We start from the raw sequence: 144,179 nt of genomic DNA, 5'->3' as shown, positions 1-144,179 counted from the left end.
GTTTTCCATAAACCTGTAGTATTACTGTCTCAAATACCACCTGTTTCTTCTTTTGTGGACACATCAGGAACTAAGCTATAAAAATGACTAGTTATTCAAAGTGTGAACCTTTGAAGTTATTAACTATGTATTATGGATTAGCTGCCGAAAGCTGTGAGTCCTGCTGTGGTTAAATAAGGGAGTAGACTGTTGGCTTTAGTTTACTGAATTATAGTGGATTGAGGTACATAAAAAGTGATTCTCAGCTTCCTGCCTTGAACCTTGCAGCTCAATAAATGATTTTTTTCATAGTTTCTGAAGTGCACCCCTGTAATGATAAAAGAAAGGGCTTCTACTAGGAAACGCTATACTATTGTAAATATAACAAAACCACGATGGGTAGGAGAGAGGTATTTGTTTTACCTCACAGATGGCTATGCAGCTTTTTTGGACATATAGATAAAGAGTCCTAGATAAACACACAGATTATTTTTCAGACAATATAAACAATGGGAGAGACTCCCCCAGCCCCGAGACTTAATTCCTGTGAAATTACATAAATGAGGGAAACAGGATTATAGTATCTTGGGAATTATATTTCCATTACAAGTATTGTAAACCGTTGCCTGTTACATAGATATTACAGAATGTAGAGTCTCTCCTGTGCCAGCAATTTTATTCTCCTTCCACTCTTTCCACCTGCCAAGTTTTTATTCAGAATCTGCAAAATTTCTTGTATATTTTCTAATAGTATCTGTTCTCTAAGTAGAGAAGGATCAAAACGAGTCAGCGGAGCTTGACTTGTATTAAAGGAGGGAGACTGCAACGAGAGGTTCTCTAAAATGTGGATTAAACCATTGATGCCCACCAGGGGGCCCTGCAGCCCTCATAAGCCTAGGATCAGAGAGATCTTCATTCTTAGCCATTTATTCTTCTAGATGCCATGGTCGTTCACGACTGCAGCATCTTCAGAAGTTAAACTGGGGGATGAATGTAGGATATCATGGGTTTTATTGGGCCTAGTAAATTTCCCTATGGGAACGTAAAAAAATATATTTTATTTTTTTTTAAATATATAATCATAAAAAATTATTAACAAAATAAAGCTAACTGGCATGTCCTCAGTAAGGTAATGTTCAAACTAATAAAACATTATTTTATTTATATATGTGTAAAAAATAAATAAAAGCAAATGCTCAATGAGAATTTTTGTTTTTTGATCACCACACCTAAAAAAAAGGAAGAAAAGGCGTCAACCCTTTTAGTATATGTATTCAATTTTTTATTACTTTTTTTCAATCCATCATTTGTGAGGTAAGGTAACCAACAAACAGCAATTCCAATATAAAAGGAGAAGTGCAGTGAAAATTTTTATTAAAGTATTGTATTGCCCCCCAAAGTTATAAAAATCACCAATATACACTTATTACGGGAAATACTTATAAAGTGCTTTTTTCCCTGCACTTACTACTGCATCAAGGCTTCACTTCCTGGATAAAATGGTGATGTCACGACCCGACACCCAGAGCTGTGCGGCTGCTAGACAGGATGATGGCAGAGGGATGCTCAGTTTCCCTCCAGTGCCCTGTGTCCCTCAGTGTCCCCCCTGCCATCAGCCTCTCCAGCAGCCACAGCCTGCACAGCTCTGGGAGTCGGGTCGTAACATCACCATTTTATCCAGAAAGTGAAGTCTTGATGCAGTAGTAAGTGCAGGGAAAAAAGCACTTTACGTTAATTTCCCGTAATAAGTGTATATTGGGGATTTGTATAACTTTTGGGGGGCAATACAATACTTTAATGAAAATTTTTGCCGGACTTCTCCTTTAAGGTATTTTTTCAGATGGAATTTACCATGGGGCATAAATAACGCTACATATTGATCAGACATTATTAGATGTGATGATAATTTTTTAAGATATAAGGGAAAATGGAGGCATTTAGGATTTGTGTTACCTGTGTGTTTTTATTATGTTTTTAATATTTTACTACTCACTCTATTCATACTTCTACATGTGATTGCTTTCTTGTCTGTATAATACACTGCAATGCTAATGTATTACAATATTTTGCAATTAAATGGTTATCATAAAGCTTCCTGGCCACAACCAGCTGAGAGGTAACCTTACTACTGTGAGACTAAACCTCCTGGCTCTGAGCCACGCTACCCCACATAAAATGATGGTATTGGCTTCAAAATGTGTTGTTCTTTTACCTGTTTTAATGGAATAAATTACATGTCTTTTCACCAGATCTTTTTGGTGTGGAGGTGTTTTTTTGCATTTTACTCCATGTGGAGAACAGAGGAGTGGCTGTAGTCCATTTCTTTCCATATGTATATGGTGGTGGAAAGGGCCGATAAATTACTTGGGGGGGCTGGGGGTGACCCAGCTGTCGTGGTCCATGTGGGAACCAATGACAGGATACAAGGTAGGTGGAGGTCTATTAAAAATAATTTTAGAGAAATTTAGGTGCTAAGTTGAAGGGAAGAACCTCCAAGGTGGTATTCTCTGGAATACTGCCTGTGCCATGCGCATCGCAGGAAAGACAGCGGGAGCTTAGGGAGTTAAATGCATGGCTCAAGTCATGGTGTAGAGGAGAAGGGTTTGTGTTTTTAGAGCACTGGGCTGAATTTTCATTGGGGTACAAACTGTTTTCCGCAGATAATTTGCACCTTAATGGAAGGGGGTCCACTGTGCTGGGGGAGAGAATCCTAGAAGGGGTGGAGAGGTTTTTAAACTAGGGATGTGGAGGGAGGACAATGTAGTATGTAATATAGTAGCGGATAGGTTAGAGAGGGGACAGAACATTGAGGTGGGAGGAGAAGGTTCCTGTGGAGGGAGGATAAGACCAGTGGATAGGGAGATCCATCTGTTGAGGATGAACAGTGAGGATGATTGTAGCCACAGCACAGTAATAAATCCCATTTCTTATAATGAAGCGGTTAAACTCGATGGTAATATAAAGTGTATGGTTACTAATGCCAGAAGTCTAGCCAGCAAGATGGGGGAGCTAGAGGCCTTGGTTCTGGTGGAGTCCATTGATGTGGTTGGTGTGACTGAGACATGGCTGGACTCCTCACATGACTGGGCTGTCAATATTCAGGGATTTGCGTTGTTCAGAAGGGACCAGGTGGGCAGAAGGGGAGGAGGAGTATGTCTGTATGTCAGAAATGATATTAAAGTGAGTGTAAAAGATGCAATAGTGGGCGATGACTGTGATGATGTGGAAGCATTATGGGTAGAACTACAGAAGGAGGTAAAGAGTGAAAAAATTATTCTTGGTGTAATCTATAGACCCCCCAACATTACTGAGGGGATAGATGGTCAGTTGAATAGACAAACAGAGCGGGCTGCCCGGGAGGGGACAATAGTGGTAATGGGGGACCTCAACTACCCAGATATAGATTGGGGTCACGGTTCAGCTAAAACCACAAAGGGGAGTGAATTTCTTAACCTCCTGCAGGATAATTTTCTGGGCCAGTTTGTGGAGGAGCCAACTAGAAGTGATACCTTGTTGGATCTGGTTATTTCTAACAAGGCTGAGTTGGTTGGGGATGTCACTGTCCATGAACACCTGGGTAATAGTGACCACAATATAGTGACTTTTAGCTTTAAGTGTAGAAAAGAAAAACATGTTGGGAGGGCAAAAACTCTTAATTTTAAAAGGGCCAATTTTCTTGGGTTAAGGGCTGAACTTCAGGGCATAGACTGGGAGCGGCTGCTGGCACATACTGATACAGCTAATAAATGGGAAATCTTCAAATCCACATTAAATAACTGTACTGCCAAATATATTCCTATGGGTAACAAATATAAACGGCTAAAATCCAATCCCACATGGCTTACAACTTACAGGTTAGAAGGGCTATAAATGAAAAAAAGGGGCATTCAAAAAATACAAATCAGAGGGGTCAGCTGTAGCCTTTAAACATTACAAAGAAGTCAACAAAACCTGTAAAAATGTAATAAAAGCAGCAAAAATTCACAATGAAAGGCAGGTAGCCATAGATAGCAAAAGAAACCCCCAAAAATTCTTCAAATATATTAATGCAAAAAAAAACAAGGTCAGAACATGTAGGACCCCTAAATAATGGTGACGGGGAATTAATAACTGGGGATCAGGAGAAAGTTGAGTTACTTAATGGCTTCTTCAGTTCTGTATATACAAAAGAAGAGGATGGAGCTGTTGTGGGTGGGGCCAGTACTGAGGTGGGTGGGGCCAGTGCTGCTAACACATGTAATGTACTGAACTGGTTTACTATAGATATGGTCCAAGATAAATTAAATAAACTCAATGTAACCAAAGCTCCATGGCCTGATGGATTACACCCCAGAGTTCTTAGGAAACTCAGTTCTGTAATTTCTCTACCCTTGTATGAAATATTCAGTGATTCTTTGCTTACTGGTATTGTGCCGAGGGACTGGCGTAAGGCAAATGAAGTGCCGATCTTCAAAAAGGGCTCTCGAACTTCCCCAGGTAACTATAGACCTGTAAGCTTAACGTCCATTGTGGGGAAACTATTTGAGGGGCTTATAAGGGACTACATCCAGGAATATGTAGTGGCTAATAGTATTATAAGTGATAACCAGCGTGGTTTTACTAAGGACAGAAGCTGTTAAACCAACCTAATATGTTTCTATGAAGAGGTAAGTAGAAGCCTGGATGGCGGCGCGGCTGTGGATATTGTGTACCTGGATTTTGCAAAAGCGTTTGACACAGTTCCTCATGGGCGTCTTATGGGTAAGTTAAAGTCTATCGGTTTGGAAAATTTAATGTGTAACTGGATTGAAAACTGGCTTAAAAATCGTACCCAGAGAGTGGTGGTCAATGATTTCTACTCCGAATGGTCCCCGGTAATAAGTGGTGTACCCCAAGGGTCAGTACTGGGCCCTCTTCTGTTTGACTTGTTTATTAATGATATTGAGAATGGAATTAACAGCAATGTTTCTATCTTTGCAGATGACACCAAGCTTTGTAGTACAGTACAGTCTATGGAGGATGTGCAGATGTTACAGGATGACTTAGACACACTGAGTGTTTGGGCGTCCACTTGGCAAATGAGATTCAATGTGGATAAATGTAAAGTTATGCACCTGGGTACTAATAACCCGCATGCATCATATGTCCTAGTGGGAGTTACACTGGGAGAGTCACTGATGGAGAAGGATCTGAGTGTACTTGTAGATAATAGACTACAGAACAGCACACAATGTCAGTCAGCTGCTTCTAAGGCCAGCAGGATATTGTCATGCATTAAAACAGGTATGGACTCTCGGCACAGGGATATAATATTACCGCTTTATAAAGCTTTGGTGCGGCCCCATCTGGAGTATGCTGTCCAGTTTTGGAACCCGATTCATAAAAAGGATGTTCTGGAGCTGGAGAGGGTACAAAGACAGGCAACTAAACTAATAAGGGGAATGGAGCATCTTAGTTATGAGGAGAGATTAAAAGAATTACATTTGTTTAGTCTGGAGAAGAGACGTTTAAGAGGAGATATGATTAACTTATTTAAATATATAAATGGCCCCTACAAGAAATATGGGGAAAAGATGTTCCAGGTAAAACCCCTTCAAAGGACAAAAGGGCACTGCCTCCGCCTGGAGAAAAAAAGGTTCAATCTCCGGAGGCGACAAGCCTTCTTTACCATGAGAACTGTGAATCTGTGGAACAGTCTACCACAGGATCTGGTCACAGCAAAAACAGTAGAGAGCTTCAAAACCGGCCTAGACAAGTTCTTAGAGCAAAATAATATAAATGCATATGTATAGAACCTATCACCCCTCCCCTGTATCCATCCCCTCCTTGGTTGAACTTGATGGACATGTGTCTTTTTTCTACCGTATTAACTATGTAACTATGCAACATACTGCAGAGTGTTGTTCCTCTATAGTGCACTACCAACTAAGGTGAGGATCTTGCATACAGTTTGTGTGTGAACTGAAACTTCATTATGAGTAGCTAGACAATGGAGCACTGTCAGCCAGTAGCAGCCTCAGAATTGCTGGAGTTATTGAGATGCAGGGATTTAGTTATAACCAGCATACACATATGTCAGTCTTGATAAATCCCTCCCCCATGTAAACCCATCGGAAAAGTTCACAGTAAGGCTATGTTTATACATACAAGTATGTGTTCAGAATACTTTCTGAACATGGTGGAAACCATGCCCCATATTTCTGCCAATAGCCACGCAATTCTGTGGAGAATATTGGCAACATTTTTGGCTATTGGAGGAGCATGGTTTCTACTGGTTTCAAAACACAGTGGGAATGCATCCAGAATGTGGAAACAAAGTCTTATAAAGTCTCCTGTTAGATGAAAACACTGTGACCAAATACGCCTACGAGGTTAGGAACCCACATGAATCAGGTGGTCATGAAGTGGCAAGTGGGTGTATACTAACTGCATCCTGTAAGTTTTTTAATGTAACTGAGAAGTAGTAGATCAATATATAACACCTGTATATGTAGCCATATCTTTTTTTAAACTTAAAATGTACCATTTGTCCCTTTGTGACTTCCAGGTATGGCATAGAACAAGTTGTTCTAGCTGAATATGTAGTATAAATACTGCTCTTTGATCAGTCCCTTAGTTTGCGCTAGCCTTCACATCACTTTCAGAGCTCTTACATGTATTAGTCATCCACTTACTCCTTAACAAATCATGATATTCACTAAAATACATATTCAAATCTAGAAACACCGGGGCCAAAGCTGTCTACGTAACAATGCTGGATGAAGTGCTCTACATTTTGTATTTGTATAGTGCATGTTATTCATCATAAGTATTTTCAGGGATGCGCAAAAGTCTTTTGGGATCTACTGAAGGCAACGATGTACTGTTGCTCATTGTTCCTCTTGATCAATTGTGACAGTATAAATATAATTGTTATAGGCAACATGATCATCAAACGTAAGTGCTGTTCATAGCGACATTTACAATAGCTACTGCTACCTTGCGCATAAGAGCAGTTGCTAGGCAACAATGACGTCCAAACAAGAGGATCATTGTGATGGAAATGTCAGTATATCAATATCAGAAGCATAAAGCAAAGGTCACCAGGGTTCGCTCCTCGGGTGTGCTGTTACTCTTTTAAAGAAGACCTCTTTAAAAAATAAAAAATAAAAAAAAAAATTTTGGTCCACTATTCACAACATCTTTTTCTGTTGTGATTAGAAATACAGTGCAGGTCAGGACAAGGTGCAACAAGGTAACAGCCATATTGTGACACCTCTTCCATCCTACTAGGCCCCTCTGACAGCTTTAGTGTTAACTACAAATAATCCAGGACACCAGATATAACACTGCACTAAAACATCTCTATAAAAACATGCTGATGAAACCTATCATTGCTATCATGCTGCCTGAACCACGAGTCATCAGGACAGCCCCCAGTGGCTTCTCCCTACCTCACCAGCCTTGATATATCTTCCCCTGTTAAGTAACCTTCTGCCCTCCGGCAGTTACAAAACTACAATGCTAATCACAGCTTTGGCTGTTCATGCATAAGGAGAATTGTAGTTTTGCAACAGCGGGAAGGCGAGGGATCTATAAATCAGGCCAGTGAGGTGAAAAAAGCTGCCAGGGACCACCACAATGACTTTTGGTTTAGTCAGCATGAAAGGGATACGTTTCCTTTAAAGAGAACCAATCACTGACTTTTTTTTTATTCCTCCATTTAATTAACCCCTTTAAGGACATAGACAATTTAGATTTTTGCATTTTCGTTTTTTCCTCCTTGTGCTTAAAAGGCCATAGCACTTGCATTTTTCCACCTAGAAACCCACATGAGCCCTTATTTTTTTTCACCACTAATTGTACTTCACAATGGCAGGCTGAATTTTTTCATAAAGTACACTGGAAAACCAGAAAAAAAATAAACGTATGGTGAAATTGAAAAAAAAAACGCACATTGTTTATTTGGGGGGTATTTGTTTATACGTCATTCGCCCTGGGGTAAAAATGACTTGTTATATATGTTTCTCAAGTTGTTACGATTAAAACAATGTGTAACATGTATAACTTTTATATTATGTGATGGCTTGTAAAAAATTCAAACCATTGTTAACAAATATATGTTTCTTAAAACCGCTCCATTCCCAGGCTTATAGCGCTTTTATCCTTGGGTCTATGGGGCTGTGTGAAGTGTAATTTTTTGCGCCATGATGTGTTCTTTCTATCGGTACCTTGATTGCGCATATGCGACTTTTTGATTGCTTTTTATTACAATTTTTCTGGTTTTGATGCGTCCAAAAATGCACAATTTTGCACTTTGGGATATTTTTGAGCTTACACCGTTTACCGAGCGAGATCAGGAATGTGATTAATTAATAGTTCAGGCAATCACACATGCGGCGATAGCAAACATGTTTATTTATTTATTTACATTTATTTATAACATGGGAAAAGGGGGGTGATTCAGACTTTTATTAGGGGAGGGGTCTTTTGATTGAAAACATCACTTTTTTTTTTACTGGGGGACTTCTAATATAAGTGCACTGATCTCTCATTGAGATCTATGCTGCATAGATATGCAGCATAAATCAATGAGATCGGCACTCGCTTGCTTTCGGCTGCTGCAGCCGAAAACAAACGAGTGCCAAGCCGGGATCAGCGCCATTTTGGCGGAGACCCCGGACGGCACCACACACGGAGATCGCTACTCCGGGACAACGTCCTGGGGGGGCGATCTTCGCCACTAGACACCAGGGAACGGCTGCATACGCACCGTGCCCGCTAATAGCCGTGGTCCCGGGCTACATGCGGCACCCGGGATTGCGGCAGTTCAGAGCGGGGTCACCGTGTGGCCCGGTTCTGAACGCCCTTACCGACAACCGACTTTGTCGTACTGTCTACTACTGACAGTACGACTGAATTTTTGCATTAAGTACGCTGCAAAACCAGAAAAAAATTTAATGTGTGGTGAAGTTAAAAAAAAAAAAACTTTTTTTAATTTGGGGAGGTTTTGTGTTTACGCTGTTTGCCCTGGACCTACAACGATATGTAACTTGTGTAACTTTTATTTTATTTGATGGCTTTTAAAAAATTAAAACCTTTTTTAAAAAATAAATGTTCCTTAAAATTGCTTCATTACCATACTTAAGGCTTTTATCCTTTGATCTATGGGGCTGTGTGAGGTGCCTTTTTTTGCGCCATGATGTTTACTTTCTATTGGTACCTTGATTGTGTTTATGCGACTTTTTGATCGCTTTTTATTACAATTTTGATTTGACCAAAAATGCACAATTTTGCACTTTGGAATTTTTGGGCGCTTACACCATTTACCGTGCAAGATCAGGAATAAAGTAAATTATTAGTTTGGGCGATTACGCACGTGGCAATACCAAACATTTATTTATTTTTATTTATAAAATGGGAAAAAGGGGGTGATTTAAACTGTTATTAGGGGAGGGGATTTTTTATTAAAAAAAAAAAAACTTTTTTTTTTTTTACACACATACTAGAAGTCCCCCTGGGATAGGCATTCTATTGCTCTCAGCTGCTGCAGCCGAAAGCAATAAAATGCAGAGCCCTGGGTCAGCAACATAACAGCGCAGACCCCAGCCGGGTTAAGGTGGCAGGATCGCTCCTCTGCGATCACGTCACGGGGGGGGGGGGTGATCCACCTAACTAGACACCAGGGAACATCAACTTTGACAGCTGCATTTAAAAGGCTAATTAGCAGCGATCGGACGATGCCCGCTTATTGCCACGGTCCCGGGCTGCAGATAGCACCTGGATCACGGAGGTTCAGAGCGGAGTTGCCACGCGGCCCCACTCTGAACGCCTTTAACGACGCAAGGGCGTACATTTACGCCCTTGGTCGTTAACGGGTTAATGACCTCTGACTGGCAGTTAGAGATTGCCAGTAATATCAGCACACATTTGTAGTTGTTTAGTAGTGAAGGAGTTAACAGGCAGATGTGTGCTGTGCATGCTGGGAAAGAGGGGAGGGGCACAGAAGGATCTTGTGTGGAGATCTAATCAGTGTGTGTGCTCTGAGGTAGCAAGAAGCAAGATTCTGTTGTGTGGAAAAGATAGAAACTAGATCCTGTTGTGTTGTAAGGTATAAACACTGATAAAGTCAGAATTATAGAAAAAGCCAGAAATAACTTTACAGACCAGGATTTACCACAGGGAGAGGGACTCTAGCCCAGTGGGAATCAGAGGGTGTTACAGGATAGGACTGGTGAAACCCAGGTACCTGAAACCTACCCTCCCTATGTGAAGAAGCCAAACTCTGTCAGGAAGCATTTCAACATTGTTCTCAGTGATGTTTTATTGCTAATGGAGTTTTACTCTATGGAGAATGTACCAGAATAAAACCTGTTAAACATCACTACAATGGAGTCTGCTTAACAAGTGTGCTAGAGAGAAGATACACTTAGGAGACCTGACACAGCACCCCATTCAATTTTCCTCAGAATCTCAAAGAACTCACAATACCACATGCTGCCATAACATAAGAGTGGCATGTGGATAACACTATACAATGCAAGATCACTGTTTATGGCCCCGTTCCCACTGAGCAAAGGTAGCGGAATTCCGCGACAGAATTGTCCGCCGCGGAATGCCGTTAGCCTCCCGCTCATAATGGGAGTCTATGGGAGGCGCGCTCTCCTGCTCTGTACGCGCTGAAGAATGAACATCTTCTATATGTTGCCCCCTGAGATATGTCAACGTGCTCAATACCTGCAAAGCTCACAATATCTGGACCTGTCACATTACGTTCATTACGCACATTCTGTATTAACCCGTGTGACCCTTCACCTATTCTGATTGATCCATAGTGTTCCCTGAACCATTTATGTAAGTTAATTGCCTTCACGTTATAGAAGAAGCCACATTGGAAAAGAACTACATATACTACGTAATTTGATTTACAGCTTATAAATTGTTTAACTACATGTGTTATACCTCTCAGTGTTAAGGTCTTGCTAGAAAAGAAACAATTTGCAGCAAGGGCAATAAGGGCATTTAGTTATCTTAAAAAATAACTTTTATTTTATTTCCTTTAAAAATATCCGTATTCACACTTTACTTTTACTAACATAAAGGTCACAAATGCAATTTATCATCAATGATGTGGCCTGAGTGTTATTTTAAGGTGCAGGGGAAAGTTCATGCAGCACTTTAAACAGTTTAAAGGGGAACTCCGGATAAGAAAAACGTATTTTCTATTAAAAGTACATTAAAAGTTAAATATATGTGTCTATACAATTTATTACTGTATCTGTACGGTTCTGCCACACTGGTAGCGAATAGAAATCCAGGAAGTGAAAAAAAATGGCCCCTGTGCAAATCCACATTGTCTTCTGCTTCTTTTGCTATCCCCCTTAGGAGACAAATCTTCCATGCCTCTGTCTCACATTGTGTGTGTTTGCTGAGATCAGGCTGATGATGCAGACAGGGGGCAGGGCGTGATGTCACAGGAGGCTTGGCTGCATCCCCCAATCCCCTGAGTGATGTACCATCTCTGACTATCCAGAAACAGGTGTTGCACTGATTTCTCTAATTGTGCAGAAGTGTGCAGTGAAATAAGGGCTGTGTTTACACACGTTGGAGTGTCATTGCAGTACTGCAGCGTATTCAAAAAATGATGCAGTAACACAAGTAAATGATGCTAAACGGCAGAGAGGATCAGAGCCTTATTGTGTGGCTCAACTTCAAAGGTAACAGATGCTTGATCATAATATGTGCGTGGAAATGAAAAGGAAAAAAAATCAAAAAGTTCTTTACTTTATTCCAATATCAGCGTCAGAGGTAGAGAATATAGTGTGCTGTGTGGTGTTACAGGTAGAGAATACAGTGTGCTGTGTGGTGTTACAGGTAGAGAATACAGCATGCTGTGCGGTGTTACAGATAGAGAATACAGCATGCTATATGGTGTTACAGGTAGAGAATGCAGTGTGCTGTGTGGTGTTACAGGTAGAGAATGCAGCGTGCTGTGTGGTGTTACAGGTAGAGAATACAGTGTGCTGTGTGGTGTTACAGGTAGAAAATGCAGCGTGCTGTGTGGTGTTACAGGTAGAGAATTCAGTGTGCTGTGTGGTGTTACAGGTAGAGAATACAGCGTGCTGTGTGGTGTTACAGGTAGAGAATACAGCGTGCTGTGTGGTGTTACAAGTAGAGAATACGGTGTGGTGTTACAGGTAGGGAATACAGCGTGCTGTGTGGTGTTACAGGTAGAGAATACAGCATGCTGTGTGGTGTTACAGGTAGAGAATACAGTGTGCTGTGTGGTGTTACAGGTAGAGAATACAGTGTGCTGTGTGGTGTTACAGGTAGAGAATACAGCGTGCTGTGTGGTGTTACAGGTAGAGAATACAGAGTGCTGTGTGGTGTTACAGGTAGAGAATATAGTGTGCTGTGTGGTGTTACAGGTAGAGAATACAGCGTGCTGTGTGGTGTTACAGGTAGAGAATGCAGCGTGCTGTGTGGTGTTACAGGTAGAGAATACAGTGTGCTGTGTGGTGTTACAGGTAGAGAATACAGCGTGCTGTGTGGTGTTACAGGTAGAGAATACAGCGTGCTGTGTGGTGTTACAGGTAGAGAATACAGCGTGCTGTGTGGTGTTACAGGTAGACAATACAGCGTGCTGTGTGGGTGTTACAAGTAGAGAATACAGCGTGCTGTGTGGTGTTACAGGTAGAGAATACAGCGTGCTGTGTGGTGTTACAGGTAGAGAATACAGCGTGCTGTGTGGTGTTACAGGTAGAGAATATAGTGTGCTGTGTGGTGTTACAGGTAGAGAATACAGTGTGCTGTGTGGTGTTACAGGTAGAGAATACAGCGTGTTATGTGGTGTTACAGGTAGAGAATACAGTGTGCTGTGTGGTGTTACAGGTAGAGAATACAGCGTGCTGTGTGGTGTTACTGGTAGAGAATACAGTGTGCTGTGTGGTGTTACAGGTAGAGAATACAGTGTGGTGTGTGGAGTTACAGGTAGAGAATACAGCGTGCTGTGTGGTGTTACAGGTAGAGAATACAGCGTGCTGTGTGGTGTTACAGGTAGAGAATACAGCGTGCTTTATGGTGTTACAGGTAGAGAATACACTGTGCTGTGTGGTGTTACAGGTAGAGAATACAGTGTGCTGTGTGGTGTTACAGGTAGAGAATACAGTGTGCTGTGTGGTGTTACAGGTAGAGAATATGGCGTGCTGTGTGGTGTTACAGGTAGAGAATACAGTGTGCTGTGTGGTGTTACAGGTAGAGAATGCAGTGTGCTGTGTGAGTGGGACCACACTGAAATCATAAATTACTGCAAATAATTCAGTAACACAATGAAACTGCAATGTGTGAACACAGCCTAGATGTTCTGCAACAGCTTTGGGCGGGGAATAGGCAGGGTGGAGAACTGTGATGAACAGCTGAGGGAAAGCATTGCATTCTGGAACCTGTAGTACAACTGATAAACCAGGAAGTGCAGAAACACAAAACAGAACAAAACCCCCCAAAACAAATGGATTTTTGGTAGTTTCAAAAATGGAATAGATAGGTAAGTAATGCTTTATGCTTCTGCAGAAGTTTCATTTTTTTTAACCTCTACTTGGAGTTCCCCTTTAAGCCCTTTTTATGTAACCAGCCATATATTATTGTGCTTTATTATAGTTTAACCTTTAGTGCTTTTCTGTTTATTGCACCATATCCCATTTTGCCTATATAATGTATCAAACCTGGTACTTCATCACTACTCAGAATTTTTTTTATTTGGCTTGGAGTGGGTTACCTCTCTCAGCAGCTGTATATAATATGACGTGTTGTCCCTACAAGAGCTGCAACTCAGCCAATAGAGCGACCAGGAGAGGGAAAGGTTTATGCACACAGCCTCTCCCCCACAGTGGAGTAAGATTTAGTAGCTAATACTTCAAGCGAATCTGTACTCACCCACCCCAAACTGCTGGTACCATTGTTTAGACTTCATCACGTAATGTCTGGTCCGGGGATTGGCCTTTTTTTCTGGCTAAAAACAAGTTTTATTCTGGCTGTGTGGTGGGGTGTCAATGAGGCAGAGCCTAGAGCAGTGCTTCTCAAACTTTTTCTGCTGCAGCCTCACCAGACTGTCCAAGTAGATGCCTGGGCCTCACTATCTGTGGTGAAAGTCCATTTAAAAGCAGAAAATAATACTATATAGTTAGTATATAATTTGGCCAAACCATATTGCCTCATGTACCACGTGCAGGTCTTCTGATACACATGAGTCCCTAACCAAAAAACATCACTGTGGTCACTGACCACAATCCCCACAAAGCTTGCGCAAGCAGGTGCCACCGGTGGAAAAAGTGGACGCCAAGCAACACAAGTGTGAAAAAGTTCTTACCTATCTCCATTCCTCTGCAGGTAGAATGGGAGAATACTAGGAGATCCTCCCCTTATGTACACAGGTGCTTCCTGCTAATTTGGATCACATGGGTCTTACAAAGCACGAGTGCTAGCCACAATGAAAAAAGGGACAGAATACATAAAATATGCACAAGCCAAAAAGACAGAAATGGCTGCACATCGCACCCATGGCTGACACAAAAGCTTATTCAGCTACATTTAAAACCAACATCAGAAGTTAGTATATAATTTGATAGTAATAATAGTTAGTAATAATATTTAATATATAATAATACTAGGGCTACCTTTTTACCCGTCTCCCAAGCTCTGTATACTAATAAAGCAAGTACAAAATAAATTAATAATGTTGCTAAAATGGAGATTTTTGCAAACAGCAAAAGGACTGTGCAGATCATAGTTGCTTTGTGAAAACTGTCTCCCCAGCTGGGCCTCACCAACAACTAAGGGGGCGCCTCACTGGTGAGACCCGCCTCACAGTTTGAGAAGCACTGGCCTAGAGCATTCGTGCCACAGGCCTGCATTGCCCCTCTTCCCCGTCTTCATGCCAAAAAAGAATCTACGAGGGGAAAGAGGTGCCACTGGCCTAGGGCACGGATGCTCTAGGCTCCGCCTCTTCAATGCCCCGCCAGAATTAAACTTGTTTTTGGTTAGAATACTGGCCCCAGGAAAAAGTCAGACATGGCATAATGTAAAGTCTAAACAAGAGTAGCTACAGTTTGGGGTGAATTGCGGCTAGTTCAGATTCACTTTAAAGATTAACCCCTTAAGGACAGAGCCTGAAATGGCCTTAAGGACAGAGACAAATTTTATGAATATGACCAGTGTCACTTTATTCATTAATAACTTCGGGATGCTTTTACCTATCCAGCCGATTCTGAGATTGTTTTCTCGTGTCATATTGTACTTTACATTTCTGGTAAATTGGAGTCGATACTTATAACAAATAACGTGAAAAATTGTGAAAAAATACATTTTTCCAACTTTTAAACCTTTCTGCTTATACAGAAAATGGTTATGCCACATAAATTATATATTAAATAGCATTAGCAACATGTCTACTTTATGTTGGTAGCTTTTATTAAAATATCTTTCATTTTTTTTTAGACAATAGAAAGCTTAAAACATTAGCAGCAATTTTCCAAATTTTCAGTAAAATTTCAAAATCAGATATTTTTAGGGACCTGTTCAGGTTAAAGTGTATTTGAGGGGACTGTATGTTAGAAAGCCCCACAAAGCACCCCCCAAACTCTGCAAAAGCACATCCAGAAAGTTTTTTAACCCTTTAGGGGAGTCACAGAAATAAAAGCTAAGTGTGTAAAAAATTTGAAAATTTTTATTTTCTGTGCAGAGATTTTATTGTAATCCAATATCTTTCAGAATGATAAACCTATTAGCAGAGAAATGCACCCCAATATTGATTGCCACGTTTCTGCAGTTTATAGAAATACCCCATATGTGGCCCTATTGCGCTATTTGACGCAACCACAAGCCTCAGATATAAGGGAGCGCCTAGTAAATTTCAACGCCTCCGTTATATTTGGTCATTTTTGACTGTACCACTTCAGGTTGGCAGAGGCTCTGGGGTGCCAAAACCTAAAAAACACCCCTAAAGGGACACCATTTAGAAAACTACACCCCTCAAGGAATGTAACAAGGGGTGCGGTGAGGATCTAGACCCCACAGGTGCTTCATAGATTTTCAGAACAATGTGGTGTTAAAAAGGAAAAATTCTATTTTTTACACTAAAATGTTGTTCTAGCCTTCATTTTTCATTTTTACAAGGGGATAAAAGAAAAAAAAAAACACCAAACATGTAGCGCAGTTTCTTCCGAGTACAGAAATACCCCACATGTGGACATAAAGTGCCAAGCGGGCGCAGGACGAGCCTCCAAAGGGAAGGAGCGCCAATTGGCTTTTGGAAGCTGTATTTTACTGGAATGGATTTCAAGGGTCATGTCGCATTTACAGAGCCCTCGTGCTGCCAAAACACTGGAAACCCCCCACAAGTGACCCCATTCTGGAAACTACACCCCTCAAGGAATCTAACAAGGGGTGCAATGAGGATATGGACCCCACTGGTGATGGGCACAAATGTGGAACGATGTGACGTGAAAGTGAAAATTTTCATTTTTTCACTTTCACGGCACAAATGTGCCCGTCATCAAGGGGTCCATATCCTCACTGCACCCCTTTTTAGATTCCTTGAGGGGTGTAGTTCCAGAATGGGGTCACTTGTGGGGGGTTTCCAGTGTTTTGGCAGCACGAGGGCTCTGTAAATGCAACATGGCGTTCATCATCCATTCTGGCCAAATCTAACCACCAAAATCCAAATGGCGCTCCTTACCTTCGGAGGCTTGCCCTGCACCCACATGGCGCTTTATGTCCACATGTGGGGTATTTACGGACTCGGGGGGAAATTGCTCTACACATTATGTGTGTTTTTTTCTCTTTTAACCTCTTGTGCAAATGAAAAATTTAAGGCTAAACCAACATTATAGTGTAAAAAATTTTATATTTTATTTTCACGCCATATTGTTCCACATTTGTGCCCGTCACCAGTGGGGTCCATATGCTCACTACACCACTTTTTACATTCCCTGAGGGGTGTAGTTTCCATAATGGGGTCACCTGTGGGGGGGTTCAACTGTCTTGGCAACACAGGGGCCTTTTGAATGCAACATGGCCCCTCGAAATCCATTCCAGCCAAATCCAGCCTCAAAAAGCCAAATAGCACTCCATCCTTTTACAGGGTTACCCTGCACCCGCATGGTGCTTTATGTCCACATGTGGGGTATTTCTGTACTCAGGTGAAATTGCTCTACACATTTAGTGTTTTTTCTATCTTTTAACCCCTTGTGAAAATGAAAAAATCAAGACAAGATCAATAATTTAGTGTAAAAATTAAACATTTTTTACACTATTTGTTAGTCTAGCCTTGATTTTTTTCCTTTTCCACAAGGGGGTTAAAAAAGAAAGTGAACACAAAACGTGTAGGGTAATTTCCCCTGAGTACGAAAATACCCCACATGTGGACATAATGGGCACAGGGCAAGCCACCAAAGGGACAAAGCGCCATTTAGAGGCTGGAATGAAGGATAGAGGCCATGTCGCAATTAAAAAGCTCCTGTGCTGCCAGGACAGTAGTAACCCCCCACAAGTGACCCCATTATGGAAACTACACCCCATAAGGAATCCAACAAGGGGGTACAGTGAGCATATGGACCCCACTGGTGACGGGCACATATGTGGAACATGTACCGTGAAAATAAAAAATACAATTTTTTTATTTTCACGCCACAAATGTGCCCGTCACCAGGGGGCCATATCCCCGCTGCCCCCCTCGTTAGATTCCTTAAGGGGTGTAGTTTTCAGAATGGGGTCACTTGTGGGGGGTTTCTACTTTCCTAGCCGCACAGAGGCTTTGTAATTGCATCATGGCATCCTCTAATGGGAATGGCGGCCATAACTATTTAGCTGGGGAAAAGGGACAATTCTAATTTATTTGGGGGTATTAGGCCAATTATTAGTTTATAAGGTTGAAAATGACAGGTGTCCATCAAATTCAACCTGTGTTGATCCAGAGGAAGGCAAAAAAAAACCCTCGTAAGGCAGACGACAGTAGCGTCATCACAGGGGAAAAATTCCTTCCCGATTCCATAATGGCGATCAGAATAATCCCTGGATCAACGTGACCCGTGAAATAGGAATAAGGGACAGAATTTAGAAACGTAGATCTCCAATGACGTGTGGTACGCCTTGGAGCGATCCAGTATGCAGAGGCCAGGGTGATCAGGACAGGTGTCACACTAGAAAATGGTGTCCTTCCTGATCCCTCTGTTACCCCACACTCTGCACTTCTTCTGGGGTCTCCTGTTTTCCAGTGTGGGGGACATCACCTGGAAAATTTTGTCCTGGTGCGATACGGGGTCCCTCATATCCAGAAGCGCTGGGTCCGCTCCATGGCTGCTAAATATTAGGGCTCTATTACTGCTTCTGATATTTTCGGATCGTGCCGCAAGCTACAGTAGCTCGGGCAGCGAGGGACCAGAAGAGGGGGTGCTGGTATAAGAGTTATCCCTGTAAAGGTGGTAACCTTTATCCAGCAGTGGGAAGATCAGTTCCCAAACGATCTCCCCACTAACTCCGAGGATGGGGGGGGCATCTGGGGGCTGGATTCGGGTGTCCCTTCCTTCATACACTGTAATGGTACGTGCACACTGCGGAATGGAGAAGGATAACCCTTTGTGCATTCCGCAGCTGGCACCCACCGGCGGACTGATGGAGGCGCGTGTCTCCTCTCGTGTCACACTCCATTCTATGCACGGGCGGATTCCGCCCTCTGTCCAAAGAATGAACGTGTTCATTCTTTGGACGGACAACGGAATCCGCCCGTGCATAGAATGGAATCTATGACACAGGCGGAGACGCGCGCCTCCATCAGTCCGCCGGCGGGTGCCAGCTGCGGAATGCACAAAGGGTTATCCTTTGCCATTCCGCAGTGTGCACGTACCCTAAGGCTATGTTCACACTATGTATGTGTGCACCTGTGTTTTTTTTGCGGCTGTAAATGTGCGGCTGAAACTACGGCCGTGGGAACAAATAGACATGAGGCTCAAAACATACGGTCATTTACTTGGAAATCTGGTTCAACTAAAAATAACAAATAAAATCTTTAGAAAGTGATGCAAACACCTCTGGATGCATCTGGGAAAGCAGGGAAACAGTTTACAGGAATCGCTATTACCGGGGTTTGCGATCCTCTGCAGTATGCCGATGCCGATGCCTCTCATGGTTAATATATTGAATTAATACATTACCACATAATACATTAACACATTTTCGTTGTAATAAAGTCCCTTTCATTGTTCAATAATTAAATTTAAACGATTCCATCATTTTGCAATTAAATATACTGTTAAAATAAATATATATATAAATAAATGTATATTTATATATATTTATTTTTTGACAGTATATTTAATTGCACAATAATGGATTCGTTTAAATTAAATTATTGAACGAAACTGATTTTATTACAACGAAAATGTGTTTTATTAATTAAATATTAATTACTACAGGAAGCTCCAGTAAGCCGTTAATTCATATTGCCGGCAATAGAGCATTCTGTACTAATCATCACTTTACTTTAATTAAAACATCAAATCTTTCTTCTAATTATGTTATCACAATAGCATTATTAGAAGAAACATTTAGAATTATATGTGCGCTCAGCTGATTGGCTGATCGGCTGAGCGCACGTATAATTAGCGGGTCCGCAGTACAGTGACTTCATTGTGCTGCGGACCAGCGAAGAGGACACATCGGGGTGAGTATAAAGCTCTCCCCACCCCCTCCCCAGCACTGCACCCCTCCCAGCAAGGAAGGGGGGTCACTTAACTTCTTCCTTGCTGGGATGGGTGCAGTCTGACATCAGTCTGGCCCCCAAGGGGTTAAGGGGGATACAATACATCCTCCCTTAACCCCTTGGGGGTCAGACTGTAAGCAGCGATCTGTAAAGATGCTGCATACTGTAATGTGCACAACACCGCTCACAATGATGGGTGTTGTGCTCCTGTTTGTGTGTTTTTTGTGTGTTTCTCCCTTTTTGTTTTTCAGATATTGGTATCCAGTGGATTAAGTCGGATTTGGTGGACTACATTGATGACCAGCGGTTGTTTGTTGTTTTTTTTAATAAAATGGTCAATGAGGGGTGTGGGGGTGTTTTTATTTGAATAAAAAAAAATTTTCACTTGTGTCTTGTCTTTATTTCTTTACTTTATAGACTTAGTAGTGGAAGCCGTCTAATAGACGGAATCCATTACTAAGTCAGGGCCTAGTGTTAGTCGGTATAAAATGGCTAACACTAACCCCCCATTATTACCCCAGTACCCAATGCCACCCTATGCGTTTTTTTATTATTATTTATTTATTTAAAAAAAAAAACCCGCATAGGGTCCCCCCTATTTTTATAACCAGCCGGGTTAAAAAACAAAACAACAGCAGCTTGGTAACACCAGGGTGGGAAGAGCAATTGTTTTAGGCCCTCCCCAGCCTAAATCCTACCAGCCTGCTGCCGCCCGGTCCAGGAGCGCCAATTTTGACGCTCCAGGACGACTGGCACCCGGCTCTTCCCAGTACCACTGGTGGCATTGGGTACTGGGGTAATAATGGGGGTTTAGTGTTTGCCATTTTATACCGGCTAACACTAGGCCCCGACTTAGTAATGGATTCCGTCTATTAGACGGCTTCCACTACTAAGTCTATAAAGTAAAGAAATAAAGACAAGACACACGTTAAAAAAAAAATTTATTCAAATAAAAACACCCCCACACCCCTCTTTGACCATTTTATTAAAAAAAACAACAACAAACAACCGCTGGTCATCGATGTAGTCCACGGAATCCGACATAATCCACAGGATACCGATATCTGAAAAACAAAAAGGGAGAAACACACAAAAAACACACAAACAGGAGCACAACACCCATCATTGTGAGCGGTGTTGTGCTCCTTACAGTATGCAGCATCTTTACAGATCACTGCTTACAGTCTGGCCCCCAAGGGGTTAAGGGAGGATGTATTGTATCCCCCTTAACCCCTTGGGGGCCAGACTGATGTCAGACTGCACCCATTCCAGCAAGGAAGAAGTTAAGTGACCCCCCTTCCTTGCTGGGAGGGGTGCAGTGCTGGGGAGGGGGTGGGGAGAGCTCTATACTCACCCCGATGTGTCCTCTTCGCTGGTCCGCAGCACAATGAAGTCACTGTGCTGCGGACCCGCTAATTATATGTGCGCTCAGCCGATCAGCCAATCAGCTGAGCGCACATATAATTCTAAATGTTTCTTCTAATAATGCTATTGTGATAACATAATTAGAAGAAAGATTTGATGTTTTAATTAAAGTAAAGTGATGATTAGTACAGAATACTCTATTGCCGGCAATATGAATTAACGGCTTACTGGAGCTTCCTGTACTAGTTAATATTTAATTAATAAAACACATTTTCGTAGAAATAAAATCAGTTTCGTTGTTCAATAATTTAATTTAAACGAATCCATCATTGTGCAATTAAATATACTGTCAAAAAATATATATATATATAAATATACATTTATTTATATATATATATATATTTATTTTAACAGTATATTTAATTGCACAATGATGGATTCGTTAGAATTAAATTATTGAACAATGAAAGGGACTTTATTACAAAGAAAATGTGTTTTATTAATTTAATATATTAACTATTAGAGGCATCGGCATTCGGCATCATTGCCGGCTATTTTTGAAGTACTCCGTACGGACCGCCTGTCAATTCACGGCCGCATTTCCAGCCGCAAACAATGGTCTTGTTAATTTTTTACGGGTCCGTTTACGATCGGGCTGTAGATTCATACATAGTGTGCACTGTGCAGCCGTATATCGTATTCGATGATTCGATGATTTACCGCCCGCAATACAGCCGCACAGATACAGAGTGTGAACCTAGCCTAAATCTGTAAGTGCACCCTGAGGTACTCTCACAGAGTTTGTAGAATTTCACGCCATACCGTGATCTCTTATTGGGATGGTTCTGGCGGAAAAGACGTGTCTGGGGGGCAGCGTACGCTACGCTACCCCCAGACACGTCACTGGATGATGAGGACGATGAGGATGAATGGAGGAACGAAGGATCCCCCCATTCATCCTCACTGGCTGTTTCTGTGTCGGAGGCAATAATAGCGTATGCCTCTGACGCCGAAAACACCCTGGGGGCCATCTTTATACGGGGATTGGTATATGGGGTATGTAAATGTGTAGTGGTGTAGTGTAAAACTTTATTCCATGTAGTGTGGTGTAGTGTTTTTTACGCACTCAGCGGCGTTAGGGCGCAAATAAAGAAAAAAAAATTTGGAAAAAAATAAAATAAATCTTTTTAACCCAAAGCAACTGATCAGTGAATGATATTCACTGATCAGCCGCTAGGGGGCAGTAGAGCGACGCTGCCGGAGATTGCCGAGACCCGCCGAACCCGAGGACCCGAGCGTTTCCGAAGATTTCCGACGCTGGACGACCGAACCTGGAAGTGAAGCGAAGAAGACGCGAGGACGGCGCGGACCGCAGATCTTCGCTCCGGACGCCCAGTTCAGGTGAGTATGGTACACCTGCACCACACACACCTGTTCTGCACCCCTCAGCTACCTAGCTGAGGGGTGCAGAACCCGGCAAAACTGTGTTTTTACAGTATGATCGCCGTGATGGGCCGGCCGGTACTGGCCGGCCTATCACGGCGATCGTGGGGGTGGCATCGGCGCCATCTTTGGTGGGGACACTTATGGCGATTGGTGCTATCTCGGACAGCACCAATCGCCATTGCTTTCCGGGTCACCGATGACCCGGAAAGCTGAATTTAGCTGCTATATGCTGATCTGTATTGATCAGCATATAGCAGCGATCGTCGGCACGGGAGGGGTTAATCACCCCCCGTGCCGACTAGCAGAGATGGCCTGCTATACATTATAGCAGGCCATCTTCCCCGACCGCTGTGTGTGAACACACAGCGATCGGGGAAACATCGGGCGTAAGTATACGCCCGTTTGCGTTAAAGCCCCCCCTGCGGGAGTAAACCACTTCTTTCTTTTCATCCCTAACTGACTTTTTTACTCAGACTCTCAGACAATTCATCATACTTGCATTTTCTAGCGCTGCATCTAAAAGACCAATTAGATAACCCCTCCTCAACAAATGTAACTTTAATTTAAAAGCCTGTTGAATTAACTTCTTGTTATCACTATTGATTTTTTTTAATCACAAGAACTTCCCAAAGGAGATTGCTTAACATTATGTGGATGGTAACATGAAAAATGAAGCAGTGAATTCATCTCAATGAGTTTTTTAAAGCCTGTAGTTGACAGAATCCCATTTCATACTTACAATAAAACAAAACATACAAAAATGTGATTTTATGTTGGCTTTTTTATTAATTACATCAATAATGCAAGATGGATGAACCATTCATCACAATAATTTTTTTATACTTTATTTGGAGTCCAGAATCATCTATCAGTATTTTTGGATTACTTGTGGACATTGTCAACTGTCTGGAAGCACCTGCTTATTTATGAGATACACAGTTCCACATTGCCTTAGATGTCTATTGATTACATTGGTGTTATTCAAAAATGCAACAAAATCTTAAATTGATAACCAAATAAGCAACACCCGGAGAGCATACCCGTAATGGCAATAAACCTAATAAATGAGGCTGCTGAAAAGTCTTTGGCTTTTGTGCATTTTTGGTCGCATCAAATCCAGAAAAATTGTAATAAAAAGCGATCAAAAGGTCGCATATGCGCAATCAAGGTATCGATAGAAAGTAAACATCATGGCGCAAAAAATGACACCTCACACAGACCCATAGACCAAAGGATAAAAGCGCTATAAGCATGGGAATAGAGCTATTTTAAGGAACGCATATTTGTTAACAATGGTTTTAATTTTTTACAGGCCATCAGATAAAAGAAAAGTTATACATGTTATATATCGTTGTAATCGAAACGACTTGAGGAACATATATAACAAGTCAGTTATACCCCAGGGCGAATGGCGTAAAAACAAATACCCCCAAATAAACAAAATGCATTGTTTTGGGGGTTTTTTCAATTTCACCACACATTTACTTTTTTTTCTGGTTTTCCAGTGTACTTTATAAAAAAAATTCAGCCTGTCATTGCAAAGTACAATTAGTGGTGCAAAAAAATAAGGGATCATGTGGGTTTCTAGGTGAAAAAATGTAAGTGCTATGGCCTTTTAAGCACAAGGAGGAAGAAACGAAAACGCAAAAATCGAAATTGGCTCTGTCCTTAAGGGGTTAAATTTGGCAACCCAGTTCTTAACTGTAGAATATGAAGGGCATTGATCCCCTAATGTCTGCAACATATCACTATGAATGTCCTTCGCAGACTTTCCTTGCAGAAACAAGTACTTTATCACTCTTCTGCTCTTATTTTCTGTCAATATCTCCTTAGACTCCACCATTTTGTTTTCCTGCGTGCCTAGATCACTGTTGCTATAAGCTACAAACACAAAGTTTTGAAAACCTATATAAGACACCTAAGGCTTTCATGTGATGTAACATTCGTTAACATATAAACAAAAAAAGAACACAAAGCCAAAGACTTAGCAGCCCCGCGTGTATACACATGTATGTAAACCATAATAATTAGTGATGAGCGAACATGCTCGTCTGAGCTTGGTACACGATCGAGTATTAGGGTACTTGATGGTACTCGTTACTTGGACGAAAATCTCATCATATGTTTCCTGTAAGTTTGGGCGCTATTTCTCAGCCAATAAACATGCAGGAGACTTTTTGGTACATCCTGCGATCACGTGGGACCCATACATGTGGATAGCAGCGATTGGTTGGCCAGATCAGATGACCCTGCCATATTAAAAGCGCAGCCGGCAGTGCTCGCTTCAGACGCATGCTGTGAGAGATTAGGGACAGAGCTGCTGCTTCTCAGGGAGAGCTTTAGTGTAGGATTTAGCGTTCCAGTAGGCAGGGAATACTAGCAATACAAACAAACAGCCCTTTTAAGGGCTTCAAATCGTTTTTTAATAGTATTACTAGAGACTGCTGGCTGGGACTTGCAGTGCTGCTACCACAATTTCAGCAGCACACTGTGGTGATCGGCTTCTGGCAGAAAGGGCACATTAGGTGTTGCATACAGACCCCTAAGAAGTGCTCAGTACTCTTTTGATTTTGTGGCTGGTGGTGCTGCTGTACTACATTGTATTGCTGGGATTTGTAGTACACCTGCATAGAACTTCACTGCTCATTGGACGGGGGTGTCAGAGAGTGTGTCTAGGTCCAGCCACTACCAGATTGTACCGTACAGCCCCCCCTAAACTAGTGGGTACTACACTGTATTGCTGGGATTTGTTGTACACCTGCATAGAACTTCACTGCTCATTCGAAGAGGGTGTCAGAGAATGTGTATAGGTCCAGACACTACCAGATTGTATAGCACAGCCCCCCCCAAAAAAACTAGTGGGTACTACATTATATTGCTGGGATTTGTAGTACATCGTAGTGCATAGAACTTCACTGCTCATTGTAAGGGGGTATCACAGAGTAATGTATAGGTCCAGCCACTATCAGATTGTATAGCACAGCCCCCCCAAAACTAGTGGGTACTACATTGTATTGCTGAGATTTGTAGTACACCTGCATAGAACTTCACTGCTCATTGTAAGGGGGTGTCACAGAGTGTGTATAGGCCAGCCACTACCAGATTGTATCGCACAGCCCCCCAAAACTAGTGGGTACTACATTGTATTGCTAAGATTTGTAGCACACCTGCATAGAACTTCACTGCTCATTGTAAGGGGGTATCACAGAATGTGTATAGGTGCAGCCACTACTGGATTGTATCCCACAGACCCTCAAAACTAGTGGGACCACAAGTATTTTTCCTGATTTCTGTATTTCATACGCAAGGTCTATCTGAGTTCACAACTGCTTGCACAGAGTAAAGGTGGTTTCACAGAGTGTGTATTGGTGCAGCCACTACTGGATTGTATCCCACAGACCCCCAAAACTAGTGGGACCTCAAGTATTTTTTCTGATTTCTGTATTTCATACGCAAGGTCTATCTAAGTTCCATATTGTGCAGTGTCCATAAAATGGTGAACCCCAGGGGTAAGGGTCGAGGAAGAGGGCATGGTGTTCCAAGCGATGCAGTTGGCAAAGGGCATGGTTCAGGGCAGGGTGACACAGCAGCCCCCGTTGAGGAGGTAGCAGTGGCACACCGCAGACGTGCACTCCCTAGCGTCTTTCCCAACTCACAGGGTGTCATGGTAGACTGATATTGAAACCGCAGCAGTGTGAACAGGTGATCACATGGATAGCAGATACTGTGTCCAGTAACTTATCCACCACCCAGTCTTCCTCGCAGTCCACCCACGCTACCCAAGGGAGTGGAACCCTTGCTCCATTAGCTCAGCCTCCTTCCCCACAGCCTGGCCCCTCCAGGGAAAGAAGGAATTCAGATCCACCACCATGCTCCCAGGAACTCTTTTCTGGACCCTTCCCTGAGTCAGAGCAACCGGAGCAGCCGATCTGTCCCGATGTCCAAACTATAAATCTCATGCAGTCAGTGGGTGATGAGAGTGGGGACTTGCAAGCGGGGTTGGAAGAGGTGTCTGATGATGACGATAAGACCCGGTTGTCAGACAGTGAGGTTGTTGTCATGGATGTAAATCAAAGTGAGGAGGAGAGTGAAGAATTGGAGGAAGAGCTGGTGGATGAGGACGAGGTGCCTGACCCGAGCTGAGTGAATAAGCCAAGTGAAGACCGTGCTTCTGAGGGGGAGGCAAGTTCACCCGTAGGACCGGTTGGAAGAGGAAGAGGGGTGGGCAGAGGGAGAAGCAGGGGCAGAGCGAGTAGATCAGCAACTGTTTCACGGAGTCAAACTCCCGTGGCCAGGGCTAGATGTTCCCAAGTCTGAAGGTTTTTTTAAAGAAAGTGCGGATGACCGACGGACTGTAGTGTGCAACGTGTGCCACGCCAGGATCAGCAGGGGAGCCACCACTACCAGCCTAACCACTACCAGCATGCGCAGGCATATGAGTGATAAACACCCCACTCAGTGGAACCAAGGCCGTTCAGTGACTGCAAGTCGCACACCTGCTCCTTCCCCTGTGTCACGTGCTGGCTCTGTCAGTCCCCCTGCCCAGGCACGAGCACCTCCCGCTCTACACGCACCCCTTCACCTCCACTATGCTCCACACCCCCCAGCAAGGTGTCCAAGTGTAGCGTTCAACTGTCCCTGCAGCAGACCATTCAACAGAAGCGCAAATACACTGCCACTCACCCGCATGCAAAAGCCCTAAATGTGCACATAGGCAAACTGCTGAGCTTGGAGATACTGCCCTATCGGCTGGTAGAGATAGAGGCTTTTAGGATTCTCATGACGGTGGCTGTCCCTCGGTACTCTGTCTCCAGTCGCCACTACTTTTCACGGTGTGCCGAACCAGCCCTACACTGGCACGTGTCGGATAACATCAGCGGTTGCGGTCTCTCATGAGTTGTATACCTCTTTCTCCTTTTCTTCCTCCTCCTCCTCCTCTCTATTTCCCTCCATGAGCACCTCGCCTCCATTTCGTAGCATCAGCAGTGCGGTGGGTAAGTGCCAACAGGCGGTGTTGAAACTGTTGAGCTTAGGCGACAAGAGGCACACGGTCCAGGAGCTGTTGCAGGGCATCACGGCGCAGTCAGATTTTTGGTTCGCGCCACGGAGCCTCAAACCAGGCATGGTTGTGTGTGACAACGGGCGGAACCTGGTGGCGGCTCTGCAACTCGGCAGCCTCACACATGTACCATGCCTGGCCCATGTGTTACCTAGTGGTGCAGTGGTTCCTTAAGACCTACCCCAATTTTGCTGACTTGCTCACCAAGGTGCAGCGCATCTGTGCGCATTTCCACAGGTCAACCACGGATGCTGCCACCCTTATGGCAGTGCAAAGGCAACTGCAGGCTTACAGACTGCTGTGCGACGTGCCCACGAGGTGGAATTCCACCTTCCAGATGGTAGCTAGGGTTTGCCAGCAACGCAGAGCCATTTTGGAATGCCAGATGTCAACCTCTGTGCGAAGCGGTAGTCAGGTCAGTCAGCTACCTCAAATCTATAATGAGGAGTGGACTTGGATGTCTGCTATCTGTCAGGTACTGGGCCCCTTTCAGGAGTCAACACAGATGGTCAGCGGCGATGCCGCCACCATCAGCCTCACCATCCCGCTGCTGTGTCTACTTATATCCTCCCTGCTCAGCCTGAAGTCTGACACTTTGCCTTCGTCTCAGGAGACGGGTGAAGAACAGCCGCTGCTAGATAGACAGACCACCCTGTCCCTGATGTCAGTTTCTCAACACGGAGTAGAGGATGAGGAGGATGAAGAAGAGGAGGAAGAGGAGCAGACTGCTGCCGCCACTGAAGAGGGTGCCCATGCTCAATCCTTAGTTGTTGAGAGTGTATGGCCTGAAAAGGAGGATTTGGTGTAGGAGGAGGCAGAGGAAATTGAGGCTAGTGAGGAGAGGGAGTTCTTGTGTGTTGGGACCCTGGCGCACATGGCTTACTTTATGTTAAGCTGTCTTTCCCATGACCCTCAGGTTAAAAAATTTTTTTGACAACACAGATTACTGGGTGTTCACGCTCCTGGACCCTCGGTACAAACAGAACTTTTCCACTCTCATTCCTGCCGAGGAACGCAGTATGGGAGTGAATCAATATCAACAGGCCCTGGTGCACAAGCTGAAAATGTACTTCCCATTTGACACCACTAGTGCCAGAGGACGTAGTTCTGTGGGCCAAAGAGCGGGGGAGAGGAGCGGTGGAGCAGGCAGCTTGTCAAGGGGCAGGGGAACACTCTCCAAGGCCTTTGACAGTTTCATGGCACTTTAGCAAGACTATGTCAACCGTCCCCAGTCTAGACAGAGTAGGGGGGAAGCCTTCAGGAAGATGGTGAGGGAGTACCTTGCTGACCATACCAACGTCCTTCCCGATCAGTCTGCTACCTACAACTACTGGGTTTCAAAGCTGGATACGTGGCCCGAACTGGCGCTTTACGCCTTGGAGGTGCTGGCCTGCCCTGCCGCTAGCGTGTTGTCAGAGCGGGTCTTCAGTGCAGTTGGTGCCATCATCACTGATAAGCACATCCGCCTGTCAACTGACAGCGCTGACAGGCTGACGCTTATAAAAATGAACAAAGCCTGGATTTCACCTGAATTCAACTGTCCACTCGGGGAAAGCAACTCAACATGAAGTTTCTTGGTATCTCCTCCTCTTCCTTCAATTCTCAGCCAACAGCCAAGTCTTCTTCCGTCATGCAGGGTCTGGCCTAATTATTGGGAGGCTCAATTGCTTCCTCAGTCACTTCTAATGGTTACTCACTGCCATGCTCTGACGTCACACTACATCTACAGAGGAGCGGGACTGGTTGCCGGGGGCCCGCCGATCGCGCCCCCGCCAACCAGCCAGCTGTTTTATTTTTAATTTTTTGTCTAGCCGTGGCCGTGGCCTCACCACCCCGGGTCGAGAGGCATCAGGTGTACCCTTGATGGTGACTGACAGCTGGCCTAGCCAGTTAGCTGTCAGCACCCGGGTTCGTGTCCACTAAATATCCCAGGCTCACTTGCTTCCTCACACACTTTTAATGGTTCTCTGTGTGCTCACTGTCATGCTGTGTCTGGCCTTATTTATGGGAGGCTCACTTGCTTCCTCACTTACTTTTAATGGTTCTCTGTGTGCTTACTGCCATGCTAGGTCTGGTTTAATTTTTGGAAGGCTGACTGGCTACTGCTTCTACCTTGTTCACTCTGTCCTCACCGCCATGCTGTGTCAGGCTGAATTTTTGGCTGGTTCATGATATGCTACCTCTGTTTTAATGGTTCCCTGTGTTCTCACTGCCATGCTGTGTCAGGCTGAGTTTTTGGGTGGTCCATATGCCTACTTCTGTTTTAACCAGGCTGTTGCACAGAACTAGGCATAATGGTGCCATTAGGCAGCCTCAGAGGCATGCATACATGCTGCCCCTGCAGTTTCCTGTCCATTTCCGTTGTGTTTCCATCAATTTCTGAGGTTGACAGGTTTTCACACGACCTTCCGTCTACCGAGTCTCCTGCAAAAATGCTTGAGTCTCCCATTGACTTCAATGGGGTTCGTTACTCGAAACGCGCACTCGAGTATCGGGAGATATTCGTCTCGAGTAACGAGCACCCGAGCATTTTAGTACTCGCTCATTACTAATAATAATCATTATAAGAAATGGCTAATATCACACAGGATAGCAATATACACACTTTACCCTACATCTTCTTATAATAATAATGTGCTTAGTGCGATAAATATAGCAAGGGATAGCAGAAAAAGTGCTGTGATGTGCATGTATTACAGAAGAAATAAATCCACAATGAATCCTGGACCACCACATGCCCCGACACGTGTTTCAGAGTTCACCTTTGTCAAAATCTTAAATTTATCTGGACCAACAATTAAAAATATCATCTATATACGTATTATTAATACAACCTGAATGAACAAAGAAAGGAGTTCTTAATGTTATAAATATATTTCTCCTCATAAAAAGTCATACGGGAAACAGATCACTGATCTCAGGGAGACCAGCCAAAGAAAACAATGTTAGCTGCCGGTTAAAGCGCTCAATACAGTGAAATCCTATATGCATTGCTCCCTGGGAAATAGAAATTTGCTAAAAAGAGCCCGTGGGGCCTCATTTAAGAGTCTCAAAACACAGGACTAGCCAAATCTCTCTCCAGGAAGGACCCAGCCAAGGGGTGGCTCCTGTAGGAAAACCACCTAATAGGAGAACTGGCTAGTCCTGTGTTTTCAGACTCTTAATCTGTTTCCCATGTGTCTCTACTAGGCATTGCTCCCACCTAGCCAGAATCTTACTCCACACTGATGAGGGGCAACACCCTGAAACAGCTGTATGTGGATGAATACCTGGCCTTGGTGTTTCCCTTGTCATTACATTGACTTATATAAGGTGGTTGTGGTGGTTTCCCTACAGGAGCCACCCCTTGGCCACCCTTTCCACGAGGTTTATCTGGCTAGTTAAATGAAGCTCCACATGCTGTTTTTTTGCATATTCCTCATTAAAAGAACATACTGGTAATAGTAGGTAGATGGGATACACATTGTGTGCATGTGTTTGTGCAATCAAAATTACAGAAAAAAAGATGACCAATTCCATTGCTCACCAAAAAGTATTGTGTTTCCAACGTACAGCATGTGATGAGGCATCATACAATAGCACAGAAATCCTACTAGGGATATCTCTTCCATCCCAGCTTCCCCATGCAGAGGAACATTTGACACGGTCGAATGTCCATGTGTTCATTATCGAATGCATTGACTTTAATAGACCAAATACAAAGTATTTGTTGTGGTACAAGAAGTTTTTCCTACAAAGTACACTTTTACCTTGCTATATGAAATGTTTAAGCATATAATTGAATATTACTGATGGGTCAAAGTTATTTAATTCTCCTAATACAAAAAAAAAAAAAAAAACATTCTTCAAATAATGTATACATCTTAGGGCTTGTTACAAAAACCTCATATCTTACTCTTCCTATTATATCTTAGGCTTCGAACTATATTAATTACCATTAAAACAATTCAAAGAAATAGAGGAGAAGCTAGCTACTTCCTTTTCAGGGATGCCAATATTGGACTATAGCCATTTCTCATATTGTTGTAAAATCTTAAATGTTATAATCTCTTTGGTTATACTTTTGGTTTTTATTTATCTGATGCATCTGTCATAGCTAAGTAGTGTGGTCACTAGTAAGGTACTAGTGACTAGATACTGTTATATAACTGCCAGAAAAACTACAGAAAAGGAAGGTTGACATCATGATTAAAAAGCAATCATATGATAACTAATGTGAAAGGCAACATAGACTGTATAAGGCAGAAGAAGCCTGGAGCGTTCATAGAGTATGGACTCTGCACAGTTATTAAAATTTTATTTTGGTTAGAGAAATTGATTACTTTGTGCCTGGAACAGACACAAACGCTTAACTGTATCTTTGGTCCATTACTGTATGCAATTACAGATATCTACTGACTATTCATTCATGTTTCTAGCACATTTCAGCTGTAATGATGCATGAAATAAACAGCCGCCTTGATTAGTCTTGCACAACTTCTTTGTAATTACATCTTGTACTGAAACACACAAGTGGCTCCCAAATGATAATTTTGTTGCCCAGGGTACAATGCATTAGCATTAAAACAAAGCCTACAACGTCACATGAGAAGAGACCCTAATTGTGGAAGCATTAAACAAAAGTTTGAACAAGGAAAATACACATAATGGATTCTGCAATTACAGTAACATGGATACTTCACATTTAAAAAAAGAAAAACACAATCATACACAGCACGAATAAATAAATATATATATATATATATATATATATATATATATATATATATATATATATATATAAATACACACAGCAGCAAAACCTCTGTGGATGGACCCGCCAGAAGAATGCACTAGGTGCTATGAGGATTAAGGTGCAATCACTAATCACTGAAACATGACACCTATTTTTTTTAGTTATCATGCTTTAAAACAAAGCAATGCTTACTTATATCCAGGTACAGTCTCCTGAAGGCAGATTTTTAGTTTTGTGCCGGTTGAAAAAAAAGAGAATAAATGCTGGAAATCCCAGCCATCTGAGCGCTCACAGAGAAGGCAGTCATGTGATTGATGGACACATTGAGCTGGGACACTCTGTACTAGACGCAATTCCTGTGTTTAGTCTCTTTTTTTAAACAGCACAAGACTAAAAACCCTGCCTTCAGAAGACTGGACCTGGATGCAAGTTTAAAAATGGCTCTTAGGGAAACTTCAGAGAAAAGGCAGTACCACTGGCTCCAAGACTAAATCAATGTAAAGCCAAGCTGTTACTACTGTACATTATGCCACCCACACCATAATCCAAGGGGTAGGACCAAGGTAATGTTGTCTCCTGCAGGCATCTTTATGGCATTGACTACAGGATCTCCTCCAACCTCCAGCTATCACTGTTTCTGAGACAAAGGACTCTTCACTGAAGAGGATAACTTCCATTCCATCCTCCTCTCCACCATAATAGCACGATAGTCAATGGTCTTTGGTCCTAACAAAATAGTGCATTGTGATCTTTTGGAGTGATAAAGCAAGCTTTCTTCCCTCTGACTTTAGACGAAGTGGCAATAACTGGCATGTTAATGAATAGGAGACATCGTAAATCATACTATACTGATATGATCTGATGTCAGAGGTTTTGTGCATTCGAAAAAGTTTGTTTTTGATTTGGCTTTTGTACCTACCATGTACTTTCCATATTCCACATATGCAGCTAGATGCTTGGTTACTATGGTCTACATGCAAACCTACTGGCAGCGTACCAGGATCCCTGTTGCTGCTTTGCATAGGGCCAGTATGGCTGACATTTTTATGGCCATACCATTGCTAGCACACTTGGGCTCTGTGGCTGTTGTTGCAATGACAACACTGTGGCGGGCGCCTGAGAATTATGGTATGGTTCTCTTTCCCAGGATTTAAACTTTGGAGGGTAAAAAAACAAACAAAAACAAACATAATTTCCCACAATTTACATATATCACTTTATAACACATAATATGTCAATTCAATAAACTGCACAGATATCCATCTGCATAAAATATTACATGAAAATAGGCCCCTGACAACACACATTTCCAAGTGGAGAAGTACTTCACAGTACAACAGTGAAATATAGAAAGATCCCCAGGCGATATCTACTAACCATCTCCTTGTATTATATCCTTACGCTCTAACTCACATACCTTGCTGTGCAGATCTTTGAGAAGGTCATCCATTTATTCCTCCCTGATGTAAAAGCTATTGAACTGACTGTTCTAACCTTAGCCACTGAAATGAGGTTCATGTCATGGGGCCTTTTCCTTGAGGCAAAGGTCTTAATTATAGACAGATATCAGGTCTCCTCCTGGACAGTATTTTATCTCTTTAAAACATGAGAAAGCAATATCATAGAGAACATTACCCCATTTGTCATCTTGATGCCCCTTGGCAATATCAGCATACAGTGGTGACTTTAGAACTATCTACATTATATAGATACTGTATTTTGATCTTGTAGACATATATACTTCCACGTTGACTTGCACAGCTCTTTCTTTATTGCCAATAGATATATTCATGGTAATATTGTACATTTTGGACTTTATTAGTACATTAGGCATTAGTACATATTTATGAGTTACTTTATGAAAGGAAATATAAAGATGTCCAGTTTCAAGGACAACTATAGCTATGTCAGTTGGCTCACCATTTGGTAAAGATCCAGTCATTTGCAGCAGGGAATGAGCCCATAGCTTCCAATATTGCTTCAACATGTCAACTGCTTCTCTTATCAGAATTCCCTAAAAATGTCAATTTGTTCATATTTTGTAATTATTTCCCTTGCCATTCTCCTTACTCTTTGGGGAGGTAGATATTGTTTTCAATTATTGGCCTGGCAACTAGATGTGGAGTGTGGAATAATAAAAGGAAGACCTTTTAGAAAAGTGTCAATTGACCATTATTGCTTATAGCTCCTGCATTTTCATGTGGTCTCTATAAATATCCTATTTGCAATCATTTTCTTTACACAAATAGGTGGAATAATAATATAATTTTTTTTTTTTTTTTTTTAAATAAAAGACAGAAATATATTTAAGAATGGGCACTTAAAGTGGTATATAAAACCAGAGGAGCTCATGGCACTATTGAGCAGGTCAGGTGACCATACAGGATATATAATATATATATATATATACACTCACCGGCCACTTTATTAGGTACACCTGTCCAACTGCACGTTACCACTTAATTTCTAATCAGCCAATCACATGGCGGCAACTCAGTGCATTTAGGCATGTAGACATGGTCAAGACAATCTCCTGCAGTTCAAACCGAGCATCAGTATGGGGAAGAAAGGTGATTTGAGTGCCTTTGAACGTGGCATGGTTGTTGGTGCCAGAAGGGCTGGTCTGAGTATTTCAGAAACTGCTGATCTACTTGGATTTTCAAGCACAACCATCTCTAGGATTTACAGAAAATGGTCCGAAAAATGGTCCGAGGAGAATGGGCAGACTGGTTCGAGCTGATAGAAAGGCAACAGTGACTCAAATAGCCAACCGTTACAACCAAGGTAGGCAGAAGAGCATCTCTGAACGCACAGTACGTCCAACTTTGAGGCAGATGGGCTACAGCAGCAGAAGACCACACCGGGTGCCACTCCTTTCAGCTAAGAACAGGAAACTGAGGCTACAATTTGCACAAGCTCATCGAAATTGGACAGTAGAAGATTGGAAAAACGTTGCCTGGTCTGATGAGTCTCGATTTCTGCTGCGACATTCGGATGGTAGGGTCAGAATTTGACGTCAACAACATGAAAGCATGGATCCATCCTGCCTTGTATCAATGGTTCAGGCTGGTGGTGGTGGTGTCATGGTGTGGGGAATATTTTCTTGGCACTCTTTGGGCCCCTTGGTACCAATTGAGCATCGTTGCAATGCCACAGCCTACCTGAGTATTGTTGCTGACCATGTCCATCCCTTTATGACCACAATGTACCCAACATCTGATGGCTACTTTCAGCAGGATAATGCGTCATGTCATAAAGCTAGAATCACCTCAGACTGGTTTCTTGAACTGAGTTCACTGTACTCAAATGGCCTCCACAGTCACCAGATCTCAATCCAATAGAGCATCTTTGGGATGTGGTGGAACGGGAGATTCGCATCATGGATGTGCAGCCAACAAATCTGCGGCAACTGTGTGATGCCATCATGTCAATATGGACCAAAATCTCTGAGGAATGCTTCCAGCACCTTGTTGAATCTATGCCACGAAGAATTGAGGCAGTTCTGAAGGCAAAAGGGGGTCCAACCCGTTACTAGCATGGTGTACCTAATAAAGTGGCCGGTGAGTGTATATATCTGCAACAATTGCTCTAAAGCTCCAATGTATCGCAAGGGAAAAAATAAGCCTCTTTGAAAACAGTATTGATTACAAAAATCTATTTTGTGTATACATGTCCTATACATACAAACAAACCCTGTGTAGTCTGATATTGTAGTCATACTCCTACTCATCTGACCCTGTGTCTTTTTAACTTACAAAACCCATTATATTCAGTTCTTCAATATACAGTACCCCTCATATTAACTTGTTTTTTTCTGCTATATACCCATGGGAAGTAGTTCTGACAAGAGTTCTAACTTTAATATTCAAATTAATACAGATACTTTTTATCTACTTTAATCAGTATATTGGAAATATCCATTATGAGTTGAATTACTTTTTGTATGAAAACACATAATACTACAATAAAAGAAATTGGAAAAGAAACTTTTTTCAGTACAATTCAATTTATAGATTTTTGCATCTTTAGATTTCAAATAGAACTTATTCTGACGTACATCAGATTACCACATTTCATCAAAATTGGTTAAAGAGCTGCTAGCTTGAATGATCATATTTTCTTACTTTGCTAGTTGAACTTATTCAAAGTTTTGAAAGATTGGATAAAATATTTCATGCCATTGGTCATCAGAGAAAAAAAAAAAGAAAAAAACTTGTCTGGCAATGAAAAATTGTCATGTGAAACCTATATAAGAGGGGACAGTGGGGTTGCTAGATGTGTCTTGATTGACAAAAGACAAGCAGGAGTAAAGAGACAAAACCGCCCTCAGCATGCACTGTGATAAAGAATAATAAAAGGAATGGGGCTTCTTTCTAGAAGAGCAAGGTCATCCAAATGATAGGAATAAAATAAACAGCATTTGTGAAGTGCGCTTTTCAAAGGCATTCTGGGCCTCCTGCTTCCATGGTGTGTGCAGTGCAAGGAATGTTTGATATCACACTCTTTGAAACGATGATATATTCATCAGTTTCTCCTGTAAACTCGTGCAGAAAGTTTCTAAACAGCATCAAAGAACAAATCAAAGGGCCAGATCGGAGGCTTTTAAAGGTAATAAGGGATGTTCAAACACAGGGGCCGAGTTTAGATATTTTCAGGCGTCCATAGAATCGAGCTCTGCAGGAAATAGCGTGAGAAAGGATTTCAGCATTGGATTGCTTGCTGCTTATTATGAATGATGCTGCCTTACTCATTATGTACTTTTTTTCTACTGGTTTGCAAGGATACCGAGACGTACATGAAAGGACTGTAAGCTGAAAAACATGTCTTTCTTCTCATCAGTGAAGAAAAGCACAAAATGAGCTAATTTTCTTTCTTATCCTTTTGTGGTTGAGGTAGCTCTAAATACCTCTGAATAGCTAAAAAGACTGGTTGTTTTCTAAAACAGGGTCAAGATGTCTCTGAACCCTAGGTACCAGTCTGGATTTAGCCAATGCATCTGCATGTGGCATACATCAAGGCTCGAGGGACCTTATGCTTGGTGTTTTGTTGTTTTGTCAATGAAAACAGCAAATCTGGGGAAAAAATCAGCTTGGCAGGAGAATATAGAAGGCATCGTAAAATGCTTTATTTATGTTGGATATAAATTTCTGCCCGTATCGCCACTCATTAACTAACACAGGAACAGTGCACATGACACCACCATAAAAAATACCAATTAGGGGTTTTATCTTTACGGACTGAACTATGAGGAGAGGCAAGTAAACAATTCAGTATTTATTTCACCAGGCCACTGCTGAATTGTAGGTAGTACTTCAGCAAAGCCCCAGTGGTGTGAATAACGTTCTGTCCCTTCCCTCTGTACTGCATATTTGGTGGAAACATCATGTAACATTGGATAGAGGAAACTGCAGTACATAAACTTGAGTTATGACTGCATTAATTTAAGATACAAAAGATTCAATTATCATATCAAATTACCCAAGAAGAAAAAGGAAATGCCTCCTAAGTTTCTTAACCAAGCAACTAAACACAGTAAGTCCTGTTGGCTTCTTTACCTTATTATACAGTGATTAGTCATACCATGAAAACTACTTGCCTAATATTGTGTGGTTTAGATACCCCTTGTGGCCCATTGCGGAACAGACCCCTCTAAAGGTCCCTATACACATACTTTTGTTGCAGTGGATTTGGCCATCGGTATAAGGTGTATAGGACTCTCCCGACCAACCACTTACAGATGATAGATGGTGGAGATTCGGATCAGACGTAATAGAAAATCACTGCCTGACCCCTTTGTTAGGGGAGAAATAACCTGCAAAGCTCTCTGTGTATTAACCCTTCTCTCCCCATTGAGTACACAGGATCTCTCAGCCATGCCGAACTTTCCTGTATTTGAGGAGGATGGGCACAGGATGAGAGGGATAAATGACGCCCAAACGATTGTTTGACCATCTGTTATTATAGGTGTATGGTGTTGGTTATAACTTTAAAATCTAAATCAATAGGGGATGGGGAATAAAGCAAGTTTGCAATTTACATAATTTTTTTGTTTTTTTAGCTATTATACTTAGATTATACAAAGCTATACTTATACACATATGCAGCTGTGCAAATGATTGAACAGCTGCATATGAAATACAAAATATCTATATTAGATACAGTATATGGAGAGTAACAGGACCGGACTGGGGCTGAAAATTAGCCCTGGCATTCAAACTCCAGCAGCCCACACACCATATTGTCCCCCACATATCGTAGATAGCAGTGTACAATACATGCTGTAGTGATATGTGCTTAAATTTGTCAAGCCTTTCAACACTCCCTAAAAGATGTGAACCCCACCATGAACACATAAAAGGGAAATAAGAACACAATAAGTTTAGGCCCCCTTCTTGTAGCAGTCCCTTTATAGTATTGACTCCCCTGTGTAGCAGCCCCCATAGAGAATAGGTCCCCCTGTGCAGAAGTTCCCATATAACATAGCCCCCCCCCCTTTGTAGCAACAGCCCCCATATAGTATAAGCCCATACCTCCCAACTTTTGCAAAGAGCAAAAAGGGACATGTGCGCCGTGGTCCCCATAGCCAAGCCCCCATAGCGACCCTCCATAGCCACGACCCATAGCAACCCTCCATAGCCACGCCCCCATAGCAACCCTCCATAGCCACGCCTCCATAGCAACCCTCCATAGCCACTCCCCTACAGTCACCACATGCTGCTGACTGAATAGTGCCCTATACAGTATCCAATCCCACCAAAAATGCCCTATATAGTATCCAATCCCCCATTATAGTGCCCCACATAGTATCCAATGCCCCCATATAGTGACCAACATAGTATCCAATCCCCCACATAGTGCCCCACATAGAATCCAATCCCCCCATATAGTAGCCAATGCCCCATATAACGCCCCACAGCGGCCCCAGCAGTGGCCCCAGTGGAAAAAACAATAAACCAGTAAATCACCTGTCCGCCGGTCCCAGCACCTCCTCTCCTGGCAGAGCGCGCACTCCCGTCATTCTCCGGGGCGGGCAGCGGGGTACAGAGTCACTGACTGTACCGGAAATGATTCATGATGGAGACTGCAGGTCACTTCCGGCACAGTCATTGACTCTGTACTCCGCTACCCACCCCGGAGGATGAGGGGAGTGCGCGCTCTGCTGGGAGAGGAGCTGCTGGGACCGGAGGACAGGTGAGTTACTGGTTTATTGTTTTTTTCGCTGGGCCACATATAATGCGGGACACGGGGGGCCGTTCCGGGACCGCGGGACAGCACCCCGAAAACGTGACTGTCCCGCGAAATCCGGGACGGTTGGGAGGTATGTAAGCCCCCACCCCGTGCAGCAGTCTCCAAATAGTATATCCCCCCCCTTGCAGCATCCCCAGCATAATATAGCCCCGTGTAGGCCTCACATAGTATAGGCCCCCTCTAATGTCCCTGAGTTTTCATCTCTGTTGTTCCCACCAGCTTTGCCTTCTTATTTATTATTTTGCTTCATACACCTCTTTTATGCACTTAAATAGGCCTGTATATGTAAGACAGAGATCCATTCTCCCTCTCTAACATAGGTATATATTTCTATAAATTTCTGTGCAGTACATTTTTTTTCTCTTTGTTTACACAGTAATAATAATAATATTATTATTATTATATAGCACCAAGAAATTCAACAGCTCTTTACAATTCTGAGGGTGCAAAAAAAGACAATCAGCCATTACAGAATTACACACTAATTATTTTAAAAGAGGAAAGAGGACTTACGATCTAGGAGCAATGGGGGTGGAGACGAAAAGAAGAAAGTGCTTTTATTCTTCAGAGCCAATCTTGCTTCAGGGGTTCTATGCAATACTGTTAATAGAGACGTCCAGTAATTATTGAGGTAATTCAGTTTCCCTTCGACAAGTCAACCAACTTGTCACTTAGTTCACCTTCTCTCCACGGTATGAGCATCAACAAATTCACTATGTGCTTTAGAGAAGTCGCCTATCCTTGTTTGTTTTATGTGAGTCCAGGCGATAAATACATTGCAATTGGTGGCAATTTTATCAATGTTACAGGATAACAAAACATCTTCAAAAGGGAAACTATCAACAGGTTAGACAAATATAACCTTCTCATAGCTCCCTAATGTGCACGGGGCACTGGGGATAATTGTAAGTCACTTACCCTTGTTTCTGTGCACTTTGCATTTTAATCCTGTGTCTAGTATGCCCGTTTGGAGCACTGGTGGTGGCACTACCCCCCCTCCCCCAGAGCCCCGGTTTAACGAATCAATGCTCTAGGGGTTGTAGCAGGAGGGTACATACAAGCTGTCGGACAGGCAGTGAAATGAGGGGCCAAGAAATGTGCTGGATCTGACTACTCAAAAACATTGCCTTTGAGGAAAGTAAGAAGGCCGGCACCGGAATCAGCAGCTCTGCTGCTACAGCTACATATCATTAGGTTTGTATGTACAAACCTGCCAATAGTTTCCTTTTAACTGTAATTTCATCCTCTATATAGCAGGGGTAAATTCTGCTGATTTTTTAACACCATTGTGATTTATATGCTTTGTAATAGTTTCTAGTAGAGTACAGGCATGATGTCAATAAAAGCACCAATATAAGCATAGAGAACAGGGGGTCCATCATTCCCAATAGTACAGTGTCTAACAAAGTCACATGATGTGGCGATACGCGTAGGGTGTGCAGTCCAGGGTCCCATATCAGAGCCCTGGGTGATATATACATGTGTTATGCTATCTTGAATTGACTATTGTTCAGATATAGTGAACTTTTTGTATTTAGGTGTTTTGTGGCACATGGTTATTTTAGGGTTATTTATGCTGGGTATTTATGTTTGTTCATGAATTTAGTATTTAATCATGTCTTTATTAATATAGGCACTGGCACTTTTCTGGTTAGATTTATCATGGATATCAGTTTGGATGGTCTATACTACATTATGTGGTGATTTACAGGGCTGTTTATTGATACATATTTGGGACTACGGTGGGGGGGGACATATATATATAATTTCTTTATGTCCTCCAATGATGGTTTACCCGAATTGGCTTTTTTTTTAACTGTTTTTATGTTGTATGTCTATTTGCTGTTTGTTTTTGATATACAGTACAGACCAAAAGTTTGGACACACCTTCTCATTCAATGAATTTTCTGTATTTTCATGACTATGAAAATTGTAGATTCACACTGAAGGCATCAAACAAAGGAAATAACACATGTGGAATTAGATGCTTAACAAAAAAAGTGTGAAACAACTGAAAATATATCTTATATTCTAGGTTCTTCAAAGTAGCCGCCTTTTGCTTTGATTACTGCTTTGCACTCTTGGCATTCTCTTGATGAGCTTCAAGCGTTAGTCACCTGAAATGGTCTTCCAACAGTCTTGAAGGAGTTCCCAAAGATGCCTAGCACTTGTTGGCCCTTTTGCCTTCACTCTGTGGTCCAGCTCACCCCAAACCATCTCATAGCACCCCATCACTCTCCTTCTTGGTCATATAGCCCTTACACAGCCTGGAGGTGTGTTTGGGGTCATTGTCCTGTTGAAAAATAAATGATGGTCCAACTAAACGCAAACCGCATGGAATAGCATTCAGCTGCAAGATGCTGTGGTAGCCATGCTGGTTCAGTATGCCTTCAATTTTGAATAAATCCCCAACAGTGTCACCAGCAAAGCACCCCCACACCATCACACCTCCTCCTCCATGCTTCACAGTGGCAACCAGGCATGTAGAGTCCATCCTTCACCTTTTCTGCACGATGGTTGGAACCGAAGATCTCAAATTTGGACTCAGACCAGACTCAGATCAAAGCACAGATTTCTACTGGTCTAATGTCCATTCCTTGCGTTCTTTAGCCCAAACAAGTCTCTTATGCTTGTTGCCTGTCCTTAGCAGTGGTTTCCTAGCAGCTATTTTACCATGAAGGCTGCTGCACAAAGTCTCCTCTTACCAGTTGTTGTAGAGATGCGTCTGCTGCTAGAACTCGCATTGACCTGCTCTCTAATCTGAGCTGCTAGTAACCTGCGATTTATAAGGTGGTGACTCGGATGAACTTCTCCTCCGCAGCAGAGGTGACTCCTGGTCTTCCTTTCCTGGGACAGTCCTCATGTAAGCCAGTTTCTTTGTAGCGCTTGATGGTTTTTGCAACTGCACATGGGGACTTTCAAAGTTTTCCCAATTTTTCGGACTGACTGACCTTTATTTCTTAAAGTAATGATGGCCACTTGTTTTTCTTTACTTAGAATTTGTATTATGATAAGAAAAAAGCAGCTAACAGTCTATTCAGCAGAACTATCAGCTGTGTATCCACCTGACTTCTGCACAACACAACTGATGGTCCCAACACCATTTATAGGGCAAGAAATCCCACTTATTAAACCATACAGGGCACACCAGTGAAGTGACAACCATTTCCAGTGACTATTGCTTGAAGCTCATCAAGAGAATGCCAAGAGTGTGCAAAGCTGGAATCAAAGCAAAATGTGGCTACTTTGAAGAACCAAGAATATAAGACATATTGTCAGTTGTTTCACACTTTTTTGTTAAGTATATAATTCCACATGTGTTAATTCATAGTTTTGATGCCTTCAGTGTGAATCTACAATTTTCATAGTCATGAAAATACAGAAAACTCTTTGAATGAGAAGGTGTGTCAAAACTTTTGGTCTGTACTAAATGTACAATAATAAAATTGACATTGATTTTTGTTACCTTATATACATGTGTGGGTGTGACAGTTATTGTTTCTGTTTCTTTAGGTTACAAACCCACTTGGCGGGTCTGCAGCGAGTCTCCATGCTGCGTTTTTGCAGCGAGACTCGCTGCAGATCCCGGCCCTATACTTTTAATGGCAGACAAACACGCAGCAGGGATGTACATCCCTGCTGCGAGTTTGTCTGCAGCCCTCCCCATTAACCCCCCGGCCGCCGGAGCTGATACTTCACCTGATCCCGGCTCCGGCGGTTCCCGATGTCTTCAGCAAGCCGGAGCGGGGACCAGGTGAAGTATATGCTCCAGCCAGCCGCCCGCAGCCCGCAGCCCCGGCCGCCCGATCGCCCCCCCCGCAGCCCCGGCCGCCCGATCGCCCCCCCGCAGCACCGATCGCACGTCCCCCCGCAGCACCGATCGCTTACACGCCCCCCTGCAGCCCCGGCCGCTCGATCGGGGGGGCGTGCCATCGGTGCTGCGGGGGGGGCGTGCGATCGGTGCTGCGGGGGGGGGGGGGGGCGATCGGGCGGCCGGGGCTGCGGGGGGGCGATCGGGCGGCCGGGGCTGCGGGGGGGGGCGTGCGATCGGGCGGCCGGGGCTGTGGGCGGCTGGCTGGAGCATATACTTCACCTGGTCCCCGCTCCGGCTTGCTGAAGACATCGGGAACCGCCGGAGCCGGGATCAGGTGAAGTATCAGCTCCCGCGGTCGGGGGGTTAATGGGGTGGGCTGCAGACAAACTCGCAGCAGGGATGTACATCCCTGCTGCGTGTTTGTCTGCCATTAAAAGTATAGGGCCGGGATCTGCAGCGAGTCTTGCTGCAAAAACGCAGCATGGAGACTCGCTGCAGACCCGCCAAGTGGGTTTGTAACCTTAGTGATAGTAAGCAATAGTACAGTGTCTGACTATATCCTAATATGGACACTGTACAATAGGTGATTGTCACTACTCACCTTCTACTACTTACAATGAGCCTTTCACAGGTCACAAAACATACCAAAAAAACCTCTTCCCAGAAGTCAATGAGTCAGCTGTAGACTATTATTTCCTATGGTCCATGTGGCTGCTATAAAGCATACAGTAACTCTAAATGCTGTTAAAGAAAGTAATCAGTATGAGGAAAAAACACAGCAAACACAGCTAGTTTCTTGCAAAAACAGCAACACACCTGTTCCCAGGTTGTGTGGTATTACCATTCAGCTTTATTTACTTCAAAGAAGACGAACTGAGAAACCACACCTAAGTTGAGGACAAGAATGGTGCGGTTACTCAAAGTGGCCATATTTTAGTAAGCCTGGACTACTCCTTTAAAAGCAGCTCAGGCTCTTCCAATAATCATGTACAGAAAATGGAATAAAATAAAAGAAGAAAAATATATATATTAGTATTTGGTTTTGTTTATTAAAGCGACTCTGTACTTATAATCTGACCCCCCCCAAACCACTTGTACCTTCGGATAGCTGCTTTTAATCCAAGATCTGTCCTGGGGTCCGTTCGGCAGGTGATGCAGTTATTGTTCTAAAAAATTACTTTTAAACTTGAAGCCCTGTGCCCTATGGGAGTATCTGTGCCCTAACTTTTCACCACCCCTCCGTCCCTCCTCCCCACCCTCTTCATCATTAGGAATGCCACTGAAACATTTTCTCCATGCTGAACACTGCACAAGTCCTTAACTATCCGGCCCATGTGCCGGGCTGACACAGGTGGGGAATAGGAGGCAATCTGCCTAGAGCATTCCTAATGATGAAGAGGGTGGGGAGGAGGGACAAAGAGGTTGTGCAAAGTTAGGGTACAGATACTCCAGTTTGGCACGGGCTGCAAGTTTAAAAGTATTTTTTTAGGACAATAACTGCATCACCTGCCGAACGGACCCCAGGACAGATCTTGGATTAAAAGCAGCTGTCCGAAGGTATAAGTGGTTTGGGGGGGGTCAGATTATGGGTACAGAGTCGCTTTACAATAATAGAGGTGATATCTTTAAAATGCACAAAAGCAAACTACAAACAAGATCTGTTTGGAAACTGCTGTAGAATTAAATCCTCAGTGTATGGCCTCAACCACACAACGTCTTTTTTGGCTGTTTGACAGATGATGTTGTTTTTTTGTTTTGTTTTTTTGAGCGACCATCATTTTGCAGCCAAATAATTTCCGATATTTTGAAATAACAGATGTAATTTGGCTACGTAACTAAGCAAATTTGATTCTATTTGTAAAACAGGTTTATGCTCTGTTACTGTATGTGAAATTGTGGATCCATAGCCTTTATGTTATGCATCAAATCTTAAACCATAGTGTACATACATTTGTTGTTTTACACATTATCTTTTGAGATTTGGACAGGGACGGCACCAGCACCCAGCTTACTCGGGCAACTGCTGGGGCCCACAGCACTTCTAGGGGCCCACCAATAGCGGATTATAATGTGGGCAGTTCAGGTGGCCAATCGGGGCCCAAGACTCCTAGGGAGCCATGGGCCATCAAAACTGCCCACATCTGATCTCACTGCAGTTGCACATCACTCAGAGGCCCACTAGATGATTCATGCACCCCCCAAGTGATGTGCAGCTGCAGTGTCAGTGAGCGCACTAAAAACAAAAATTAAACTCACCTTCTACACATTTCCCCATCACTGCAGGCCATGTGGTGCTTCTCCTGACCTGTCATGATCGTCTCATACTTCTGGCACAGCCAGCATATGTAACACACGCTGCCTGTACAAGAAAAGAGAACAGGGGGAAGAAGTCCCGGGGACCTGCAGCGACAAGGGAGCGTGTGAGAAGTAAGGTTTTTTTTCTTTTCTATGTACAGTGGGGACCATATACAGATGAGGGGGGGGGGGCGGCTTCACTGGGGTCCAAATATTGACAGGGGACTACAATGGGGGCCATATACTGACAGGGAGACTACACTGGGGGTATCTGCAAAGAGGGGACTACACTGGGGGCCACCTACTGATGGGGGCCATCTACTAAAGGGGATCTACACAGGGAGCCATTTACTAAAGAGTAGTAGATGGTAGAGATGAGCGAACCGGCCGAGGTTGGGGTTCGTATGAACCTGAACTATCGGCTTCTGATTCCTGCTGTCTGCCCGCTCCGTGGAGAGGGTGGATACAGCCTGAGGACCGCTTGTAAAACTGGGATACTGCAATAGCCATAGGCTGTATCCCAGCTTTCCATGCGGTCCTCAGGCTGTATCCACCCTCTCCACGGAGTGGGCAGACAGCAGGAATCAGAAGCCGAGAGTTCAGGTTCATACAAACCAGAACCTCGGCTGGTTTGCTCATCTCTAGTAGATGGCCCCTAAGGGGAGGATGCTATCTACCTCTAAAAGGGTCATTGTATGGGGGGATACTGATATTTGTACAGTGGATATTGGTTGTACTGTCGCCACATGATTTACTCCAGGAAGGCCCTGTTACCCAAGGGCCCACAAAAACCTGGATTGAAGCTGTGCGGTTGATTTATTCTGTGTATTCTGTTACATATCTTTCCTTGGAAAAGCACATGATTATCCCTCAATGACCGTAAAAAAAATAATTAGTAAAACTCGTCACCGGGAAACCGCCATAATATACTTCACCTGGTCCCCGTTCCGGCTTGCTGAAGACACCGGGAACCGCCGAAGCAAGCCGGAGCCGGGATCAGGTAAAGTAGTAGCTCCGGCGGCCGGGGGTTAACGGGGCGGGCTCCGGACAAACTCGCAGCAGGTATGTACATCCCTGCTGCGTGTTTGTCTGCCATTGAAAGTATAGGGCCGGGATCCGCAGCGAGTATCAATGCAAATACGCAGCGAGGGAACTTGCTGCAGATCCGGCAAGTGGGTTTGTAGCCTAAAAGTAAGTTCTGCCAAACATCAAGAGTACCTTTCAGAAGCAGTCCCACCCATTTTTCTACATTCTTACATTTTGACCATAAACAAATAAAGTTGTCTTTCCCCACTATGTGCTTTTCTAATTGTATATATAATGGAGATTGTTTATTCAAGGCTAAAGACAACCATCTTGATAAATGAATTGCTTGGTAGTAGATTTTCAGATCTGGGAGGCCACAGCCCACTAGTTGTTTCTGTTGCCTCATGTACACATGAGCTATTCTGGGTTTCGAATTTTGCCAAATGAATCTAGAACAAATGGATCTCCATTTTGAAAAGAAGGTAGCAGGGATTTTAATCAGGACTGTTTGTAGGAGGTATAGGGTTTGTGGTAAGATGTAAGTTTTTATAATATTTTTCCTGTCTAACCAGGATATGTCAGCAATTTTTAAAAAGTCTAGTTGTTTAGAAACTTTGCACAATAGAGGTTTAAAGTTTAGTTCATAAAGTTTACTTAAATCATTGGGAACAAGTGTACCCAAATATTTAATTTCCGTACTTGGCCATGAAAAGAGGGCTAGTTGTTGAATGTCTGGGAGTTTAGTCATAGATATGGTAATATTTAATGCTTCCGATTTTCCATAATTGATTTTAAAATTAAAAAGGGTACCGTTATCTTTAAATATTTTAAGTATTGCTTGGAAAGCCTGTCTAGGGTTGGTAATAAACAATAATAGATCTTCCGCAAAAGCAGCTGTTGTATGAACAGTGTGGCCTTTGAGGCCTTTAATAGTAGGTGTCTGTTTGATTTTCTGTAAAAGGATTTCCATAGTTAGCACAAAAATGGAAAGTGGGCATCCCTGTCTTGTCCCGTTCTTAATATAGAACAAGTCAAAAAGGTATAAAAAAGCCTTCTTGGCATCTGTGCCGAGAACGATTAGAGGAATTTTAGATCTTTTTGCGTAATGGATCCCATGAAACACTCTAGATGTATTGAATTTACCTTCCCTGCCCTCTGCAAAACCTGCTTGTTCCTCTATAGTGCGGAAAGGGATGAGTTTTTTCATTCTGAGGGCTAAGAGTTTCGCCCACCATTTTAGCTCCACGTTAAGGAGTGAAATGGGTCTCTAACTTCCACATTGTGACAGGTCGTTCCCTTCTTTAGGTAATATTGTTATGTATGCTTCTAACATTTGATTTGGCAGTTTATCACCAGTTAATAGACCATTGCATAATGTAGTAAAATGTGGGACCAGGATATATAAATTTTTTTTTAATAAGCAATAGGTATGCCATCTGGGCCTGGACTCTAACCCACCGTTATGGAAGAAAGTACTTTATTTACTTCATCTGAAGTGATCAGTGCCAATAATGAAAGTTTGTCAGTCTCTGATGTCGTGGGGAGGTTTATCTGGCCACTTCTACGGCACTTGTCCCTCTAAGAAGTTGGACGCGGACCGCCGGGGGTCGCGTAACTAGTAAGCACGGGGGAGTCTCGTTCGTTATCGGAATTAACCAGACAAATTGCTCCACCAACTAAAAACGGCCATGCACCATTTTTTTTTTTTTACACATTTTAAGTCATGCAATATTATATTTTACATGCAATTATAATATTGCATATACTGATCATTGTTATGTCATAGGCATAGCATAGCTCACTGTTATAGGCGCTCTGCTGACCGGGCCTGCCTGTGCCAGACTTAATTAGCAGAGAGCCGAACGGACTGCACAGAGAAAGGTAAAAGACCTCCGGAGGTCCGTGAAAGCACTGCGCGGGTCTTGATCGGTAAGTGACAGGAGCTGCTTCTGTCACTTACACTTAAACGCCGCTATCGCTGTGTTTAAGGGGTTAATGACAGGCTGCAGCATGATCACTCACTGCAGCCAGCCCCCATCTGCTATGAAGTGCGCTCCACTGCCGAGCACTCTTCATAGCTCCCTAGAGACCCAGGATGTAAAGTTACGTCAAGGGTCGTCTGGTGACAGACTTTCAGGACATAACTATGTCCAGGGTTGTCTAGGGGCTAAAAGTGCAGTATTTTAGGGTAAATATAAGTCATAAAATGAAAGAGACACACCAAAAATTGTTAAAGGGGTTGTTAAGGGGTTATCTGGGCACCCAAATTCTTTATATTTTGATGAGGTTGATATAAAAAAAAAAAGCATACTCAAATACCTTGGTCCCCCACAGCTCCCTGATATGATGTCCTCCGGTCCCTTGCCAGACTAGTGTCAGCAGATAACGCTAAATCAGGCATTGGCCACAGCAGTGTCCCGCCTCTGTCAGTGGTTGGCTGAGCAGACAGTCAATGTTAAGATCTGCCTTAGTAGTAGAAAGTAGTGGTATGAGCAAGGTAGAGTAGTAGGAGTAACAGTATGAGCAGAGGACCAGATAATGTTACATCAGGAGCTTTCAAGGGACTGAGGTAGCTGAGCATGACATTTTTTTATTTTTATATTACATTTTAGGTACCTGTTTAACCCCTTGAAAAAATATCCAACAGTGTCAAAATGAAATGAGAACATCATTGGCCAGACATTTTTAGGTTTTCAAAGTTCAATTGAACTGACCAAGGTTAATCACTGTTTGAAGCCCGAAGTACTCTGGGCAGGATTTTCATCAAAAAGATCTCTATTTTGCTGCATTCATCACCCCTTTATCCTGACTAGCTTCTTATTTTCTTTATGAAGAACAACCCCACGGCATGGTATCAGCAGCAACATCACAACAATGGTATAAGCCAAGCGATGACTGGTGTCTGGTTTGCGCCAGACATGTAACCTGTCACTCAAGAATACAATCATGATTTTATCAGACCAGGCAATCTTGTTTCTCATGGTCTTAGAATCCAGTAGGAGCATTTTGGCAAATTCTAGAAAGATTGTTATATACAGTTTTTGATTAATAATGGATTATACTAAGATAACATCAAACTAAACAATAACATGTCATGCATATTTTAGAGTATTCTACATCTAGGCTACATGAAGGGGGGTTAAGCCTAGCTAAGCTTTGCAGGTTTTGTGAATTTAGATTGCTATCAATGTGTGCTTTAAACCAGCTTCTAACATTAAATTACACCATGTTACCCTTATGTCATTTATTTGAGCTTCTGAACAAGGATTTATTGTGAGACAAACCCCTGTAAAAGGCAGTTCTGGGAAGATCACCAATTACTTGCATAGCAGGAGTGTCTTCAAACGTCCTGCCACAGCCTGCTCACAGCAGTGGATTAATTTCATTAATGATTTCCTGTAGAATGAAGATAAACTAAATGAATGCAAACAAAGCCGGGACTCATTTACCAGGATGTCACAGTCTGGAATACAAAGTTTTACACCAAATTGCTAAATATCTTTCATTGCTAATTAGGTTTTATCGTTATTTATGTCATTCTCTAGTCAGGCTCAAAGGTACCCAGGCTTTTTAGAAGTGGAAATTGATTAAAACTAATATTCTTTGAGAGATCATTTATGTTTTTAAAGATAATCTGCTCTCAACATGGTTATAAATATTTAAAGCAAAATCATTGGGTAATAGGATAAAAGAAATTGTTTTTTTTTATTAAACAGCTCATTGAGTAAATGTCTTATTACTGGAGCTTATTAATATCTGCAATAAAGGAGAAACTTCCACTTGAAATATTTTATAGAAAGTCGTTTAGCAGACCTATTTAGTTCAATGTAAGTCAGAATAATTAGAAAATAAAATGCTTGATCTTCACAGACCTATGTGTCTATCTTCTGATAAGTAACACAAGCACAAGGCTTTATGCACACACCATGATATTCTGCAAGCTGTACGTTCAGATTTCTCACAATATGTATGAGGACATTCTACACAGACCCAGACTTAGGCTACATTCACACATACGTAGAGCAATACGCAATTGCATGGACCCATTTATAGGCGGTCTGTGCTGCATAAAGTACTGGCAAACCATAACACGGGTCGTATTTGCGGCACAGACCATGGCCCTTTTACAGATCCATAGCAACTATGGATGTGTTAAATGGTCCATTGAAATGGGTACTATACTGTCCACAACAACTGATCTGTAAATTCCAATATTTCTAAAGCCTAGTGGTATTTTCAAAAGTTACTCACTAACACCACATGTGCATCCTTAATTATTTAAATTTAAATTAAAGTAAATTTGAAGCACGACTCATCAAGTTAAAGGGAACCAATTATGCTAAAAATCAAACCTACAACAGCCTGTACTAGTGTTTCCAGGCATATAGCTCCTAGCAGCGTTAACTGTTAAAAAAAGGAAATTACCTATATCTAGGCATCAGGGTGGTTCTCAGGACCAAAGTAGTCACCGATGGCACAAAAAATCTGTAATCATGCTCCCTTGGGGCAAGTGTAGTAGCGTGCTGTATCAGGCTATGCTCACACACTCTAAAATAGGGGCTGGTATTTTCAGGCTTTAATAATTTGCATTGATGTCTATGGAAACAAGAGCCCTTTTGCTGAGTTTACACAGAGCGATAATTCGCCCAATCGAACAATTAACAATTTCGAAGTAACAATGTGTTTTTTTATAACGATCAGCGTTTAGATGGAACAATATATTGTTTGGAAAAATTGTTATTGCAATCATTTTAGGATGGCTTAAGCCCATCTCACTCATGAATCGGTGAAAGACTGTTTAAACAAAGCGATCTGCAAATTTTTAGTGAACGACCAACAACGATTTGAGAACATGTTGAAAGATCAAGATAAACGATTTCTCGCTCGAAGCTTGACCGTTTGCTGTGTTTACACAAGCTGATTATCGCTCAATGCGCTTATGCGATCGTTATAGCAAAATTCGAACGATAATCTTTCTGTGTAAACACACCATTACTTTACATAATGCATGGAATAACGGCAGTTGTTTGCATTGGCTGTCAAATGAATGTTTAGGACATTTATTAGCTTCCGTTATTTAGGGAACAACGGACGTTATTTTAGGCTGTTCACACATTTTTTTGTTGGCTTTCCAAAAAGGGTGTTGAACATGGCCATCATTCAACCACATTTAAGTAATGTACCAGCAGCAGTCATCGCTGTGGCGGACGCAAAAGTATGTTAAATAAGTCCAATACTTGGCACTCAAAATAATAGCTGTTATTTAGATTATCAAATAACCGCCGCTGAAAATGGTTGTGTGAACATAGCCTGAGAAGGGTCATCCTGTAATCTATATGTGTGTGTGTGTGTGTGTGTGTACACATGCACCATGTTGTCCTCTTTTTTTCTATCAGTCTGACCACTTCTGGTAGAGTAGAGTAAAGTAGTGATCTGTAACCTAGACTATGAGCTGTCAACAATGGAAGAGAGGGAACATTATAACAGGAGAGGGAGACAAGTTTGCTAGTTTGGATGAGTATACCCCTTTTAAACTGAGGTAAAGGCAAAGACTGTTCTTTACATACTCTGCAAAATATTTTGTGTGTGCTTGGAAATGTGTAATACCAGTTGTCAGCTACTAACACAAAACTAACTATTCAATAGTGAAAGTTGTAGCGGATTACAAACAGTTAACACAGTTTAATACACATTAGACATCTATATACGGAGCCAAATGTACTGTACTGTATATGCTGATGGAAGAGCCAAGGAATATAGCCGCCAGCCAAATGAGAATTTATTCAGCGACAACAACAACAAACATTCATAATGTGCTTTTCACAGGGGCTCAAAGTGCACTCAGGGAGTAAACCGATTACAATACTGTTATCCTGCCAAGATGAACAGGTGCAATTTGAGTCTTATTTTAATGGTGTCCGAGATGACACAACTCTGATTGCTCCAGGTACAAAAGCAGGGGGGGGGGGGGGGGGGGGGGGGGGGGGGGGGGTGCCTGTGATGTGAGTGGATGGCAGGGAGTGTGGGGCTTTAGTAGTTCTTTCTACTTTCTTTATATATATAGCGGCAACATATTCTACAGCACTTCCTTCCTCTCAATAATTTCTAATCTATATCTAATCTATAAATCAAATTTATATAATCATCCAATTACCTTTTATCGGGGTGCAAGCACATGAAATGTGGTGGAACTCTGCTGAGTTAAAGTTTTGTGTGTGTGTGTGTGTGTGTGTGTGTTGTTGGGGAGGCGGCTGGGGTGATAGAAACTGTTAAAGAGGTCATTCCATAAAACTTAAAATAACAGGCAGTGGGGTGCGGGAACATAATAAAGAAAATATACTTACCCGTTACCATGCCCCTGCTTTCGGGCTTCTCTGACAGCCACCCAATGTTATTTTCAGCAGGCATCCGGATATGTCATGCACCCGACTCCTGCTGCTAAAACGTCACACCCTGGCTGATGGAATGCCCGTTCAGCCCAGTCACTGATTGGCTGAGCAGCAATGCATCAACAGGGTAAGTGACGTTGCTGTCAGATATCAGAAAGGCAATGCTACAAGGGAAAGGGGATGGGTAAGTATACTTTGTTGGTTATGACTTCAGATCGGTATGGGTAAGAAGGAAGCGGAGATTCTAAAATATCACACCTAACATGATAAGCACACTGCCTCTCTGCTCTTGACAGCATCTCCAGAACCGTGATGACTTACACAAAGAAATAAGAAAAATTGAAGTCTGGAATATAGATGGACATTATTCACATTGCTTTGTTGATTGATGTTATGGCTAACATATTTATATAAAGCATTTTGAAAAAATCACTTCTAGTGCCCAGTGAATGTTGTACAGAACTTGACCGCTGTGGGAAAAGGCGACCCCAAATGCAGAGTATGGTGCGCTGTTTTAACAAAATTATTGGATACTGTTAGATTGCCGGAAACAAATTCTATTTTTTATTATAGACTGCAGTTAGGTCAAAAAGATACATGGAACCTTATAAATATATATGCTTCCAGGACATAGAAAAATTATTTTATTGTGTAAAGCCCTTGTCTTGCTGCAAGCTGGAATTCTCCCTAGCTCCCCCTTCAATCTGTATCTCTACTTCACTGACAGTCAGCTGGACGCTAAGCCCAAGAAGGGTTGGGAGGAGGAGTAAGGAGGCATTCCAGCTTGCAGCAGTTCAGAGGGTTGGAAAAGCCTCTTTGCATCAATGAATAAAAGCATTTTCTTGTGTTATGGAAGCACAGAATGATATATAAATTGTACCATGTGTCTCCTTTTGTGAGCAGCTATCCAACAGTGATTTTGGAATGTGAATTACAGCTGACAGACAATGCACAACTGTGAAAAAAAAAAAAAACTGTGTGAAACCTCCCTTAAAGTTAATCTTTCAACTGCAAATTGTGGGATTTTAATCTGCCTTTTTTTGTTCACATTAACTGGAAGTCAGTAAAAGTACAGTACCACTCTACTACTGTACTCTCTCTAGAAGCATAGAACATAGAAGACTGTCAGCAGAAAAAGACCACTAGGTCCATGTACATGCTGTATTAAAGCTATATGCACAAAAAAGTAAAATGAACAATAAACTAAATGCACAGAAATAATCTTTCAACAAAATGGTTTTTTTTATTGAATTGTTACCTTTAATACACATACACTAAAATAGAAAAATAAAAAGGCAGATGAATTTCAAGAAAAGTGTGCAAATCAAATGGTAAGCAAATTTTCAGCCATCCAAGAGTCTGGTGCTTTTTTCTGATGTGTTAATTTTTTTTAATAGAAAAAAAACATTTCATTTTGAAAATTTTGCATTAGTTCCGAGTGGTTTAAAAATTCCCAATTTAATCTAATTTCTGTGCAATAAAATAATCAAAATATATATTTGGCTTCGTTATAGCGACAAAATCAATATCTAACTGCAAGAAAATGTGAATGTAACATATTAATATGTGATGTCTGATTCTCATTATCTGCTAACCATGAACGCACAATGTTTGATATTATGATGCACTTCCAACCACACAGCTATGACTTAGATATGACTTACCATTTCTACAAAAGCCTTAATATATACATTGATACAGTAGGGATCGGCATTTTTACTGTGGAAAATCTAGCATGGTGGTAGTAGTAGCAGTTTCGTAGCTATCTGCATTACATTTTTGCCAGAAAGTTTTCACATGTCAGAAATGTCAAAGGTTTTGATTGGTTGGGGTCTTGGAGTTCTGGCCCCCTACTGATCGCTAGGACGTGCTGGGAGAAGCACTTTTGTAGACTTATACTCTGCAATCAGTGGGGGTTTCAACATCCAGACCAAAACTGTGTGTCAAATTGTCCCCCCCCCCCCCCCCCCCCCCAAAAAAAAAAAAAAAAACACACTGGAGAAATATGTAGTTCCCATCTATGTCAATATGTTTTTTTTATGGATTACAGGAAGTAAACTTTAGCTCCAGTGTAGTTATTACTCTTGAAGCCAATTATGGCCATTTTAGCTTAAAAACTGAGAATGGAAGACAGGCACTGCACTGGTCTAAACAGATATTAGAGAGCAGAATAATAACACCAAGGATTCCTCAGGGGATAATGACCCATGCAAAAGCTTTGTGCATTATATTTAGTGCATTTTGTGGAATGGTTTTTAAACCAGTTATGTAAAGATGTTTCGAACTGCCACTATATGCTGCGTTCCTTTATAGTACAGATTGAAAGCTGAAGAATAATAGTAAAATGTTTCTCCTAAAATTGTCATTTCCTTCTAAAGTTAAATGTTCACACAGCAAAAAAACTATCTAAATGACAGCTGGTGGCAATGCTTTCAATGTAATAGTTAATATAGAAGAGGATGAATTTCTCTCTCCTTTTAATGTTAATGTGAACCTTGGTATTTCTATTTGCTGGGCCTTCTTTATCAAAATAAAACAACAATAATCAGGACCACAGTACTGAGTTCCAAAGCAACCAATCCTAATTCAGCTATGATCTTTCCAGAACCAAGTATGTTGATATTTGATTGGTTACTATAGACAACAAGGCAAGTTTTGATAAATGTGTCCCATTATGCTAACTAGAAATAAGTGAATTTACAGTAATAATGAAGCAAATACCTTTAACTCTGTGCTGCTCCTCACTAGGTGCCTGGAAAAGCTAGATCCAGTCCTGGGAATCTTCTCCCAGTTTCCCAGCATCCGGAGTTAAAAGGCAGCCGGCTGATGAGGAGATTGCTGAGATAACAAAGCAATTCTCTTCATTATTACTGTAAATTTGCTAATGTCTAATGATAACCAAACCAGAGATAATTCCAGATATAATTCCAGTTTTTATTATGTGGCAATTTTATGTCAGTTTAGGTTGTAACATCTAGGTTAATAAAACAAAGAATTCATACTTCCTAATATGAACTATGAGATGAAATAGTAGGACACCCACTAAAAGCCTATTTACATTCTAATACTACATTGGAGAACGGGAGGTGGTCTGGTGATACTCTGTATTACCCCTTATTATTAGTGCAAATTATACTTGTCCTACATTTGAATTATTCTTATTATATGCAATGCTAAATATGGGAAAATTCACCACTTTTTTTTTTTTTTTTTTTTTAAATCAGAAACTCAAGGTTCACAGCCCATGCATGGACTGTATGCTATAGAAAGAACATCAGAACTCCTGGCATCATCATTTATAATAATGCCTTCAGCTCCAAAACAGATACTGTCAGCAAAGTTAATGTGGCATCCGTGGGCTCCGCTTGAAATTCCACCACTTTTGCTCATATGAACGTCCCTAAGAGCAGAAAGATGACACAGACAAGTATATAATGAATGTGCAGCAACTAAGCTGGTGAATAGTGCGGAGAGCCGAACATAGAGTATAAGGGTGACAGTATCACTTTAAATCTCTGCGCTTCTGTATTGACACAGCTGTGTCAGTATAGCAGCAAGGAGATTTAACAGTTTAGGAGCTCACAGCATCACAATGAATAATGATGCCAAGAGTTCCAAGGTTCAGTGCATAGCATACAGTCTGTGTACGGAACATGTAAATCTGGCTTACGGCTATAGGTACAGACAGCATTTTAAAACACATTTTGAGCTTCAAAAAAATTATGCCCTCCTGATCGCAACGTGAAATGTGCATTGAGGGGGACCTGGTGGTGGCATCACTTTGCAGCATTTTATAGGTGTCCGACGCAACATATATGTGGTATGCACCTATGTTGGGAATAGCTTATACTGTAATGTCCAACTATGGGCTTTAGCATTATACATAAAAAAGAACAAGCCAGATTCTTTCAGCTCACGTTAAAAATTATTTCTTTTTATTTCCAAATTCATTAAAACAGTAGCCGACGCGTTTCGGACCTAACCTGGTCCTTAATCATGGCATCTTTTGTCTGTATAATCACAGGGAGAGGAAGATAATCACTCCCATAGTAGGAAATTCTCCAAGAGACAAGAGGTCTCCGTAGGGTCCGGACAACAGGGGAAGCACAGATAGCGCTGCAAGACGCTGCAGCATTATACATAGACTGAATATAGGTAAAATTGGAAAAGAGGGTCTGAGACCTTAATGTTCATATAGCAGTTATACCATGTGATATGATGAGTGATTCTCCACCTTAGTCTAGTCTGTGGTGTTCTGATTTCTTGCCCGGTGTAATTTTATAAATAAAAGAAATATTTTATTGGTAACAAGCCTCATTTTCTTCTTGTTAAATTATATATATATATATATATATATATATATATATATATATATATATATATATATATATATATATATATATTATATATATTTTACACACACACACACACACACACACACACACAGTGGTATCTCGGTTCTTGAACTTAATTGGTTCCGGAAGACAGTTTGAAAACAGTGTTTTCTCATAGGAAATATTGTAAATGTGTTTAATTGGTTCCAGCACCCAAAAATATTTACCCACAGTACTCATATATTACATTGTATAGTGCACAGTACAATCCCTACAGCACAGGACAGAGCAAGCACTATACAGTACAGTACATTATACAGAAGAAACATTCAACAAAACCAGCAATTATAGTACAGTAGTCACCAACTCCTCACTCATCCTTTACTGTATAGCGTCCCCCCCATCCAAGCACTGTAATGTATGGGAGATGGTGGTGCACTGACTGTACACCTATTGCACTGTATATGCACTCAAGCAGTCTTTTACAATACTGTACTGTATGTGAAGCTTCACCAGTGCTAAACTCACCAGGTACAACCCACGATCCACACTTGCAAAAACGTTCAGATACCGAGTACTTCAAGACTGGGGGCCTGAAAAGTGTTTGAGAACCGTGCAAAAGTTTTAGAACAAAAGCAAACTTTCCTTGAAAATACAGTTTTAGAACTAAACAGTTTGAGAACCGAGGTATCACTGTATATACATTTTTTTTTCCCAACCAAGAAGAAAATGGAAACTCAAAAAACGGTTTCCATTTTTCCAACCAAGAAATGTTTCCTTCAGCTGTTTTTTTTTGGTATTTGGAATGTTTTTGAATCACCTTTATAAATCCTTTTGTCAAATGGACTGTTTCCTAGACTACAAATGCTAATATTTAATATGTAAATCAGCTGTGTATGTGAGTGGCCAAAAAAAAATTAAATGCTGTGACATCACAATACAGCAGGAACTGCCTTCTCAGTGGCTGGAGTGCCACTTGTGTATTGTTTTTACAGAACCCCCTGCTGCGCAGCATTTTCTTTTTATTTGGACAACCCTTTTTAATTTTATACCTGTAAAGATTAAAGGTGGCCATGCATCTTAGACTTATGTAGGCCAAACCCCTGCTCACGACGGATTCCGTTGCTAATCTATGGTGTATGGGGCTGTCCCAATCAACCACCGACAGATGAGGACAGTGGTGATAGGGGATGGCCATGAAGAAAGGTCACAGCTGAAAGAGATACGCCACAGTTAGGGCGCTCTCACTGCAGCTTACCCCTCTCTTCCCCATAGAAAACACAGGTACATTTGGCTATGCTGAATGTTCCTGTGTATGGGAAGGACAGGTGTCGGGCGACATATTGGACGGCTGGATAATTCTTCAGCCCTCAATTATTGAAAGTGTATGGGGGGCCTTAAGGATGTAAAATTAAACTACATGTGAACTGACAGATTTAATACATTTCAATAGGAAAAAGAGAGCCACATTTTAGATGTTTTTAAACATGTACAACAGATGGTTTTATTTATTTTTTTTACTTTTTTTTTTTTTAACATTACACAACTCAAAATTAGTCCCCAAATGCAGTGTGTGAAGACAGTTTTATAATTATTGGCCAGTCTGTATAGATCATAATACTGTAAAATATATGTCACGCTCCACACCTACTACAAAGAAATTTCTTCGCTGCTGACAACATATGTTTTAAATTGGAAAAATCCACCGGATCCTGAGGATCAACTGTTTAAACCATGATTATTCATCAATGGTTTAAAACTTGGCCTTAAAGCTGAAAGAAGTCTAAATGTGGCCTACCTTAGACAAGCATTATGGGAATTACATGTGGAGATATATTTCAAGTTTAGCAGGTTGAAGAAGCCATTTTTAGAAATAAAGAGAACAAGCAAGAAGCGTGCCACTACACACTACATTTAATGCCGTTAGAGGCTACTGAGATGTGTGCCATTTGCTTACAATCCTGTTTTTCAATGTTTTCTCCTCTTGAAAAGAAACTTTTTTGTTAACACATAATGCAAAAGGCACTATGAGAACTAGTGGTTCTGCTTAGGACTTTGTCCACATTGGCATTTGGTGATACATGAGGTTGGTTTGGCTTTTAGTCATTTCCCATATAATAAGGATAGAGAGACAGAAGAAATCAGATTCTACGCACACATATGCATCATTAAACGTGCTTTACAGTGCTAATAAGGAACAGTCTCTCCATGTTTCCTACAAAGTGTCATTAGCCACAGGTTAGGGTCTGGTCAATGTCTCCGGCGATAGATCCTATTAAATTTGAAGTGACAGAATGTCTATGAACTACTGGTTCATTATTTCTATGTACACTGGCTATCTGTATGGTTGCCCACCCTAGTTACAATAAATACCATTGTAGAATAAAATTAATAATCCTAATCCTATTGAAACACAACCGATCTATAACAAACTAAAGGCTGGATGAGCAGAAGAAAGCAAGACGTATGTATATCCATATTGTATAATAAATTAAATGCACAAAGTCCTATTCCAGTTGAAGTTCCATTTTTAGCTCTATTGCTCCTTATTCTATGCTTGGCGCATAATCAGGAAGGAAACTATTTCCTGTGACTCTTTTATCTAGGAGGGGTTTTCCCATCTGGGACAGTTATAACATATCTACAGGCCATGCAGTAAATGTCTAGTGGATGTAGTGTTCCTTCCACTGAGGTCCACACATCAAAGAGATGAATGTGCCGATTTCTCCATCATCTTCAATGGAACTTTTTAGAAGTCTCACTATTCATTCTCCTTATAGATGCAGGAACCAGCTACCACCTTACCAGAAGGGTCAGGGGATTTCTATGCAGTGTTGGTCTTGAGTTTTATCCTATTCCTAGGTTATTTAAGTATTTTTGTGGGATCAGCTGTACTTTGGAATGGCCTATTTTGTATACCATAACGTACTGTTGATTCAATGCCTTTTGGTATAAATGGGTAATGGCCCACAGCAAGAAGATGCAGGCTCACAGGGGTAAGGAGAGTGCATCTGGCATCACTAAGTTGAAAAGGGGCCCAGGGAGGCAGTACATGATGCTGCCACTATGCTGATACTGGAGGCAAGTGGCAAGATGGCTTGACATCTTATCCTACCACTTGCGCAGTCAGTCAGCCACAGAGACACAGCGAGACACATACCAGGGGATTTACCTGCTGCCCTTATGGGCCAGCATGAAACATCTGTGGCTTGTCCTGTGGCTATGCTGTAAACTGTCCAAAGCTGGGTTTATCCCTTTAAGACTGCTGTTCGAAATAGATGAAGCAGCCACTTCCAATCATGTGCAAAATTAGCTCTCCGAGTTGACAGGACTAAGAGATGAGATTATGTTTTCCAGCAATAAAATGTTCCACAGTTTAATTAGCATTACTAAAAAATGCCATCATTCCAGATATAAAGGCTGCACAGGAAATAAAAAACACAGCTACATGATAAATAAATAATGAAGACACGTTTGTCCTTACAGAGGACACAATACACACTGCTCCTTGCTACTGCATATTAGATTACAGAGTATTGCTATGTGCTGCTGCTGCTGCTGCTATTATCCCCACCAGGCTACTAAACAGACACTTTACTATTTGATCTGCCTGCCCATAAGGATTTCACTTTGATAAGTAGACTTTTACAAAATGGTTAAAAATTGGGAGCATGCTAGTTGAACGCAGAGGCTCTCATTTTTAACTCCTTCCTTACCAGTCTAGCTTGTGCGCCATTCTGGTTTTCCTAGAGCACCGAACAAAGCTGTTTTCATTGGCACTTGGAAACAGAACAAGTCAGATAAATTAGAAAGGCTACTACTACAAACTGGTTAACCATCTCTGATGGTAAAGAAGATTGTTACCTTGTGTCTATAATATAGTAGCGAGGTATTCGAAAGACACTTGTACAAAGTGATCACTGGGCTGATCTCACCCATCATGTTGAAACTAAAGACCTTCTGATGCTTTCTTCAGGCCATTAGTTTCATCCCGTTTGTTCAACCCTTGCTCACATTAGACAGTGACAGATCACAAGACAATGATACAATCTGATGAGACCACAAGGGATTGTATGGCACATTTTAAACAGTGTGAATCAAGAACCTTTGTTCTATTCATTCATACAAAAAAAAGCTAAATGTTAGTAAAAAATAGACATATATTATTCAGATTTAAATTAAATTCATTAACATAGCGCTTAGATATAATGAACTTGCCAAATAGTTATGTGAAGAGGCATATTTACAATGAGTCCATTTTTTTCCCTCCGCAAAATAACTGTGCCTTTCTTTTATGAAAACCTACTCATGCTGAAGCTGTATGCAGAAAATAAACAAATGTTGCTGCTAAATTCAGCTAAGTAAGACTAGAATATGCCATCACGTTAAGACTGGTGAGGGTCCGACCTCTGCGACCCAAACTGAACTTAAAAATAAAGGGGCCATAGTATTGATTCAAGTCTGTGGCTCCCTTACAGTCCCTTCTTACACATTAATGTCCTGTCCTGTTAGATGGCAAGGAGAAACCGTAAAAGGGACTGTAGAGCTGAACCAGGCCTTAGGTCTCAGAAATGGGGTAGAGAACCCCAATTATAGTGGGATGGCATATCCTAGTAATAGGTCATCACTTAATAACATGGGGATACCCTTTTACTACTTCAAATATTTGCTAAATATTGTAATAAAGAAAACATGGGCGATGCAACACCCAGTTAATGTGTTGGAACAAGTCAGGCTTAACATGCAACATGGCGATTTTTGCATCAAAAAAATGTTGTCATGTACCGGATTTGGAAAATTTTCCATTTGGCAAATGTGCAATCTTAAAGGAGATATTTACAAAGATATTTGAGAATTGTATCAAACAAACAGAGCTGCTGGAAACCAGGTGATTTATTTTCTTGCTTAGTAGTCTTCTGTCTATGACTCTGGCATGTTCTACCCCTTCTTGATTCACATTGGATAAAGAAAGGAATGTCTGCTTGCTTATGCCTAAAATGAAAAGAAAAGAAAAAAAAAATGTTTAAAACGAAAGTAAATGTGATATCAATATTTTTTTATAAAATGTGCTATTACTCCTGCTCTAACATATGTGAATTTTTTCCCCAGTATCTCTCAGGGAGTGATGTACTCATAGGGATGCATTTAAAGAGACTGTCAGTAGGTTTATCTAAGGGTAGCATAAAATAAAGACAGAGAAGCTGAACTTCCATTGTTGTGTGCAGCGGACTGGGAGATATCCTCCAGAATAACATGGACAAGTAGTAGTCCTCTCCATTATGTTTATGAGCCCCGTAGTCCTGAATATTCATGAGCAGCAGAAAACTCCGCCCACCAGCTGCTGATTGGCAGTTATCTATCCATGCTGTATATAGGCAGTCAACTATCAATCAGCAGCTGAGGGCGGAGGGAGCGGTGTGGCAAGAATCCTATTCTCCTACAAATCAGGAGAACAACTGAACAGAATGCTATAAGTAATACATTGTTCTGTTCAGCATTTCTATCACTAGTTTATGCTGCCCTCATTTAAGGCAGCATAAACTTAGTGACAGTTTCCTTTAAAAAAGCAAAGATGGAATTTAGTAGCTGAAACCTTTTCAGAATAGCACAGAACCAATTTAACTTGAATATAAAAATCATATTGAAGCCGCTGTATGACCTCATACCGTAAGGGACAGTACTTCACATCTCTAGTTACAAAAATGTTTGGAATATACTAGCACAATTTCAAAGGGATTTTATACTTATATGCAGGTTGTGCTCAAAGATCGACTGCCTTCACTGAATGTTAAAATGTTACAGGGGAAAAAGAGGCAAAAATGTTCTGCTCTTGAAAGATTAAGGAACCCTTATAAAACCACAAAAATATTTTGAGACATTCTTGACAAAACATTAATGGTCGACTGTTTTACTCAACAAGTATAACATTAGATTATCTTAACTGTTATCCAACTCAGAGAAAAGTTTAGACTTATTAGTGAATAGTAGTAACCATGAAGGACCACCAGATACACCTTAAAATAGTGGAACAGTTTGTATTAAAGGGTTTGTCTAAAGAGAAAAAGCGTCTTGCCAGCAGGAAAAAAAATGCAATAATATGGACATACTTCAAAATATTTAAGCCAAAGCATGCATGCAAGCCCAATTCAACCATCTTACCAGACGTTATTGTGCCACTGCACTTGTATACTTCTTATTTGGCTGTGAGGATGTCACACATTTGGATGATTGGTCTACTTGTGTATAAGTATACTACTGGGTAGAACTCGAATCACTCCTAATAAAGGGTTAACTGAAATGCGTACAGGAGTGTTTGTCTACACCAGTGCTGTTTCTTCTGTTGTTCTGCTCAACAATGGAGCAGGGAAAAAAAACAAAAAACAATGGTGCCCAACACCCACTGACTTTCAAGAGGTTGGCCACTTTATAGTAAAAAAAATTGTGTGTAGTATAAGTGTATTTACATTACCTCACAGAGCTAAAATTAGACTCCCCTCCTCCAGGCTTTGCTGCCTGCACTGTGGCGAGTCTGTCCATAAGATGGCCGACATGGAGGAACATGTAACCATGCCCCGCCTCCAGTGTCCTCCACAGGTATATACAAGCTCATTGGTGGAGACTGGGGGTGGGGCATAGTCACATGCTCCTCCATGTCGGCCATCTTATGGACAAACTCACCACAGAGCAGGACAGTACAGCCTGGAGCAGGGGAGCCTGATTTTGGCTTTATGAGGTACACATGAAGTTGTTGTCAGTAAGTGCAGTGAGTACATTTAATACTGTACAGTGAACTATTTTACTATAAAGTGACAAAGCTCTTTAACGGGGTTGTCTGGTTTCCATAATGGTGTCTAACATTTCACATTTCACTTAGCAAAGCATGCTGCACTATTTTGTCTGGTATTTTTAGTAGAGCCTGGAATGGAGGAACCTAACAGAGACTCCACCGCATGTGTGTATCCAGCCCAAGTGTCACAGGATCAGCATTTACAGGAAAATCTTTAAAACTGGATCTTTCATTACAATGAACCAATGAGTGCAATAACTTAGCAGGTTCTTATACATAACCCTCAGAATGCTGACATTATAATACAAAGGTACCTTGGTTCTCAAACTGCTCAGTTCTCAAACTGCTTGGAACTCAAACTGTACTTTAAAGGAAAGCTTGCTTTGGTTCTCGAACTCTTGCTCGGTTCTTAAACACTTTTCAGGCCCCCAGTCTTGAAGTACTCTGTATCCAAACATTTTTGCAGGCGTGGATGGTGGGTTGTACCTGGTGAGTTTAGCACTGGTGAGGCTTCACGTACAGTACAGTACTATATAAGACTGCTGGAGTGAATATACAGTACAGCAGTAGTACAGTCAGTGCACCACCATCTCCCATACTATACAGTGCTGGGATGGGGGGGGGGGGGACTCTATACAGTAAAGGATGAGTGAGGAGTTGTTAACTACTGTACTATAATTGCTGGTTTTGTTGAACATTTCTTGTTTATAATGTCCTGTACTGTATAGTGCTGATCTGTCCTGTGCTGTAGGGATTATACTGGGCACTATACAATGTTATATATGGGTACTGTAGGTAATTATTGGTGGGTGCTGGAACCAATTAAACACATTTACATAATTTCCTATGGGAAGACACTGCTCGGTTCTCAAACAGCCTTCCTGAACCAATTAAGTTCGATAACCAAGGTACCACTGTATACAGCAAAGAAAATCACTTTTAGGGTGCCTTCACACCTACCGTATCGCAGCAGAAAATCCGCTGCGTATCCGCAGCAGATTTAACTAAATGAATGAACACAGCATCAAATCCGCACTTACAAATCTGCTGCGGATCCGCAGCGGATTTGACAGTGCGTATTTAATGCTGTGTTCATTCATTTAGTTAAAACTGCTGCGGATCAGCTGCGGATCCGCAGCGGATTTTCTGCTGCGATATGGTAGGTGTGAAGGCACCCTTAAGTAATTTGCTACATCTTTGTATGAAATATATACAGGATACCTCTGAAGGTTACATGGTGTCCTTTATATTGGATCAACAAGTCCTTATGATTCTGAGAGTGTAAAATACATCATTACTGACCATAAATATTTAGCACTATAAATAAAATAAAATAAAAAAGAAAGAAAAGAAAAAGATGCAAAATGCATTAGCTCTCTATGGTATAACATGACGTGTACTACAATGGAAACGGCAAATGATTAGGTGGTAGATTAGCATACAAAGCAGCAAACAGCTGTCACTGCAGGGCAAGAAAGTCCCAAGCTACGAGATGCCATGTTCCTGATGTATAGATCTAATAGTAATTCTAGAGGGCTAGAACATTAAACATTTTATGGCATTTAACACATCTACCAATTTAACCTTCAAGATCTTTTGAAGGAAAATCCATGGAAACCGAACTGGAAAAAAACATATTTCATATAAAATATTATATATATATATATATATATATATATATATATATATATATATATATATATATATATATATATATATATATATATGATATAAATGGAACTTCAAATACATTTAAGCAGCTGGCTTTTTCAGACTTCATTACCAAGAGGTAGAGTCTTCTAATTTAGCTGAATTTATCCTTATGTTCTTATTGAACTTACAGCACAGTCTGACTTTTTTTTTTGCAAGTGATTAGGGAACTTACCTTTAGTACAAGAAAAAAAATCTTGTTCTGTGAGTTGCTGCCATACTTTCAGACATGTTTCGCACTTTGAGGTAATTGACGAAACCTCTAAAGAACAGCAGAAGACCTAAACACACACAAAAATATATATATTAGATTTTCAAGTACCGTATTATTATGCAAAAGAGGAGAAACAGTGAGGTGACTGGTGTACTAAACAGAAAAAAAATGTATCCAAAAGACATTACATATGAATAATAGGGTCAGGAGTGATTCTGGATAAAATTACTCTATTCTAATCTCAGACAACACCTTTAAAAGTCATACGATATTAGAGAGAAAGAAGTTATTATTTTCCTTCTTCTAGAAACAGCAGTATATTGTTGTCCACATGCGATTTCTAGTAAATAACAACGGAGAAAAAAAAAATAAAATACTTATCTAATAGTTATAGTCTAATATCTTCCAAAGAGCGCAAGTTTAGAGGTATCCCTGTAAATTACTTTCTTTGTAACCTCTATTTATTGAGGAAAGAAATCTAGTCAAACTCACATCTTTCCACCTACGCTTCCATGAAGAGGAAAATAAAGCAGCTGTTATCAGGAATTACCTTCTTTTTTCTTAAAGCCTAACACTATAGTAACTGTAAAATCTTTCAAAACTTCAGAAAGGATCTTGAGTACCCTAGAATTTCCTGGAATATACTTAAAGCGATACCATAGTCAGCTAATCAGACCCCCAATCCGCAGGTACCATTCGTCTGCTAATCAGAAGTCCTTCTCGTTCATCTGTTTCACAACGCGCCTAATGCCTTATTTTGGCTAAAAACTGATCTTTCCCCAACAGCGGAGTCAATGAGACTTGGCCTAGGGAGTTTGTGCCCTAGGCCCGGTACGGCTCTCCTTCGTTCCTTCTCTGCTCTCCTCCTCTTTGTCACGCCGCCATCAAGTAGGTTGCATCATCATAGCACATCATCAGTAAGTTGCTCTATAGGGATGAATGGGACTGGATCCGCAGCGGATCCAGTAGGTGTGAAGGCACCGTAATACAGGATGTGCAGCTGACAGCTGATTAAATTAGGGGGATGCACAAACAATCTACCTACAGTTAGGGTGGTATTACACGGAACGATTATCGTTCGAAAAATTGTTAAATCGTTCGGATTTGAACGATAACCATTTAGTGTAATAGCAGACAACGATTAAACAACCAACAAGAAATCGTTGGTCGTTTAATAGAATTTGTTTTTAATAGAATATGTTTATCGTTGATCGTTTACAAATTGATTGTATGTAATAAGACGTTGTTTGGTCGTTTGCAGTAGCAGCGAAGGCAGTGGCGACAACAGGACAAATGCAATAACGATTATAAGTAACGATCATCATTCCGTGCAATTGGGTGAATGATTTCAGATCATTCGCCATAGTGGTCATTTGAGTTTGTTTATCGTCGTATTTGTGTAATAGTACCCTTAGGCCTGATAACGTAGCCCCATGAAAAAGATCAGTGCTTGTTTACTAAGCAGCTCACACCATCTAATACGGCCACACACCATCTATGTTGAATGCTAAGGCCATTGTCATTTCTTGAAGAAAGGACACCTCTTTTTGTTTTCTGAGTACGGCAGATATAATATTAGAGTCCCTTCTATATGTGCATGGAATGTGAATACCTCTCTCACATACGGCTGGGCAGATTTAATATTCAGTAGTTGATTCCGTCATTTCTCCGAGTTCTGCAAGGTCATTTTGCACTCTAGTCGCGTTAGAGCATTTGCCGGCAGTTTCTAGGACAGACATTTGAGCTAGGAGGGAATCGACTTTTGCCAAGCATTGCCCTTTGCATCTAGTGCCTAAAGCTATTAGTTCACCTCCGATAAAGGCTTTGTGTCTGGTGTACAATGTTTCATTCCTATTACACCCTATCAAGTGAGACCTGTAAGACCTCAAAGTGACAAGGGTTATCAATTAAACTTTAATTTAGGGACTGGATCCAAGTTCTGGGAAAAAAAGAGAAATTGATATGGACACTGGGGCATGGTCAGAAAGGGTAATTGAGCATGGATATAGTTAGGGATCAGAGTCTTTCAAGTAATTGTGAATTATTTCCAGAATCAACACAATTTACAGCATGTGTCACTGGAATACGGCTTTATTGCTGCAGTGTCTCCAGCCCCTTTAAGTGGTACTCTGGAGAAATAAAATTGTTTTCAAGTCAACTGGTGTCAGAAGGTTATACAGATTTGTAAATTACATCTAAAAAAAAATGCTGTTTGCTGCCACCTCTGCTCACGACAGGAACTGCCTGGAGTAATCATAAATCCCCACAGAAAACTTGTGGACACTTCCTGTCATGGACAGAGGTGGCAGCAGTCGTAATTTAATAGTAGTAATTTACAAATGTGTACAACTTCCTGACACCAGCAGATTGGAAAAAACTATCTTTTTCCTTCCAGAGTATCCCTTTAACAATCGTCCCCCTGACATGCAACACTCCAGTTCCTCTCTGATGCTTATTCCTTGTAAACGGGTGCCCTATTTTAATGCACCAAATCTTTATAATCACCCTGCCACTGCTCTACTCTATATACATCATTAATTATGGATATCATTTGCAATTCCTACTTTCTCAAGATAGCTTCCTACCAGTCTGCCCTATGATCATCCATTCCACACTGTGCTATGCTTTGATTTTACAGGATGCACAGCCAGATTACAAAATAGGATGGAAAGAAAGACCTACTTAATTCCCATAGCTTTCTTGTGGCGGTACATCAGAAGAGCAGAACACTATACCTAGCGTATGGAACATCTGTCATATGCATTATTTAACAAACCACATTTTGAGGTCAGGATGATTTTGAGGTGAACTGATCTTGTCTTAACAGGAAAGGCATGTTCAATAAAACAGGTCTCTTTAATGACATGCGGTAGGAAACGCCACTTAGGATTTCTTTCTATTGAATGAAAAGGACTTTTGTTTTCTTCATAAGCTTTATTTTGTTAGACCAAGGGAAATGTGTGACTACTATAATGATAATGTAACCACTAGAGGACACTGGAGTGGGCTGGTAACACATCATAAGCCAACAGATTTCTCCTTCTATGCAATACATTGGTGGAAAAAATAACAAAAAATTATTTTTTTTGTATTAACTACTGAACATACACTGGATGCTCTTTCAGAATATTACATAGCATTTCTTCTGGAATAAAGAATATAAACTTCCTTTAACCCCTTAAGAACACAGATATTTTAGTCTTTGCATCGGAGCACTCCAAAAGCTGTCATTTTTGTTTATCTGTTGTCTTTGTTAAAGAAGAGGGCTTGTTTTTTGTGGGACAGACATTTATAATAAAACAATATTGAAGTAGATATAATGTAGTGGGGGAAAAAAGTATTCCCAATGAGTGCTATAAATGAAAATTATTACTCGGGCTGATACAAATACTATGGAACTGTGTATTTTTTTTTGTAGCTTTTACTTCTACTACTTTGAAGGATTATTAAATATTCTTAATTCATTTTTTTGGAGGACTGGATAGCCTAAAAGCAATTGTATTTTATTTGTAATAGCATTCAATTACTGTAATACCTCTCCCGCAACAAATTTTAACTCTAGTATTTATTATGCATTCTGTGAGCCTACCTTAAAGGTTACCCCACTAAAAGATCAATTTCTTTGTGGAATTTTGGGGGGACACCTCAAAGTGTTTTTTTTTCTCATTCTTATTTATTACTTAAAAAAAAATAAAAAAAGAAGTGTTCGTGAAATATTTTAAAAAAAGTTTCCAAAGTTTGAACTGATCAGTGTCTGGGTGCAGCGATCCTAACTGATCACTAGAACAAGGGTGAAGTCGTGCTCAGAGAAGGTCTATGGAGCTTGTCTTCTGCAGTGTGGAGAGAGACTAGGAGAGAAGCTGAATGCTTTGTCCACTTGTTCTAATGATCCTCACGGGTCACCCAGACCCTGGCCATCCTAATTTCTGATATGTTTGACATGTGAAAAGTATTTCAGCACTTTAAAATGTTTATTTAACCATTAATTAGTTATGTTTATATCTAAAAATGTCAGATTTGTGAATAGTAAATCTACCCCACTATACAGTGATACCAGAGTCAGCATTGCAGCATAACTGGACAGAACTGCTTTTAAGGACTCTTACAGCTATGTGACATCTAAAACGTTTGTCAAGGAGCTGAATCACTAAAGAGCTAAAAGAGCAAATTGCAGAAACAAGGGAAGAGCTTTTAAGTGACTTACTAAATTTCAGGCATTTATATTTACTGGCAGATTCCTGATTTCGGGGACAAGAACCCTTTAAGTCAATTGCAGCAATATGGTAAACAGTCATTACCATAAGAACAGGAGTGCTGGCGACCACTGCTTATTGAGATGCAGATTGCACATGTTTATAATGGAGAAAGGGAATGAAGAAGATCGGTTCCTTTTATTGTAATGGCCGTGGATAAGATTAGAAACAGGTGCTGGTCAGACAGCAGATTACAGAGGATAATACAATATTTCCCTAGTCATCACAACGTGGTGTCAAGAAGTTTGTAAAAAGTAATCTTGTTAAATGCGAAGGATTGAAAACTATTATTTCCCCTAGTAAATATTCCAGAATATATTTTTGGAGTGAAGCTGATACAGCGGATGTGCTGTGATCTGGAAGCATGAAGGCTTTTACCATGCCTGGCTGAGCATGGCATAATGTACTATGCATTTCAAAGAACAGTTTCCTGACTAGCAGACACACCACACAGCCTTAGGGGTCGGTAGCGATCCTGCATTTCCATGAATGCTGTTTTAGTATATGCCAAAGTAGGAGCTGCAAAAAAAAAAAAGTCTAAATCTAAAACATAGGCGTGCTGCAAGCAATATATGTCATACAGAAAAGAAACAATCTAGAAATCTCCTCAATTTAACTTCATATTGCCTAACAAATGTGTTTGGCCTGCGGTGCTTTGTATAATGCATAGGCCGCTCTCCATAGAAAAGCAAATATGTTGTACGCTACATGGCTTCTTTAGAAACAACAGCTAAAAGGAACCAATAACTATGAATACTTGTGTTAATAAGTCAGGTTATACTGTCCAGCAGGAGAGCAGAAACCTGATGGATTCTCACTAATAAGGGGGGGTTGTTACCTGCATCCAGCTTTCCCCCTTTTTCTATCTGTATGGTCATGGCAAACGGTTACCGCTAGAATCATGTAACATTTCAAAAAGCAGAAGAAAAAAAAACAACACTCACCATCAAGTGTTCTTTAGTCTTTGACCGCAGGAAGCAGGAAACTCATGTGAAACATGAGCCACTAACCCAGCAATGCTGTCTACACTACCCCTCTGCCTGTATATGCAGTTTTTTATTAATTAAAGAACACTTGTTGGTGGCTTTTGTTCCCCTGCTCTTTGGAATGTTACATGATATGGCTATGTTCACACAACGTACAGACAAAAGCCGTTATTTGGCACTCAAAAAAGCGGCCGTTGTATTGAGTGTCAAGCGGCAGTTGTTGCATTAAAAATTGTATTGAAATCAATGCACAATAGCCAGAAATAATTGACATGTCAATTATTTCAGTGGACGTAACAAATGACGGCCATTGTTCACTACATCGTGTGAAAAAGGGCCAATGTTTGCACTGACTTTAACACAACACATACCACTATTAAAAGAATGGCCATTGTTTTAATTGAAAAATACAGCTATTTTTTGTCATAAAGTGACCATTGTGTGACTATCTTTAAAGCTGAGCATCACTTATTTTGGAAGTAAGAATCCCTGAATGGACTTCTACCACATAGAATGCTGTGTTGATATATATGATAGTTCCGACTCACCCTATGACATGAATTATGTTAACCACTAGAAATTGTCCATTTTTTTTTTTGGGGGGGGGGGGGGGGGTGGAATGTGGTATAGAAATGTAAAAAGTTTTCAGCGGTCAAGCAGCAAAAAGAGGAGCACAACGGAACAATTTTCTCCCCAGCTCACCAACATCTATAGACTCAGAACCCAACCAACAAAGCAGATCATAAGGCAGCAGTAATCGGCATCCAGGCAATATATATAATGTAAGTAAAGGATGTATTAGGCTGGTTTCACACTGTGTTAGGCAGTGTACAGCTAATTCTGTTTAATTAGATCTACAACACCACATACACTTGACCAAAAAAAGGGTTCCGTCAGTCTTGTGGGCTCCAGAGCCATTTATTTTTGGCACTTTCTTGGGAAACATAAATGAACACCCACGTCATAGATACAGACAGCGTTATAGCTGCTCTATGGTGTTGTTAGCAAAGATATACCCATATCCAATCTTTTGATTGTAACATGGAACCAAGGTTGTTACCGGTGACAATTGCAGTCACACCTGGATTATTGCGTTTCAGAGGTGTTGGACTTTACCTGGCACTTTTCTCATTTATGATTGTACTAGGCAGGTATAGATGATAGGTTGCTGATCTCGTCTTCACAGGCTATATATAATACAATGCAGAGTGCTTAATTATAATTATTATCAGCAAAAAAAAAAAAACTTAATGGCCTGGTGGGTGAGAGCTATGCTATTATTTCTAAAACGGTTTATATATGGACAAAAAGGGAAAAAAATATTGACGTAGTATGCATAAAAACCATTTCATTTATCATTTTAGTGGAGTTTCTGAATTCACTGTGTGCTGTACGTTCTCCTAGCTATAGCTGGCTTTACAACCTGCTTAAAACATATAAAAGTTCTCATAAATATGTTTTATTGTTACTGAACCAGGACTGCTGTGGAAATTCTCTCTTTTTTCTGCTATAAATATCAGATATGCAGCATACATCCATCTTTTTGATTGAGGAGAGAACATTACTATCTGCACACTGATAAAACTAACAATGTCAGAGCAGAGCACAGCTGTGCACAGCATGGACCGCCGCTCACCCCAGCTACATGTTGCTCCTGTCGGAAAGAAACATTCATCCCTTAACTACAACTTGGCAGCTCAGATGACACAACTTCTTCTCTGTTATATTTAGGTTTCCAAACAGATAACAAAATATAATATTCTATAAGCTCAGATGTAATTGGTCGCAATCAGACAAACTTCTTATTTACATTACTCTGAAGGCATTTGAGATTGCTGGTGTTCTCAAGTGCATCCTCAATTCTACTGACCCATTGGATGCTACACAGATGGTGATGTTGGACATTGCGTTGCTTTAACCCCATTTCCTAAATCTTATCAGCACAAGTGGAAATCAAAGAGGCAGCCCCCCTCCTTGAACCAGAGTGGAGTGCAGGTTAGGGTTCCCATTTATGTAAGGATGGCCATTTATTTTAGGGATCATGGTCTGGCCGCAACAGCTGACATCCAAGGTCTCTTTTGACCTCAGTTTGCCCAGGTTTGAAACAAAAACTATCTGGTTTTCCCCATAACAACCAATCACAGCTCAGCTTTCATATCTTAGTCTGTAAGCTCATGCATGCGAGCAGGGACCTCATTCCTCATGTATGGATAATTATATGTATATCTCTGTAATGTCATATTTTTGTCTATGTATGTACCCCCAGAACTGTAAAGTGCTGCGGAATCTGTTGGCACTATATGAATAAAAATTATAAAAAATTATTATCTTAATGAACTCTGGAAAATGAAAGCTGAGCTGTGATTGGTTGTTATGGGCACAACTAGATAGTTTTTGTCTCAGAGTGATAAATGTGGGTCATGGCGTATAATATATATATATATATATGCTTGTCCTGCAGCGTGGACAGTTCATCTCTCAGCAGATTGCCTAGACAGTTGTAGCAGGCTCCTACGTGTGATAAGAAATAGATAATTTCTTTTGGATTTCTATTTTTGTTATATTAACCCAGTTCCCAGCAGAAAGTCATTGATTCTCACCCCCACAGGATGTAATCTTCTCCTAGACACCCTGCATTGATGGCCCTGTGCATCGTGCACTGCTGAAAGCTGGCTGTCATAAGTGATGGCCAGCTTCTAGTGATTTAATAGAAAACTGAAATATTCAGCGCAATAAGATTTCACGTGAATGAGTTGCCATGGAAACGGTGACATTATGTTATATGTTGTACTGGACATATGGGGGAGAGCAGGGAATGCTATCTGCTTCACTTTCCCAAGTAAAGACCACTAGTTATGCAAGGTCCTGCTGCATAGATCCCCAATGTTACCCCCTATAATAACAAGTCAATATTGTGCAGAGGGTGTGTTAACCTAGAGCTACAAAAACATCCACTGCCTTTGCTTTATATTTATGTATAAGTCTATTAGGCTGAAAACGTAGTCTGAGCTCTGGGCAGTATGGTAAAGAGCAGGATGAAAAGGAGAAGTGTGCACAAAGTGCTAACCTTATTAAGGCTCCGATATCACTGACTTAATGACTGAACATAGCAGAAAATCTGCAGCGTCAATATGTCCCTAAAGCGCATGGGGTGCTGGGGATGAAGGTAAGTTTCGTGCCTTTATACTTGGCACAGTTTACATACTCCATAGTTGAATTCATATGTTAATGAGGTGGTTTCGTGCCCTGGGGCAGGACTACAGGCCTCAGTGCACCAATTCACCGAAGGCCAGCCCACCCCTTATAATGAATACTGGGGCGGCACTCTCCGGTGAAGTTACTCTGGTGCTCATGACTGCAGGGCGCTGGATGACTATTCACTAAAAGGGGCGATAGACCCACCTCCAGCCAAACTGCCTCATTAGCATACGGATTACAACACAAAGTACAAGAAAACAGTACTGAGGATGAGGGTAAAGAACTTATCTTAAACATCTTAAAACTTCTATCCTGCTGATAGTTTCCCAATCTAACCTACTGGACTAGCTAGATGCTACACAGCTGAGCTGGAACAGATTTCTGCTAAAACTTATTCCAGTTTCTGGAATAAACTATAGGCTTTCAACCCATCACAATACAGTAAAAAATAAATAAATAAATAAATAAAAACTCCACACAATCTTTTCCCTTCTAAATGTACCGTACATATCAATTCACTGAGCTCCTCCTGCCACAGTTCCTTTTTAAGGGATTATCCATACCACAAACGGTGTAACTGTTACCCAGAAAACATAACCCAAAGATTGCTGGCCTTTCCTGTACAGAGATAGCGGTCATTGACCATTTCCTGGTCTCAGGACTTCCATGGATTCCCAGAAATCCAACGTTCTCAGAGAGAAGACACTGATGCTCCTGTACAATTACTGGATGTTTACTATGCTTAGTCTGTACCAACACATGATCAGAGTAATGGAATAGGAAAGAAAAAACTAAACTTACAAACTTTATCCTATAAATTCTTTCAGTATATTATCCATCAAGATTAAGGTGAGATTGAGAGTATAAATATCCTACAGTGCATTCCCTATTCTATACGCTTAACACAGCTCCTTCATCTTTTTCTTAGCAATCGAATTCAAAATGGGGAACTTACCGAGCACAAGAAATATCCACCACAGCCAATACTGTCCATTGAAATAGCCAGTAAAATAGTCAGAGAACTGAAAAACAGAACAGACAAATATGAGTTATGGTCCTAAGAAAAAAATATTATAAGATTATTGGTAATTGCTACATAACAGAGGTGACCCAATAATAGAGCAGGAAGGGGCTAGAGGTTGTTTCACATATAATGGATACTTTATATTTTGCAGAAAAGCTCTATTTTGGCACAACTTTAACTTTACAAGCTGCAGCTGCACAATGATGATGCTGAAGTCAGTCTCCCTACGGGCACTGAATACAGATGCCTTGGAGTACGCTATTAACTAATACAGGCTGCAGTAAACAGGATCCGTATTTAAGTGCCATACCCTGCAGGGCAGACAAGGGACTTTGATTTCTTTTTACACTTAGCGGCTATATGGACAGTTGATATGCATCACTGGTAACTTGCTTTGACAGTGTTACTTGAGGCAGCAATCTGACGTCTTCCTGCAGGTTATACCAGGTCCCTTAATCAATGCGTCCCAGCTTATACACCAGCAGATCAGGCTCCAGGGAGGATGCTGCTACAAGTCACTGCCATAGACACTAAAGTCCCAGATCCAGCATATACCCTATACAGCCCCGAAAACACAGAACGCCAAACAAGTCTGCATCTGCTTATACAAGCACCTTGTCAGCTTACACTGCCGTGTACATCCTGCCTGTTTACACATTATCCTTGAAGCTGAACCACTTTAATCTTATCAAAATTGGGATGTTCAGCGCACCCCTCAAAGGGAATAACTTTTGACCTTCATAAACCCCCCATTGCCCACTGCTGTCAAAACATAGCAACCTCACAAGTCTCGGTCTCATTAAAGTCTTTTTATTTCCATACTAGATGCTCCTGTAGTGGGCTCCCAGCAGAGAGCAGAACACGGCTAAATGAACCTTGAAGTGGCGCTTCAGCCCTGTTACTGGCCACGCTAGATAGTTTTGTCCTCCGTATGATAAGGGAATATGAATAGGCACACTTTGATTGATTCTGCGGCAGGGCTGTACGCATGGCTGATAAAACTAAACCATCACACATCCTTAGTATTCATCTATGTCACACTTCTTACACAACTTGCCTAAATAGCTTCTCATAAGACGCTATCGGATACAGTATTTGGATGCCTCTCGTTCTCGCTACGAACAAATTTGCTTTAAATGAAATGTACACGCTACAGAACACAACAGATTGTATAATCTGCCTGTGGTGATAAGAATTGATAGGGGTTTTATAAATGTGGCATTAGCTTAAATAATGGTATATTGACAGGTTTAGTGTCCTTGGTACCACACTGTTAGTTTCAGGATACGTAATGGCAACTATTACGGCAGCGTAGAGATAATGCAGTGCAGAACACAGACTATGGGTGTGTTCTTTATTACACTATATCCGTCCATGTTAGTAGACACGGTATATATTAAAGGGATTATTATGTAACGGTATATTACAATTGTATTGAGCAATGAGTGACATTTAGCAGCCCAAGTCCTTTTATGTTGGTTCTATTTTGAAGTGTAGATACTGCAGCTTCCCTCATCTCAGGATACCTATCTCTGCCCCTCCATACATCTCCTCCCTCATCTCCACCTATCATCCTTCCCGTGCTCTGCGTTCTGCTAATGATCTCAAACTAACCTCTTCCCTAATCAGAACTTCTCATTCCCGCCTCCAAGACTTCTCTCGTGCTGCATCAGTTCTCTGGAACTCCCTACCCAAACACATCAGACTCATACCCAACACACCCAGTTTCAAGCGTGCCCTGAAGACTCATCTCTTTAGGTGTGCTTATAACATTTCCTAATCTCATCTCCATCTCTGCTATCCCTTCTGCTTCCTCTCTATAACCTCTTTGGTGCCATCTACTTTGTACTTGCTACATTAGCTCAGAAAATGGCATGTGACTTGCTCGCCCAGTCACCTATAGGCACTTTGAGATTCTATGTACAATGACTGAAACATTGACAAATAAAGCCCTTGTTGCCTCTTGTGTCACTCTCAGTCATCCTAGTCTGTACGCTCTCGAGAGCAGGTCTCTAATTCCGTACTTTTAATATTTTGATTCAATCATTGTATATTTTAATATATAATCTGTATTGTATTTATATATTTAAATAAGCGCTGTGGAATCTGTTGGCGCTATAGAAATAAATATATTATTATTATTATTATACTTGTTATTAGAAGGCAGTTTATGAGTACATGCCTTCACATATAGAAATGTTGGAAATAGCAGCCTGTATTATGCCTGTGGAGCAGTATACAAAGGCTGCATCTGCTGTTTGTTTGATATGGAAGCTGCCAGAAAATGATTGTTGTTACTTGGCAATAAGCTGTCTAGTTAAATGTCCATACTACATTAAGGGGGTTGTCTCAAAATTAAAACTTATTACCTACAAATAGAGGATTGGATAATGAGTATCGGATCAGAAGAGGCTACAGTTCCAGTATCTACAGCAATCCATACAGCATCCAATGCATGTGCACCACCACTCCATTCTCTCAGTAAAAAAAGGCCCTGTCCTCTGTAACGGGGTCCCAGAGGTCAGACCCCCATTAATCCCAAAGTTATCAGCTATCCCCTTGACAGCTGGTAAGGTTTAGTCTTGGCATAAATATTTTTGTTTTGCTATGAAAGTTTCAGTATAACTTACCAGTAATTCATTTAGAGCTCTGCTCATTCTAAGCTTAGTAGCCATGTGTGCAGTCATATACAATGACTGACAGCCAGGGGCGTAACTACCACTATAGCAGCCATAGAGGATGCTATGGGGCCCGCCGCATCAGGGGGCCCCATGGCCTGCTCCTGCAATACACTGGGCCCCCTGAGCTGTCATCATTTGCAAATAAATGAATAGGTCCCGGCACTCGCTCTTGTATACTGCTTCTTAAAGTTTTTATTTAAACATGAATGCAAACGCTGCACGCGTTACGACCCTCCGGTCTTTCTCAACAGCATAAGATAAATGGTCATGATCTTATGCTGTTGAGAAAGACCGGAGGGCCGTAACGCGCGCAGCGTTTGCATTTATGTTTAAATAAAAACTTTAAGAAGCGAGTGCCGGGACCTATTAATTTATTTGGTTTGCTGTTTGCCACGAGCACCGCGCAGCCTGAGCTGGAGTGCCGGTTTATATACTCAGTGATCTGTCATCATTTGCAGCACCGGGTGGCCCTGCTGGTCTCCTGGGTTTTGCAAATGTCCCTTTAACTGCAAGCACCCCTGACCAGAGCTAGCAGTTATGTAGTCATGACTTCACTTGACCGTTTAGTGGTCAGTCGGGGGGGCAATCAAAAGTTTGCTATGGGGCCCAGCCATTTCTAGTTGTGCCCCTGCTGACAGCCATCTCTGTGTGCATACTTACATAGGGCAGGCTGGTAATTACAGAGTAGGACTTCTGCTAGAAGACTGAATATCAGCCTGCTCAGCTCTGCCTATAACACAATCCAGATAGACCACACTGCATGCTCAAAGTGTCAGGCTCCCTTAAAATGCTGAGAAAGAGTCTTTTTAAATTTCTGCCAGATGCAAGCCTGTCCTGCCTGGCTTCAAGGGGTTATCCAGCACTACACAAAAATGGCCACTTTCTTCCAGAGACAGCGCCACTTTTGTCTCCAGTTTGGTTGGGTTTTTTTTTAACTCTTTTCCATAAAAGTGAATTGAGCTTAAAGAGTCACTGTCGTATTTTTTTTTTTTGCAGAAATCAATAGTCCAGGTGATTTTAAGAAACTTTGTAATTGGGTTTATTAGCTAAATCTGCCATTATCTGCATGTAAAAAGCCTTTTCCCAGGTCCCCCCCCTCCTTCCTCTTTTTCATCCACTCCAAAAAATCTGAAAATTGTGACTTGTTGCATGAGACGTCCCCTGTCTGTTCTAGGGAGAGGGGAGGGGGGAGGAGGAAGGAGGGAGTTAGCCGGCAGCAGAAAGCAGATAACAGAGGATTACAGGCACTGAGCTGGGTGACAGCTGTAATCTGAGCTCAGACAGGTCAGTGGTGACTGTCCCAGGAGATAACGGGTGAGGGATTTGTAGATTAACTCTTTGTTGTCCTGTTTTGGTCTTTTGTTTAGCTCTCTCCATAGGAGAACAATGAAGACAGGGGGGAGAGCTTCAAACAGCTTTTTCATGATAAAAATGCATTTTTCTGATAATAAACCCAATTACAAAGTTTCTTAAAATCGCCTGGACTATTGATTTCTGCAAAAAAAAAATTTCACGACAGTGACACTTTAAAGGGCTGTGGCTGCTGGAGAGAATGATGACACAGAGGGACACAGGGCACTGGAGGGACACTGAGCATCCCCCTGCCATCATCTTCTCCAGCAGCCACAGCCCGCACAGCTCTGGGAGTCAGGTCGTGACATCACCATGTTATCCAAGAAGTGAAGCCTTGATGCAGTAGTAAGTGCAGGGAAAAAAAGCACTTTATGTGCATTACCTGTAATAAGTGTATATTGATGATTTGTATAACTTTTGGGGGACAATACACGACTTTAATAAAAAAATTTCGCCGGACATCTCCTTTATCCCCTTAAGGACAGAGCCAAAAATGACCCAATTTTCATTTTTGTGTTTTCATTTTTTCCTCTTCCCCTTCTAAGAGCTCTTTCATTTTTCTATCTACAGGGCCATGGAAGGGCTTGTTTTTTTCAGGAATCGTTGTACGTTGTAATGGCGTATTTCATTTTACCATAACATGTATGATGGAACCCCAAAAATATTATTTATGAAAATATAAATTGGTGAAATCGTAAAAGGTAATGCAATATGGTAACTTTTATGGGGTTCCTGTGTCTGCGGTAACTTTTAGGGGGTTTCTTTGCCTACGGTAACTTTTGGGGGGGTTCCTGTGTCTACGGTAACTTTTGGGGGGTTCCTGTGTCTACGGTAACTTTTTGGGGGGTTCCTGCACTATACGGTAAAAGCAACATGACACCATTATTCTATAGGTCAGTCCGAACACAACCACATGCAAGTTTACTCAGATTCTCTTATTTTATATATATATTATATATATTTATTTTTATTTTTTTATGAAATCCTTTTTTTTTAATTAATTATAGGCATAGCATTGATCAGTGTAATGGGCGTTCTGCTGATTGAGCCTGCCTGTGCCGATCAGACCGCTCGAAGGGAGGTAAGTGACCTCCGGCGGTCCGTAAAAGCGATCGGGACCCCCGAAGTCACACTGACAGACCTCCCTCGTCTAGGGGTTAATTGCAAACCACACCTGAACTGGAGACAAGAGAGACTCTGTCTCTGGAAGAAAGTAGCCATGTTTATGTAGTGCTGGATAACCCCTTTAAAGGGGTTATACTTATTAGAAAAACTTCAATGGAACTGAGCTGCAATACCACAACCAAACTGAGGACTAGAGTGGTGCTGTTTCTAGAAGAAAGCAGTCATGTTTTTGAAACCTAGATGGCCCCTGTAAATCTATTATTGAATGCCTTAGATACAACACAGCACCTGACAGACGTCAGCCCATGATGTGTCATCTAAAACTAGTAGTGGGGATTACTACTGAAAACGAGTTCTCTTTTAGACTTTTCTCTATTTTTAATAAGTGTTATTATATGGAACCGACCACAGCTTGAGTGACCTATGGATGTCATAGAAGAGGAAATCACTTTCAGGATTTTTAGAAATGTACATCCACCTGACGCTTCTCCTGGAGATTGCAGCCGATCGCCAGTGGTTCTTTGATGGGACATCAATGATCAGCTGATCGCTGGGGCAGCTGTCCTAACAGAAGGGGTTGCCTTCATGCAAAAACCTTTAAACTTTATGTTTCCATGATTTTTTCCCCACTATTCTTTTATTAAAAGACTATGGCAGTGGGAAATATCTTGTACATTTTATCTGCTTTACTATAACCAAACTTCATTGCTGTGAATTGTGTTTGTGTTACCTATCACACCAATTCATTGATCTCTATCCCTCAGCCAGATCATGTCCCTGTCTAGTGTTTGCTATAGCTGCTGTCAACAGCAGATATCTGGCAGTCAGCATGATACCACAGTGGACATATCTGACAATTATTCCCCCTTAACGGACAACATCATTTTTAGGCTTGTTGAAAAACAAGTGCTGACAGTTATCCTACAGTGTGCAACGGATCACTTAACAGAGATGGTAATGCTCAGGAACGAGAACACCAGCTTCCTTTATGCTCCGCCAGTCAGTAATCTATCAGCTGTGCATCCCCCCAAGCCCCCTGAAGCCTGGAAAGTGCTCCCCAAGGTGAGATCTCAGTGCAGGGGGTGGCAAACATAGAAAACTGTCAGTGCTGAAGACAGATATAGCATATGATACTTATTAGTGATGAATATGCCCATTGTTTAATGCAACATAGATAACACTGTCATTAAACTGAAAATCTAATCTTATAATTTTAGCTGTCCTTGAACTAGTGGGTAGAGACTAGCTGCTATGAAGACCGTACATATACAGAAGACGGGAGCCTGCTCCTCTATATCTCTATAGCACATCCTAAGTGGCAGCAGCATGGAGGACATTATAAAGCCGCTCTGGCGCGAAACATAACACTTACTACAAGATCTTGCATTGTATTTGTGCCTCTCTGCAGTCATTTATCATGATTTAAGGCTGCTAGCCGGCGTAAACCATGGCCATCTTCTACACCTGCTCCGTGCAAAAGCCACAAATCCACCGGATTTACTAAAGGACATGCGCCGCATAGTAAATCTGGCGTGAGGCATGTGGGCAGATGTTTACTTTTTGATAAATCCCCCCCCCCCATATGTTTCTGTTTAAACATATTACAAAGCAGTAGTTTATTATAGATGATGTTCCAGCAGGTGACACTAAGGAAGCTTATAAACACCCCCCAGGTGCAAGCAATGTACCTTTATAAGCAGTGATACCATCAAAGGCCTCTCCTGTATATTATGGAGGAGGATTCCTGCAGATAAACCTACTCATCATTGCACATTTTCATTGTATAGTCACTAATGATTTTACATAGTTATGGTCTGATACCTGACTCTCTTTAAATCATAAATGTAAAAAGCTGTAGTATTTGTAGCATAATTGTTTTGCTTGAAAGCTCCATCCACATTCACATAACTGATGGTGTAGTAACATCCATAAACTGCACTAACATGCTGCACAATAAGCCACCGCATAGAATGAAAACAATGTGACGGTGAATTGTCCCGCTTCCATGTAATCAACAATAATACACTAGCAATTACATCTGTGCATTGTATGTCAGGAACAAAAATTCAGCAGATCAATAGGTTTCAAAATGAAAAATGTAAACCGTATTATAGTGTTAAATTCTGTTTGGGAGTGCATACGAGCCGCATCCCTGGGTAAACCCCCTGGCGCTTTTGTGCTTAAGTACAGATGTTTCGAGAACATTAAAAAAAAGGCTAGGCTTATAACTGAAACAATAGTGCCACACAGTGGTCTAACAGTGTATTGCTGCAGTATGGTAAAACACATTTTATTACTGGGTTTTTTATTATTTTAAATGACTGCCAGTCTTTGCAGTGTAGCTGAAAATGAGCTGGGTCATTCAGGGTCCTTGAAGGAGCTTTCGTCTTAACAAAAGATTAATTTCCCAGCAAAAATTGGATTTTTATTGAACTGCACACAGACACAGGAAATCACTTACCCTCACAATTAAAATCCATTTGATGAGTGATAATCCAAAGCCGCAGATTGCACCATAGCGCCCAGCAATTGTGTTGGTTATACAGAAGGACAGACAGAACCCAATCCAGTTGAAAATGAATGCCACTAGAAAAAGATTGATACTAGTAAGCAGGTGATCATGTCAGATGATACATATGAGCAGAGCCCTGGTTTACATTACCAGTGGAAAAAGATTTATAGCTAAGCTTTAAAAAAAAAAAAAAAAAAAAAAAAAAAAGTAGTGGGCTAAATTGCTAGATTTTACAATATGATAGAAGACTGCAGGTCCACAATGGTTGTGTATATGTACATCGTGCATAAGATAAGGGTTAGGCCACAGTGGCCAGTCTGAACGCAATTCACACCAAATCAGGCATACTTTGGTGTGGATTTGTAGACAGTGTATGCATGCACCAGATTCATCACAGTAAGGGTCCTATTACATGGAAAATTTATCACACTGTGTAATAGGGCTAGCACTAAGCCAGGACACAAAATTGGTTTTCTGGTTATTTTGACCCATCAAAAAAATTGTCGGTCATGGGCCCATACCTCCCCCCTGTGTAGTTGCAAAGTATTGCGGCAGAGGGCCCCACAAACAATCCAGTGATCGTTCATGCAGCCTCCCATGAGTCCTGCGCTTTTTTTTGTTAAAGGGGTAGTGCGGCGCTAAGAAATTATTCACAAAATAACACACATTACAAAGTTATACAACTTTGTAATGTATGTTACGTATGCGAATGGCCCCCTTCCCCGTGTTCCCCGACTCCCGCCCATGGACCCGGAAGTGTAGTGCATTATATATACCTGATTCGTGTCGACCCCCGTCCGCATTTCTTCTGACAGTGATGTAATCTTTGGGAGGCCAGCCGACCTGCTCCTTCCGTCCGCCCTCTGCCACGTCATAACTGTGCTCAGCCGCGATTGGCTAAGCACAGTTATGCTCAGCCAATCGCGGCTGAGCAGCTGATAATGTGGCACACGTCATCAGCTGCTCAGCCGCGATTGGCTGAGCACAGTTATGCTCAGCCAATAGCGGCTGAGCAGCTGATGACGCGGCAGAGGGAGGCCGGCATGAGGGACGGCAGGAGAAGGTCGGCCGGCCTCCCGAAGATTACATCACTGTCAGAAGAAATGCGGACGGGGGTCGACACGAATCAGGTATGTATAGTGCATCACACTTCCGGGTCCACGGGCGTTGGGGAACACGGGGAAGGGGGCCATTCACATACATAACATACATTACAAAGTTGTATAACTTTGTAATGTGTGTTATTTTGTAAATAATTTCTTAGCGCCGCACTACCCCTTTAAGCAATGCCCTAGCTATGTCTAAATGTGTGTAGAATGCACTGGGAATATGGTGGAAGTCCTGTAAGCCAGTTTTTTTGGTGCAAGCAGATTTCTTTATCTTCCCCTATGTATTTAACATCCCTTTAGGTACATGCCTCATTTCTCTTCCATACCAGTTAGCTAGCTTCTGACGTAAAAACCTTCATGTTTGCCTCCTTACAATAAAGAGGGGGATGTTATGACATTAACAGGATGAATGTTCACTTCTTCCTAGTCTCAAAAACATTCTTTTCTGCAAGTCAATTCCACAGAAGACTTGTCAGCCTGTCAGATAATGTCTCTAAGACGGAGAGTCCCTTCCCTCCATCCACATCCCTATTGTCAATGATGTATTAATGCATCTGCTACCTAGATCTCGACATGTCTTACATAAGTGAGTGCTTAGCTCTCCAGCTAGAGTCTCATGTTCCTGTTCCTTTCATCCCAGTATCACTTCAGGGCTTCTACAAAACAATCAGAGCTCTCTTATTTCCATACGATTATAGTCATGCCATATATTTAATACAATACGTGGGCTTTCTGAAAACAGCTTTAGGAAAAGAAGATGCCAGGCCCTTGCTTATGTGAAATTAGCTTCAGATCTCTTCTGGCATAGAGAACAGTAATGTAAAGAAACACAAGACTGAGAAAATGTAATAAAGTAGTAAATAAATAGCTTTCATCTCTTTGTAGAAGCTCTCCACAATTAAAGTGATCATCTTGTTAAAGGGGGTTCTCTGGCCTAAAATGTTTGATTGGCCTATCCACACTCTCTATACTATACATTGGCTGGGGCACTGGGTGTTAAAGGGGTTGTCCAGCGAAAACTTTCAAGTCAACTGATGTCAGAAAGTTATATAGATTTGTAATTTACTTCAATTAAAAAATCTCAAGTCTTCCCATACTTTTAGCTGCTGTATGTCCTACAGGAAATGTCTTATTTTCAGTCTGACACTGCTCTCTGCTGACATCTCTGGCCGAGACAGACGTCAGCAGAGAGCATTGTGTCAGACTGAAAAGAAGACATAGAAGTAAATAAGGTCCATTTACACAGAAAGATTATGACAGATTATATGCCAAAGATTTGAAGCCAAAGCCAGGAATGGATTTGAAAAGAGGAGAAATCTCAGGCTTTCCTTTATGACCTTATCTCTGTTTATAGTCTGTTCCTGGCTTTGGCTTCAAATCTTTGGCAGATAATCTGTCAGATAACCTGTGTAAATGGACCCTTACAAATCTATATAACTTTCTGATATCAGATTTTCACTGGACAACCCACTGTGGAATAAAATCGGGAGAAAGTAACCTGCTGTGTGGATGCTACGTCTTCAGCATGTAAATTTATGTTACAGAATGCAATAAATGTACAGTGAATTTTGTGGTATAAATGTTGCATATCTGGAGCTACATTTCTGGAGAGACCAGCAAGTCTCTGCATTACATGTAGAGCCTGTTACCTTTAGGGGGTACTGTGTAAGCTTACATCTTCTGCCGGGGAACGGAGGACCAACGATTAGCTTCCCTGCATGCTTTCTGTGTGTGGTCAGCCATGTTCCTGAGTGCTGCACAGAAAGCTTATATGCTAGGAATATGGATCAAACGGCTATGTTGCTCCCATACCTTTAAATTTATACAGTCTGCTGATGTTAGCCTGACTGTCGTTATGATTATGATTTTAAGGTGAAACTGACTAGAGTATGGGTACATTCAGTTTATATTATCCATTTGCTGTTTAATCATAAGTGCTCCTCTCAGTAGTAGTTATGTTATAGCAAATGGGAACATTCACTATGGCTAGAGATGAATGTACCTAGCAGTACACACTGTACGACTGTCATTCTATCTTTGTGACCTGGTTACATGTCACAAGCCACTGGCTCCCTTAATATATACTGTCACCCAAAGACTGATATCAACGGATTATAGAAAAGCTGTAGTGCGCATACATACCACTAGAGGGAGATTACACACCACAATATGCAGAATACTGGTTTATGTTGCTTTAAATGTAAAGCGAATCTGTCATCAGCTGTAATTCATGTTTCAAACTGCAGGCACTATTAAATAGCTGATATGACGAGGAGACACATGGTGCCTTTCATATACCGAGCTGTGCTTACATAATGTAGAAAATTATTTTATGTGTTTAGTTATTTAGATCAAATCTGCTGCGGATCCGCAGCTTGAAATCCGCTGTGATGCGGTGTGTGTGAAGATACCCTAAAACATTTTTATTGTAAGGCTGGGTGCACACTGTGTTTTTGCAGTCTGTTAGACGTATACGTTTTATGAGCAAAAAAAAGGAAAAAAGATGAAAAAAAAAAATGGATGCAAAAACTGCAATGTTTGGATCAGTTTTTCCATTGACTTCTGAAATACAAATTTCTAATTTACTTTTATTTAAAACTCTCAAGTCTTCCCATAGTTATGAGCTGCTGCATGTCCTGCAGAAAGTGGTGTTTTCTTTTCAGTCTGACACAGTTCTCTCTGCTGCCACCTTTGTCTGACACAGAAAGAATTTTCTACGGGGATTTGCTAATGCTCTGGACAGTTCCCTTCTCGGACATAGGTGGCAGCAGAGAGCACTGTGTCAGACTTGCAAGAACCCACCACTTAAGTACTAGAAGACTGGAGATTTTTAAATAGAAGTTATTTACAAATCATAATAACTTTCTGAAACCTGTTGATTTAAAAAAAATAAAAAAATAATTAAATTAAATAAGACTGCTGAGCTAGCCACCACTGCCGATCAGCTGGTCAGTGAATAGGGCTGGAAGGAGCTGTCTTTTTTCACTATGTTAAGGGTTCGTTCACACAACGTAATTAGCTTGGAATTTCAAGTGGATGACATGTCAATTCTTTAGGTGGATGGCAGAGTGTGCACGAGACATCCTAATGAATCAATGGGACAGTCGGAAGATCAAGCAGTCTGTGGCGAGAACTCTGTTTGAAAATCCCTTACTGCAGCTGAGCTTAACCAACCACACTACACAGTAAGCACTACACAATGAATGAGGCTGGAGGTAGTGTGGGGGCGCAGGGTGTCACCATCCTGCCAAAAATCTATTTTGCATTGAAAACCTCTTTAACCTGTGCAGTATGTCAGAGTATCCTGCCTCTCAGATGCTAGTCTTCAATATAAGAACAGGTAATGCGATTTGATCCTACAGAGCTAACTTCCATACAGGAGACAGAAGTCCACATTATCAGCAGCCTGCAAAATGGATCCAGGCTGGTCCTTGCTGTATTCTGTCACCACGTGGTACGTCCTGTACCAGAACTGCTTATAAACAAGGCATGACTTACTGAAGAAAGCCAGCATAAAGATTCCATCATTTCCGACTCTCAGCTGGTCCGCATCACTGAAGTCATCTCGTGGTGGATATTCTTCCTCCTGGACCAATAAATTGCAAGACAATACATGACACATTTATATAAGACATATAATGGATCTTATTATTTATCTAATCTCAGAAATTCAAGGTCGGCTAAGGTCATCTGGGATAATGTCACCAGGGTTATGAATCCTATTATGTATTTGTCATAAATGACTTTCAGAACATCTTCCCAAGGAAAGAGAAATAGGACAATGAGGACGTCTCTGAGGCCATCTCTAGAGGAGCTGCCCATGTCTTAAGGTATATTTAAACATACAGTTTAAACATCTGCTCAGGGTTTTTTTTTTCTCCTTGGTTAAAAAAAAAAAAAAAAAAACTAGAAAAAAAACTAAACCATAAGTAAAAAGTAAACCTTCCTTGTACACTGCAGGTGTGACACAAAGGCTGACAGCACGATAACTGCTGTATAAATCATACAGGGATTTTACACTTACAACATTTTATGTGCAGTCAATTGGCCTCTGTATATCCAGCGAAATAACAAAGCTCTGACATTATGGAGGGGTTAAGTGTGGATAGTTGCTGCATTAGGTTACGTGCACATTAAGGAGTTCTCACGGATAACTTGCCGCGGATTCCGCCGCTTGTCCCCGCGTGCTCCCGCTTAACTCTCCGCCGGTCCCATAGACTCCATTGTATGCTGGGGCAGATTCTGTTGGTCAATTCTTTGGGTGGATGGCAGAATCCGCTGGAAGTTATCCTCGCGAATTCCCTATTGTGCACATACCTTTGCTTTTTTTAGTTGCTAAATGCCTAAAAATTGGTTTGCACAAAACCACTACCAAGCATCACATGTCTATGGGCAACGTAGGTTCATACGGATATAAATAGATAAGAATACAAATTGGTTATTAGACATAATACAAATAGTTTTCCTATTCTATAGAAAGACAACCAATAGATGGAGAAAAAAAAACTTTCACATACACTTACACTTCTTAATGTAGTATTTAAACTCAAAGCCAGGAGTGGGTGGTAAAAGGGTAGTACATAGGAAAGACTCTACTTCTCTTCTTTATTTTAGTCTACTCCTAAATTTAGTTTCTAAAACTGCATTACAATTTCATCAAAAAGGCACATGAGATGCAATATACGTGCAGGGAATAGGATGGGTGAGAGGCAGACATTAGGAGCCAACATATGTCTGAATGTGAAGACTCCCACTAACTGTGTAACCAACCTGGCTGGGTTGGTCCATGGGCACACCTGCACATGCAAGTAAAAGGCATTTAAAAAGCCTAGAATACAAATGGACCTTTGTGTGGAAGATTATCTTGCAGGGTATATACGAGGGGGTGCTGATAAGTCTTTGGCTTTGCCCAGTAAAATACGAGATACAGTACATCTGTATTCCAAGTTCTTTAAGCCTTGCAAAAAGAAGGAATTTCGGTTGTGCCCCAAACCAGTCATCTGCAGCAGTTATGGCATCAAAAATTGTGTAAAATTTGGTTCCCTTGAGGTGTTTTTACAGGTTTGGAAACAGATGATAGTTGGAAGTAGAGATGAGCGAACCTCGAGCATGCTCGAGTCGATCCGAACCCGAACTTTCGCCATTTGATTAGCGGTGGCTGCTGAATTTGGATAAAGCCCTAAGGCTACATGGATATAGTCATTGGCTGTATCCATGTTTTCCAGACAACCTTAGAGCTTTATCTAAGTTCAGCAGCCATCGCTAATCAAATGCCGATCGTTCAGGTTCGGATGGACTCGAACCCGGTTCGCTCATCTGTAGTTGGAAGGAGAGAGATCTGGTGAATAGGGTGGGTGGTCAATCAGCTGGAAGCCTAGCTCCACCTGTTTAGCCATTGTCGCTTGTGCAGTGTGGGGAGAAGCGTTGTCTTGCAGGAACTAGGTTCCTCTGGATAGCTTGCCTTGCTTTTAGGCCTTTAGAGCTGCCTCAATTGGTCCAAAAGTTCAAGGTAATACCTTTCATTGATGGTAAAACCATTTTGAAGGCGAAACCATTTTTAAGGCAATCCACTAGCAGCACACCCTCCTTATCCCAGAACATAGACACATTGGTGGCCGATTTTTGCACCCTGAACTTCTTTGGACCAGGAGAACCACTGTGCCTTCACTCTTTTGACCGCTCCTTGGTTTCAGCGTCATACAAATAAATCCAGGTCTCACCGATAGTAACCAGTTGATCCAGGAAGTTCTCATTTGATCAGTCCGGAAACGCTGACAAATGGACCAGGAAGTTTTCACTCACATGCTTTTCTGATCTGTTGTCAAACATTTGGGAACCCACTTTGCAGATAGCTTCTTCATGTTCAAATGTTTATGGATAATGACACAAACACGTTTACCAGAAATCCCCATGATGTCTGCTATTCCTTTAGCTGAAATTCGCACAGCATTTAAGATCTTCGGGACAACAACTGTTCTCGGTCATCCAGGACATCCCTCATCATTGGTGCAGAAGTGACCAGTTTTAAATTTGACAGCCCAGCTCTTAACTGTAGAATATGAAGGGCATTTTCTGTGAATAATCAGGGCTGTGGAGTCGGAGCAGGAGCTAGTTTTGGCTGGAGTCGGAGCTAGTTTTGGCTGGAGTCAGAGTTGGGGAAGAATGTACCGACTCAGACTCCAGCTTTAAAAAAAAAATCTTAAAAAATGTAGAATTGAATTTTGATATGAATTTTACAAGTTTTTCTCATATATATATATATATATATATATATATATATATATATATATATTGTAGACGTGTCACGGGAGAAGTGGTCGAGGGGGTGTACATCTCACCGAGGTTGATACGCACGGTGAGATGGTGAGTCCAGGAGGAACCTGTCACTCAGCAGTGTTATGCTGCTGAGATTGTTATTTATTTTTTCCGGGCCTGGATTTACTGGAATGGCGGGTAGGTTGGTAGTGGGACTTGCCATTCCCTCCCCCCCGATCCAGTTTGGGTATTGCCATCAGGTGAGCAATCAGCCTGAGAAGGCAAAAGGTTGCAGGGAATTGCTCTCAGCCAGGGGTGAACAGCCTGCATGCTGGTTCTCCTGGGAGCAAGGAATACTGCCGCCGCTGGGGCCTATTCATACCCTGCGATACAGCCTATTGAAGCATCAGACAGGTAACCTGCCTGTTAGTAAGTGCCCAGACGGGCAAGACATTTTTGTTTATTTTTGTTCATAAAAGCACGGTGTTGCTAAATTTCTGTTTGCTGGACTGTTTATGCTGCAAATAAACGCCAAACTCCTGTTTTATAAAGCCAAGTCTGTTGTGAACTGTGTCCAAACACACCATCCCCCGGGAAGATCCCTACAATAAATAAATAAATTATATATATATATATATATATATATATATATATATATATATATATATATTATGAGCGATATTCTAATAGGACACTGGCCCTATTAGATAAGGGGAGTCATGGAAAAGTTGTCGGTCACTATTTGGCAGCTTGTTTCTGAGCTGGAAGAGTCCATTGTGTGGGGGGAGATCTGGGCTGTTCTCTTCCTGGATGCTGGATGACTGTATATGAGCAGCAGTGTAATATGAAGATATCCTGTGTAATATAGAGGAGGAGGAGAAGACACAAGTAGTGTAGCAGTAACCTCTGTCCTTAGTGTGGTTTTTTCTCTCTGGGAGAAGATTGTGTGTTTTTCTTCAGTGTTCTATGGCTGCAGCTGTGTGTGTGTGTGTGCGTGCGCGTGCGCGCATTCTATGGCTGCAGTAGGCTGTGTGTGTGTGTGTGTGTGTGTGTGTGTGTGCTATGGCTGCAGCAGGCTGTGTGTATGTGTGCTATGGCTGCAGCAAGCTGTGTGTGAGTGTGTCTCTGTGTGTGTGTGTGTGTGTCTGTGTCTGTGTGTGCGCTATGGCTGCAGCAAGCTGTGTGTGTGTGTGTGTGCTATGGCTGCAGCAGACTGTGTGTGTGTGTGTGTGTGTGCCCCCACAGTGACCTTCTATATCACTATGTGTGACCCCTCTCTATAGCACTATGTGTGACCTCTATATTACAGGTATCTGGCATTGTTAGCAGTGTTTCTTTAAGTATGGTGAATATTTAGTTAGAAACATAGAAGACTGTCAGCAGGAAAAGACCACCTGCTCCATCTAGTGAGTAGTTCAGGACATTGAGGCTGGAGACCGCCTGCAACCACTGCGCACACACAGGAGAATCTGCTTTATATACAGTATTCTATTATTCACTTAGAAGTCGCCCCAGGATCATGTATGACATTAGGGAAAAGCTGCTGAACCAGTGTGATAAATAACTCCCCTGGTATATGACTGGCCATTTATGAAGGAGCAGGAGTCGGTCCTGATAAAATTCAGGAATTGGAGTTTGAGTCGGAGCTGTGGCTCACCGACTCCACAGTCCTGGTGAATATCACCTTAGACTCCACAATTTTTTTTTCCTGCACGCCTAGATCACTGTTGCCATAAGCTACATATCCGAAATTTGGAAAACATATATTAGACACATAAGGCTTTCATGTGATGTAACATTCGTTACCATAGTAGCAAAAAAAGAACACAAAGGCAAAGACTTATCAGCAGCCCCTTGTACATGAGGTAGTAATGTTGTGGTAGAGAGTTAACACTACCACATGTAAATATGTGCATTACTTTTTTTAATTAAATTTACGTATATATTTTTTATTTATTCTCTTATAGGCTATGTGCACTAAGGTATCCAATTTTTTAAACTGTAAAAAAAGAGACATCAAATCTACAATTTATCTCGATACAGTGTACATACTGTGCATCTCCTTGGCTACAGACTACAAACAAATGCTAAGTGTAGTCAGATCCAGCAGTCATCTGTAACTCTCCTGCATCTGCTGCTTGCTGATTTACACACAACACAAGTTATGGGGGAAAAATATAGAATCAAAAATTTCAAACAAAAATAAATAAAAAAAATAAAAGTACTTTATTGATGTTCCTGGATCTAGGAATAGGCTTACAAATCCAATGTCCCAGAAAACACCTTTTAATGGAAAAGGATGTCGTTGTCAGCATGTGAGGGTGTCATCTGGTTTATATTACACACACAAGTCGTAAGTTGCCGACACAACAAGGACTGACTGGGGCACTACCTTATAATTATTAAGCAACCCTGGTAAAGCGGTTGTTCAGCCTGCTTTATATAAAGTAAACCTGAAGAACTCATGGAAATGAATAGTAAGTGGTGCTATAACAGAAGCAGTTATATATGCATAGGTTATTGTAGCTATATATAGACAGCTCTAAAGTGCCTATACGCCCTTGCAAATCTTAATGGGTATATGACTTATGAATATCTGATCTGTGGATAAATGCAGGGCAGACCAGCACGGTTCTTTTCATGACACATTACTAAAGAGCCCATAATCATCCTATCAGTGCTGATAATACTGCTATTAGCATCAAGGTCAATGATATACACCAGCTACGCAATACTGGCTGAGGGGCTGATCTATGGCCAGCACAATGTCTTCACTAACTTAGTAAGAGTTAGTTAAATGTCCTGTAATAAAACTAGTGACTCTTCTCCCTGCAATTATCATAATTTAGAGCAGAATACATCACACATCTATGGAGCGCCTAACAATAACAATGACATCATTATCCCAAGGACAGCGCAAATGGAATCTCCAGATTTATTAATATCCTAATAGTAACAATGTGCTAGAAGAAGCCATTTACCTCACTATTGTCTTAAACCCTCCAGGAAACAGCAATTTGTGGTGTTAAGGATGTCTTGTTTTTACATCACTGCGTTTCAGCAGCTGTAGCATGTAAGCTTGCGTTCTTGTATTTTTAGCAAAATTATATTCTTTTATGTAAGTATTTTTTGGTGTGATCCTTTACCTATAGTACAATGCAATTTTCCTGTCAGACCTGGCCACTACTGTTAGGTCCCAGTTTGGACAATGACCCATCAGCACCTTGTGATCACATTGCAGGGCCAGCTACTACTGCCCCTGCCAATTACTGTGATATCTTTTTACCACACAGCCGGGGTCAGAGCTAACCCTTTTAAAGGCAGCATAGTTAAAGTGTCATTGTGTTTTTTGTTTTGTTTTTTGCAGAAATCAATAGTTCAGGCAATTTAAGAAACTTTGTAACTGGGTTTATTAGGCAAATATACTATTATCTACATTCAAAAAGCCTTTCCCCAGGTCCCCCCCTCCCTCCTCACTCTCATCCACTGCTCATTATCAGGAAATCTCGACTGGTTTACACAGTGAGGTCCTGTCTGTTTTATGGAGAGGGGAGGGGGAGGATGGAGATTAGTCACCAGCAGAGAACAAAGGATTACACTGTGTGAAAGTTGGTATTTAGAGGTCAGCACTGACTTCAGAGAAGATAGCCCGGTGATGTAGCTGTAAATTAACTCTTTGTTGTCCTATTTTGGTGCCTCATCTCTCCCCTCTCCATAGAAAACTATGAAGACAGGAAGGAGAGCTTCAAACTGCTTTTTCATGATAAAAATGCATTTTTCGACTAATAAACCCAATTACAAAGTTTCTTAATAAAATCGCCTGTATTATTGATTTCTGCAAAAAAAGACTGTGACACTTTACCACATGCCAGCTTGTTAAAGGGAACTAACCAGCCCAATCGGGCTGATATGGTTCGCTGAACTGCTGTATACGGCTCCTGCAGCAGCCGCGGCACGTACCGGCTGCAGCAGTAACTGTATACCCGAAAAAAAAAAGGACTTTAATCCCCTGGGCGTGTGAAAGGCAGCGTCGGGGAAATAGTCATCTAGGCGGCTCCCTGCCCATATCTAGTCACCGCGCCCTGCCTGTCAGCGCGCTTGGAGGGATGATTGACAGGCAGAGAGGCCAGTAAAGGACCTTTCTGCCTGTCATTCATCCTCTCTGAGCGCGCTGACAGGCAGGGAGCGGTGACTAGATACGGGCAGGGAGCAGCCCATATGACAATTTCCCGCCGCTGTGTGTCACGTGCCCGGGGGATTTAAGTCCTTTATTTTGAGTATACAGCTACTGCTGCAGCCAGTATGTGCCGCAGCTGCTGCAGGAGCTGTATACAGCAGTTCAGTGAACTATATCAGCCGAATTGGGCTGATTGGTTCCCTTCAAACTTTTGATCTGCTAGACTGGCCTAGTTACCCGTTCCTATTGTGCAGAGGACACAAACAGGACTAAAGGACACCATACACTTTCAGTAACTGACGGCAGATCAGTTATCTATTCCGCCCACACCCCATCCTTCCAATACACTGGAACGTTTAGCATGGCCGAATGTTCCCATGTTCTCTATGGAGAGGGGCTCTCACTGTAGTTTCTTACTTTCTGAACAAAGGGGTCAGACAAGTTTTTTTTTAAATCACGGCTGACACTCTAGATGGCCCAATACATGCAAGAACGGCGGTCGAATGCCCCACTAGTGGCAGGTTTGGTCGATTAAAGTCTAAGGTGTATAATAAACATTGCTACTTCTCTTTTGCAATGCTAAAAATCTGCCTCTCAACATGATAACAGAACAAGAACTTGTGACAGGAGCTTTGCTAAATGGGTTATTATGGATCAGTAGCTGTACACAAGACATAATAAAGGGAAATGAATGCCTGGAGCACACTACTTGCCGGAATGAAGAGTGTCTACTATAAATCATAGTGATGGGCCCATAATTTAGACCAAGGTGGGTAATGACTATTACTTCAGCACACCAAGACATTTAACAATTGTATGCTTCTAACTTTGTGGGAAGAGTTTAGTGAAGACCCTATGCCTGTGCCCAGTGCACAAAGCAAAGTCCATTAAGGTACAATAGTTAAAGGAGTATGATAAGAGGCAATTGCAAGCCAAACTTTTTCCTAAAACATCAGTGTCTGACCTTACAAAAGCCATCTTGGCTGAATGCGCACAAAGTTTCCCTTAAAAGTGAAACCACAAAATGGGGCTCCTCTCGATATTATTGTTCGAGGTTTCTAGAACTGTACGTCCAACATACACATAGCTCAATATATATAGAATGTGACCAAAAAGGTTTTAGAAAAAAATGAATGCCTTTCCGCCCCTAAACAAAACTGAATTCTAAATTTGTATAGTTATAAAATCAAAGTCTAAAACTTTAAGATCACTTGTATCCAAGACAGATGTAATAAATAGGGTCTATTTAATCTACTGATCCTCCCTCTCAGACCCTGGTTTGGTGTAAAAACAGCAGATGTAGGTGCTGCAAATTTTTATTTTTTTTTGCACTGGATGATCATTAGACCTGCACCAGACCTATAGCAAATCATCATTAATCATCAATGTAGGTTACCAGTTACCTTCAGTTCAAGAAAATGGCAAAATAAGCTTACACTATATTAAAGGAGTATGAGCAAAGCTAGTCATCTCGAATGATTTAGTAGAACAATTACATGTCCACGTAACTTAAAGCGTAACTGTCATTTCAGGGCAATTTTTTTTTAAAAGATTAAATATCAACAGTTCAAGCGATTTTAAGAAACTCTGTAATAGGTTTTATGTACCAAAAGAGTTTCCTTCTGGACTGAAAAAGCAATCTCCCAGCCTCCCCCTCACATCAAATGAAGCAGGATTTCTGTCTCCATTATGTGGCTATGGAGAGGAGAGGGGCTGTTAGGAGTGACTGAGCACGGAGCAGTCTTGCAAAGCACAACACCCTGCAATCTTCTCTTAGTAAGTTCCTAGATAAGCACTGACCTTTCTGACCCCAGAATCCTGCGCTTTAGGTGCCCAGACAGTGTACAAACAGCTGACCTACATGTCACCTCTTCCTGCTCCCTCATCTCCCTCGGCCCCTCCCCCCTTCATAGGCTTACAATGGAGAGAGCAGAACCCGTCTTCACTGGCTTCTCTGTAATGAAGACGTGTTTGCCTGATAATGCACAGATAAGAAATCGGGGGGGGGGGGGGGGGGGGGGGGGGGGGGGGCGGGGAGATTGCTTCTTGAGTACAGAAAGAGGCTTTTTTGGTTAATGAAACCTATTACAGAGTTTCTTAAGATCGCTTATACTACTGATTTCTGCAATAAAAAAAAAAAATATGACAGTTACGCTTTAAGGCTGGGTTCACACTACGTATATTTTAGTCAGTATTGTGGTCCTCATATTGCAACCAAAACCAGGAGTGGATTGAAAACACAAAAAGGTTCTGTTCATACAATGTTGAAATTGAGTGGATGGCCGCCATTTAGTAAATAAATTAGTATATGGTTGCCAATGACTAGTGATACAGTAAATCTGACTGCACTACTCCAAAAGAAATCCCTGCCATTAAGATCACATCTCTACTTCTTCCCCATACATTTTCATACAAATCTGTAAATATAGCAGCAGGTAATATACCATGGGAAGAACAGGTTTATTGTTGGTCAAAAATAATGCTCACATCAAGTAGGTCAATTGCTGACTGCTCTGGAGGCCAATTTAGTAGTTTCACATAAAAGCAGGCTTTTCTTCAGCTTATATTCCCGTTGTTTAAAGCTGTGCCGGGGTGTAGAAAGTGTCGCTGGCTCCTATCAAGCCATATAGTAATTACAGACATATAATAACACTCACTAAATGTATGGAAGGGCATGATAGTTTTGTAGCGGGAACGTGTGGGGCACGATTACCCTGTGAAGCTACACACAGGGGACACTTTCTATATTATAGAGCATACATTATAAACCACCATTGCTGTAAGCCACAGGGTTTCCCGAGCATATGGGAAAAATCATACTTTTGTTTACTCCCCCAATCTATCCTTGGAATCTATGCATCTACTGTGTAATGCTCCTCTAATTGAGCTTCATCAAGTCTATAAATTACATAAAATGCAAATGTTTTCCTGCCGATCATATTTTATTGAAAAATTCCCATCGGTGAATTAAATGTGCCCATAAATTACAATTTTAATAACTTCATCATAAATGTATGCAGTACCGGAGAACTGGAGGCTGGAACAGAACACAGTTCTGAGAGCCTTGTAGCCATCAAAGTACTTTCTGCTACTGCTTCAAGTCATTTTTCAGCTCTGCTACAGGTCAATGGTAAAAATAGAATCGGCACTAATGTTACTTTAGTACGTCTGAGTAAGAAGCATCTAGCAGGGCTGTGACATTAGACGCAAAGTAGTGGGTGAACTTTAAAATGCTGCATAACAACAATAATGGCAACGTAAAAGGTTCCTGATGATGGATATTTTCAGTATAGAAAAATGCTTAAAGCAAATTAGCAGCTACAGGTGACTTGAATGGTTCGGCAACAGGCACGCCGAACAGCTATGTGTCTAAATATGACAAAACGCCTCTGCCATGAGAAGCAGCCTGCGAGTATAATCACCGGAAGCTTCAATGCACTTTTCTACTTAGGTATGCGCAGAGAGGATGAATGATTAATGGACTGCAATTTTCCCAATACGAAATGATCTGGGCAGAATAGCTGCTGAAGGGTCATGCGATCAAATTCATTACTTTAATAAAATGAAAGGTGCGTCTGTGTGGGAAATGAGGGATTTGGGTAGAGCTCGTGGCTTACACAATGTGTGATTAGTGTGAATAATTTCCTTGAAGATCACAGGGGGTTATGTGGATTTCAAAGGCCTTATTGTATTTGTCTTATTGTAAACTCCAGCGCTCGTTGAGTGTTTTGGACAAGGATTTGGAATCTATTGGCACCGTACCTATTGAAGTTTCCAGACGCTACTACAAAGGAAGGATATCAGAACAGGTATTGCTCCTTTTCTAAGTAGCTTACCAGACAGTTTAACATTTTCATGTCCAGGTCTTTTAAGACTTGCTAACTAAAAGGGGAAGTGACAACACACTGCTTCCCCCCCCCCCCCCCCCTTTTACGCTGGAAAGCATGATTTTCTTACATTAAAGGGGTACTCCGGCCCGGACGTATTTTTCAGATATGGCCAGGGAGGGGGTGGTCATGGATGCCAGATTGCGGCGCCCCGTACCCCTGTCCCGCGGGCGCTTCCTGGTCTGAGCTGCCGCACGACACGGCACTGGAGCCAGGGAGGTAAGGGATCGGCGGCATCCAAAACCAAACCCCCCCCCCCCCTGGGCATATCTGAAAAATACGCCCGGGCTGGAGTACCCCTTTGAGGCCGGTGTTACACATACAGGATTCGCAGAAGACTTCACTTTGCGAATTCTGCTGCAATCCTGTGTCCTGTCATTTACTATGGCTTTACATCAGGAAAAAAAAAAAAAGGAAAAACTGATCGCACCTCTATGCCTCTGTTCACACTGAAGGTTGCATTTTTTAATATCTATACAGCAGGTTTTTATTGTGTGTATGCTGGGGGGAGAATATAGGACTTGCACCTGTTGGCTGCTGTTACACTTTCTGCTTTTTGTCTGTCTTAATATATCCACAGCGGATTTTTCATTTGTCTGTACTTAAGCCACATGCAGTATGTAACCTATAGTGTGAACAGAGGCATTGAGGTGCTGCCGAGTTTTCCTTTTTTTCTGTTGTATAGGGGAGTGTGGCTACCTCCTGTTGGCTTGCACTCCACCCATGTCTTGCAAGTGTTATATATAGAGATTTAGCTCCTAGCTGCCCAGTTGTAGGCTTATTTAGCCCAGAAGAGGCCATTGCTAGTGTGAAAATGCTAGAGTAGTGACCATGTCTCTGAGGACACCTTAACATGGTAAAATGGAACACTCAGTTTGATCAAATAGTTTGCTTAAATTTTAAATATCTATAGGAGCAGGTTTTTATGGTGTGTAAGCCAGGGGGAGTATGTACGGTAAGCACTTGCACCTGTAGGTTGCTGTTGCACATAGACAAAAAAAAAAGTGACAATGTCCAAAATAATGGTAACAGCATGCTGGAATAAAGTGTTCCTGTTTTGCTAAATCCGCCTATGTAAGATGCTGTTATTATTTTATTATCTTTTTTTCTTTCTATTAACGGACTGGATGACCGGAGGGTCTCAGAGGGGGGGGGGGGGGGGGAAGTGCTATAGTAATTCTCTATTTGGACTTTTTTTGTCTATGGATTTTTCATTCCATTGTGAGTACGTAATGCTTCTTCCCACCCAAGCTGGCTCTGCCTGGCTAATACATTACCGGGCCACACTTGCTACTTGCTGCTCAGGCTCCCTGGTGTCCCCCTCAGCCAACCAGTAGCTGCGGTGGGGAAGCACACATATTGGCTGGAGTGGGACACCAGTAGCTGGGGGCCAGAACAGCAAGCAGGAGCGTGGCCAGGTAATGTATTAGCCAGGCAGGACCGGGTAAGTGGGAAGAAGCTTTACATACTTGTAGTTGAATGAAAAATCTGCTGCAAATATGTAAACCTATAGAAAATGACAGGACATAGGATTGCAGCAAATTTTGCCATGGAGCTCACAGAGTGAAATCTGCTGTGATTCCCAGTGCTGGATTTAAAGCTTAATGGGGTTATCCAGGCTTAGAAAAACATGTCAACTTTCTTCCAGAAATAGCAACACTCATGTCTCCAGTTTTAATGAGGTTTTGCAACTTAGTTTCAGCGAAGTGAACAAGCCTAATTACAGAACACCACCTAAACTGGAGACAAGAGTCATGCTGTTTCTGGAATAAAGGAGCCATGTTTTTCTAATTTTGGATTACCTCTTTAAACTGTTCTATATAGAGGGGACAGAATCCCCTCTTCTATGTATCTATAGGAAACCTGATAACAACAAGTCTCCACCAACTAGCTCAAGGACAATTGGAAATTGGAGATGGAACCCACAGAGCAGAGATTGGGTCAAAAATGTCACATACAAGTTATGCAATGGGTAGAAATAGTGATACTCCTCATGTACATACAAATAAGCTTATCTTGAAAGTCACGTGAAAGTACAGGTACTCTCTAAAAATAAAATGTATTCCTTTAATTGTTATGCGTTTACTTGTTACCTTTGTTCTCAAGAAATTTAAAAGATTAAACAACATGACTTGCTCCCATAGCAACAGCCATGGAACCAATGATTTTAGTTTAGGGCTGGGCGACTATGGCCTAAACCAACACCACCATTAATTTAAAATGGAACCTCGATTACGATTATACCACACCCCTTTACAAGCCACACCCCTGTCCCTACTCTTTCCTGCAGTGACCCCCCCCCCCCTTGTAGGCTAGGAGAGCTGCCTCTCAGTCTCCACCATGTACACTGCAGGCCCTGGTTCTGTGTATTAGCCTGCTCCACGCCATGCAACTACAGTATAAATTGGGCGTAGGGCAAGAGTGGAGCAGGTCTAAACACAGCACAGTCTGTATATACTAAGGTAGTTTCCTCTATGGGCTGCCTGGGTCCTCACTATAAGGGGGGCTGATGTGCTATACAGGGTGCAGGTGCCAATATTATATTCGTATACACACACATATTTTCGTGCTTGCACACCACAACGCCTCTACATAAATTCTGTGCACACTGGAGCCTCACAATGTGCACACATAATGAAACCGACACCAGCTGAAAGCCCCCTCTGCATGCAACCAAGACTTGCTTGGGTCAAAAAAAAATACAGTGCTGCGATTCAAAGCATGATACCAGGTGGGGAACTAATCCATTACATTCCTTCCCTATCCGTAACACCCGCAAATTGGCAGACATGTGAATGCCCCCTTAGAGTTTTAGGCTAAAATACCAAATTAAGGTCAATGCAGTGAAGCTGGTGATCTACTGTATCAAGCCCTCAGAGAGAACTAGAAGGATCGATGGAAAGAACTGCAATTACTATTAGAATTGGCCATAAAGAGATCATATGACATTTTAATAAGGGTAGTTTCTGTAGAGTGCAGAATGAAGAGTCAGAAATCGCAGATCAGGTTATAGTAGACTGTGTGTTCCCGAAAGTGGAAGAGATGAAGACGAGCTTAAGGCCCTATTCCACGGAACGATTATCGTCCGTATTCGGCCGATATCGGCCGCGACGGACGATAATCGTCCGTGGAATAGAGTGCAACGATCAGCAGACATCGTTCATGTCGGCTGATCGTTGCAGTCGCTTGTTTTTCAACATGTTGAAAAACAAGCGACTAATATAGCAGCGATCTGCTGCCGTCGCTCCGTTGAATAGGAGCGTCGGCAGCAGACGCTGCTATATCCTATGGGCTGCCCGGACGATCAGCTGAGAGCGCTCGTTTGCTCCTCTGACGACCCATGGAATAGGGGCATTACAGAAGGGTCAGTACTTAGTAGTGCAGGACTTTACTAGAGACATTTCTTTCAGTAACATGCTCAGGGTCCGTGCAATAGGGCCAGAGATCAGCTATCAAATGAGCAAATGCTTGTTTGTCGACTGCATTTAAAAGCCACACATCTACCCATGTAAATAAGCATGTGTAGCCAACAAACAGAAGTAAAGCGCCACACAAATGATCCAGTGATCATTCTTGTGGTCCAGCCTGCCCGATATAAAGCTGTGTAATAAGCTCAGTAAACAAGCACTGGTTTAAGAGATCAAAATAAGGTCAGACTATGTAATACAACAGCGGAAACCAGACATCACGATAATAGGTGGGCATTCACTCTGAAAAATATGGTTTCCATACTAATAATGTGTAAAGAAGAATGCAAGTGACATTGAGACCTCACCACTGTCTTGCCAAATTAGGTCCTCATTTGCTAATACTGGCATTATACCCTAATAAGGTTAGGAACTGTGTCATACATGGGAAGATATAAAGCAGAAATAATCCTTACCAAAGTGTTGGAAAATCTTCTGGCACTAGGGACTTGAAGGAAAAAAATGGATCATTACAGTATAATAGGATTAGAGAGTGTGAAACGCTGTACTTCATATTGAAACCAGCGCAGTGATCAGCTGATCTCTGCAGGTCTGGCTTCCAATACCCTAGACAAGATGAATTCTGCAATAGGAGAAGCGTCACCAAATGAATAGTGACCAGTTTGAGTCACCCAGGGTAACTGCCAGCTGTACATGATCCTTTTCATCTGTATGCCCTAACAGGGTACATGAGCAGGGAATTTCTACCCTACACTGAGAGCAGTATCACAGACCCCCACTGCCGCTGATGCATCTGTCATATCCACCGTTTTATGATGCTTAGGGTTTTCATTTTGCTTCCCTGCCTACTGACAAAAGGGAAGAATCAGGTCATTGCAAGATTTTCCAACACGTTGAGAAATCTTCTTATATGATATTGAGCGTCTGTCATTGTCACAAGAGCTACTCGTACACATCCTGATGCTCAGACTGACTGACAGAGCCATTTATATGTTAGAATAATTCAAGACAAAACCCAGAACATTTGCGCTTTATAGATAAGGATGTGCTCTTTATACAATCTTAACTATTATGTCCTACCTTTTAATCTGACATTACCCATTATACAGAAGGTAGGACACCAAACAAGAGAGGAGAACAGGGAGACAAAGGAATAATAATCATGCAATAGTCTATAGAGGACAATTCATTATCCGAGCTTTTAATAACAACAGATGGAAACAGGAAGAAAGTTCACATCTCAGCATGAAAGACATTAATATCAAAGTCTAAATGGTTCCATACCTCTGAAGGACTGAGGAATATTTCATCAAACAGACTTCTAGACTCTCTAATTGGGCCGTGCTTAGCATGTAAAACAAAGACACAAGACAAAAGAACTGAAGAAGTTAGGTCATTGACCTAGAAAAAAGGAAACAGTTTACCAGATTCTCAGCCTTCAATGATTTACCAATCACATTAGGATTATTGCAGTCGTTAAAAGCGCCACAGAAAGCATGGAAATAAATGAAATTGAAAGTTATATGGAAGACGACTGAGACATTAAGACAACGTACTTGAGGTTCAATTACCAAAAAAATTGGGATTTTGCTCCCAAGACACGCCTCAACATTTCAGAAGCAAATGGCAGACATAATGATTGCACAAATCACTTGAGACCTAAAATTTAGTTCATTTCACAGATCTAACCCCAAAATGCTGCTTATGTGAATGGTAATCCTATAGGACCTGTTATCAACATATTAAATTACAGCTCCCATGATGTAGGTCTTTATAAACATGCCATGTTATATATGTGGGAAATATAGGTGTCTAAATTTTGAGTTTTACTGTGGCCGAGCAGTATGCAGATTGCCCATATCTTATCCAAATAGAGGTCCTGGATGATAGACATTTCGCATGCTTGTGACTTCAGTGCATGGCCCAGTCATCCTCACTTAATAAGAAAATATTACTTGAAGAGTAGCAGACGCATAGAAGAAACTTCCAGCAGATGTGGTTGGTAAATCCACAGTAAATGAATTTAAACATGTCTGGGATAAACATACATCTATCCTAAGATAAGGAGAAGAAAGGAAATACTCGGAGGGTGGACTAAGGAAGCAATGTCTATGATCCAGTAGGTGCGTATCGGCGGTAATGGCTGACATCACTGCCCGGTGACTGTAAATGGGCAATGAAAAATATTATACCCAGGATGGAGGCCATAGCTACGTACATACCACAGACATGTTTGTTAACACCTAGATACTGGTGGCTGTAGTAAGTATAAAAGATGCTGGCAACTGGTACCATTTTTTTTTTTTTTTACAATACCTGGTTTGCGCAAGCACACCTAATGACGTGGTGCTTTTTACCAAACACCGTCTGGTGATTCTGGCACCACCGAGCGCGGGAATCGGGTAGCGTTTTGAAAAAAGGGAGCATTCACAACCTTCATATATCTCATTTGCTATTTCAGGAACTAAAGTCTTGCATGGTTTTTGACAAGCAATGAGTGGGCTGATATGCAACCGAAACTAGCCATACATATTAGAATAAGGTTGCTTTAACTGGATCACCTGATAATCCAATAGCACGAGAAGCAAATATTGAGAGAAATGAAACAATTATGTTGCGTTTTACATGTCTGGCAGTTCCTTAATACCCCCTCTCCTAGAAATATGAGAAAGTATTGTATGGCCTATCGACTATTGACGCATTTGTGTAGTGAATAAATGCATGGGTGACCTTCCATGTTTGGGTCACTACATGCATTAGGGGATGCACAAAGGAGAACAGTAAATTATCTTAGAACATACAATATTGACCAGCTATAGTACTACTCAGCATCAATAACCAATGACCCCCCCTCAGAAGAACCTTGTGCTGTTTGAGCATGTCTGAAAAAAATTGTGTCAAGCTCAGAGGTCTGCCAATAGCCTATGAATGTACATAGTTATTATTAGAAGGTTGCTTCCTCCACTGTCATGTTTGATCAATGAAATTAGACAAAAATGTTCCCAAGATGTGCCTTTTGTGGCCACCGCAAGTCTTATCTCACAGCCAATAATGCTGCACACAAATGTCAATCAGGCAAATGCTTCCTGGCAGCAATAGAAAGATTATACAGAACAGAGACATTAAAATATATAATCAAATACAAACCTGTGCGCACATTTAACCTGGCATAGATGGAATTTAATGTCAGTTTATAAAACATTCAGGACAGTCAGAGTAAAGTATAGAAAACCGATAGTAAGGCTAGAAAATGCTTAAGACGACAGACCAAGGAAAAAATGGTAATACAAAATATGCTACTAGTACTTAGCGTTTATTATTTCTCTGTTGTCTAAAGGCTGTATGCGGTCGATAATCGCCTTGTGTGATAGAAGACAATGATCAGCCGACATGCATGGTGTTGGCTGATCGTTATCATTCATTTTTCAACATTTTGAAAGACAACGATAGTAGTAATATATATGCTGCCGTCACCATAAAATAGGAGGGGCGGCAGCAGACCATCGCTGTCTTCTACAGGCTGCCCGGACAATCTATTGATCACCTGGGCAGCCCCCTCACAGCTGCCCGTGACCTCCCTGGTTCTTACCCGCTTTCTGCCGGCAGCGAGCGGGAAATAAGGAACAAGCAAGCGCTCACCTGACAAGCCAACGCTTGCTTGCTCCCTCTTGTCGCCCCATGTAATAGGGGCTTAAGGCCTCGTCCACACAGCATCCTGATATAAGGACAGAAAAAGCGACCATTTAATTCTATGGGGTCGTCCACACATCTGTCTTGGAAAATGGATCCGTGTTTGGCCACTGATTTATTCTACCACTGATTTATTCTACAATAAAGTAGGACCTGCATTTATACAACCCTATTTGCGGTCTGGGCTCCATAGACTTTAAAGGATAAGTCCGGCCAAAATTTATTTTTTATATGTTATTACTTATGGAAAGTTATACAATTTTCTAATGTACATTAATTATGGGAAATGCTCATATACTGCTATTTCTCTTAATTTAGTGTATCAGGAAGTGTTGGGGCGGGTTCACACTACGGAATTCTCGCGGACAATGTCCGTGGAATTCCGTCAGCTGTCCGTCCGCACGGGCACGCGCTTTTCCGCCGGCTCCATAGACACCATTCTATGGGCCGGCGTATTCCGCGATCCGCTGAAAGAAGTGACATGACACTTCTTTCAGCGTATAGCGGAATACGCCGGCCCATAGAATGGTGTCTATGGGGCCAGCAGAAAGGCGCCCAGATGTGCGGGCGGACAGCTGACGGAATTCCGCGGACACTGTCCGCGAGAATTCCGTAGTGTGAACCCGCCCTTAGAATTCTCTCAGAACCAGTGACGCCACGATGAATGGTGTAATTAATATGGAGTGTCCAGCAGGGGGCGCTCTATATATAGAAGTCAATGAGTACCATTGACTTCTATATATAGTGCGCCCCTGCTGGACACTCCATTGGAATTACAATGGATGTGTGTATGTAATGTAATGTTATGCACTGTACTTTGCGATTGAATACATTTATGGAATACTTTGGGGAGCAAGTGTCCTTGCTCCCCAAAGTATACCATAAATGTATTCAATAAATACATTTGCAGGGCACCGAGCACCAGGAGCGCCATGCTCCCAGCCGGGGTGGGTGAGGGCTGACGCGGCCGGCGATAAGATAGCACAGGTACTACTCTCCCATTATCTGCAGATAATGGGGGAGTAGTACTTTGTATATGTGCCCAGCACCGAGCAGGGAGGGGGGAGGTAGATGGCACTTCTCTCCCTCCCTGCTCGGTGCCCTGCAAATGTATTTATTGAATACATTTATGGGATACTTTGGGGAGCAAGGACACTTGCTCCCCAAAGTATTCCATAAATGTATTCAATCGCAAAGTACAGTGCATAACATTACATTACATACACACATCCATTGTAATTCCAATGGAGTGTCCAGCAGGGGCGCACTATATATAGAAGTCAATGGTACTCATTGACTTCTATATATATAGAGCGCCCCCTGCTGGACACTCCATAGGAATTACACTCTTCGTCGTGACGTTACTGGTTCTGAGAGAATTCTAACACTTCCTGATACACTAAATTAAGGGAAATAGCAGTATATGAGCATTTCCCATAATTAATGTACATTAGAAAATTGTATAACTTTCCATAAGTAATAACATATAAAAAATACATTTTGGCCGGACTTCTCCTTTAACCCTTTCACAAATACACAATCGGTGATTGCGGGTGACACATTCAGATTACCAGAATCTAAATAAATGGGGGCAGACTGAAGAAATTAAGCTGTGCATGTGCCAACAATATAATATAATATAATATATATATATATATATATATATATATATATATATATATATATATATATATTTAAAATCTTCTTTGTAGTTCATTTGTACCAATTCCATTCAGAGAGTATATAACCAGACAAAAATGTTAAAAAGAAACCAAGACCGAACAAAACCTACTTTGCGGCTTTCATTCTGCATTGTAAAAGCTCTTAAGTACAGCAACTCATCAGACGCCGTTCTCTTTATCTTACACCAGAGAAAACTATTTCATACTGTGTAATTGAGCTGGGCTGACAGTCTGAAACTGTCTAGAACAACTCCCTGTGTGCTGAAATGGGCTCATAGAATAAGATAGCTCTAAGTAGTGCTCTCTCATATGGCATAAAACAACATTACCAGATAACAAACTGAAGTAATGTGCTCTACAACCACAATTGAGTCAAGAGCTGCTGGAAGAGAACAAGCACATAAAAGAGGATGACACCATCCAAGCTCTAGTATCTATTTGGGTACTTAAAGATCTGTTGCATTCATTGCAGGGTTTTTATGTGGGGAATGAAACAAGGGAGATAACAAGGACGATAGTGTAAAAATTCATGTTCTGAAATTGAAAGTGTCCAATTACAAACATCAAAATTATTTTATATTTTAGCTTTTGGAATGTGACATTTTCATTGCATCTTAAAGGAGATTAGAAATTCTATTAATAGTGATCACAAGCATTTTTTTTTTGAAGGGGGGGGGGGATCAGTTTCTGAGTTTGAAAAGAAACAAGAAGTGGAGTGAGAAAAAAATGGATTAACAAGTTTATATATTCTTCCTTTAAATTTTCTTTCCTTTTGAAATCCAGTTGTGTCTCTGGTAAGAACGTTAGTGGAATATCCCTTTTAAAAAAAAAACACACACACCCTAAGCATACATCTACAAGTAGCAAGTTTGCATCAGATTTAGTAGTGTAAAATCCACTCACTGTGAACTTGGTCTAAAGAAGTTGTTTTGCAGGTGGCAGGCTTGGGTGTTGCACTTTTTTACATATACCTGCTTATATATTAGATCACTGGCTCTGTACAGTGATCCCTCAACTTACAATGGCCTCAAGATACAATAATATACAATATACAATGTTCCTTTTTGGACCATCGTAACTTGAGACCAGACTCAACAAACAATGTTACAGACAGTCAGGATCTGTGACACATGTGAATAACTAGATGAGCAACCAATGAAACTGGCCATTTTACTGGTAAAACCCCAGTATTAGTGAAATGCATGCACTAGTTGGCTGTCTAGTAGTGATTCTCAACATACAATGGTTTCAACATACAATGGTTGTCCTGGAACCAATTAATATTGCATGTTCAGGGACGATTGTACTGTAAAAGGGGATTGTGCTACATTTTGAAGAGAAAGTCTTGGCTGATGATATTACTGGGGGTTTTGTTGTGATGAAGAGGAGACCTTGTTAATTAAGGGACAAAAACTAAAAATCCACTTGTTTGGTTTATCATCTGATGATCATTGTCTGTTCAAGACGGTACTCAATGCTACCAGCAAAGATAAGTGTCAGCCGACCTCCCAACTAACAAATCTCCTATGTCATACTGTAGAGACATAACAGAAATAAATGTCATCCATCCCTACCCTTCTGAAACCTGTGCTGTTTACGTCCCTGTATGATACAACACATAGTAACATAGTAGCTAATCTGTCACCTGCTCCATGAGTAACTGAGATGAGCGAGGCAACTGAGGTTCAGGTTCATACAAACATCAACTGTTGGCTTTTGATTCCTGCTGTCTGCCCGCTCCGTGGAGAGGGTGGATACAGTCTGACGACTGCCTAGAGAACTAGAATACAGCCATAGGTCATAGGTTGTATCTCAGTTTTCCAAGCAGCTCTCGAGCTATATCCACCCTCTCCAAGGAATGGACAGACAGTTGAGGTTCGTTCAAACCTGAACCTCGGTTGGCTCGCACATCTCGTAATAACATTCTAAGTAAGGATTGTTTTCCTTGAAAAATACTTTTGAAGGGTGTGCCATCTATAAGGAGGAGACAAGGCTTAAATACCTACACAGCAGGTTACTGGACTAATTGAGAGCATTCTATATTCATAACTAATAATCTTTACTTAAAGATTCTCGTAAGCAGATAACGTCATACATTCTATATTTATACTATAAGTCTATATATAGACTTATATTTACGCCCTACAGTTCTATGGTACTGTTTCTTAATCATAAGTGATCTGTTTCATTGCAGATCCTGTGGGGGCTCTGACCATGCATTCACACCATTCTCGCCCCTTTAAATTTATTACACTGTGTCAGATCCTTTCACTCAATGAATTTAAAAAAAAGGCAGTCCTAGATGGACCTCATCAACTTTTATGGGGTCCATCAGGGTTTCTGTCATTTCATGCCTGCTGCAATGTACATGTCAATAGAGCCTAGTGGTCCATGGTGCTAAAAAGATGAAAATTAATCTCAAATGTCACCAATTATGTTCTGAATCAAAATATGACAAATTTAACAGTAAAACTGCTTACCCTCTGCGACGCTTCAGCTGCGGCAGCAGCCATTGCTGCCGCCTTAGCCTTCTCAGCTTCATCGTATGTTGGGAGAGTGGTTGCAACACTATAGGGAGGTGGTACAGGGTAGAATTCACTATGTGCTTCTGTCAATGAGAAAAAAATAATTTAAAAAAAAAGAATATTTTTTTACAACCAAGAGGCAGTTTAAAGAAGCAAGCCTACTTGACACAAAGCTTGGTTTATAACAAGATATGTTAAAGTTTATTGGTGTCAAGCGCGTGTACCTATGCCTGCTTTAAAAATACTTGTTTTAAACCTGAGGCTGCAAATCAGTTATCACGCCCCTTGATAAAGCGACCTGTACGCGAAATGTGCGTCGGGGTTACGGACACCAGACACCACGATGGGTAAGCGTCTCATTTCATTATCATTTACATTGCGGGCATAGGCTGACATTGTTTTCAGCGGTCCGGGGCTGTGTGGATACACTGCAGGGCTAGAGGTATACTGATTGTGACGTTTACATTGGATAGTGGTATATGTAAAGGTTGTTATTAGAATCACGGTGGTCTGGTTATTTATTATTGCTGGATTTCCTTTTGCACTAGAAAAGAAAAGAACTTTTTTATTGATTTTTTAGATCATGTTAAATAAAAACTAATATATTTTAAATTAGCTTTGTGTGGTGTAATTGACCTTATGAAGTTTCAGAACACAAAAGAGAATTAGATCCTGCTCGACAAACACTAATAATGGTGATATTAAGATGAAATTGTAAATGCTGCCAAGACAAAAAAAACAAAAACAATGTAGGCAGTCTTCTATAATTGTTGTGCCCACTAAACAAACAGTGCCATCTACATCAAGTGAATCAGACTATTATCTGGTCTTCTTGGAAGAGACCAGCCAGAACTAAGAGCCCTCTGTTCCCAACTAATGGGGAGGATATGCAGACGGGACATCCTAAAAGTGACAGTGTTATTTCTGTATCATTAGCCCCCTGCTCACTGCTAATGCTTCATGTCTAACAGCATGAGGGGCACACTACACAAGAAACCACTGCATGGGGAGTTATAGTTGTGTAATTCCCCCTTATCAGATGGCGTCTGTTTTATATAAACTTGACAAATGTTTTAATACTTATGTGCAAATCCGGTGATCAGTGGAATATCCGCTACATTAAATCATACACTGGCCTTATTTTCTGTGACGACTTCACTATCCTAAGCCCCTGTGTCATCCACCTCTATTATTTAAAAAGTTATCCCAAGAATTAAAATCATCCCCTACCTGCAGGATCTAGCTTACTAGGTTATTGGTGGGGTCCAACTGTTACAACCCCCCAACTGATCACATGAACAAAGACCCCATTGTCTCCCAAGTAAATGAAGTGGCAGCAAGCATGCTCAGCAACTGCTCCATTTACTCTATATTTATGACTTGTGAACATTTTGAGCATGTGTGCCGCTCTATTCACTCGGAGGTCAAGGATTAGTTGACGTCTCACTGGTAAGCCCCCCACCAATCAGCTTGTTCTCTCATTTCCTGTGCGTAATGGATAACAATTTTGTACCTGTCCCCCCCCCTCCCCTACTTTCATTTTGTCTTCTGTGTGTCACTTTTACCTTTTTTTTGCTGTTTTTATGTGGCTCTTTAGCTCATTTTCTGCATTACTTTATTCCGCACAAATTTTAAAATTTAACATAAACACACAAAAAAAAGAAAAAAAGGAAAAAAAACATAAATAAAAATCCTAAATGAATAATATTAAAACTACACAGTGACCTATCAAACATACTCAAGGAATGTATGATAAACATACTAATGTACGATATGAATGCATGATAAACCTTATTTCGTTCAGCTGAACATTTTCATACAATAGAAATACAGTTCTGCCTTTGGACTGTTACATCTGTCTGATAGACATTGCTGACTGAAGAAATATTCCTACACGTACCATTATCCACCCCATTGTCCACCACAATACTGCTGTACGGTGGTGGTGATGTATCTACTGCAGATGCAGCTGTAGTCTGGCAAGCCTGAGAAGCCTGTGTTGAGGTTGATGGCTGCTCACCGGCTGGTGTTTCTGAGGGGTCATCCTCATTCTCTAGCTGAGGAAAAAAGAAAGAATTAGCATCATTGCACTTCCACACAATACCCAGTGTCAATTTCAGTAGGATCATAGCAAATTAATAGGGTTTAATACATATGGAGCCTCCTGACACCTTACAGTACTCAGATGGGAAACAAGTATCAGGTATGCTAGATTGCAACACCTTTCATTGCTTTCTACCACAGTACATACACAGCATGCATGTTTAAAGGAAATCTAGCAGTAACATAGCCCATACTAACACCTTTAACAGATCAACATGGTGACACTGAAAACTGAGGACATTGTTGAACTTCTTTGCATTGTTTTAGAACCAAACCTTTTATATGCAAATTAGCTTGCTCAGTACACTGAAGGTGGTCTCAAAGCCCCCAGTGCACTGCTTTCCCTGCCCACCCATTACACAGCTTCATCAAGATCCATGATCATTCAGGCTGGGAGTAAAGTGATGAAGTGGTGTAGAAAGCGGCGCACTTGGGGTGCTGAGACCATCCCCAGTGCATCGAGCAAGTTAATTTGCATGTTAAGTTTTTGGTCTGTATCCCTGGAATAGCACAAAAGATTTAAAAAGAAAGGCCATAGTTGAGCTTACCACTGCACCAATCTGCCCCTATAGGTTAGTGTAGGCTATCTTTATGCTAAATTGCCTTTAAGGATACATTTACATCCCATTTGTAAAGTCCATTAAGTGTGCTAAGTTCCTGATGTATATGCTAAATGGGTCCATAGCTTTACAATGTCCGAAGGTGGCAACTAGTTTGTCCGTTTTGCCCTCCATCTGACCAGAATGCATCAGTGTACTGCAAAAAAAAAAAAAAAAAAAAAAGCATGGACAACTGTAGCTTACAGTATGCCAAGGAATGGTACCTGTGATACGAGTTAAACATAAAAGCTCTCTCTATATAGAAAGCATCACCTATAGCCTATAATGCCATGAGCTTAACAGCAGGATGTATAGAAAACAACAGCTTTCCAAAAACAAAACACGATTGTGTAAAAAATAAAAACAAACAACCAAAATGAACAAGTGCATCTACTTATTTATATTTAAGTTCAACAGATCTGTCAGGAAAAGCAGACTCTATATCAATTACATGGATCCCATATAAGTCTATAGCCACTGTTAGTCATCAGTCACAGTCTTTATATTAACATATATACGTCAGGAACTTTTTTCCGGGACATATGTTAATAGAGGAAAAAAACCTTATGTGAACCATAATCGGGCCACTTAAAAATATAAAGATAAAAGAAAACTGACAGCACTGATATGCATATATCTGTGCTGTCAGTCTCCATATCCAAGGCAGCAGTCTATACTCCAGTATAGGCAGTATCCCCGTTTTCCTGGCAGCCGTAGAGTGGCATCAATTTTCTACAGCTACAGGAAATTAAAGGGGTACTCCGGCCCTGCAGTATAATCCGTGTACGGCCGGGGAGCGAGTTGAAATAGAAGCCGGCGGTGACTTACCTCCCCGATTACAGCGGCGACTCCAGGATCGCGTCGCCCCGTACCCCAGTCCCGCGGCCGCTTCCTGGTTACAGCTGCAGCATGAGACGCGACGTCTCAGGGCAGCCCAGCCATTCAGCAGCAGATGCGGGACTAACCAGGAAGCGGCCGCGGGACGGGGGTGCAGAGCGGCGCAATCCGGGAACCGCCACTGGAACCGGGGAGGTAAGTCACTGCCGGCTTCTATTTCAACCCCCTCCCCGGCCGTACACAGATTATACTGCAGGGCCGGAGTACCCCTTTAAGCACAGAGCGCTCGGGTTTGGATAACATTGCCGAACCTGAACATTTGACAGGTTCGCTCAGCACTATTCTTAAAGGAGAAGTCCGACCAAAAGTATTTTTTAATATGTTATTATGGGAAATGCACATATAGGGCTATTTCCCTTAATTTATTAGATCATGGAGTGTTAGAATTCTCTCAGAAACCATGACGTCAAGATGAAGGGTGTAATTCCTATGAAGTGTCCAGCAGGGGGCCAAAGAGTACCATTGACTTCTATATATAGTGCGCCCCTGCTGGACACTCTATTGAATCAATGGATGTGTATGTAAAAATGTTATGTTCAGTACGTTTTGATTGAATACATTTATGGAATACTTTGGGGAGCAAGTGTCTACAGGTGCTACTCCACCATTATCTGCTCATACTATGAATAGTATATTCATGTATATGTGCCCAGCACTGAGCAGGGAGGGAGGGGGGAGGTAGATGCACAGGCACCTCTCTCCCTCCCTGCTCGGTGCCCTCCAAATGTATTCATTGAATACATTTATGGGATACTTTGGGGAGCAAGGACACTTGCTCACCAAAGTATTCCATAAATGTATTCAATCAAAAGGTACTGTACATAACATTTTTACATACACATCCACTGATTCAATAGAGTGTCCAGCAGGGGCGCACTATATATAGAAGTCAAATGGTACTCATTGACTTCTATATATAGTGCGCCCCCTGCTAGACACTCCATAGGAATTACACCCGTCGTGATGTAACGGTTTCTGAGAGAATTCTAACACCCTATGATCTAATAAATTAAGGGAAATAGCCCTATATGTGCATTTCCCATAATTAATATACATTAGAAATTTGTCTAACTTTCCATAAGTAATAACATATTAAAAAATACTTTTGGCCGGACTTCTCCTTTAATCCCTCCTAAGCTCCAATGAAACGGTCAATTATCATGTGATAAAATGTTAAATCGTTTGCATTTAAATGATAATCTTCAGGTGTAAACACAGCATCAATGAAATGATGAACGAGAAGTCATTCATAGCATCTTTTGAGCTGACCTCAAAATTATTGTTAACATTTGCTAGTCTTTCAATGTAAACATTAACCATTTGGACGTTTAAAGAAATCAGTATTATATTAATATTAACCCCTTGCCGCAAAATGACGTTTGGGAAACGTCATGTAAAGCAGGTAGTTAGTGCAACATGACATTTTCCAAACGTCATGCTTTCCCTGCCTCCCCCCTCTTTCCCTAAGTGAGATCGGGCAGCAGGAGGAGGCGGTGTCACACAGCATCCTCCTGCTGCCTCTGCCCGGAGGGGAGCCGCGCTCCTCCCTGGACAGTTAACCCCATAGATGCCGCGGCCGCATTGTCTATGAGGAGATTTCTGACTTATGGGGAGATCGGGCGGCAGGAGGAGACTGCTGCATGTTGCCTCCTCCTGCCGCCACTGCTGATCCTCCCCCTGGTCCGTTCCCCCCACCCCCCCGGATCGCTCCCCCCACCCCGATCTCCCTCCTCATCATGTCCCCTCCTGTGCTCTCCCTTCCCGTGCTGTTCCCCCCACCCCCAAATCTGCTCCTCCCCTGCCCGTGCTGCTCACTCTCCCAGTTCTTCTCACTCTCCGTTCTCCCTCCCGTGCTCCTCTAACCCCCCCCCCCCGCGCGCTGCACAGATCCCTCCCCCCCCGGTGGGTCACCATGGTAACCCAGACGCTTCCCAGGGCGTCTGGGTTACTATGCTATACAACGATCAGGCCCCTGCACTGAAGCAGGGGTCTGATCGTTTGAATGAGCAGTCAGTGTGACACACTGACTGCTCATTCATTCAATATACAGTGTAATGCATTACAGCACTCATCATGTTCTGTAATGCATTATACTGTATATACACCTGTAAAGTATAAAAAAAACACAACACACAAATAAATTAATTAATAAAACTAATAAATTAAATAATAAAATACATGAATAACTAAATAAATAATTAAAATAAATATAAATAAATATATACACATTCCCTATCCCCCTTTATAAATGATCCCCTATAAATAAGATACACATATTTGGTATCGCCGCGTCCGTAATGACCCCGTCTATTAACCCGTTACTTTAATTATACCGCCTGATTAATGCCATAAAAAAAAAAAAAAACTAACCAAAATGACATTTTTTTTGTTAATCCCGCCCCCTAAAAAATATATAGAAAAAAAAAAAAGCTATCAATACGACACATGTACCCAAAAGGTGTACCACTAAAAATGTCAGCTTATGCCGCAAAAAAAAAAAAGCCCTCACATAACTCCATTGGCGAAAAAATTTAAATAGTACAGGTCTTACAATATGTAAGACTCAAACAGTATATATTGTATAAATGCCATAAACTATAAATATAACATGGATATCACTGTAATGGTACTGACCTGACGAATAAGGATAACATGTCATATTTGATGTATAGTAAAAGGCGTACAAAAAATGGAGAACAACTGCTACTAAATTGTGTTTTTTTTATTCGGACCACCTCATAAAAAAACTTAATAAAAAATTATCAGGGTGTCACATGTCCCCCAGAATGGTACCGATGGGAACGTCAACTTGTGTTGCACAAATATTTTGGCACCGCAAGGCCTCTGTCACATGGTATAATGGCTATAAAAAACCTGAAATAAGAAAAGACCCCAAAAATACACAAGGCTTCTGTCATGTCTGCGGCCTGTGGTTGAGTCAGGTGACGCACTGCGGCCACATATGGGGGATTTCTAGAAACACTGGAATATGGGGAATAAATATTGAGTTTCATTTTTCAGTTAGTATTTGCTGTGTTAGAGGAAAAAATGGATTAAAATGCAATATCTGCCAAAAAAATGAAAATTTTTAATTTCCCCTCCAACTTGCTTAAATTTCTGCAAAACACCTAAAGGGTTAATAAACTTTTGAAATGTTACTTTGAATACTTTGTGGGGTGCAGTATGTACAGTGGAGGGATTTATGGGGGTAACATACAGGCCCCACAAATCCAATTCAGAACTGAACTGGTCCCTAATAAAATCTGAATTTGAAATTTTCCTGAAAATTTGAAAAATCGCTGCAAAATTTCAAAGCCCTCTAACATCCTGACAAGTAAAAGGACACCATAAAGTAGACATGTTGTAGATGTTGCATTAATAATTAGTTCATGTGACATGACTATTTTTCTCAGAAAAAGAGAATTTTGAATATAAAGAAATGTAAATTTTTCAAATTTTTGCGCAAATGTGTTTTTTACAAAAAACTACTGAATGTATCAACCGAAGTATACCACAAACATAAAGAGGAATATGTCACGGAAAAACAATCTCAGAATAACCGCGATAGTTAAAAGCACCGCAAAGTTATAACTACATAAAGAGAGAGGTCAGATTTGAAAAATAGGCCCTAGGCATTAAGGCCAAAACAGGCTGCAGAGGCAAGGGGTTAAAATGATCGTATTAACATGATTTAGGTTTTTGTTTATCGTTTCAAGGAAAAAAAATGATTGCTTGTTCACTAAACAAATGCTTACACGATTTAACTGTACGGGCAAAAGGAACCCAAAAAGTGCCTATGAACCAGTGACAGAGGAAAAAGTCTACAGACTCCTCTCCTCCTCATCCAGTCTCTCTCTCTCTTTCCTGCTGTCAATACTTACCTAATTTTTTAACCTCTCACTTTCCACAGGCATCTTTTCCTTGTATTTCAAACATTCAGTCATCAAAAAGGGGGGGGGGGACACATCTCTGGATCCATCCTGTGCAGCCAATTACAGCCTTCATCACTAAATTCTTGCAACATCTAGATTATTCCTCCTAACCTGCCATGTCTCTCAAAACTCTTTTCTTGATATCTTACAGATTAGTTACCGTACGTTTCATTCAATCTAAAGACGACCACTCGCTAATTCTCCTGAATCTGTGGCATTTGACACTGCAAACCAGCAGCTACTCCTCCATTAACTCCGTTTGAAAATATCTTTCTCATTGTTAAATTGGCTCTCATTGTCGCTCTTGATACATTCCCACCTTGACTACTGCAACTCCTTACAAATTGGCCTTGCTTTTTCTAAACTCTCATCTTGCCCGTCCATCATTAGAAAATAAACCAGCAAAACAGTACATCAGGTTTTTACCACTATGTGACACCAGCTTTGCCAGTACCAACGTTGCCCTCCCATTGAGGGACGGGGTTAAATAATAATGAGGCCCATCATCAATGGGAGTGAACACCTGTGCACTGAGCCCACCTCCTGTGCACCAGACTGGCTAATTAGCATACTTACATACTGTACATGAGGATGTCTTGGGAATCGGGCAGGGATTTTCATAATGAAGGGCACTGTTGGAATTGGTGCGGCACCACAGATCACACAGTGGTGAAAACTTAATTTACTATTCTGCTGGTACATTTGTTTTAGTGCAGCAGCCAGGCTTAGTGTCCAGCCGCTACACCTAAGTCTCCCCCTGTGCCAGTCACTACAATGGCTACCCACGCAGCAGAAAGTACAATATAGATTCCTTTTGCTCACGCAAAAAGCTCTCCACAGTGCTGCACCTCCCTATATCTCCACCTTATCTGTCAACCATATTACCCTTGCCTTAAGGCCCTATTCCCAGGGACGATTATCATTCGGATAATCGTTAAATCGCTTTGAACGAAGCAATAATCATTCGGTTAAATAGCAGTTAATGATTAATCGACGAACGAGAAATCGTTGATCGCTAAATGAGACCTGGACCTATTTTTATCGTTGCTCGTTCGTACATTGTTTGCAAGTTGTTCGGTGTAATAAAACATCTTTCGGTCGTTACTTGGTCGTTAGTGGGTGCTTAATCAACAGCTTAATAGTGCAAATCATATTGCCCTGATGGCGAACCCATGACACGCGTGTCAGTCCTGACACGCGGCCACATACTACGCTGCCGCATGCAGACTCCCTCGCCCTGGAGGCACCAAAACTACAGAGGCGAGAACGCACTCTGGCCTGACCCCACGCCGTGTTGCCCATTCCACGTACAGGCCGAACACTGCTGTGACGTCACCCCGCACACTTCCGCAGCAGTTTGTGGGGAGGGATGGGGAGAATGTGTGTGTGGGGGATGAATAATGTGGGCATCCTAATGACCACTGCACGTTGGTATTGAATTGTAAACCTGGGGGAGCAGTGTGTGTGGGGAGGGATAGGGGTCAGGTGGGCTATCCCCCCCCCCCCCCCCCCGTTCCTTGCTGGTGCTGTGCAAGAACAGTTTGGCCCCCAGGGGGATAAGTGGGGGTGCTATTCACCTAGATTTAACCTCCTAGGAGCCACGCTATAACTCATGGTTTGGATACCCGAACTGGACTTTACTTGGCTTGGCCAAACCCAACGAACATGAAATTCAATGGGTTTGCTGATCCCTAATCCTAGATAACCCCTTTAAAAGGTCTCAATAGCATAATATATAATAACTGCTTGGAGCCACATGTCACCATCCTGGTTAAAGGGATACCAACTCCTGCTGCAGCAATGTTTGGTGACAAACACAAATGTAAGACTTTTTGATGTTTAATGAGGTTTTTAACTTGAAAAATCCAGACAGAACTAGATCTTAGGGTATTTCTACTGATTAAGTGAAGTGTAACTGCAAATGTCATACAGCGCAATCTCTTAAACACACACAAGAAAAGCCATTCTCTCTTTATGTATACCCTGTATTGTTAACAGTCGGATTACTTTATTGTTAAAGACTTTTTTTTTTATCTAATGTGTCCCTATATTTTAGACATGTACATTTACAGGAAATGGTACATTTATTGCCATATAACCACAGAAATAAAATAAGTGAGACACAGGACACAGAGCAGTACTACTGTATGCTAACCAATTATAGCTTTAAAAATGGACCCAATTGAGACCTTACTAAGCCCTAATAACTCAATAGGATGAGTCAAATTACATAACAGAGACAAAGTTAGTGAGAAGAGAGCTTAAAGGAGAAGTCCGGCAGATATTTAATGCTGGTAGTAGGCAGGGGCAGAGCCAAATGAAATGACACACAAAAAAAAAAGTGTGTAAACGAAGTAAAAAAAAGAAAGAAAGAAAAAGTGGGACAGAGCCAAATAATGTCACAATACAAACACAAAAAAGCAAACAAATTTGTAAATAATGTTGAAGAAAGGAAGAAGATCCTTCCATGCCCACCAACCCAACAAATTTCATTTTGCACGGGATAAAATTCAATTTCAAACACAATCGGGAACATTTATTAAGTCCGGCATATTTTACAAAGGCAAACAGCCAGCTTTTGATTCCCACTGTCTGCCCGCTCCGAGAAGAAGCTGGATACAGCCCAAGGACCACCTAAAATACATGGATGCAGTCATAGGCCATAGGCTGTATCCATGTTTTCCAGGCAGTCCTTGGACTGTATCCACCTCTTCCACGGAGCAGGCAGACCGGGATTTAAAAGGAAATCATTCGGGTTCATATGCATCCAAATCTCGGCAGGTTCGGTCATCTCCAGTTTCCATCACACAGTGTGTCTACACGTCATTACCTGCAGTAATCAAACCTTCTCAATGTAAATGGTTTTATTATGTTGTGTCTGTTTTGCTGTTGAAATCTGTAGTTTTATTATTGGGCGTACTGTATCTTGGGATCTTAAACTTTAAAAAAAAAATTGTTCCTGGAACACTAACAGATGGGCCCCATTTTACGTTCGGAGTATCCCGTACAGCATGGGACCAGACACTCACAATAATAGGGCTGTCTGCTGCCCATGTACAAGGAGCCTAGTCTACCTTTATTTATGTATACTGTACATTAGTTTCAAATTGTATTGTGCCTCCACAAATAGAAAAAAAAAAACATTCAAGACTATCATGGGGAACAGTAGACATAAATGTACTTCATATCATCTACTAAGTGTATAAAGAATTAACAATGGCATCTCTGACATAGGACATTAAATGCTTGTGGTTCGTTCCAATCTACACAGACTTTTCCAAGTAATTTACCTTTAAGAGAAGGATTAAAGTGTCACTGTCATTAAAAAACAAAAAATTGCAGAAATTAGTAGTACAGGTGATTTTAAGAAACTTTGTAATTGGGTTTATTAGCCGAAAAATTCATTTTTATCATGAAAAAGCTGTTTGAAGCTCTCCCCCGTCTTCATGGTTTTCTATGGAGAGGGGAGAGATGAGGCACCAAAACAGGACAACAAAGAGTTAATTAACAGCTACATCACCAGGCTCTCTCCTCTGACATCAGCACTGACCTCTCTGACCACTGAATAGGGGCTTTCAGCGGCTCCCTGTGGTGTAATCCTTTGTTCTCTGCTGCCGACTAATCTCCCTCCTTCCTCCTCCCCTCTCCATAGCACAAATAGGATCCGATTGATGTAAAACCGTTGAGATTTCCTGATTCTGAGGAGTGGATGACAGAAAGGAGAGGAGGGGGGACCTGGGAAAAGGATTTTTAAATGCAGATAATGGCATATTTGCCTAAACCCAAATACAAAGTTTCTTAAAATCGCAGTGACTCTTTAAGGTAGTCATAGTGAATTAATTGTTCAAAAAAAACAGATGGAAAAAAAATGTTTTCTACAAGAATTAAAAAGATTACTGCAAAGCCACAACTCAAATTACTAGTGAAAGCAAACCATACCACCACAAACACACTGCCCCGATGCCCATGCCCTGGCTGGTAATACCATTGAGCCTGTACATTACAACAATCAAACTCTTGTTTTACCAAGGAAGATGGGGGTATATTAACCACAGGATGAATGCATTGCCTGATGCCACTGATAAAGTACCAGAGCAGTAGATGTACTCCCTATGCATTAACATATGCCTGAGTACTTGTCCCCAAGGAAGGAAAGGATCTGCACCTGCTGCTCTCCAGACTGCAAAGAATTGACCATTTCCTGTGGGACATACAGCAGCTGATAAGTACGGGAAGACTTGATTTTTTTAAAGTTGAAAGATGTTGTATTTTTCTGTGAACTGGCTGAGCGGGGCTATCTTCCACCCTTTCCTGTCGCGTGGTGACGTACCAAGAGAAAATGACATCCGGTGGGGTCTGAAAGCCTCTTGATAAGGCGCTGCGAGGGCATAGGGACCACTATTCATTATTTTCCCCCTGCCCACAATGTGATAATCAGTTTGGCTAGACTTCTCCTTTAATAGTACATTCTTAAGATTGCAGCAACGTGGTATGAAAATATTAAGTAGAAGCATGCAAGTATGGTACCTACACCCTAGCCATGGGTCCTAATCTAGATGTGGCAGCTTAAAGTGGTACTCCAGCAAAATCTTTTTCTTTCAAATCAACTGGTTTCAGAAAGTTGTACATACTGTTACTTAGTATTGTGGTCATATATGACCCTAACCACTGGCCAGTGATCGTACTGAATAGCAGTGGAGGGGGATATTTAAAGTGATACTCCAGAGAAAACTTTTTTTTCTCTCAAAATCAGTTATACAATTTTGTAATTTACTTCTACTTAGGACAAGTGCCATGAAAAACTTTTTTCCCAGTAATTGAAGCACATTACAAAGTTATATAACTCTGTAATGTGCTTCAATCACCTATCTGCCTCCCTTCCCTGTCTTTTCCCCCCTCCACCCCCCACCAGGAAGTGCACTAACTCACACCGACCTGATTACTGCCGTCACTGTCACTAGGCAGCTCCTTCTTGTGAGGATGAGTCATCAGCAGGAGGGCTGCTCTAGGTCCTGTTACACCAGCCTCCCCCTCCCCAGTCCAAGTGATGGCTTGCAGTTGTTCAGCCAATGGAAGCTGAGCAAGCTGAGTCACCTGACAAGGCAGGGGAGGGGGGGGGGGCTGGTGTAACAGGAGAAGGAGCTGAGAGAAGAGCTTGGTGACGGTGACGACAGTAATTAGGTCTGTGTGAGTTAGGGCCCTATTCCACCGGACGATTATCGTTTGCACAATCGTTAACGATTAACGATCTCAAACGACCCCTATTGCAAAAGACCTGAAAACGTTCAGTCATTTCCATGGAACGATAATCGTTACTTATGATCGTAATTGCGATCGTTTTTTCTTCGCTATTGCGTTCGTATCTATTGCGAACGACCGAACGACGTCTTATTCAATGCGGACATTTTGCGAACGAGCAACGATAAAAATAGGTCCAGGTCTTGTAAAGCGATCAACGATTTCTCGTTCGGTCGTTAATCGATTCAAACGATTTAACGATAATCTAAACGATAATCGTCCGGTGGAATAGGGCCCTTAGGATACTTCCTGGTGGGGGGTGGAGGGGGGAAAATACAGGGAAGGGGGGCAGATAGGTGATTGAAGCACATTACAGAGTTATATAACTTTGTAATGTGCTTCAATTACTGGGAAAAAGTTTTTCATGGCAATTGTCCTTTAAGTCTTCAAGTAATTATCTGCTGCTGTATATCCTGCAGGAAGTGGTAAATTATTTTCAGTCTGACAAAGTGCTCTCATCAGTGCTGCCATCTCTGTCTGAACAAATCCCCATAGAAAACCTTTTCCAGCTCTGGACAGTTGCTCTCACCAACAGAGTTAGCAGCAAAAAGCACTGCATCGGACTGAAAAGAATAAACTAAGATGTATAACTTTCTGACACCTGATTTTTTTGTGCAGTGCTAGTTATATTAAAGTTAACATGACATCGCTGACATCACATCTGTGTTTTTAACGGTCTCACAGATGCCACATTCGTGGAGTCCATGAAAAACACGGATTCACGGATTTCTATGGGGGATCCGTGTTATCTACCTTTAAGCATTTCCTTTCTTATTATCTTAGGATAGATATATGTTTATCCCAGCCAGGTTTATATTCATTTATTGCCGATTTACCAACCACATCTGCTGGAAGTGTGTTCCAAGCATCTACTACTCTTTCAGTAAAGTAATATTTTCTCACCTTGCTTCCCCCAACTAACCTCTCAGTAAACCTTATTTAGTCCTTTAGGGTAAATTCACACGGGCGTTTCGCACAAGAAATCCGCAGCTAATCCGCAATACACATATTATTCTTATTATTATTAATACATGTATTGCGGATTAGCTGCGGATTTCTTATGCGAGACGCCAGTGTGAATTTAGCCTTAACATTCTTAAAGGCAATGTGTCACCTATATTTTCTTTGACTAATTAGAGTCAGATACTAAAACTTCTTTTATTTAAATCTGTTTCTATTTTCTGACTGTCATTTTTTTTTTAATACTTAATTACGGAGGCTGCCATCTTACATGAGCTGTTTTTAACAGCTTTTAGTGACATGCTTTACAGCCTGGCTCATGATGGCAACACAAAGTCTGTCCCTGTTGAGATGAATGTGAAACATTGCTAAGCGTGCTCTGTGATCCTTGAACAGGTCATTCCAAAGGGAGCTGCTATCTGATGCTATCTACTGGTGTCACCTGACGCTGCAATGCTGTACAGATTGCTTTACCGCAGCCTCCTCTAATCACCACACACACACACACAACAGGAAGTCTCAACTCAGCTTGAGCCCCAGTGGTGAAAATGAAAATTGCAAGATTTTAAAATTATTTTATAATAAAGATTTAAAAAATGGAAAATTAGAAGAAAAAAAAAACATTGAAAAAAATAAAAAAATGTTTTTAACATAACATAATTTAATCAATAGGTCATTTTCTGATGACACCTTCCCTTTAAAGGTTTCACTTATGTCCATCCTTTCTCTTTTTTCCTCCAGACTATACAAATTTAAATCCTTAAATCGGCACTTCGCAGAGAATCTGCTGATATGCCGCAGTAGCTGTGTCCCTCAGTAGAATATTGCAGTTAGTTTAGCCCCTCTCCTGCCAGGCATTGTTTGCAAAATCGCTAAATGCTCTTATGCAAATTACTTGCTTAAGAGCATTTAAGGCGTTGCTTGGGGCCGGTTAGCATCGCCGTGTCCCGCCCAGCCCACTATGCATATTAATAACTGCATAGTGGGCTCTATACACGGCGGCTGCGCAGGGAAGCAGTCCCGTCGGACCGAATTCCTCCGGGCCGGCGCCGAACCTCCTGGAGGTCCCTCAGGATGTAAGTATAAGATAGACTTCTGGGAGGATCCTCTGGACCTCTGGGAGGATCGGCGACGGCCCAGGGGATTCACGCATGCGCGGGAAGCAGCCCATCTCCAACGGGACTGCTTCCCTACGCAGCCACAGTATATACAGCCCACTATGCAGTTATGAATATGCATAGTGGGCGGGCTGGGCGTGGCATGGCGATGCTCTCCAGCCCAGAGCAACGCCCTAAATGTTCTTATGCTAGTAATTTGCATAAGAGCATTTAGCGATTTTAGAAACAATGCGGGGGAGGAGAGGGGTGAAAGTAACTGCAACATACTACTGAGGGACACAGCTACTGCGGCATATCAGCAGGTTCTCTGGAAAGAACCTGCTGATAGTGCCGCTTTAAAGTGAATGTACCATTAGGTACATTACAGTAGCAGATCAGCGTTGTCTCATGGTCCCTGCTAGTGTCATTCTTTTTTTTTTTTTTTGAAACACTGCCCATTTTATAGAGCCGGCCCAGTGCAGGGCCCAAGACCGGCGCTGAATGTGGGAACCCGGTGGCGTTTCAGAAAAACAACCACGCTACCGGGATCAAGGTCCCTGAACTGGACACAGTATTCCAGATGTGGTCTCACCAGAGCTCTATACAGCAGGACCAAAATTCCACCCTTCCTACTGATTATACCACTAGCTAGCTAGTGTGTAAGCTCATGCATGTGAGCAGGGCCCTTACGCCTCGTATGTGGATAATTATATGTATATCTCTGTAACGTCTATTTTTGTCTATGTATGTATCCCCAGAATTGTAGAGTGCTGTGGAATCTTTTGGAGCTAGATAAATAAAAAATTATTATTATTATTATTATTATTATCATCTATATAGGCCAGCATACAATTTGCTCTCCCCACCGCCTGGTTGCACTGGTGATTGCAGATCCGTTAAAAACAGAACGTGTAAATATCCCAACAGAAAGCAATGGGCTATAAAATTGTTTGTGATGGGACATGTGAATAATACCATTTTTGTGATGTTTTCACAGTGCTGTGGCGCTTGAAGTCAACACTGAAATATAACTATGCCTTTATTTTTTACCTTTTTCTTTACCAGTCCATGGCATTTTTTTTTTTTTTTTTTTAAGAAAACCTAGCATGCACTAGGAATAGCATTTTTCAGGTGGCTTATGGCCTACAAAAAAAAACAAAAAACACTAATGTGTGAATTTGCGATGTGATTTTACAACTTATTTCACTTTCTTAAATAAAAATGGAATCATATGATCAATAAATTATACGTAAAGATGTTCCGCAGCACACCAGCATAGGTGAATAAGGTGATTATTTATTGCAAGTAGTACAAAAATACTAAATTATATCTATTTGAAAAAGTAAAATGCTGTATCTTTACATGCAGCCAAAACATTCCAGGCAAGCGGCTTTTGTGGAAATATAAAAAAAAAAACATAAATACATAACAATAACACAATATAAAAACGTGGGTGAGGGCGACCTTATTGTGGGTAGCTTTTTATTACGGAGCTTTGTGCTCACCTAAAGACTAGTGAGTGGGATCGGGGCTGGGTAGTACTGTCTAGCACAAAGCTTTTGTATACAATGTTTTTATTTTTTTTCTTGAAACAAGCAATAACTCCAAAATAAACTTTTAACGTATGTGGTGGCTCTGCCATATTGCGGTGGGGGAGGGCTGTGTTGACAGGAGTCACATCATTCAGCAAACATTTTTGCTTTGGCTTGAAAAATCTGTCAGATAAATCTCTCTGTGTAAAGGCCCCCTTAGAGCAGTAATGGGCTGTGCAGGCAGTTCCTGCTTCATGGATACATCACAGAAACAAGGAACCAGTGGTGGTGAGAATAGACTAAGCTATTGAAAAGGCCAGACTGGTAGGCGAGTACTAGCAGGTAAGTATTATTAAAAAAAATTTTTACAACATCCACAGCCAAATATTACATCCCGTTAAAAAGCCATTACCAATTTACTCAGTTTTGTCATAGCGCCGAACAGTAACTCCAGATTCTCTTGCTCTCCCATTGTTACTTTCCTTATGAAGAATTCGTATCCTCTTGCTCCGTGTCGATAGGCCTCTCACTCGCCAGCCAACACCCTGCTCTGCACTGAACAAGGACAACAACCCCCCCCAACAGCTGTCTACGGATGGGCAGTCTTACCTATTGGAGAGATTGTTCGGCTTGGCATAAAACCCCCAGTAAATGTTCTATGATTCCTAGATTGAGTTAAAGGGGTAGTCCAGGGGGGGGAAGGGAACGACGTCCACTCACCTTCCCGGTTCTAGAAGCAGGTCCCGCATTGCGGCGCCCTGGTCCCCAGCCGCTTCCTGGTGTCTAACGTGGGCCCGAGACGTGACGTCTCAGGTCCGCTCAGCCAGTCAGTGACGAAGGCGGGATCCGTTTCAAGTCCGCTCAGATCCCGCATCTGTCACAGACTGGCTGAGCGGACCTGAGACGTCACGTCTCAGGCCAGCGTCAGACACCAGGAAGCGGCCAGGAACCGGGGACCCGAGCGCCGCGATGCGGGACCCGCCGCTGGTACCGGTGAGTGGACATCATTTCCCTCAGCCACCTCCTCCCCGGTGTCAGGAAAAAAATCCCCCCCCCGCCGGAGTACCCCTTTAATATCCTTTCTCCTACTGTTAGGGCATATTCCCAGCCACGTGGCTGCTTCATTACAGTGCTGCGGAGATTCAAACACTTTCCCTGCTCTCGGCATGATACAGATACATCATGTTAAGTGGGGAAACACTCCCCCACAGGGCTTCTCTGTCCATAGAATATGGGACGTAGGAATAAACCCCTAGCCACAGCAAGGTCTTCAGTCACTCTTCCCCCATAGCCAAAGCTATAATTCCCAATGTTTCTATTTTATATGGCATGCCCCAAAACTATAGTCTCTTATATAGTAGTCAGTCCCTAGAACAGTTGTTAAAGGGAACCTGTCATCCGTGGACGGCCCCCCTATACTTGGAGATACGGCCGCCCACTCATCTTCTCATGTAAGTATGGAGGCCGTATCCAGGGGTAGGGTGGGTTCGGGGTGACAGATTGTCCCATTAGCTTGGACTCACCCTTTTCTGCGGCCCCAGAGGCAGGACATGTGTGATGACGTCACTGCGTTGCTGGGGTCGGGACACTGCTCACATACTCCTAGGCCACATGCTAAAAACTACCTGTGGCCTGCAAGATTATAGTATGGGTGGTCCAAGAGGCTGTACGGTCCAAGAGACTGTAGAAAAAGATTCAACACAAACTGAAAAAAATAAAAAAAAGTAGGACACTAAAGTCTGTATTTACTACACACAGCTGAGAAGAAATCTATGACACACCATCATAATGACAGCGTCTGTAGCACATTCTCTTAAGACAGGTTTGACAATGTATATGAAGTCATCTGCCCCAGACTTGTTGACCAAGTGCTCAAAGTGATGCTAACAGCTCAGATCCAAGCCAGAGGAGAAACTACGCATACATGATGCTCAGCACTCTCCACCACAATCTTATAGTGTGTCTACACAGAGATTTATCTGACAGATTATTGAAGCCAGAGCCAGGAATGGATATGAAAAGGGGGAAAATCTCAGTCATTCCTTTATGACCTGTTCCTTGTTTATAGTCTGTTCCTGACTTTGGCTGAAAAATCTGTTGATAATTCTCTATGTGTAAATGCACCATTAGTGCCATTCTAAAGACAGAAACCTACAAATAAGTTGTGTGTGTGTAACTTACATGGAGTATTATATACAAAGACACAAACAGAAGCTTTTCCATGGTTCTCAGAAACTGAAAAACATTTGTTTTTTTTCTATTATACAAACACAACTGAAAAGACAAAACAGTGATAAAGTTATATTGTAAACACATGGCTACAAAGCAGATGGTAGTAATAGGTGACACTATACCATGGAGCTCCAGTAATGGGGAAACATGTATCACCCAAGTCATTAGGGATGAGTACAAGGTGAAAATCTACAAGCCTTTAAATGTCCAAGCAAAATACTCAGCAGAGAACTCGTGTCCTGTAAGTGATACCACGTGGCACGGCTTTACCAAAGATGCCCTGCTACTAAGTTTAATGACAACACAAGCTTTACTTCCCAGGTCTAGCTTCCATTAAAGAACAAGAAATTCAAGAAAAGCCAACTAAGGCCAACCACCAGTTCCAACCCGACATGCTCCTGAACTGGTTAACCAGGATGAACTTTCCAGAAAGTTACTTTATTGCACAGTGCTTATACAATTAGGCAGCTGTTACTATTCCTGAGTCAGGGCATTGTAATGTGCTTACTTGTTTTGGCCTAATTCATGCAGTCATTTTGGTGTTTTTTTTTTTGTTTTTTTTTTGAGTGATTGGCTGAGCATACTGCCACTTCTTAGGCAAGACCGCAGTGGGACCTAAAGACCCCACAGGAGAACCTTGGGGAGAGTATCATTAGCTAAGAATAGGCCTTTTTATTATGTTCCATATACGTGCAGTAATATATAAAAAAATGTTAAAGAAAACTTTAAATATCTGGCTGCTGTTACATAGAAAACAAAGAGCCTATGGTTACCTCTCTGCACCCCCTTGATATCCTCCTAAGGGTCTCAGGTGTTCCACATTGACTGTAGGCGCCTCCATTGGCAGTGGCACTCTCCTGTCTCAGTCAGCCATTGGCTGAGCGGGCTGTAACTCCCAGGACAAGTTTGTCTCTGTAGTGGTGGTGGCTGCAGTCACTGGGGAACACTGGAGACCCATAGAAGGATACCAGGGGAGCGCAAAGTGGGTAGCATAGGCTCAGGCTGGTTTTCTATATAAGGGCAGCAATTTATTAAAACAATGCACAGTACATGGTCACTTATGGGGACGCGGCTTTCTTCACTTTTCTTCCTCTGTGCTCAGGCTGTCAGAAGCAATCTATCCCAGTGTGAAACCTGGCAGCAACAAGCACCTATGTGCCAGAATGGGTGTAAACATATGTATGAGCTCCCATGCCTAATAAACTGCTTGTGACCCCAAATAAACATTTATTAACACAAACACATGTAGGAAACATCTGGCAACATCAAGCATGAATAAGCTTCTGCACCTCCTGATTGACTGGATTCACGTATGTAAATTAGAAGTTGTTCTCTTGTCTACGTAGTAGAGGCAGCTCTGATGGTCACTGGGCAACAGGTGAATCATCCGCCGTAGTGTAAAGCATGGGTCTCCAAACTGCGGCCCTCCAGCTGTTGCGAAACAACAACTCCCATCATGCCGGGACAACTTAAGCTTTGGATTGGCTGTCCAGGCATCATGGGAAATGTAGTTTTGCAGCAGCTGGAGGGCCGCAGTTTGGAGACCCATGGTGTAAGGGCTCAAACGCATATAACTGAGCTGGGATGAAACAGATCACATCAGGCTCGATGTCTGGGGGTCATGCTAGACTCTGATCTATCCTTTACTCCCTATATCCAAGCTCTTACACGCTCCTGTCATCTACATCTCAAAAACATCTCCAGAATCCGTCCATTTCTCACCACTGACACTGCTCAGACTCTGACTGTCGCCTTGATCCATTCCAGTCTTGACTACTGTAACTCCCTCCATCTTCCTTTCTCTAAGCTTTCCCCTCTCCAGTCTATCCTGAACGCAGCAGCCAGGCTCATCTTCCTCTCCAGCCGCTATACCGACGTCTCCTTTCTGTGCCAGTCACTGCACTGGTTACCCATTAAAGGAGAAGTCCGGCCAAAATTAATTTTTGATATGTTGTTACTTATGAAAAGTTATACAAATTTCTAATGTACATTAATTATGGGAAATGCACATATACTGCTATTTCCCTTAATTTAGTAGATCAGGAAGTGTTAGAAATATCTCTGAAGAAGTGACGTCACGACCCAGGGTGTAATTCCTATGGAGTGTCCAGCAGGGGGCGCTCTCTATATAGAAGTCTATGGGACTTTATTGTTTCTATGGGTTTCTATGTAATGTAATGTAATGTAATGTAGTGTACAGTGCTTTATTGAATGAATACATCTATGGAATACTTTGGGGAGCAAGTGTCCTTGCTCCCCAAAGTATTGCATAAATGTATTCATTCAATACACAGTAAGCCCGCCGATCCGCCGCATTTCCGCCGAATTTCCGCCGCATTCCCGCCGATCCGCCACACGCTGATCCGCCGCATTCCCGCCGATCCGGACCATATACATTGAACTACAGCTCCCATCATCTGCTTCTAGTATGAACAGGTGATGGGAGCTGTAGCTGGGTAATGGATATGACATGCCGCCGGGCGCAGGGGGGAGCCGCTCAGTACACAGGAGCTCTCCCCCCTCCTCCTCCTCCTTCCGTGATAACTTCCGCCTATACCAATGCTGAGTCCCTGCCTGGCCGCCGCTCTCCGCTCACATATACCGGCTCCCGGCATCAGCGCGGACACCAGGATGCATCGGGAGCCGGTATGTATGGGGGGGGGGAGAGCGGAGAGCGGCGGCCAGGCAGGGAGTCAGCATTGGTATAGGCGGAAGTTATCACGGAAGGAGGAGGGGGGAGCGCTCCTGTGTACTGAGCGGCTCCCCCCTGCGCCCGGCGGCATGTCATATCCATTACCCAGCTACAGCTCCCATCACCTGTTCATACCAGAAGCAGATGATGGGAGCTGTAGTTCAATGTATATGGTCCGGATCGGCGGGAATGCGGCGGATTAGCGTGTGGCGGATCGGCGGGAATGCGGCGGAAATTCGGCGGAAATGCGGCGGATCGGCGGGCTTACTGTGTATTGAATGAATACATTTATGCAATACTTTGGGGAGCAAGGACACTTGCTCCCCAAAGTATTCCATAGATGTATTCATTCAATAAAGCACTGTACACTACATTACATTACATTACATTACATAGAAACCCATAGAAACAATAAAGTCCCATAGACTTCTATATAGAGAGCGCCCCCTGCTGGACACTCCATAGGAATTACACCCTGGGTCGTGACGTCACTTCTTCAGAGATATTTCTAACACTTCCTGATCTACTAAATTAAGGGAAATAGCAGTATATGTGCATTTCCCATAATTAATGTACATTAGAAATTTGTATAACTTTTCATAAGTAACAACATATCAAAAATTAATTTTGGCCGGACTTCTCCTTTAAATATAGAACACAGTTCAAACTCCTCACCCTCACCCATAAAGCTCTCCACAACTCTGCCCCTCCATACATCTCCTCCCTCATCTCCACCTACCATCCTTCCCGTGCTCTGCGCTCTGCAAATGACCTCACACTAACCTCTTCTTTAATCAGAACTTCTCATTCCCGCCTCCAAGACTTCTCTCGTGCTGCACCAGTTCTCTGGAACTCTTTACCCAAAGACCTCAGACTTATTTCCAACATCCCCAGTTTTAAGCGTGCCCTAAAGACCCATCTCTTCAGGCGTGCTTATAACATTTCGTAATCTCGTCTCCCTTTGCTATCCCTTCTCCATCCTCTCTATAACTTCTTCGGTGCTAGTTACACTGTCCTTGTCATCTGAGCTTAGAAAATGGCTTGTGACTGGCTTGCCCAGCCGCCTATAGGCACTTAGAGACTCCATGTACAATGACTGGAACATTGACAAATAAAGCACTTGTTGCCTCTCGTGTTACTCCCAGTCTTCCTAGCCTGTAAGCTCTTGAGAGCAGGTCTCTAATTTGTTGTTGTAATTTATTCATTGTATAATTTAATATATAACCTGTAATGTATTTATATATATTTAAATAAGCGCTGCGGAATCTGTTGGCGCTATACAAATAAATATTATTATTATTATTGCTGGTAATTCAAGAATGTAAGGGCCCTATTCCACAGGAATGATAATCGTCCGAATTGGCCCCATTCGGCCGATTTTCGCTCGGTGGAATAGAGAGAACGATCAGCCGATGATCGTGTCATTGGCTAATCGTTCATTTAGGGCCAGACCTAAAATCATTATTCCCCCACCGCGCATCGCTATGGTGGAATAGCGGTGCACGGCGGACGACCGACGATTTGAGAAGCACAATACATTACGGAGCGCTCAGCCAATCACAGGCCGGGACCGCCGCGGCCTGTGATTGGCTGAGTGGCCTGTCAGCTGACAGGCCACTCTGCAGCTCGAGCACGCGGGACACGGGGAGGAAGACAGAGTGGAGGAGAAGACCTGACAGGTAATGTATGCTGTAAGGGTTGCAAGGACATCGGTAACGAAATCCCTGCAGCCCTAGCTCAACGATCATCGGGCCGTGGATTAGGCCCAGTAAACGAGCGGCGAGTCCAAAAACACAGTGAAATCCCAAACAGCAGTTTTTTTGGAAGGCGACGTTGGGGCGTCAGAGGCATTTTTCTCAGCAAAGTGAGAAAGTGAGCAGTAGCAGTCTATGGATTCATAGAAAGGCTATAAGATGTTCCACAAATCCTTTCCAGTTAAAAGCTTCTGCTTCTTCATTTTAGGAATTGGTTGAGGTGTCAGACATTTGTAAAAACTATAGGTATTCTTTGATATTTACTGAAAAGTACTATTGACAACCGATCTATCCCTAAACTCTAAAAAAGTTTAGGTATCAGACAGTTTTTCTTAGCACATCTCACAGATGCTTTAGTAGATGGAGAACTGGGGAACTTGGAGGCCCAGTCAGCCCTGTGAACTCTTTGTCACTATCCTGCTGCAGATTTACCAGTCACAGTTGTACTTTTTATAGCATATGTCCTATTACACAAAACGATTATCAGTGTCACTTGGCTGATTACCATCCCCTCAGACCGATAATCGATTTGTGTAATAGCGTATGCTGAAAGGCAATGATCACGTCAGCGTCAGTCTACTGCACGCTGCTCCACGCGATAGGAGCTGCTGTTTTGGACCCAGTTGCCTAGACATAACAAAATCACCTGTATCAAAGACACTCCTTATGTTTGCCCATACTGACTGCTGACTAACACATGCCACCCCAGACAGCTGGCAGAGTCATGAAATTATCGTTCGGAAGGTTTGTCAGCAATTGCAGATGCGCATTTCCATACAAATTTAGGCCCCATTGATTTCTATTGGGCTGTCCATGCTGTCCATAGTTTTCCGGATCCGTAATGCAGGCAGTAAAAATTACTGACCAGCAATAATACAGGCCATAATTGTGGAACAAATTTAGCAATAGAAGTCTATAGGAGAGTCCGTAATTTGTGGATCTTACTAAACTAACATGCATAACGTCTGCAAAGATTACGGATCCATAAAATTTAGATCATTCCCACCATCTTTCTACTTTTTACATATACACAAAAAAATTACAGGATTGCCTTCGTTTAAACTATGACCTTCCCATTTTTCCATATCCGCAAAAACTATATATTGCAGATGCACTAGGGTCAGATATTTAGCGGATTGCTGACATAATATACAGTCCTGAAAAAGCAATGAATGTGTGAATGAGGCCTAAGGGGTTATCATACAGCTGTAGAATTTTGTGTGTACGCGTACGGAGTTCTGCGGACTGGACCTGGGAGCTCCCAGTATCATGATTAATTATGATGTCAGGAGCTGCGTGGCTGTGTAAGTACAGTAGTGCAAACCTTTAACCCGTTCAGGAGCTCCGCAGATCACATCCATGTACAGACTGACGTGTGAATGACGCCTCAGCGTCACAAAAGGGTATCTAAACAAAATAGTAGTATAGTGGAGCAGTGTGTATGTGACACATCACTGTCCAATTTTCTCAGATTAATTGCTGCTTTTATTGATACTGCCAACCTGTCTAAATTACACCAGGAATTGCTTCTTTTAGCCATGGAAACAAACAAGAATACTGTTGGCACTATACAAATATTATTATTATTATTATTATTATTATTAATAATAATAATATTATTATACTGGCATCAGTGATTTCAAGAATTTCTAAAGACATGGGAACTGACAATCCATCAGACACTTACTAATACACTACAGAGAACACGTACTCTCCTGACAGATCAGAAACCTGGCCTACACCCTATCATACGTAATAGAGAAATACCAGGTCAAAGGTTACCAGAAATAGCCTATTCTGTAATTCCCATAGCTATCATTACCTGGGCTACGCTCACTTATCCCTAAGAGGACGCCTCAACAACTGGAAGAAATCTTCCAAGCCTCGGGCCGTACAGAGGGACATCCTCCGAAGCCATAGATACGGACCTCTATATGGCTTCTACATAGAATGCAGCCAGATGGGGGTCACAAGGGACGTGCCGAAACCAGGGGTCCCATTCATCAGATTATCCCTAGATCTGAGAACACAACATCCACCTAGTTAGAGGAACAGGAAGTGATGGCAGGCCGCAGTCACACAGCGTCTTTGGAGAACAACCACTGCATCTTGTCAGCCAGAAGTGGATCAGCATGAGGAAGAAGTATAAGACAGTTCATTATAGTTCCTATTCTTTTGTAATCGGCTTCTGGGTTTGTGTGACCTGACCTCCCCCTCCCCCACATTATCAATAGCTGAGGAGCTGGTGTACATGACAGGGCCGGCCCTCCATCTCCAGCAGCCTCTGGGGTATCTCCCCTGGAGCATGGCAACCCACTAGTGTCACTGGCATTCTGCCCATCCTGGGCCCTACTATTACCCTGGCATTGCCTGTACGGCTCTATTCTTATAGTACTGAGTTCTGAAACCCCTCCACATACACTGACTGGCATCTGCTGCCCAAAGGACAACATGGATGAGCCCTGTGCCAGGTTCAGTGCCCCCAGTAACAGCAGCAGGGAGAGTCCGCACACCAGTCCTCTACCTGCAGTACCTACTCAGAGGGCTAACACACCTGGGGCACAGCACCATAGCCAGCCCATATACCAGCCATCTGATGCCCTGGTCACCTCCAGCAGGGGACAGGGGGCGCTGGACACCTCCAGCAGGGGACAGGGGGCGCTGGACACCTCCAGCAGGGGACAGGGGGCGCTGGACACCTCCAGCAGGGGACAGGGGGCGCTGGACACCTCCAGCAGGGGACAGGGGGCGCTGGCAGGTTTTGTATAGGGAATCATGTGATCTGTCTGTGACAATGGTGGAGAGGGCTGACATTAGCAGAAGCCAGCACCATCCCAGTCACACACACCCTGATCCCGGCCAGGTACACAGCCCACCCTGATCCCGGGCAGGTACACAGTACACAGCCCACCCTGATCCCGGCCAGGTACACAGTACACAGCCCACCCTGATCCCGGCCAGGTACACAGTACACAGCCCACCCTGATCCCGGCCAGGTACACAGTACACAGCCCACCCTGATCCCGGCCAGGTACACAGTACACAGCCCACCCTGATCCCGGCCAGGTACACAGTACACAGCCCACCCTGATCCCGGCCAGGTACACAGTACACAGCCCACCCTGATCCCGGGCAGGTACACAGTACACAGCCCACCCTGATCCCGGCCAGGTACACAGTACACAGCCCACCCTGATCCCGGCCAGGTACACAGTACACAGCCCACCCTGATCCCGGCCAGGTACACAGCCCACCCTGATCCCGGGCAGGTACACAGTACACAGCCCACCCTGATCCCGGCCAGGTACACAGTACACAGCCCACCCTGATCCCGGGCAGGTACACAGTACACAGCCCACCCTGATCCCGGGCAGGTACACAGCCCACCCTGATCCCGGGCAGGTACACAGCCCACCCTGATCCCGGGCAGGTACACAGTACACAGCCCACCCTGATCCCGGGCAGGTACACAGTACACAGCCCACCCTGATCCCGGGCAGGTACACAGTACACAGCCCACCCTGATCCCGGGCAGGTACACAGTACACAGCCCACCCTGATCCCGGGCAGGTACACAGTACACAGCCCACCCTGATCCCGGGCAGGTACACAGTACACAGCCCACCCTGATCCCGGCCAGGTACACAGTACACAGCCCACCCTGATCCCGGCCAGGTACACAGTACACAGCCCACCCTGATCCCGGCCAGGTACACAGTACACAGCCCACCCTGATCCCGGCCAGGTACACAGTACACAGCCCAATCTGATCCCGGCCAGGTACACAGTACACAGCCCAATCTGATCCCGGCCAGGTACACAGCCCACCCTGATCCCGGGCAGGTACACAGTACACAGTACACAGCCCAATCTGATCCCGGCCAGGTACACAGTACACAGCCCACCCTGATCCCGGGCAGGTACACAGTACACAGCCCACCCTGATCCCGGCCAGGTACACAGTACACAGCCCACCCTGATCCCGGCCAGGTACACAGCCCACCCTGATCCCGGCCAGGTACACAGTACACAGCCCACCCTGATCCCGGGCAGGTACACAGTACACAGCCCACCCTGATCCCGGGCAGGTACACAGTACACAGCCCACCCTGATCCCGGCCAGGTACACAGTACACAGCCCACCCTGATCCCGGCCAGGTACACAGTACACAGTACACAGCCCACCCTGATCCCGGCCAGGTACACAGTACACAGCCCACCCTGATCCCGGCCAGGTACACAGCCCACCCTGATCCCGGCCAGGTACACAGCCCACCCTGATCCCGGCCAGGTACACAGTACACAGCCCACCCAGATCCCGGGCAGGTACACAGTACACAGCCCACCCTGATCCCGGGCAGGTACACAGTACACAGCCCACCCTGATCCCGGGCAGGTACACAGTACACAGCCCACCCTGATCCCGGGCAGGTACACAGTACACAGCCCACCCTGATCCCGGCCAGGTACACAGTACACAGCCCACCCTGATCCCGGCCAGGTACACAGTACACAGCGCCCAGCACAATGGCAGCGGCGCACTGCAGCGGCCCACCGCACTGCATCACACGCAGCCTCGTGACATCACGTGACGTCAGCAGCCCTCCAGCCCACTCACCACTTGGTACCGGCTGGCCGCCTGAAGGTACTGATGATCCATGAGGCACGGGATAGAGCCCGGAGCTGGCCGCGTATCGCTGTGTAGCCCCCGCTTCCTGTCAGCTTACACCACGGCTTCCTGTATGACGAGCAGAGCGCTTCCTCCTCCTATGTGTCACCTGTAGTCCCAGTACACAGCGGTATAGCGAGCTACAGTGGGAACTACCGCTCAGGTTCGCTCCACCTACCGCCCCCGTGGTCACCTCTGTGCCACCTCCTGGGCGTGGCTGAACGCATTGGGCGTGGTTTCTTGTTACCATGGCTTATCGATAACGCTGGAAATCCCGGAGCTGATGTCAAGACGCATTATAACGTCTCCAGATAGCGTCCGCTGTATGCGCTGTAGGAGCCGTCACCCATCTCACTCTACTAGCACAGTCATTATCAGAATTCACTGTTATCCCCATAGCAACCAATCACAGCGCAGCTTTTATTTCCCCAATTGCGCTGGTAAAGTGAAAGCTGAGCTGTGATTGGTTGCTATGGACACACTAAGTAAATGGTGGTGCAATTCCGCGGTAGAGAGTCCCGCCTGCCTAGGTGTGCCATAGCCTGTCTATGAGAGGGCTTGCGCCCCTCTGCTACCGCCACTCTCCGCTTTTGTGCAGAGAGCGGCAGGAGCGAAGGCGCGGGAGCCCTCTCATAAAAAGGAGTGACAGAAGCAGCTGAGTGGGAGTGCAGGCACATTATAGCAGCAGTGTGTATAGCTGAGTGGGAGTGCAGGCACATTATAGCAGCAGTGTGTATAGCTGAGTGTGAGTGCAGGCACATTATAGCAGCAGTGTGTATAGCTGAGTGGGAGTGCAGGCAAATTATAGCAGCAGTGTGTATAGCAGCAGTGTGTATAGCTGAGTGGGAGTGCAGGCACATTATAGCAGCAGTGTGTATAGCTGAGTGTGAGTGTGTATAGCTGAGTGTGAGTGCAGGCACATTATAGCAGCAGTGTGTATAGCTGAGTGGGAGTGCAGGCACATTATAGCAGCAGTGTGTATAGCAGCAGTGTGTATAGCTGAGTGGGAGTGCAGGCACATTATAGCAGCAGTGTGTATAGCTGAGTGGGAGTGCAGGCACATTATAGCAGCAGTGTGTATAGCTGAGTGGGAGTGCAGGCACATTATAGCAGCAGTGTGTAAAGCTGAGTGGGAGTGCAGGCACATTATAGCAGCAGTGTGTATATAGCAGCAGTGTGTATAGCTGAGTGGGAGTGCAGGCACATTATAGCAGCAGTGTGTATAGCTGAGTGTGAGCCCAGGCACATTATAGCAGGAATGGAGAGAGTGGGAAACACAAGGGCTGACAGAGACTGCAGGGAGTATGAAGGAATGAGCAGGGCAGATGTGGGCACATAAATGCAGCACTCTCTGGGGAGAGAGGGGTTACAACTATGAAGAGATTACCTCCATAGTCCTGTCCCCTGATGCAAGCCCCAGCCTAAAATGGATATGCTATGATTTGGAAGGGGAGGGACACTTCCTGGGTTGGAGTACAGGGCTGTAGCTCTTAACCTCTTAAGGACGGAGCCCAAAATGGCCTTAACCCTTAGAGGACCGGGCCAATTTCAATTTTTGCATTTTCGCACTTGCATTTTTTCACCTAGAAACCCACATGAGCCCTTATTTTTTGTGCCACTAACTGTAGTTTGCAATAACAGGCTGAATTTGTTCATAAAGTACACAGCAAAAGCAGGAAAAAATTCAATGTGGTGAAATTGAAAAAAAAAAGGTTATTTTTATTTGGAGGGTTTTTGTTCTTACGCCGTTCACCCTGACTTGTTATATATGTTCCTCAAGTGGTTACAATTACAAAAATATGTAACATGTATAACTTTTATATTATCTGATGGCTTGTAAAAACTGACCAAAAATGCGCAATTTTGCACCTTGGGATTTTTACGCCGTTTACCGTGCAAGATCAGGAATGTGATAAATTAATATTTTGGGCAATTACACACACAGCAATACCAAACATGTTTATTTATTTTTATTTATTACATGTAAAAAGGTGGGCGATTCAAACCTTTATTAGGGGAGGGGGCTTTTTACTAATAACACTTTTTTTTTTACACTTAAACTAGAAGCCCCCCCTTAGATACAGACTGAAACGGCAGTCAGTATCTATATAGTTAGCTTTAGGGACACATATAGTAACATAATAGGGACAGTAGATAATAGGTGACAGTGTACAGCAACAATGTTGGAGACATCAAGGAGAGTTCTATGCATCAGCCACTATTACCTTTGATGTTGCTGCTGTTAGTGTGAACAGGCGTGTCAGTTCTGTCCAGACAGAACTGCCCTACACTTTGTGAATGGTACAGTGACCAGTCCATACTACTTGAATAAAAACATTAATCCAGTCATTGTGCCTCAGCAAGAACAACACAGACCTAATATTATCATCATGGACAACAATGCTCCAGCTCATCGAGGTCGCATCATTAGGGAATGGCTGCTGGAGACCGGGGTACCTCAAATAGAAAACCTATGGGATGAGCTGAGTCACTGTGTAGAGTCTGTACCCTACAGCCTAAATGACCTGAGGGCCGTCCATCATGAAAAGCGGGATGCCATACCTCAGCAGGCAATAAGTGACTTGTGAACAGCATGAGATATTGTTGTTAAACTGTAATTGAAGGCTCAATGGCACCTGACAGCCCAGTTAGGCTGGGTTTACACTACGTTTTTGCAATCCGTTTTTTTTTCAAAATAGATGGAAAAAAAAACAAGAAACGGATGCAATTGTGTGCATCTGTTTTGATCCGTTTTTCCATTGACTTCTACCTCATTTTTCTGTTAGTTAAAAAACAGATCAGTTTTGATTCTTTTTTTTTTTATAATGGAAGACAAAGGAAAAAACGGATCCAACGGATACACACAATTGCATCCGGTTTTTTCATCGTTTTTTTTTTTTTTTGCATAAAACCCGATGGAAAAAAAAACGGATTGCAAAAACGTAGTGTGAACCCAGTCTTATTGAGACACTGACATTTTTTGTTGGGGGTATATCCACTACTGTTGTTGGCTTTAGTTTCAATATATAATATTGTTTGAGAGGAGGAAATCTCTGTTGCATACTTTTACTTAAATGCTTTACTTTCATCTTATAATATTAGTGTGGCATGAACATTTTATGTTTTCCATAAATTTCACCCACAAGCCCAATATCCCTAACTTTTTGTGATTAGTGTACATTAATTATAATTGTATTATTTGATTTTATTGTTTGGACTTTATTAGAGTAATCTTCATTCCTTAGTATAATTATTTACTATGTATATATGACCAGAAATGATGGTAAGGGGTAAATAACCCTCCATTACTATAATAAAACTTTTTAACCTCTGACATTTGCCTTCCACTCATTGAAGCAATACTGAAACTAAATCACAGCAACTGGTATAAGGTAACATCTGAACTTCCCTGTGACATTTCCAACAGATTGCTGTCACTTCATGTTGGATCTATCGCATTCAGATTATATATCACTTTTGCAAGAGAACACAGGGACCTCAGTGGGTTTCTAAATTTATAGGCCATTTCATCAACATGGTCCCGGGCAACTTCTATTTTTAGTTTAACTGAATTCTCATGCGTTAATTGATATTGTCACCTCCCTTAGTCTATATGCAGTTCTCCGCACCAGCCACAAGCTTAGATGCTGCACATTCAACATATACTTGTATTATTTTGCCCCCATATAAATTCTCAGAAAATCCCTGTAGCTATACTGTACGTATGTGAAGGCTGGTCCTTACGTTTGTAAGCAGTAGTTTTTGTTATGTAAAATGGACGTATACTGTTGTATAATGTTTTACACTACCTGTGCACTGTATTCATGCTGTAATGAATCCGTATTCAAGTCTTAAAGGGAACCTGTCACCTTAGAAGAGAGGGAAGAGCCTGCTCGACCCCTGGTGGAGCCCTGGATACTTACCTCATCCTGCAATCCTGCTCCAGAAGCCAGCCCCTCCGCAGAGAAATCGCCGCTTGACAGTCTCCGCGTGTGATATGTAAATAAGAAGAGACTGTTCCAGTGATTTCCATCGGACTCATCTCTTCTCATTTACATAACGCATGTGCAGACCGTCGGGCAGTGATTTCTCTGCGGAGGGGCCAGCTTCTGGAGTGGGACTTGCAGGATGAGGTAAGTATCAGGGTCTCCACCGGGGGGTCAAACGGGCTCTTCACTCTCTTCTCAGGTGGCAGGTTTCCTTTAAATGCTACATCTAGTGTCCATTTGCATTCACTGTACTCTGTACGGGAAAAGCTTGTTTGGTCCATCTCAGCTACCTTATCTGTAGCCTATGACCCTGATGACATCATCATCTTCATCATTTCAGCCATTACTCTCAGAACACTGCAGAACCAGCTGTATCCTAAGCTATCGCTGGTACATTTATACAGTTATCCAGCATTGTTTACCTGCAACTTATTATATATTAATGTGTTTTATACATTTCCTGGTGCTATTTTTCAATCTGTAGTTACCACATAGAGACAGTGCTGATCTTATGCAACATGTTATCACATGTCTGTATCCAGGCCCGGATTGGTAATCTGGCAAAGCAGGCAAATGCCCACTGGGCTGCCAGGATTACCAGTCCGGGGGCCGCCGGTCCTGGCCCCCATGTGCACCGGCCCTCAGCAGTGGCTGCAAGAATAGCGCAGCCGGCCGCTGCGCTATTCATTCAGCCTCTGCAGAGGGCCGGTGACCTGGCCCTTTAACTGAGAGCGTTCAAGATGAACACTCACAGTCTGCAGCGGCCGCACTCTGACTGACAGAGCCAGGGAGCCATTGGCCCCCGGCCCTGCCAGTCACTCCTGTGGCCGGCCGGTCTTCGTAGCCGGAAGGTCTCAGGGTCGGCCCGGGGTCGCAGACGTGCCGCGCGCAGGCACGTCTGCAGGAACCTCCGCCAGGCCCCCAGCGGCTGACGACACTTCCGTGACGCGCCGCTGAGGACCTGGCAGGAGAGAGAAGAGAGACGCTGCAGCAGGAGGCAGGTGCAGTGACCGAAGATCCGGGAGGAAGATGCTGCCAGGAGCGAGTTGACAGGTGAGAATGTGTGTGTAGTTTTTTTTTTACCCCTTCACATGTGGCCATGGGGGGTATTTATGTGGATGCACAGCAGGGGGCTATTCTACATTGGGGGGATGCAGGGGAGGGCTATTCTATATTGGGGGGATGCAGGGGAGGCTATTCTATATTGGGGGGATGCAGGGGAGGCTATTCTACATTGGGGGGATGCAGGGGGAGGCTATTCTATATTGGGGGGTTCCAGGGGGGCTATTCTATATTGGGGGATGCAGGGGGGGTTATTCTATATTGGGGGGATGCAGGGGGCTATTCTGTATTGGGGGATGCAGGGGGGCTATTCTATATTGGTGGGATGTAGGGGGAGGCTATTCTATATTGGGGGGATGCAGGGGGGGCTATTCTATATGGGGGGGATGCAGGGGGGCTATTCTATATGGGGGTATATTGGGGGGATGCAGGGGAGGCTATTCTATATTGGGGGATGCAGGGGGGCTATTCTATATTGAGGGGATGCAGGGGGAGGCTATTCTATATTGGGGGATGCAGGGGGAGGCTATTCTATATTGGGGGGATGCAGGGGGAGGCTATTCTATATTGGGGGGATGCAGGGGAGGCTATTCTTATTGGGGGGATGCAGGGGGGGCTATTCTACATTGGGGGATGCAGGGGGGCTATTCTATATTGGGGGGATGCAGGGGGCTATTCTATATTGGGGGATGCAGGGGGGGGCTATTCTATATTGGGGGGATGCAGGGGGAGGCTATTCTATATTGGGGGGATGCAGGGGGAGGCTATTCTATATTGGGGGGATGCAGGGGGGGCTATTCTATATTGGGGGGATGCAGGGGGGCTATTCTATATTGGGGGGATGCAGGGGGGGCTATTCTATATTGGGGGGATGCAGAGGGGGCTATTCTATATTGGGGGATGCAGGGGGGGGCTATTTTATATTGGGGGGATGCACAGCAGGGGGGCTATTCTATATGGGGGGGATGCACAGGGGCTATTCTATATGGGGGGGTGCACGGGGGCTATTCTACATGGGGGGATGCACAGCAAGGGGGCCATTCTATATGGGGGGATGCACAGCAGGGGGGGCATTCTATATGGGGGGATGCACAGCAGGGGGGCTATTCTATATGGGGGGATGCACGTGGGGGCTATTCTATATGGGGGGGATGCACAGCAGGGGGGCCATTCTATATGGGGGGTGCACGGGGGCTATTCTATATATGGGGGGATGAACGGGGGGCTATTCTATATGGAAAGGTGTGCAGCAGGAGGCTATTCTATATGGAGGGATGTATTGATGAGGATGTTGCTGGAACAAGAAGCCTAAAATGTCTGTCTGGCAGATCCCGTGGAGAGGAGTCATGGCCAGAGAAGCCTTCAT

At 42.3% G+C, this 144,179-nt stretch overlaps 1 protein-coding gene across 2 annotated transcripts; it reads right to left on the bottom strand.

Moving 5' to 3' along the window:
- Positions 1 to 62,279: 62,279 nt before the first annotated feature.
- On the bottom strand, positions 62,280 to 138,071 carry NDFIP2 (Nedd4 family interacting protein 2). Of its 2 annotated transcripts, XM_069970668.1 has the most exons (9): positions 137,712 to 138,071; positions 111,898 to 112,054; positions 109,953 to 110,080; positions 103,385 to 103,444; positions 87,852 to 87,939; positions 83,194 to 83,318; positions 75,505 to 75,571; positions 66,074 to 66,179; positions 62,280 to 62,393 (listed from the first exon to the last, which is right to left on the bottom strand). In XM_069970668.1, exons 1-8 carry the CDS (start codon positions 137,751 to 137,753, stop codon positions 66,076 to 66,078), a joined length of 771 nt encoding a protein of 256 aa, XP_069826769.1. In that variant the 5' UTR covers positions 137,754 to 138,071; the 3' UTR covers positions 62,280 to 62,393; positions 66,074 to 66,075. The 2 variants fall into 2 exon arrangements, with proteins under 2 accessions (XP_069826769.1, XP_069826770.1); XM_069970669.1 differs by lacking the exon at positions 103,385 to 103,444 and having other exon boundaries at positions 137,712 to 138,061.
- Between the last annotated feature and the right edge of the window lie 6,108 nt (positions 138,072 to 144,179).

This window comes from Dendropsophus ebraccatus, chromosome 5, assembly GCF_027789765.1.
Source record: "Dendropsophus ebraccatus isolate aDenEbr1 chromosome 5, aDenEbr1.pat, whole genome shotgun sequence".
In the NCBI taxonomy this organism is placed as follows: Eukaryota; Metazoa; Chordata; class Amphibia; order Anura; family Hylidae; genus Dendropsophus; species Dendropsophus ebraccatus.
The sequence above is the reverse complement of the archived record's forward strand: the minus strand, read 5'-3'. Positions and strand labels throughout refer to the sequence as shown.

Coding starts and splice junctions, on each gene's coding strand:
- NDFIP2 (XM_069970668.1), bottom strand. CDS start 137,753: ATGGATCATCAGTACCTTCAGGCGGCCAGCCGGTACCAAGTG. Junction 103,445..109,952: donor CAGCTGAAGCGTCGCAGAGG/GTAAGCAGTTTT, acceptor TTACATGCTAAG/CACGGCCCAATTAGAGAGTC. Junction 83,319..87,851: donor CTTTATGCTGGCTTTCTTCA/GTAAGTCATGCC, acceptor ATCTTTTTCTAG/TGGCATTCATTTTCAACTGG.